The sequence below is a fragment of the Sorex araneus genome, chromosome 5 (genome assembly GCF_027595985.1).
Source record: "Sorex araneus isolate mSorAra2 chromosome 5, mSorAra2.pri, whole genome shotgun sequence".
NCBI classification, from domain to species: domain Eukaryota; kingdom Metazoa; phylum Chordata; class Mammalia; order Eulipotyphla; family Soricidae; genus Sorex; species Sorex araneus.
The window spans coordinates 169,551,678-169,657,033 of record NC_073306.1 but is presented as its reverse complement, the minus strand read 5'-3'; the positions used below and the strand labels follow the sequence as shown (position 1 = coordinate 169,657,033).

At 38.1% G+C, this 105,356-nt stretch overlaps 1 protein-coding gene across 1 annotated transcript; it reads right to left on the bottom strand.

Annotated features, from left to right (window-relative positions):
• Positions 1–32,125: 32,125 nt before the first annotated feature.
• Positions 32,126–100,342, bottom strand: DTHD1 (death domain containing 1). Its single transcript, XM_004608072.2, has 10 exons — positions 100,072–100,342; positions 97,779–98,364; positions 92,485–92,818; positions 87,552–87,731; positions 85,788–86,032; positions 76,150–76,311; positions 72,459–72,748; positions 64,738–64,982; positions 39,238–39,295; positions 32,126–33,132 (listed from the first exon to the last, which is right to left on the bottom strand). Exons 1-10 carry the CDS (start codon positions 100,340–100,342, stop codon positions 32,813–32,815), a joined length of 2,691 nt encoding a protein of 896 aa, XP_004608129.2. The 3' UTR covers positions 32,126–32,812.
• Positions 100,343–105,356: the final 5,014 nt, after the last annotated feature.

The following is a 105,356-nucleotide window of genomic DNA, read 5'->3' as shown; positions in this document are numbered from 1 at the left end:
TATCATGGGAGGGCAGATACCTTCTTGAGATAGGTACAAATCTTTTTTAGAGTAGATTAGAACTCATTTTCACTAAGAATAATACATAGGAGTAAATAAATGCTGCCTTGCTTCCAGTTTCACATCTGAGCCACTCATTGGAGAAATGTAAGTCTAAACGTTTTTAGAGTAAGGACATCCTTATAGGAAGTAGTTCTTTATAGGAAGTAATTCTTACATAATTATTAGAAAACAGATAAGTTTCAGAATCAGAGTTGGATTATGCTTTGATTCACCAATCAATCAATCTGAGAAGTCATCAACCACAAGTGAGGAACTCTGAAAAGTGAGCTCATATGAAGCCTCGCCTATGAAATGCAATTGTCTCTGTGTAGCTTCTGAGTCAATGAGTCCTCATTCAAGTGTAAGTATCTCTCTGTAGGTCACTATGATCATCAGGAATCTAGAGGTATAACTGGATACAAAAGAAGTGTCTGTAAATGTTTGTCCCTTGGATAGTTAGAAAAATGCTTTCAACAAATGTTGGACTCTGCTTTCTTTATGCACTTCAAACACACAACTCTTTTCAACCAACTCTAATTTGAAAGCATAGAGGAAAACTTAACTTAGAGAAAAATCATGATCAGAACAGAAAATGTCACATGTGTCAACTCTCTCTGTAGTAATCAAAGTGATGAAAGGGCTAGAGATATAGCACAAGGATTATAACTCTTGCCTTGCATTCAACTGATCTGGTTAAATCCTCAGCACCATATATGGTTCCCTGAGCAACACCAGGAGTGACCCTTGAGCACAGAGCCAGCAGCAATACTGAGCAATACGGAGTGTTAGCACAAAACAAAGTCCAACAGTAATAATAAATATAATAGTGATGAAATATGTATATTTGTGCAATCATAGTATAATTTATGCAGGACTGTAAGAGCATAAACCACTAGCCATTAGGCTATCACAATTTAACCATTATAAGAGAAGTTAATGGTCCTAGAAAATAACGTTTTACTGAGGATCCTAAAACCTGAGCTTTCACAGTGATGTTGCTCCACAGATAAGAACAGAAATGTAAGTAAGAAAAATCAGTGGTATTTGTGGTGATGTTATGAATACATACGTATCATGTAAAGTCAGCAAATACATAAAATAAATGCCTTAAATAAATTCCCATTCTGGAAGAGAAATATCTGTGGGTAGAGCATTGGAAACTAAGTTAAATTAATAGCTTGAGAATAGTGGTAGAAGACCAAGGAATTATCAGAATGCGAACAGACATAACAGGAGATGATACAGGTATTGCTTGTTAGCATCTGACTTCTAGATTTGGAGGCAGGCAGACCTGATTCTATGGCTTACTAGTGACTATATTCTTATCAGTGAGAGCATACAGGGCTTCTTAAATTTCCACTTGGGACCATTTTTCACCCTTAGATATATTACCTTGTTGATTTTTTTTAGTTGTTACAAGGTGATATTTTACTGTTGCCAAATGTTTTGGTAACAAAATGACAATCATCATCAGTTCCATAACCCCAGAGTGGGGTGATGACCCACATTTTAAGAAGCTGGGATTTATACCATCTAAGCCCTACCTTTTCAAAATATGATGTCTCATATTTTCAAAATAAAAACAAAAATACTTCTAAAGTTGTTCTGAGAGGAAACAATAATAAATATCTCTAAAATCTCAGAACAAAGTGTCAGTCACACAGTCAATATTTCCAAAATATTTACTCCAGGAAAGTATGGAGGGATCTTTATCTGCTTTGTGACTTGCTGGATTCTCAGCACCTGGAACTAGTTGATAACCTTCTTATGCAACAGATTTGTTGATTTTTTTAAAGGCAGTCATTTATATCATTATTCTTGGATTCATTGTCTGTGTTATACCCTTGATTCTGAGGAGGTAATACAGGGCTAGGGTTCATGTAAGGTTTGTGCCAGGTACTATGCCATACGACCTCCTGAGAACTGCCAACTAGTGGCCCTGGTGATCCCTCAAGTACCTCATACTGAACTGCTGGTTCAGGTGGCCAGCTACATCTGGGAGTGAAACCAGATTCAGTAGCACCTTCCGCAAAAGGAATGTAAATTCCTGGGTTTGTAGTATATATAGCACTCTATCACTGTAGCACTAGCACTGTCATCTCATTGTTCATTGATTTACTCGAGTGGGCACCAGTAACTTCTCCATTGTGAAACTTGTTACTGTTTTTGGCATATGGAATGCACCACAGGTAGATTTCCAGGCTCTGCTGTGCAGGTAAGATACTCTGGGTAGCTTTCCGGGCTCTCTGAGAGGACAGAGGAATCAAACCCAGGTTGGCTGCGTGCCTGGCAAACGCCCTACCTGCTGTGCTATCACTCCAGTCCGTGGGATGCACTTGAACTTTGATGGATTCTTCTTTTGAATCTGTCATGCACTTAGGCACATAAGACCTTCAAGACACATTTGAAAGACAGATTTGCTTTTGGGTTCCAAATATAATCAAAGTTTCTACTTCCTGAATTAAGCCATGAAAATCTCTAACATCCTCGTGATTCAGCAACATTTCTAAAAATACAAAACAACAAAAATATTACATGATTGACTTTGACCTTTTAAAAACTTAGTGGTGGTAACATATGATTGTTAATTCTGACCCTGAATATTATAGCACTTTTTGTTGAGTCTAAGGAGACTTTATAACACTCAAAGACTGTGTCATGTTGTCTCCATTTTTCCCTTGTTAGTTTTTTAGTTGTAGCAAATGCCACTGTTGTTTCGAATAACCCTTGAAGTTTCTGGCATATAAAGTGTGCCACTTTAAAGGCCAAAGTCATTTCTAAAGTGTAGGGTGAATGTCAACATGTCCCCTTTGCTCTTATGGGAAACTCTTTGTTGAGTCATTTAGCCTTGCATATATAAGACAGTAGAACCAAGAAAAGTTAAATCCTTCAGGCTATGCTGTGATTTCAAATGCAAAAGGATACTTATTCTAAATAGAATTAGTCTTTGCAAGGACTAGCATTATTAAAATATAGAGAGATTCTCTGACTTGGGGAAAGCAGTAAAGGTGAATAAAGAGCTGGAGGGAAAAAAAACACAAGATCCTTCCCACTCCCAAGGAGAGAATCAAGTCCCAGAAGTGGAAATAAATGAACAGTTAAGAATGATGTGTTTAGCAGAAAAACTCAGATCAAAGAGGATAACATATTTGAAAAATAAAGATATTGGATAACCAGAGTTAATCTTTCATTTTTTGGTAAAATCTCTCTCCAACCATAGAGACCATTAAGAGAATGGTCTCTATGGTAGGAGTGCCTGGATTAAATCGTAGCTTTATCAGGCATTGGTTATATCACTTGGGGAAATTTTCAAAGCTCTCAGAGCTTCTTAATCTATAAAATGAAGGTAATAATAGTGTCCGCATTAGAGCTTTAGTGGAATAATAAAATAAATATATGTTAAGTTCTAGTAAAAACTGAATAACACTATAATTCTTCCTAAGAGTGAGTTAAACATGGATGTTTCTATCATGATGTCCGGCTATTTTGGGATATGGTATGGTCAAAACTAAGAATACAGTGATTTAAAAGACAGAAAGTAACCTGTAAGGGAGGAAAAAAATGCTAAGTAAAATGGTGAATTTCTGGGATGGTAAAAACTGATTGACATCTAGGCCTTTTGCTGTTATTTAGGCTAGAGACTCAATCGTTGTTGCAAGTAATGAATCATAGAAATGATCCCTGAATGTATAGCTTTATTGGCTATATATTAAAAGGAATGCCTTACAGGTGTAGAGAACTTTATGACAATGATATTCTAACAGTTACCTTGAGAAGTTAGATTCTGTGTCACAAAGAATTTATTGATTGCCCATGTGAATCTTATAATTACCTGATATTGAAATTAAAGCTAGAATTTGTATTTTGCTTAAAAGAAAAATAAGCAAATAATATATATTATATATTTATATTACTGGTGCCCGCTCGAGGAAATCAAAGAGCAACAGGACAACAGTGATACAGTGATTCAGTGATTTAAATTTCAAAAATACTGCAGATGAGTTACCCGTGTCTGGTATAAAAACTGTGCCACTTTAAAGGCTAAAGTAATTTCTAAAGTGCAGGGTGAATGTCATCATGTGCCCTTCATTATTTATTTCTATTTCTAAATGATCTATTATAGTTATTCATTTCTAAAATAAATCTTTCTTCCTAACCCCTAGCTTCTACCCCACCCTTTTCCTACTCAAAAATTGCAAAACTAGTTACAGGACAGCAGAGGGAGAAGTGAGGGTGGTAAAACCAGACATGTCACCCTTCTCCTTAGAGAAGTGGCTTGAGTGATATCAATGATTTAACCCAGTACCCCAAAGGCTACAGATTTTGTTTCTTTCCTATCAAATACAGTTATATATCATCTGGCTCCTTTGAAATCTCTAACATACTATTTTATTGAGTTGCTTCTCAGTACTTAGCTCTAATTACAGAGGCTTCCTTACTCTTTCTCTCAACATATATCAGGTATGTTTCTGTTTTAGAGGTTTTGTACTTAGTCTTTCCATTAGTTGAATAATTCTTCATCTAGAAATTCATATGGGGAATTCACTCAGTGACTGCAGGTCATTATTATCAGGAACACACATTTCACTAAGGTAGAGAATGATGAACAGAATAAAACAGAGAAAAATTCATGTAGAATTGATGAAACCAGTGTTCACGGACACAGCAGTCAAATGCTTTATTAAGTTTAATGCTGGAGAGCAAAGGCAGAAAGAAACTACCACCTGCAAAAAGGAAGAGAGAAATGGGAGAGTTTGGTATGAGAGTTGCTATACTAAAGCAACTCAGAAAGGACTGAGTTTTGAGACCAGAGCGATAGGACAGTGAGTAAAAATTAGCCTTGCACGCCCTGGCTTGCACGCCCTGGCCTGGTATCCCATGGGGTTCCCCAAGCACTGCCAGGAATGATTTCTGACTGCAGAGCCAGGAATAATCCCTGAGCATTGCCAGGTGTGGCCCAAAAAGCCAAAGAGGGAAAAATAAACAGAAGAAGAAGAAAACACCGAGTTTGGAGATGTGGCTCATGCTGCTGAGGACATGATGGTGAGCTAGTGTTGAGACCCCAGGAACTAAGAGGAAGAGACACACACTTTGGTTTCTTATCTAGGAGAAAGGACCAATTTCGACACAGATGCTTCAGTGTGTGTTCTGGAGAATGGGGACCTAGAAATTTGCGAAGGAATTGGAATTTGGAGTCAAAGAATCAAAATAAGATTTTTTTAAGTGTCCACAGAAAGCAGAAAGAAGGAAGAAAGGAAAGAAAGAAAGAAAGAAAGAAAGAAAAGAAAAGAAAGAAAGAAAGAAAGAAAGAAAGAAAGAAAGAAAGAAAGAAAGAAAGAAAGAAAGAAAGAAAGAAAGAAAGAAAGAAAGAAAGAAAGAAAGAAAGAAAGAAAGAAGAAGAAGGAAGGAAGGAAGGAAGGAAGGAAGGAAGGAAGGAAGGAAGGAAGGAAGGAAGGAAGGAAGGAAGGGAGGGAGGGAGGGAGGGAGGGAGGGAGGGAGGGAGGGAGGGAGGGAGGGAGGGAGGGAGGAAGGGAGGAAGGAAGGAAGGAAGGGAGGGAGGGAGGGAGGGAGGGAGGGAGGGAGGAAGGAAGGAAGGAAGGAAGGAAGGAAGGAAGGAAGGAAGGAAGGAAGGAAGGAAGGAAGGAAGGAAGGAAGGAAGGAAGGAAGGAAGGAAGGAAGGGAGGGAAGGGAGGGAGGAGAGGGAGGGAGGGAGAGAAGGAGGGAGGGAGGGAGGAAGTATCAACCTCAACTGACTCTTCCAAGCCAACAAGTGACATCTCATCAAGAACAATGATGACAAAATTGGAAAATAGAAAACATTTCTTCTCTCTCCTCCTTCATTCAAGTCTCTTCTAGTCAACACTACTGGGGAATATGCCAACATCAGCAGAAAACAGACAAATATGATGGTTTTTAAAGTCCCAGCCATCAATATATAGAATACTGAATCAAATGCTTTATTTCTAGGATGCTAATAATAGAGAGAATGTCTAATTTGTTTAAGTCTCAAGTGAACATGAAAACTCTGTTTAAAAGTACCCAGTTGGAAAAAAAAAATCAATTAGATTTGGAAACCACTGAATCTAATTTTTTACAGGGACTGTACAATGACACATCATATGGTCTATGACAGTTCTGCTTTCTAGTTAACTCGAGTAAGTTGAGGTTCACAGATATTTAGTCAAACAATATTCTGGATTTGTCTGAGAGATGTTTGGAGTATTAAAATTAGTAAATTTACTAGTAAAGCAGACATCTTCTAATGATGTGGATGTGGCACACCCAAACCCTTATTTTATTCATACTAAACCTCCTCCAGTCAGAAAATTCCACCTTAGAGATGACACTGATATTTTCCTGCTTTCAAAAATGGGGTGAGCTCCCTGGGTCTCAAGCCTAGGGGTCCTTGGCAGAAGTTGGATGTAGATCATTTTATATAACATTAACTATCCCGATTTTCAGTCCTCAGTACTTAGACTAGTACAGTGTGATCTCGTATCCCCGGATATCTAGCTTGTTAAATGCAGATTTGGAATTTGTTAGCCTTCACCATTACAAAATAAAGTTCTTATAATAAAATCTATATTTGCTCATAAGTCTTCTTTGATCAGTTTCCTCGGAGAAAACTGAATAAGTGGTCTATAACTCTGAAATTTTGGGTTAATGTAAGAAAAAAACTTATTAACTGCAATAAGGCTCTTCATGTTCCTGGAGTGAGCAAATACCATTAAGCTACACTAGCATACGACAGGGACGAATGGAGACATTACTGGCACCTGCCTGAGCAAATCAAAGATCAATGGGATGACAAGTGACAAGCGATTAACTGCAATATATCTCATAAATAATCATTACCTACTTATATAGATAACTGTTTTCCCATATGCATTTGTTGACCTCTGGGATATAAAAAATTTCAGATAAGCTTGACAAAAAGACTAATCATGAATATTATATTTTAATGGCGTTCCAAATACTAGAAGAGAGCTAATAGGGTTCCACAAAACCCAACATATTGTCCAATGGTGTCTAGAAAATATTTAAGAATCTAAAAGAAATAAAAATAAATTATTTATAAAAATAATTAGCTTAGTAAAAATATTTTACATGATTAGCTAGTTAGCTAAGAGGAAAATCTATAGAATAAATAGAATTTCCTAGTGGTTTACTTATACAGAAAGAACAAAGTGGGATTTAATCAATACGGTAGGAACTTTTTTTTATTTAATCACTGTGAGATACAGTTACAAAGCTCTCATGATTGCGTTTCAGTCATACAATGATCAAACACTCACCCCATCACCAGTGTACATTTTCTACAACCAGTGTCCCCAGTATCCCTTCTGCCACCCCCATCCACACCCCCCCCTGCCTCCATGGCAGACAATTTCCATCTTACTCTCTCTCTACTTTAGAGCATTATGGTTTGCAATACAAATATTGACAGGCCATCTGCCTTCTCCCAGAGCTCATGAGGCAGGCTTCCAACCATGGAGCCATTTTTCTGGCCCTTGTCTTTACTGTCCTTGGGTGTTAGTCTCACATTGTGTTATTTTATATTCTACAACTGAGTGCAGTCATTCTATGTCTGTCCCTCTCTTTCTGACTCATTTTACTTAACATGATACTCTCCATGTCCATTCACTTGTAATAAAATTTCATAACTTCATTTTTTCTAATAGCTGCATAGCATTCCATTGTTTAGATGTACCATAGTTTCTTCAACCACTTGTCTGTTCTTGGATACTCGGGTTGTTTTTAGATTCCAGCTATTGTGAACAGTGCTACAATGAATATACAGGTGCAGATGTCATGTCTACTGTGCTTTTTTGCACCTCTGGAATATATTCCCAGAAGTGATATTGCTAGATCATATGGAAGCTCAATTTCTAGTTTTTTGAGGAATGTCCATATTGTTTTCCAGAAAGGCTGGAACAGTCGGCATTCCCACCAGTAATGAGAATCCCCTTCTCCCTACATCCCCTCCAGCACTGGTTTTTGTTCTTTCCAATGCATGCCAGTCTCTGTGGTGTAAGATGATATCTCATCTTATGGATTCTCAGACCTGAATCCATAAGGTACATGGAGGAAAATGTAAGCAGAACCCTCCATGATATTTCAGCTAAAGGAATCTTTATGAATGAAACACCACTGATCAAACAAGTGGAAACAAAAATAAACAAATGGGATTACATTAAACTAAGAGACTTCTGCGCCTCAAAAGAAACAGCAACAAAAATATAGAGAGCCCGTGAATGGGAAAAATTATTTAATCAATACCCATCAGATAAGCGGTTAATATCCAAGATATACAAGACATTTGTAGAATTGTACAAGAAAAAAATCTCCAACCCATCAAAAAATGGGGAGAAGAAATAAACAGAAACTTCCATTAGTATGAATGTTTTTTAAATCTTGAGTCAGATTATAAACTCTTTTACACCAGAATATAATTGCTCTTTGCAGTGTGACTGTGAATTCACTGTTATATGTCTGTGATTTAACGTTTCTTAAAAATGCTGAGTCTTTTGATAAGACAGCAAAGTAAGTGCCAATGAAAGATACTCTCTATTTACCATAATCTCTATATATTTTTTGAACAGAACATGAATTTAAGTAGTGTACCAATGAAGAATGCCTTGAATTATCTAATTTTAACATAGAATAAAAGATCTGAATATGTGGTTATTTCTCTTCACAATATCTCTGCTCTTCCCTAAATATATAAATATCCAACCACATAGGCCAGAAAGATATCTAAAGATATTAGAGCTTGGCCCCCATGCAGTCAACTCCTATTCAGTTCCCACCACTACATATGGCCCCTCGAGCACCACTAGAATTTACTTCTGAGAAGTGCAAGGAATAGTTCATGTGCACCTTCAGGTGTGGAGCCCAAACCAGGAAAATAAAAACCTAATTATCTCCTACTTAAATATATTGCAATATAAACTAATTTTTATGAAGCTTACTATTTCTATAAGAATGATAGTTCTTGTCACTGAATTGCAGACGCTGCTGTTCTTGTGGCAACAAAATCAGGAAAATACAATCACAGGACTCTGCATGACATCTGGTGGTTGAGGATGTACATGCTACCAAAGCTCATTTTACTGTTTTCCAAATATACCAGTAATTTCCTCAAGGCTACCCGTGTGAGAACAGTGCCCACAGAACTAGAAGGTTTACTTTCATCCTTACTGTCTGCAAACTTCATTCTGAAAACCAAAGGATTTTATTTTGCAATAATAAATGCTATTAAACTAGAGAACAGAAGGAAGTCTGTTTGGGACTTCGTAACCTTATCTACTATATTGGGTTCTTTTTCTTTTTTTTTTTAAGGGTTATGGAATTTCGTTGGAAACACCTTCACTTAGTAAAGCTACCAAAAGGAGCTGATTTAAAGTTACTGAGTAGCTGAAAGTACGCGTGAGTGCTAATAACAAAGCAAATACGTGTGAGAGTATGTAAGTCAGTGTAACCTTTAAAGACATCAGTGGGAAGCTGAGAGCAGTGGGGCAGCCCTCATCAGCATAGATATTTCTTAATGCCTTCAATTTCACTATAGGAGGATTTGATGTTCAGTTTGTCGGTCCCTTTAATATTATGCAAATAACATGCTGATAAATGTTTGCCTCCTCCCCAGAGGCAGGCTCTGACTCTGCAGCCCAGAGGCTGACCAAAACAGACCTGCATCACGCTCACTTTCCTGCAGACTGGCCTCTGATGACCCATGCTAGTGTTTAGCGTGCGGCAGGAAGAGTGAGAGAACATCTAGGTGTTTCTTTCTCTCCCCTCCCTTTCCTCTAGCTGCTGTACTTCCAGCTGGAACTCTGCCTCTAGATGCTCATCTAGATACCCCGCCCTTGCCTACCGGCTCCTCCTTCCAGGTTCACGAGCTGCCCTTTGTGGGTTTCAGAGCACCACCCCTTGCCTTTCCCATGGCTCTAATCACTCTTTGTTATGTAGTGGCTAGCATATTCAATGCTGCCTTTCTAATCAGACCAGCCTTATAGAGAAAAGGAAGAAACAAAACCAGAGAAGTGGTAACATGAACAGAGGAGGACAATGTAAGAATAACAGAGTAGGTAGGACATTTGTCTTGCACAATCAGACCCAGGGTGATTCCTGAGCAAAGGACCAGAAGTAAGCCCTGAGAACTGCCCCACAAAAAAGCACCGTAGTACTGTCGCACTCTGCTCCTGTTGTTCATCGATTTGTTAGAGCAGGCACCATTTCTCCTCTTCCCACTTGAAGTGAAAGGAGCTAGCACTGTGCACTGTTGTCCCGTTGTTCATTGATTCGCTTGATCGGGCACCAGGAATGCCTCCATTGTGAGACTTGTTACTGTTTTTGGCATATCCAATACGCCAAGGTTAGCTTGCCAGGCTCTGCCGTGCAGGCGGGATACTCTCAGTAGCTTGCTGGGCTCTCCGAGAGAGATGGAGGAATTGAACCCGGGTCACCACATGTAAGGCAAATGCCCCACCCGCTGTGCTATCGCTCCAGCCCCCCACAAAAAAGAACAGGAGGGAAAAAGATTTTCCCTTCCATTGCTTTGCTTTATCACGGACTTGATCAAAATGACAAAAGATCTGCAAAAGTTCTACAAAAGATCCTAGCTTCCAAATTAATGTTCTGAGCCTAGGGGTAATTTTTAAACAGAGTACTGTGGAAGTCCTAGGTTTCAGGCTAAAGAGTGAAGTAGTTTCTCAGAAACACTTGGAGATGGAGCATAGCAGGTTGGTTCTGCACATGTTAATACAGTGACGAATGCCACCGTCCTCATGAACACACATCCTGACTCATTAATGCCAAGGAAAGTATCTTTACATGGTGTTGGGAGAGATGGATGTGTTTTCAAGCATGTCTCTGCTATTCAATTGTGAGATTAATGAATGAAATAGGTTTTTCTACTTAGAGAAAATATGATAGAGTGGGTGCCTTTCTCCAGAGCCAGGACCTCAATCCATCACTATCATGGTTCTGGCAAGAGCCCAGTCCACTCCTGGTCCTACTTACTTGGTCTCAGCATTGATCTAGATGCTTCCTTATTGGATAAAACACATTATTCAACAGAAGTGCCCTTTATCAACAACATAAGTTCCTTGACTCTAACTCCAAAATTAAAGGAAAAGTCCTGCCATAAATGATGTGTCTTACAATAGCAATGACATTTAGATATTTTATAGCTGGTCAAAAAAATTTTCCCTAAACCTTGGGCAAATAATAATTGCATTTCTGATTGACTGTAGACCAAAGAAAAGGGTATAATTTTTATGTAATCCTTTTCTTTTATCTTTAAGTGAATTTTATGAAGATTTTCTATGGGAGTGTGACATTTAGGAGAACAAAAAGTTGTATATCTCATCAAGCCTGATAATAACAGATGCTCAATAATATTTGGTATGATGGAGGGTGGGGGACAGATGAAATGGAACAGTAAAAGAGAGTTTAGCATTCTGGAAGCATCATTTCTTATAAAGGAAAATTATTTTTTAAATGGGAGAAGTTTACCTGTTGGGGATCACCACATTACCTATCTTGGTAAGGATAAAGTAAGGTGGCAGTGATAGGATAGACGGACCTTTAGGCTTTCTCCCCACTTGGTCTCAGTTTGGATGAAATATGTAAATCGTAGTTCAAAATTTTCTCAGAAATCAGTCCTGGGATTATTGAAAAGATAACGGGGAAACACTTTTTTTTCTATATTTTTCTTCTCTGAGTCATATCAGTGCAGCTCAGGGATACTCCTTACTTAATGCTTAGCAAATCTTATGATGTCAGGGATCAAATCCAGGTCTCCAACTGCAAAGCCTGAATTTGACTTATATCTCTTTTGAGTTAAAACCCTTTAAGTTAAATCCCTCTGAGTTACCACTCCAACCCATTTTTTGAAGTTTTATATATTTTATTTACATAGAGTAGTTCACAATAGTTCGTTGCAGATAATACTCAAACACCAATCCCACCACCGAGCACCTTCCCATCACAATAAGAGGGAGGTGTCTGGAGGTTGTTGAATTTCATTCTGGAGCCATTTAAGCCTGTATATAAGAGAATACGAGCAAGTATGTTAAAACCAAACAAATGTGTGCTACTTTTGCTACATAAGTGGGCTACAGTATAAGAGGTCACATGGCCGCTCCAGGAAATTCTGTGTCACACTCTTCCAGGAGCTTCAGTTCAAAGTCTCTGGGTCTTGGCCATTGATGAGATTACATAGTGCAGGAGACAGTTTGTGGGTGTGACTGCCAAGCTACTGGAAAACTGAGGAACTGGGGAGAGGAGGCCCAGTGCCAATCTGAGCGGGCTTGGAGATCTCAGTCATGGGTCCCCGTATACCTGGGTTCTTCTGCCAGTTCCCACTTAGGTGAGGCTTGTCTGAGCTGGTGAAGAGTGCCCTTGAGCATGGCAGCAGTTGGGTTCTGGAGTCTCCAACCCATTTTTTAAAAGTGTAATATCTAGTTCTGAAAAACTAATTAAGATACATGGATTCTACCCTTGCTTTACCAATAACTGGTATATTTTTCAGAAAAAATAAACCTTTTAAGCACTATAGCTCATTCTTTGTGAATTTAGGAATTTGCAGAGGTCACATAACATTGATATCCTACACTTTTCCCATATCTAACTTCTCTAATGATTGATATATTTGGTAGAGATAAATATATATAGCTTTTAATTTGCATATATTTTTCATGAATAGAAACTTGAAATTAAAACTCAAAAAAAAAAACCACAGTTTTCCCTAGAAGTAAACTCCTTCTTTCTGTAATCAAGGTAAAATTTTACAATTGTAGAGATGGTGCATGTTACTTTAGGAATAAGGCACTAGTAGCCCACAGAGAATAATTGTGTTTTGCTGACTGAGTGATGTGTTAATTTCAATAGTTGATTAAGTTATTAGAAAAACAGAGACTCATGAATCCCAAAAATAAGTATAGAATTTGAAAATTGTACAGCATGAGCTTTTCTAAATGAATACACATTGAATCATAATCCAGAATTCCAAATGAATATGAGAAGTTTATAATTCACATGAAAGATAATAATTACTGATAATTTTAAGTTTCATAAAATATATTTAGGTGTTAATGTTTATATTATTCATTTTTTCACTAAAGGCTAAATTTTTATAAATAACATTTTTGTGTGCAGTATTATAAAGCTTGTCAAGGGGCTAGAGTGATAACACAGTGGGTAGGATCTTTGCCTTGCACGCGGCCGACCCAGGTTCGATTCCCAGCATCCCTATGGTCCCTGAGCACCACTAGACATAATTCCTGAGTGCATGAGCCAGGAGTAACCCCAGTGCATTGCTGGGTGTGGCCCCCCAAAAAGAAAAAAAAAGCTTTTCAATTTTTCCATTCAAATCTGACTTAAGGTATAAATCAAACATTTGTTGAGTTTTTACTATACTTAAAAACACAAGGTTTAATATAATTTAGAAAAGTGGAAAATTGCTCTAGCTTATTTTGTCATTGGATTAGCATCTCCCAGTTGTTTCTAGAAGCAATATGAAATTTTTGATTTACATTCATTTCTTCCTATTCTCTAGCTTTGATCAATGTTGACACAGAATTTTTACAAATGTCAAATATTGCAATTTAGAATCATTTTCATTTATGTAGGTAAAATATAGCTTTCATAAAGACCATATATTGCTGACCTATAGCACCTTCCCTCATTATTGTTAGAGAATATTGTTCCTTGTTGATCTACGGGCAGCTTCTATGTGAAACGTAAAAGCAACAACTTCCGTTTTCAAAAGCAAACTTGGATTTCAGGTGCCCTTTCAGAGGTGTTGGTTTGAAGTTCCCCTGCCCATACCCCCTTCTGTGGTATGGTTATCAAACAATAAAATTTATTGAGTACCTGCTCTGCAGAAAATACTAATATATGCAGAGTAATATGCAAGGAAGAGTGATTTTGCTATATAATATGTTTTATAATCTTAAAGAAAACAAAGACCGGTAAGTATTCAGCTCACCAGGACGAAGGTCAAACCAAATGCAAACAAGCTTTCTAGTTTCTAATATTGTACGGTGCATTTTTCAGTGCTTACATAGCAGGGATTTTGGAATTGGACTGACTGTTGAACTGACCCTAGAAAACTACAGAATCGAAGCATCATGTCTGGTTTCAGGAATCAAAGCTTTTTTAGAAGTCTCACAAATGACTGCTGGTGAGCTGAGTTCGGTAGGCAAATGTTCTGGAGTTTTACAAAATGAAGAACATTTTATTTAAGCTATATATTTTCACTTATTGTGCAATAATCATTACCATTGGAGGAAAATACCTTATGGTTGAGTATAAAGGGAGATATGAGTCTCTCACCCAAGGCTGGGAATTGAAGGTATCATAATTTTAAGTAAATTATTTAATCAAATTTGTTATTTTAGTTTTGTGTAGACCAGTGTTGCTCAAGAATGACTCCCATCTCCACGCTGAGGATCAAACCCAGGCCTTCAGCATGCGAAGCTATTTGCATTTTGTCCTTCAAACGGTCTTCATATGTATTGATTTTTATTGAACGCTGTTTATATATTACATACTATTCTTAGCACTTGAAAAAGTAAAAGCACACAACAGAGGGACATTCTGCATGCTGGTGAGTGGTTGCCCATAGCTGGATTCCCAGTTAATAATCACTGTCACTGTATCACTGCCATCCCATTGCTCATCAGTTTGCTTGAGCGATCACCAGTAACGTCTCCATTGTGAGACTTGTTGTTACTGCTTTTGGCATATTGAATACGCCACAAGTAGTTTGCCAGGCTCTGCTGTGTGGGCAAGATCCTCTCGGTAGCTTGCCAGGCTCTTTGAGAGGGGCAGAGGAATCAAACCCGGGTCGGCCACGGGCAAGGCAAATGCCCTACCCACTGTGCTATCGCTCCAGCTTGCCTTGCAGAGTCTGGCAAGCTACTCGTGGTGTATTCGATATGCCAAAAACAGTAATGACAAGTCTCACAATGGAGATGTTACTAGTTAATAATAATCATAAATAAATAGCTAGTTGTTTATTTGAAGATAGGGGCACTATAATGTTTGATCCTGGCCAAAAAGTATAGTCATGTCATTACTGTCAATATCCAATGATGGCATGTCTATGAATTAATCATACTAATTAACATAATAATTTAATATACTTAATAATTTAATATACACCTTAGGTAACAATTAGTTTTACAAGTTACTGATTATTTAAATATGGTTCACATGCTTCTGCTTTTTAGAGGAATTTAGAATGAGAATGAAGAGCTTTGCCTATTTTATTTATTTTTAACTTATTTTTTAAACTGACTCAGTGAGATACACAGTTACAAAATTGTTCATGATTGGGTTTAAGTTATATAATATAATATTCAACACCTGTCCCATCACCAGTATACATTTCCCACCACCAATGTCCCCAGTTTCCCTTCCCACCCTGCCACTTGCCTCTGTGGCAGGCACTTTTCTCTCTCTGTTTCTGTCTCTCTGTTTCTCTGTCTCTCTGTATCTGTCTCTCTCTTTCTCTTTATCTCTCTATCTTTCCTTTTAAACATTATGGCTTGCAGTACAGATATTGAGAGGCTATCAGGTATATCCCTTTACCTACTTTCAGCACTCAGTTCCTGTCCAAGGATAGCATATTTTAATGTCCTAAAAAAGATTTCTTGCTGTGTGTGAAAGGACATGATTTTTCTCTCATAGCTACAATTTAGACTTACTAAGCCTTGCACGCCACTGACCTGGGTTCGATTCCTCCGTCCTTCTCGGAGAGTCGGGCAAGCTACCGAGAGTATCTCGCCCACATGGCAGAGCCTGGCAAGCTACCTGTGGCATATTCGATATACCAATTACAGTAACAACAAGTCTCACGATGGAGATGTTACTGGTGCCCGCTCAAGCAAATAGATGAGCAATGGGATGACAGTGACAGTGACAATGTCAACTAAAATAATTATTTATTTTTTTAAATATAGCTTTAAATGTTTATTTTATTTTATTTTATTTTATTTTGCTTTTTGGGTCACACCTGGCAATGCACAGGAGTTACTACTGGCTGTGCACTCAGGAATCACTCCTGGTGGTGCTCAGGGGAACATATGGAATGCTGGGAATCAAACCTGAGTTGGCTGTGTGCAAGGCAAATGCCCTACCCGCTGGCTATCACTCCAGCCCCTAAAATAATTATTTTAAAGTAGATAAAAGTTGCCTTGGGCTGAAGAGATAGAACAGAGATTTACATATTTGCCTTGCCTGAGAGAAACTCTAGTTTGATCCCTAGAATCTTATAAGGTCCTTCCCTGAACTCAAAGTAATCTCACCAAGTATGGCCCTCAAATCAATAAATAAATTATAAAATTAAGAAGATATATGATGTGTTAGACTACCCATTTTTTGCTTGTATTTTCTCCCCATTTCCCTTTGACTGATATTTCCTGCAATCCTCTGTACTGTCATCTTCTACTTCTCCATCAAAGTTCTTCTAAGGGAACAATAATATAAATGATTTTTTTCTTGTGAAAAGACAATAGCCAGGATGTCTTCTGCCCAGTCAGCATCTGAACAGATTCCAATCTAACTCACAATCACTGGTTGTCCAGCAGTACAGATGGGCACAACACGTTTCCTCCTAGGTTTTCAGGTTTGCAGATATTTCCCCATCTCAAGATCCAGATCCAGTAACAGTCATGTATACGGTAGTGAGAAATCTAGTCAATATGGCTTTTGGAGGTCCCGAATATTTGTCAGGTTTCTTTTTGTCAGAAAATGAAAAGCAGAGAAGGAGGCTTTCGTAATAGCGGGAAGCACTCTTTACTCATGCTGGACCATGCTGGCACAGGTCACAGGTGTGGCCACTAGTTCAGCCTGTCCATCCAGCCCTCCTCCCATTGAGCTCTCCTCTTCCATAGGATAGAAACTTTACAACAAACAGTCTTTGCATCACTCATGTTCCTGTTTGCTCTCTTCTTTTTGTTAATTCTATTCAGGGAGATAGTTTTAGCAAATTCCCACAGAAAAACCACGGCTTATGTGATTGAGTTAAACCCTGGGAAGAACACACAGTCACTAGTAGACGTTTGAATATTTTTGTCATTTCAGTCCTTGGCCTACAAATTCTCTAAGGAAGCATTTTTTGTGTGAAGAACACTCTCCACTCATGAATGTGAAAGGTCTCCATGTGAAAGGCCTCAAAAGTTTTTGAAATATTTACCATTCATTAAAATATTGATTCATTCATTTTGGGTTGGCAAGAATAATGTTTAAAATTATTTTTTAATAAAAATGATAAAAATTTTTCAACTATCTTCAATATTTGCTTTTTAAAATATAATTGAAGTCATATTGTCTGTTATAGTCAATCCTCAAACATCATGTAACCTCTGGAAAACATTACAAACTTATAAAAGAGTGAAATAATGATGTAGGTTATACTAAAGTGCTTTTTGCTCGTGTTGTCTTCTCAGATACCCTAAGAGTTTCAGAGAATTTACCAAGACCACCAAATTTTGAGAAACATTGCCTAAAGTGCTTACTAAATCAAAATATGTATCAGTGATGACACAGATGTGTCATCTATGATAGAAAAAAAAACAAAAAATGAAGACTTGGGAAATGTAAATTATAATATATTTTCTTTTTTTTCTCTTTTTTAAAAAATTTTTATTGAATCACCATGTGGAAAGTTACAAAGTTATCAGGTTTATGTCTCAGTTATACAATATTCAAACACCCATCCCTTCACCAGTGCCCATATTCCACCACCAAAAACCCCAGTATACCCCCCGCCCCCGCCCCCCCCACTCCCAACTGTATAACTGATGAATGTCACTTCATTTTCTCTTTACCTTGATTACGTTCCATATTTTAACATAAAACTCACTATTGTTGTTGGAGTTTCCCCCCAAGAAAGACAGCCCTACTACCAAGGAAGCATTTGATAATTAGTTTTCCATTGCTGAGAATGAAGAGATATGTAGCCCCACTGCTCCAAGTACATAACTTTTTTTTTCCTTTTTCCTTTTCCTTTTTTTCCCCCCTCATTCCCCTTCCCATGCCTCATAGTATGGTGGACGCCACACTGCGTTTCTCCCTGTAAATGGGAAGCAACCGGGAAAGAGGGATATTTCCTCTTCTCGGCTGGCATGGGGCTGTTGCTTAGTTCACAGTCCAGAGAAATGGCTGCTACTTTAATAACCTTCAATATTTCAACAAAAACTCACTGTTATTATTTGGAGTTTCCCCCCAAGTCAGACCTGTTAAAAAGGAACCGTTTCACATTGCTGACAATTATAGATGTTAAGTCTTGGTTTTGGATTTCTGTATAAAATCCAGGGAAAATTCTGCCAGACATTGCATAGCCCAGCTCACAGTCCCAGTGCATTGCTGTAAGAAGTCTCTGGAATCAAAGTCTTTAGGCGCAGAGGGTCCATTTCCCTCTCAGCCGCTCCAAATTTATCTGGGCTGAGGGCGTGCAGGTTACACCCACTTCCCATGATTCCCTAGGAGCCCCAAGTGTAAAAAGCATATACCTCTGGGTTAGGAGTCTTAGAAGATGGCTCCTGCCATGTAGATGTTGCTGCCGCCGCCATTTTCCATGCAGGAAGACAGGGTGGGAAGGAAAGATCCACTCCCGGGCAGCAGGGAGTTGTATCCCAGTTCACAGTCCCAGTGCATTGCTATAAGAGGCTGTGCTGGATGCCCGAATGTGTTAAGTCTCTGGAATCAAAGTCTTTAGGTGCAGAGGCTCCCAAATGTAAATTATAATATACTTTCATGTGGCAATTCATGTGGTTTGGTGTGTACCAGCTCAGGTACGAAATGATCATAAGTAGCCTTTTCCCAGCACCATCAATCTTCAACACCAAATCTTAGGAGGATATTTGCAACATCAAAGAGGAGTTGATAGGAGGAATATTACTTGATATTGCAGTCTACATTATGCTGGTAGTGTAAAGGGTAATATAATACCTTTTCGGAAGAATTTTTAGTATTAAGGGTATAATGCATAATACTCTTTAGGAAGAATGTTCACTCACCTGCCACAAAACTTTCAGGCAGTTAGAAAAACTACAGATCTTATTCGAAATATTTTACATCTTTAACAAATGATGACAAATTAATAAATAAATGGATACATTTTAATTAAGCTAAAATATTGTCTCTTAAAAGCTTAAAAATAAATAACAAAATCTTACTGACAGGGAATTTATCACATCTCAGCAGTGAAATTCATAAACCGTCTTTCAGGATTTCTGAAACCAGTTTAAAGCAATATGCAAAGATACCTGGTTGTTACTGTGACAAAGTCACAATCAGGACGAATCACGAAATCCTGTTAATCATCAATTTCTCGAGCAGGCTCAGTAACCTCTCCATTCGTCTTTCCCTGATATTTTAGAAGTCTCTTGACTCGGCCCTCCCAATGATGTCACACTGGAGGCCCTTTCAGGGTCAGGTAAATGAGATCCAGCTTGTTACTGGCTTTAGCATATGAATACACCATGGGCAGCTTGCAAGGCTGTCCCATGTGGGCAGGAAACTCTCAGTAGCTTGCTAGTTTCTCCCAGAGGGAGAAGTAGGCTACAAGATATCGCTTTTGGGAGCTAGCTTTTAAGTCTCTGGATGTTGGCTGTTGATGGGATTATAGACACCTGGGTTCCTCTGCCGGTACCTTCATGTGTGAGGCCTGTCCAAACATGTAGAGAGGGGCCTCAAACATGGCTGTGGCTAGGTTCCGGCGGTCTTCGGCCGCCCGGAGCTCTGCTAGGGGCGGGGAGGGAAGCTGGAGACCATCCCCTCCGAGGGGCCCCGGGGAAGACAGCCAGGCGTGTGGGCAAGAGACTCTCTGACAAAGTCAGGCAATACAAATATTTTTGTGGTTGGCTACCAGTATCAGAAAAGGTTATTAAAAGAAATATACAACTTTAATTCACCTTACTTTAATACACTGAATTCTATTCTAGATGACTTTGAATCTGTGAGTTCTATTTTAAGGAAGGTTCATGGTTCTCAGAGCATGACCCTTATGTCAAGAACGTTACAATCATGGGGGATTTCTAAGAAAGGCAAATGTGGGGATCCTAACTTAGAACTTAGTCAAGAGGGGCTAGAGCAGTAGCACAGCAGGTAGGGCATTTTCCTCACACGTGGCTGACCAGGGTGTGATTCCCAGCATCCTATATGGTCCCCCGAGCACCGCCAGGGGTAATTCTTGAGTGCAGAGCCAGTAGTAAACCCTGTGCATCACTGGGCCTGACCCAAAAAGAAAAAAAAAAGAACTTATTCAGCAAATAGAGGTAGAACCCATAAGAAGTGTTTCAGTAGATACTGAAAAGAATTAGTATTTGGAAACTGCTGTCCTAAAGATCCAACCACTTAGGAGCCAAATACTTATTTCAGTCAGGACCAGATTTCCTCACAGTGAAAGATACAGACAAGATAAACCCAGAGAACTCTAGAAAATAGAAGGAAACTTAGAGATCATCTATTCCAAAATGGTATATATTTCATGTTAAAATAGTAAGTTTAAAAAAGTATGTTGAAAACTGCCAAGTTCTAGAATGAGGGCTTGGATTGAATTTAAATAAATAATGAATGAATCATGTCGTGGTTAACTTTGTATTAGGGATATATGTATGTATGTAAGAATAGCAATCCTCAAGCAGTAGCTATGCTATCTCAAGCATATGTCACCTTTTCATCACTAAGTGAAAAAACTTTCAGGCAGAGATTTAAGTGATTGTCAAAATTTAGCTATAAATTCATTACAAATCCTAATCTAGGCACTCAGGACTTTTGACACTTAATCTAGTACCAGTACTCTCATATACACACACACACACACACACACACACACACACACACACACACACACACACACACACACATATATATATATATATATATATATATATATATATGCCAAAGGCCAGTAATTTCACTGTACATACTGGGAAATTTAATATACTTCATCCTAGACTCTTCTCTAAAAGTCATACTTGTCTTCTCCAAGACTTTATAAACAAGGCAAATAACTTATAACTTATTTTAGAGCTGACTAGAGTATTCTAGTCAGTGACTAGAGTGGCAAATTTTATTCTTTATTTGCAATTTAGAATGATACAAACCACAAACAGAGAAGATAGATTCTCTTCTAGAAATACAGGTTCACGTTAATTTATTTATTTATTTATTTTTACTTTCTGGGTTACACCCGGCACTTCACAAGGGTTACTCCTGGCTCTGCACTCAGGAATCACTCCTGGCAGTGTTCAGGGGATCATATGGGATGCTGGGAATCAAACCCAGGTCGGCTGCATGCAAGGCAAATGCCCTACCCGCTGTGCTATTGCTCCTGCCCCGGTTCACGTTAATTTAAACTGCATTCATAGATCTAAAATTATATCCTCATTCCCTTTCAAAATGTAAGTAGACAGCCACAGAGAAGTGGACTATTTTCTTGAATAAAAAAGATGTATAATTTTTTAAAGTATCTGAATAGTATTTCATTTTTATTTCTAAAATGAAATTATTTATTTTATTTAAAATAAATGAATAGTATTTATTTTTAGTTTCAGGGCCTCACCTGGCGATGCACAGAGGTTCCTCCTGGCTCTGCACTCAGAAATCACTCCTGGCCATGCACAGGGTACCATATAGGATGTTGGGAATCGAACCTCAGTTGACTACATGCAAGGCAAGTGCCTTCCCACTATACTATCTCTCCAGACTCATAAAGACATGAAATCAATGTAACAAGTGAAAATTAAAGACAAGGAAAATGAACTAGAATAAGTGTATGTTTTTTTGTTTGGTTGTTTGTTTTTGATTTGAAGCCATTCCTGGCATTGCTCAGAACTTGCTTTTTTGGATCTAAACTAGGGATCACTCCGGGTGAGTGCCACAACCCACTGTGGTGTTGGGATCAAACCCAGGTATGCTGTGTGCTATCAAATATACCCTATCCTCTGCATCATTGCTCTTGCTTCTAGAGTAAGGGATTCTGACAGTAAATCCTATTGAATAATGGACAGCAATTCAAAGCATGACTAGAAAATGAGTAATTACTCTAGGACTTAGAAAGCTTTATCATGAAACGATTTCCTTTCTATTAAAATGCAGGTTGGATCACTGCTCTTTTGCCTTATTTGTGTTACTATCAACTTACTAAATTTAAAATTAAATGGCTTAAACACTTTTTCAGCATGGGATCTAAACCCTCATATTAATAGCAAGGAACATTTTTGCATTGATTTAAAATGGGGAAGGAATTCTCTTAAAACAAAGGCCGTGTTTGTATTGTAGAAACTCACAGGCATACCTCATTGTATCACATTTTACTTGACTCTCCTGAACAGACATGGTGCTTTATATAAGACTCTTGATCTGTATAATCCATATAAAGATTATGATTTGCCAGAGGTTAGAAAATGTTCAGAAATCATTAGTAATAAAGTGCTTTAAAATCAAGTCATCAAAGCCCGGAATGCTAGTACAAGGAGTGATACACGTGCCTTGCATGTGGCTGACCTCAGTTTGATGCACAGCACCATATATGAGCCCTGAGCACCATCAGGAATAATTCTGGAGCACAGAACAAAGAGTAAGCCTGAAACACCACTGGGTGTGGGATGCATTCCTCAAACCAATATAAATAGTACAATTAATAGTGTGTGTGGTTTTTTTTTAGACCAAGTGCATTATACATTCAATAGAAAACAGTAAAGCATATACATATATTTCAATGCACTAGGTAACAAAATGTCATGGGAATTTGCTATATTGGAATGTTTGCCATATTGCAGTGGATCAGAACCTAATTTTCACCCCTTTGAGATTCGTCAGTATTATGAAGAGAAAGAATGTGAACTATCCATGAGACTTTTGTTATGGAAGGATACAAAGGTTAGATTTCTTTTTCGTTGCACTAAAGTTATAAAGACTTGTCAAAAATACTGAGTTGGTCAAAGAATATTTAACCTGCAGTGCATAAATAACAACAGAGGAAATATATACTTGAAGGAAGTCAAATTTATTATAGAAAATACAGGCAATACATGAAAGACTATAATGACAAAAGTTCCCTTGTTTGTGCATGCTATTTCCTAATAGAAAAAAAAAACCTTTTGAATAGATTTCTGAATCTCACAGAAAAGGGGAAAATTAAGACATTTCATTGATGCAGAAGCTTTTATAGCATAACAAAGTCTGAATGACTCATAGCCCTGAAAAACATGTTCAAAGTCATATTATGGGTGAATTATAATAGTCACAAGGCTTTGCCTTGAGTCAACACATTTCTCAATTAGCATATGCAGCAAAAGTAATGCAACTCATAGAACAACTTTTAAAAGACCACAGAAAATAAAAGCTCAAACTCTGAATTTAAAGGAAGGTTAGTGTTCTTATAATCATTTTTCTATTTGCCTCTTCATTAGCTAAACATATTTCTGAATTCTACCATTGTGCTTTCCTACCCTTTCAAGCAAATAGAAATAATAAGACATACTTCATTATAAAATTTTCCATATAAATGAGAATGTGCTCATTTATATGAAAATTATATGGAACTGTTATATGGAACTGTTTTATAGCAGTTTTCTGTTGCTATATAACAATGTATTGTGTACTTAGTAATTTGTATAAGCTTTTTTTATGTTTTCATAATTTGCTTGGATTTGCAGTCTGTCACATTTTAGTTAGCTTTTTTCTCAGTTTGGTTAAAGAAGACTGAATTCAATATTTTGACTCTGTCTTCATGTGATAATAAGACTAGAGAGAAGTATCCTCCAGGCTCTTCAAAATTTGTTGTCAGACTCATTTTCTGTGGTTGGAGAACTCATAACTCCCTGCAACCTATCATGTTAGTAGTCATTGGCACTGTTTTTCTTCTCTTCGAGGGTACCTACACTTTGATCCTTGTCATGGTTCTAAGCAATAAAGAATCTCCCTCACATGGATTGTCTTTCATACTTCACATCTGAGTTGTCCTTTTGACACTAGTCAAAGAAAAAGGTCAACCTGAACTTAGACCTATGCCACCACTTAATCACGGGATATAAATCTATTGTATTTGTATTACATGACAGAGGAGTCTTGTCGATCATCCTAGAATTCTGCCTTGCACAGAGTTCTATTAAATGGAAGAAAACACTTCAGTGAGCTAGTGGCAGGTTTGAAACCTTTCTTCACCACCTGGGTATATAGCAGATGCTTAATAAGTACTATCTGCTTTACGAATGAATGTAAAAGTGAGCAGATAAATAAGAAAATATAAAAGGGAAAAAACTAATTTCATAGTCTATTTCATCATCTAAGAAAAGTTATAACATGTAAGTGAAGGATACTTATGAGAATGAAATTAAATTACACATAAAAGTAATCTTAGCATACAGATGACCACATCTGTATCTATTACTTATATATACTGAATGTATATGCATATATTTTTGGACCACCAGAAAAATCACAGCAGTGTGTGCATCTTACATCTGACTCTTCACTTGGGGATCACTCCTGGTAGGTCTCAGGAAAACATATGTGGTGGCGGGGATAGAAGCTAGGTCAGCTACATGCAAGGCAAGTACTTTACCTGCTGTACTATCCAGCCCAATGTACATGTATTTATATATAGATGTATAGTTGTAATATAAGTCACAATATTTTTCTACAGTGTCATAATAACCGAATTTCGAAAGTGCAACAGTTAGGGCGTTCACCTTGCACGCGGCCAATCCGAGTCCAATTCCTCCGCCCCTCTTGGAGAGCCCGGAAAGCTACAGAGAATATCCTGCCCACACGACAGAGCCTAGCAAGCTACCTGTGGCATATTCAATATGCCAAAAACAGTAAAAGCAAGTCTCAAGATGGAGACGTGACTGTGATGCTCAAGATGAGTGTGCTGGTGCCCGCTCAAGCAAGTCGATGAGCAACAGGATGACAGTGACAGTGACAGTGACCATGCATATAACAATTTTGATTTTTTTTCTACTTGGTGTAGCACTCTGTATGTCAGTTCCGGATGATTTCAAAGAACTTATATATATGAATTTAAATTATAAATAAATTGAACTATTATTTTATAGCTTTAACTGGAGAAACAGAAGCTGCACTCTCAATAAAGATCTTGATAAAAAAGTAAATTTCTATAGACTCTTCACATCCAAGATGAATGGAACACTTCAGAATACTGGAGAAGTCAGCCAAAAAAATGTTGAAGTCTTACACAGTCTATTTACTGTAGGCCATATTAAGCAGTGGAATCTAAACCATGCTTCACTGAGAGAGAGAGAGTGGGGACAGGCGAGAGAGAGAGGAGAGAGGGAGAGAGAGAGAGAGAGAGAGAGAGAGAGAGAGAGAGAGAGAGAGAGAGAGAGAGAGAGAGAGAGAGAGAGAGAGAGATCATGCTAAACAGTTCTTTAACACAAAGAAATGTGTAGTTTTAAAGGTTCTCAGTATTTTGCTTGAGACACAGAGGCCCTCTTGTGGCTGCATGGAGTTACTTGTAGTGACGATTTCTGAAGAATTTCTATTTGGCACCAACCATTTTGCATAGGCACTCAGTCTATGTAGTGATATTCTTCTTTTAAAATAATATAATTAGTTAGAAAAATAAAAACTTTACCAGACAAAAATTAAAGTAATGTGATTTTTTTCTGTAAACTCTGAGGAAAGATCCATAACAATAATTCAGAGTTGAGTATGCCGTCTATTAATAGTACCAGAATTAAAGCTCTACAGTATTCAGCCTCCAGGGAAGTCGGAGCGCCGCTGTGATTGTGGCCCAGCTACTCTCATTAAGAGATATTATTAACTTCTATATTTGAGTTTCTGTGTTGTTCCGAGGTCTGGGTCAAATGTTCCTCTGTCCCAACGCTCTCAACTTCCTGTCTCAGCTCTTGACCCCACCCTACTTCTCGGGAACAGATAAGTTGTCCCCAAATTGCTATAAAGAAAGAGAAAAGTCTTTTGTATCCAGCGCAGCACAGAGCCTTCTCTGTTTTCTTCTATTCTCTTCTATGTTACTCTTGGTTCTGGGCTGGCCACAATTTTTTTTTTTTAAATGAGTGCTTTGGACAGGAAGTAAATACAGTGCAATGTCTTCAGGGTCCATGTACACAAACATCCCTTGAGGAATTCACTAAAACTGGAGCTTCCTTCAGTCTCAAGACAAAGAAACAAGTCTAGAGAACTGTGTTCTAGTCCAGTGAATGGAGTTTTAGCAGCCGTTTCAAGGTTTTCCTGCTCAGTTTGACTAGAAAACGGGATCTGACCCCTGGTTGCAGAACCAACAGAGAGCTCCAACATTCTGATTACCAGCCTCTGTCCCTAGAGTTGCTTTTTTTTTTTTAACAGTGGTTGTAGGTACATTCTGAGAACCCTGGGCTAGAACACAGAAGTCTGAGGGCCAGATCCCAAACTGCTGCCCCCCCCACTCCCCCCCGCCGCCGCCACCACACACACAGCCTAAGATCATCTGAGATACACATGAAGTTCAACAAAGATGAACTCCTCGACTTATGCAAGGAGGGAATTGAATGCTACTGGAAGAATTAATGTTTAAGCAAAGGTGAACGCTGTTACTTTGAGATTAAATGTTTCGATGAGCTGAAAGTAAAGCAGTTTGTGAAAAGGGGTAATCACCGTGGTTGCTTTGGGAAGTGGACACAGAATTTTGCACCTCTGGGAAAATCAATGTGAAGCTAGATTTGCAATACAGTATCCAGGGAACTTTGGCTGAAGCTCTGCACCCGGGTTGTCAATAAAATCTGCTTTTCTATGTCAAAGTAAATTGTACCTTTCAGGCAATAATGGGTATTTGTTTCTTACTTATTTTATTTCAACTGGTAAAATTTCCTTTAAAATATTAATTTAATTAAAGAACCATGATTTATAGTTATTAATATTTGACTTTTACGCATATAATATTTCAACACCAATCCCACCACCATTGTCAACTTGCCTCCATCAGTGTTCCATATTCCATTTCTTCCACCCATCCCTGCCCCATCACCCACCTGTCAACTTAACAGACAATTACAAGGTTTCTGTGGTTACAGCTTAGATATCATGTTTCATGTGCTGTTGAGTCATCTTTTGGATACATGGCTATAACAAGTGTAAAATTTCTAATAGTCTGTGATTTTAGAGAACAAAGTTGCTCAGTATATAAGAAGGGAGTAAAGAAGAGGTCACTTGGAGCTATAATAGAAAACCCTCCCATCCATCTTCAACACCCCAGGGAAACTGAGTTTTGTGGACTAAGTCTTCAGTTCTGTTGCTCTTGGTCATTTCTTTCCCGTTACCATGAATAAGTATGCTACACATATGAGAGAGATCATTCTGTGTGTCCCTCTCCTTCTGACTGACTTAACTCAGCATGATACCCTCTAGCTCCATTGTCTCAATGGCAAAGTGCATGAGATATCTTTTTTACAGCCGCATAGTATTCCATTGTGTATAGGTACCACAACTTCTTGATCTGCAGTTGGTCATCTGGGTTTCTTCCATATCCTGGTTATTGCCCTAAGAACTGAAATGGGTGTGTTTATATATTCTTTCAAATTAATGGTTTTGGTTTTTTGAGAGGTGAAGATGTCATCGTTATTTTAGAAGTTCATACAAAATCCAGTAGCACATGCATTAAAAATAATGGGTTAGGCGATAGAATTTATTTTATAAAAATTTATCTACTTTGAAAATTGAGCTTGTTTGGAGGTTCTAGCAGGGAAGCGCAGCTACTCCTATACCCTCGACCGAAGACCAGTCTGTCTCTATTCAGGGAAGGCTGTCCTCTTCAACCGAGCTAGCAGCTTCAGGCGAGACACACATGGAGCAGTGAGGAAGGAAGGGATCACCCGCCTAGCCAATCAGACCAGCCGAATCAACTCTGGCGATCAATGGGGTGACAGATGTCTCAGTCAGATCGCCAGCGATATCACAACGGGTAGGACATTTGCCTTGCATGCAGTCGACCCAGGTTTGATTCCTCCATCCCTCTCAGAGAGCCAGGCAAGCTACCAAGAGTATCCCGCCCACACAACAGAGCCTGGCAAGCTACTCGTGGCCTATTCAACATGCCAAAAACAGTAACAACAAGTCTCACAATGGAGACGTTACTGATGCCCACTCAAGCAAATGGATGAACAACAGGAGGACAGTGCTACAGTGCTGCTTTGAGAATTAGATTATGATGCCTTCAAAGCCTGCCTAAAGTTCATGTTAATGTATTTTTACTTTACTCTCAAACTTAGCTTTGTAAGCTACAGGTCATGACACCATCTGGATTCATACAAGTAAATATGATATTAGCAAAATATTTGACAACAGAAAAAAGGTTTGGGAACACTCAGTAACTAAAGATTAATTCAAAACCAAATGCATATTGCATCCAAGGTGTTTCTGGCACCACTCATCCAGGTTGCATTTCTCACCCAAGTGGGTCATGAGTGGGAAACTTTTATTTACTTTTAATTTTTTAATTTTATTGATTCACATTATTGAAAGTCACAAGCTTTCATGTTTGAGTTACATTCACAACTTGTGCACATTACTCACCACCAATATCCCCCATATACCCCTACCTTTCCCACCCTCCCCCTGCCTCCATGGCAGACAATATTCTCCATACTCTCTCTCTACTTTGGGGCATTATGGTTTGCAATACAGATACTGAGAGGTTATCATGTTTGGTCATTTATCTACTTTTAGCACACATCTTCCATCCTGACCGATTCCTCCAAGCATAATTTTCTTAGTTATCCCATTTCTATTCCAGCTGCCTTCTCCCCACCTGCAATGGAAAATTTTTAAGATGTTCTGCTCTAAAACACTTCAGAGTATACAATATGATATTGTGCATTATTTAAGTTACATTTTAGGATAACTCATTACTTAAAGTATGGATTGGCACTGCAGATATAACTTTGCATCATGATCACAACACCTACGTATATTTTATTAATTAGTATAATACATGTTAGAACATCTTTGGTAAATGTTGCCCTTACTTATTAGCAAAATGATAGCTATAATGAGCTATAGTGCATTAATAAAATTGATTTTATTCAAGATAGGTAGATCATCTCTAAAAGGTAGAAGATATTAACCCCTAAAGGATTGAAAACAAGCAAGTCAGTAATGATGCCCAAGCTTTAAATGATAAACGGGCGGGTTTTGCAGCCAGTATTTTCAAGACTTCTTGGTGTGTTTGGGAAGGCAAATATTGTGGCAAAATAGCTTGAACTATTAGTGACTACTACTGCAAATTATTGGCAATATCTGCTGCTATGTACTCTACAACTGTGCGTCATCAATTTGTCATCTCGCATACTCCTAACATCTTTCAGAGAGCAATCCCTAATTGATCCTAGACACAGATGCCTTTTTCCATATCAAACCCCTTACCAGACTTCACTCCTATATCCTGTGCCTCCACATCACTATATATGTATGTTGTTTTGCAAAATGAGATGTAGAAATGGAGAACATTTAGGTGAATGCCATGAATATGCTCATGCTCTTTCCTTTTCCTCCTTAGCGTGGTGGCAGCATGATACAATGGGAGCCAAGCCACAGCTTACATTTGCATCCAGACTGTCACGCACTTGTGATTTTAGACCAGACACTTCATCTTTCAATTCCCCAGTTTCCTTTCCTTTCATTCCCTGTAAAATTGGGCATTACATCCACAGAACAGAATGGTTAGATGACTAGACATATAACTACTCATAAGAGGTCAGGGCCAAAGATCCAGTTTATTGTATTTGTTCACTATTTTTTAATAGAAGACATAATCCTAGAATTCTGCATTTCACTCACTCATGCTCTCATAATACTTAACATATTGCTTGATCCAGAGTTTATATATGTAATATTCACTCATGTTGATGAATCCCCTTGGCAGGTCCTCATGTTTTGCATATGCTCTCCCACTTGAGCTATCTCCCTGGCCCGTTAATTTTGACATGTATTTTTTTTTTGGAAGCTGGTTACTTTATTTTTTTATTTTTCTTCTCAGTTATACAATGCTCAAACACCCGTCCCATGTATTTTCCATGTATTTTTAAGATACTGTTTCACTGTGAATGTTCATAAAGCAATGCTTTAGAATATAAAATGACAACCACAATGTATGGAAAGAGCCTTAAAACTTACTTAAGGGGTCAGAGAGCCAGCACAGGGATTAAAATGCTTTGCCTTGAACGTGGCCTACCCTGGTTAGATTCTTGGCACTGCATAAGGGCCCTGAGCACCAGCAGAAGTGATCCTGGAACACACATCCAGGAATAGTCCCTAAGCACAGTTGGATGTGAGGCCCAATTATCCCCCTCTAATTTCTTAATAAGAAATCCCTACCCTAATAAAATAATAATCCCCATACATAGGGTTAGGGTTCAGGTTACGTTATACAAATATGGTCATGACAGTACTAATTTTATGAAAAGATTAAAGTCTCCTAATACACAATAGGACAAAGGTTAACTTATGATAAGCAAAAATATTACTTTTAGTTGTATATTTTTCAGAATAAATATGTATGCTCACTTAAAGGTATATATAGAATGTTTGTAAAACTGTTCATGAGAGCTCCAAACTATTATCTACTGAAGTACCCATGTATAGCAAAATAGATATAACCTCTTTATATTATATAAATATATTAGAATATTACTATTAATGAGGAGTTTAAAGTATTACTACACACGCAACACAGAATCACAGAATATCAGTGTCATGTAATTGAATAAAAAAGTCAGACATAAAAAGTTACACTCTATTATATCATTTTTTAATTTTTGTAATATGCATATTAAATTTAATTATGATATAGTAGTCATCTTAGTGTAAATTAATATTGATCTTTTTCCACTATAAAACATTTCACAATATTGGAAAAATTTCAAAAATTTAAAAGAACAGTAATAATTAAAGCTATGCTTACCATATGATCCCCCTTCTGGAAAAAGTATATGCATAAGTTACTTCACTTACAAGAAAAGTGTAGAGAGACAGGTCAGGGGCATGTAAGGAATATCTTTAACACTCAAAGAATAACTCAAAGGAAGAGTGGTGGAGTGTGATCTTTGTTGGTCTGGTTTGGTTTGGTTCATGAGGATACACCTGGTGGTGCTCAAGGCTTACTCCTCACTCACTCTGTGCTCAGCGATACTCAGTCTCACTTCTGGTGGGACTCAAGGCACCGCATGTGATGCTGGGGATCAAATTCAGGTCGGTTGCATGCAAGGCAAGAGTCTTACCCCATGTACAATCTCTCCAGCCCCATGATCTGAAGTAAAGATGATTAAGGATGATCTTAAATAAGTGGGCCAGTGGTCGGAGAACAACCAGGGCAGAAGATCAGTACAGCAGTAACTCCCTCGACCTGAACCGACAGGATGAGGGCAGTTTCCAGAATCAGACAAGTGTCGCCTGGATGACACCTCTTGGAGAGAAGCAGTGGCCTGTGGTGAGGGACACTGCCTGACCACGGTGAACTCCCAGGGCTATGGTCTTCCTCCCTCTCCTCCTTCCTCCTTGGCTCCTGCTAGGGCTCCCCATCATCCCAGCCTAGCGAGAGATCTGGCTGAGGTGACTTTGTGAGTGCACGGGCCAGAGCTAGGTGCCCAGGGTGGGGTGTGGATACAGAGAGTTGTCCCGTTCCCCTCCTGCTGATTGTGGCCCTGGAAGTGATTAAGTTTCCAGAGTCTCCAAGCTGGTACACCAGACAGGAATGATGATGGTTGTGGGAAGACGGGAGGTGGTGACTATGTCTTTTTCATTTGGAGGGACTTAGACATTTTTTAACTGTAAACATATAGGACTTGTGGAATATACCACTGCAGTCAAAACTGATGTGAAAGCAGCTTGTTTTCCTATATAACTGAAAAGATCTTCATTTTTTTTTACTAATAACTTCATTTTCTTCTTCTTGCCTATTTTATTAATTGTAAAATATGAGTTTCCTGTTATGAGCTACATTTTAAAAAATTTGTGGCAGTAAATAGTTTGCTTTATTCTCATTTTCACTTGTTTCAAATTTGTCTGTTTCCTTGCTGTGCATGTGTTGGGGTGGGGGTGGCAGGGGGTTGCCCAGGGGCTCCACCAGAGATTCTCAGCCAACTAGGACAGAAGTTTGAGACAAGAGTCAAGGATATGGTGATGTTAGGGTCTGTGGTAAGGGGATTATCTAGAAAACCCCAGTAGTGCTCAGGAGTCATGCGCAGGGCACCATGTCATATAGGTGATGGAACAAATTAGTCTGCTTAGCATGCACCCTACCTGCTGTCCTCTCTTCTGGTCCATGTTGCTAGCATCAAACCCAAGTCTCTGCAGCCCAGTTTATTTCGTCTTGAACTCCACAGTGTGTATCTAATGTGTATTAGTTGCCTGGGGCCTGAATAACTCATTGCTTTTATGTAGATGAGAATTTTTTAAAAGCGATGCTATCATCTCTTTCCCTGGCATTTAGAGAGCAATCTCAGACATTCCAATGGAGATAGAGAAAATTCTATCAGAAGCCCTGTTAGTCCGACTGAACCCAAGGCAAAGCACGCACCAGCAACCTACTGAGAAGGGTTTGCACATGGAGATCTTGATTTATAGTCTCCTGGCAGGAGAGATTTGCTCAGATTAGCATCTCTCCTTGTCTCAAGGGCAGCGAGATTCACTTCCACCAATGCTATTTGGAAACTGCTAGTAAAACGTTGAGCGGGACCGCCCCAAGCCCCTCTCGGGCACTTCTTCTGGGGTAAAAGGAAGAAAAAGCGCCCCGTCTCTACTCTGCCAAGTCAAACCACTGCTGGGGTTCGCTGAACACTTTATTCTCCCACTTGAACTTGAGCTCTGCCGCCAGGTCGCTCCTGCCGATCTTGCGCAGGTGGCGGGCCAGGAGGCGGGGTTTGTCGGTGGCGTTGGGGAGCGACCTTTTCCAGAAGGAGAGCAGCTCGTGGATTTGCTCGGTGAGGTCCTCGGGGTGCTTCAGCTTGATGAGCTGGATGGAGCTGCGTCGGAGCGGGAGGGACGAGGACAGGCGCGCGGCGTCCTCCTCCGAGAGCTCCTCGGCCAGCCAGTAGAGCAGGTTGTCCCAGAGCGCGTCTGCAGAGACACGGGCAAGCCCGGGGTTAGGATGCTTTCTTGCGGGGGGCGAGGGGGCCGGAGGGGTGCTTCCGAGCAGAGCTCAGGAGGCCTTGCGAACCGTTCCCAGCAATACGCAACCTGATTTAGAGTGCTGTGGCCAGCAGGGGCTACTGGGGCCATTTAGGTGCTTCTCAGGGTCACCAAGTCCACACAGCTCAAGTTTCTCCCGGGACTCTGAGGCTACACCCTGCAGTGCTCTTAGGGGCGGGGGTGTGGTCCAAGTGTTACAACTAGGGCTTTGTGCGTGCCAGTCATGAGCCTGCGCTGCCTTGGGACTGTACCACCTCCCTTCTACGTCTTCTACGTCCCTTCACAAGCAATCTGCAGGCTCTCTGCCTGAGCTCTCGGAGGTAGATTTGGACCTTCTGCATTGCAACTAGCTGCTGGAGGCACCGGAATCTCTCACATTTCTCCCCTCATATCTTGGGGGTACCACCTATTGCAAAGAGTTGGAAATGCTTCTCCAATGATGACTTCCCTGAGACCTACGCAGGCTCATGTTCCATGTTTCGGTACTGCAGTGGTCATGGAAGATGCAGATGCTAAATCATTATCACCCCAGCTGGTCAAAGGGTGGGAGCCTCTGAGGAAGAAGAGCAGCTCACAAAAGCGTTATTACTAGAGTGTGATAGACTCTCAAGAAAGTACTCATGTGAAAGGCCCGTACAGATTAAAGCATGTACATGTCAGAGGCGCTACCTAAGTTATAATTAGCAGATGACCCTGATGAGACACCTGTGAAATCCAGTATAAATGTGTGAATTGAATCAGTCCAGATTTGAAATGTCTTCCGTACTTCATAACCTTGGTCTGCAGCGTGGTCAAAAAAGACCCTCTAGGAACCCTCATTCAGAAAAACAGAGGCCTCCCTTTCTGCCCTCAAATAGATGCAAAAGAATTCTCTAGACAACATTTTTATATCAATGAAGAGGTATGGTCCCTGGACTGGTAGTTATATCAAAGGAAGTAGACCAGTAGTTTTCAACATTTCTACATACGTCAATACTGGCTCAAGATCCAGGGGTTGAAGCCCAGTATTCTAGATGTTCACTGCTGTTTGGTAACTAGTCTGTTTCAGAACCTCCACCATACACCTTGGAAATATACCTCCCTCAATTTTCTATTGCTAATTTAATTATGAACTTATATAATTACAATGTGTGCTTCCCCCAATAAAATCATATAGCAATTATGTGCAATTGGCTTGAACCATTAAGTAAAACTTGTCCACTTAATGGTGGATGTTAGCACTCTTGAGATTTGTACCTTTTATCACATCTTGTTAAAAATGTTTTTTAGACCCTGCTCCAGATAATATAATTAAGCGGGACTACAGTGAGAACCAAACTTGGAGTTTTTAAAAAGCTCCCAGATGATTTATGCTCTGGGGTGCCTAAGAATCCTTTGAGTAGCACTGGGTTAGAGGATATTTTCCTGGGAAAATATTTAATTATTTCAATACCAATGCACAAATTATACCTGAATCAAAGCAATTCCTGAACCTAGTCGGTGTCCAAATATACACATCAGTTCACCACAATACAGTTTACAAAGAGCATTTCTGTGGAAAGTCCCTTACACCAACATTTCCCCTGACTTCCAGACTGTTTAGAACCAATATCTCCTCTGAATAGATTCTAGATGTTCAACAGATTTCATCCATTCTCCTGCCCCCTGACTCCTATCTATAAATCTAACTCTTCATTCCATCTTTCTGCGGTTGTTCGGTTGTCATATTTTGTTTCATCAATCTCAGTAAAACCCTCACCCCCTGCTCTGTCTGTTCATGCCCCAGTCCTAGTTTGTACCACAGCCACATTTTTACTTTCCTTTATACTAATTTCTCTGCTCCGATGTGGGGGAGAACTCTACATTCTCCACTTTTCCTCACCTCGTATTTCTATACACTACCTAGCCATAGAAACTGGCCCTGATTTTGTACCATGAATCTGGACACTTTTCTGTGAAGATTGTTCAGGACATAGATCCAACACATTCTTGCTTTCCACTGTCATTTTTCAAAGAAACATTCTCTCTTCTTCAAGAAGCACATTCATGTTGATGTCCATGCTACCGAAAGCCTTCCTTCCCACATCCATGTCTGCCATCTCTTGACATCAAGAGGCAGTATCCTCAGCAATCCTGCTGATAATCAGTCACAGCCTTGATACACAGTTCCTTAATCTTGACAACTCCTGTGGCCTGTGTTGACACTACCTCATATGGCTAATCCTCATACTTCATTATCAGCTAGAACTATTCCACCTCTAATGCCTCAGCTTTTCAATATATCTAAGTATATCTACTAACCATTAAACTTTCCTATACTCTATACCTTTGCTTCTGCTTCATACTGATCTTACCATCATCATCAATACAGCAATTCCTTGGAAATCCCTGATTATTCTGTGGTCTCTACTACTAGCTCTCAAATTCCCCAATGACCCTAGCGGTTGTGGCTATATATTTATGTTTAGCCTCTGTATAATGGTGAACTTGAATCTACCTTTAAGTCTACTCTTTAAATGTCAGTGATCTAAATTGATAATGGCCAGTCTAATTTCACGCATGCTGCATGACTGAACTCAGAGGGTTATGATAATAAATTGAATATGATCAACTAAACTCTGTGATTTTATTTACCATGTGAGCTCCTGTGGCTTAAAACCCATTAGGAGAAATTTTCTGGGGCTGGAGCGATAGCACAGCAGGTTGTCTTGCACACAGACAACCCGGGTTCAATTCCCAGCATCCCATATGGTCAGCTGAGCACCGCCAGAGTAATTCCTGAGTACAGAGCCAGGAGTAACCCCTGAGCGTCACTGGGTGTGACCCCCCCAAAAAAAGGGAACTTTTCCCTGGACTTAATTTAAAATTATAACAGTAATGACCTAAAAGTTTTCTAACATCCCTTAGCTGCAGTATAACTTTCCTTCTGTTTCACTCAACCAGGGTTGTTTTCTCCTATTTTCCTCAAAGTCTGATCTGAGTCTGATCTGAGTTCGCATAACCTTATTTTCATTCCAATTCACTTTATTAGAAAACTCCACTCCTGCGCGTTACTGGATTTTGCAACCACGGTATTTTCTATGAAGTAATTTCCCTGTATACCTGTTTCTTATCTAATCTCCACAGGTTCCTCCATGCTTCTTACATAGATTCTCAAGCCTCTCCTATCCTTGTTCTGCTATTCTTTTAAGTTGCTGGCTTATTTCTCTCTTTACATTTACTATGATTTATTTTAATTCTTGATTCCTCAAGTCATTCACTCTCAACCCACTTCTAAATCTTTGCATTAAGAATTTTATGTCCTCTTTTAAACTTCTATTACCAACATTCCTGGAACTTTCCTAATTGCCACCTACATGAGCTGATTCTTAGTATGAATCTTCTCTGAGTTCCGTAAAGCATTTTGCTTCTACCCTTGATGTCCTGGTTATTCTCACTCTTAATAAAGCTCTCTTTGCCCTTTGCGGGCTCCCTTCTTCCCGATTTTGCTAAATTACTCCTTCTTTTCTCAGTAGTTCCCAATGTTTGTCCTCTCTCCTCATGTATTCATCAGCTTTTAGTGTCTTCAATCATCTATTCTGTGTGAAATGGCCTAAATCTTTTATACTTTGACTTTTTATGTAAATCCTGCTATATAATTTGCAACATTAATTTCCTAATTTTTATTAACAGTATATCACAATATATACCACATATGCTACACTATATACCACACATATATACCTGCATATATATGTACATATGCATATCATAATCAATGCAAAGTTCATATTTCTAAATCAACTTCATTGATTTATTGATTTTGAAACCTTGTCACTCTCCATGGGTTCATTTGTTATATTTGTGTTCTTAGTGACTCTATCTACTCAGCTGAGTAAGCAAATATATGTAATAGTATTAAAATTTCTCAGACAACTTCTTATCCAATAAATCCAAATGCTCTAGGCCCCAAATTTAAACTATCTAAAGTAGTTCCCTTATTGTCTGCCTTTCCTAACTCAATCTTAATCATGTACTGATTTATTTTCCTTTTGGAATATTACAAAGGTGAGTCTGACTCCTATTCTCCCTATAAGTTTTGATCCACAATAATTTTCTGCACAACTAAGAGACATTTTCAAAGCCTGCCTTCGTCTTATGCCTAGTTTATTAGTAAATCACCCTGTGGCTCCTCCTATTGTTTAAATACCTTAACTAAATTTTTAAAACTTCTCATAATTTAATTCTGCTTTTTCCTCACCTACCATCCTCCTGCCTGCGTCATCTTGATTGACATTGGTTGTATAAGACTCCATTGAATAATAACTAAGAATAGGGCTTCTTAGTACATGCAGAAAGATCCTTGCAGCTTTCTGATCTCTGGTGATTGTTTATTGACAGCTGTAAAAAGCACTCTATCATTTGAACAACAGAGTCTAAAAAAATTAACACCCTTCAACTTGGGGAGATTTTATCTCTGCTTTTGATTTAGAGATCATTTTCTGTTTTGGTTTTGTGTAGTTATTTAGCTCAGATATGTTTGATTTTCTGAATCACCTGCTCTCTCCTTGGAAACCATTTTATTGCCTCTGTTATTGTACATAACACTGTTTAGTCTCATTCTCCACACTTGTTAAGTAATCCAGAAAAGTCTGCATATTTTCCATACAAATATTTAAAGGTAACACTTGATTATAATGCTACAGCATCAGAGATGAGCCTGACACCATACAAAACACACTCACTGATTGTGTTCAAAACTGCCTTTTGAAGACCAATGTATTTTCACTATAGTAACTGTTAACACCACAAAATAAACTGTTAGCAAGACGAAAATGTAATGTGTCATATTCAACCTGAAATTTTTGCCATAAATATCATTGCTATATAATTGAATTATGTACAATGGCAATATAATATGAATTTATGAATTTTTGTGGTTCACATCAATATACCTCTCTTTAAAACTTATTACCCTCAATTGGAAATGAATATTCACACTCTAAGACTTACAGTTTAATAGTGAGCATTTCAGAACAAAGTATAGAGTTTGTAATAGAGTTCATATTTCATGTAGAATTTACCACGCTTCAATTATATCCATACCTTAAAATGTGTTTGTTTATACATAAAAAAATCCATTTAAAATTTTTTTCAGTGACATTAACTTACAAGGTTGTAAACTATTGTGCACTGTTACCCTTCCAAACTCATCATCAAAGTGTCCTCATCTATCTGTCACAATTCACTGCATTCTACCACCCTTTCAGCCCTACCTGGCTACCTCAGTTCTGTAAGATTCTAAGGTTTGCTTTCAATGGACATTGTATGTTTCCTTAATTTATTTTTTAATATACTTATATTAGTGAGATCAGCTGGTATTGGTCTCCCTCCTACTGACTTATTTTTCTTAGCATTAATCCCTGTAGTTCACGTATATTTACCGCACATGATACAGTAAAAGGTAAGATATTTGTCTTTTCTTTTTCTTTTCTTTTCCTTTTTTTTTTTTTTTTGCTTTTTGAGTTGCACCCAGCAATGCTCATGGATAACTTCTGGCTCTGCATTCAGGAATTACTCTTGGTGTTACTCAGGGAACCATATGGGATTTCGGGGATTGAACCCGGATTGGCTGCACAAAAGGCAAATATCTTACCTTCTGTACTATCATTACGGCCCTATTTTATATTTTCTAACAGCCAAGTAGTATACTATTGTGTGTATATGTATTTTCATTATATACATATGTTTATATATATTTGTATAGACATGTTTATATATACACAAATAAATACAACATCACAAAATATTTTATTCAACAGTGAAAAATTATTTTGCTCATCATGAAACATTTTTTTAATGCTTAGATTGAATCCAGTGCTTGATGAATGTGTAAAACATACCCTATCACTGAGCTATACCTCCAGTCTCCAAAACTAATTTATTAAGTTGTGCAACCTAATTGTTCAATTTCAAAGTCGTGTTGCCTATTCATTTTTAATGTAAGATTAATAAGCATAAAAAAATGAAAGAAAAAATTGCCACAATCATGAGAAAAGAGCAAATATTCATTACCTAAAGGATCTGTAGAAATTCTCTTGGTACTCCGTGGACGATTGATTAATTTTTTATGCTATTGGGGAAAAGGATACAAAGTAGAAGAAATCATTAATTTGTAAATAAATTGCAAACAAAAATTCATCTGAACCTTACCCTTATCCGAAAGAAGTACTAGACTGCATATCTTGCAAAATTAGATTATCGATTTGTGTATGCATATGCAGCAATTTCTTTCCTAAGGTAAAGCAGGATACATTAACCCAGGTCCTTCAGCAAATTTAAATTTATGAATACATATTTAAACATTGTTGTAGCATCAGATTAACTCTAAATAAACATTTTACAACTGAACTTTGAAACCAAGGAGCACATAGTCCCTATGCTACAAATAGCAGTTTGGAAAGGTTTTTGTGCGTCAGATATCTAACCCACACACTCAGCTCAGAGCCTGAGCTGAGGCACCAATAGGACACTTGAAAAATAACTGTGCATAAATGAGTAAATGAATAAATCAGTGTGCACACACATGATGCTATAAGTAATAAAACTGTTATCAGCAATGAAATATATGAAATGTGATTCTTAGACCATCATTTTATCAAAAGGCAGCAAAAATGCCAGCAAGATAGTATAGCAAGTAAGGTGCTAGCGTTACATGCCACTGATCCAAGTACAATCCCTGGCACCATACATGGTCTCCCAAGCACTGCCAAAAGTGATCCCTAAGTGCAGAACTAGGAGCAAACCCTGAGCACCCCTGGGTATGGGCCAAAAACCAAAACAATACAAAAGAAGAAGCACGTATGTTATTGTTACATTCCTATACTCTCTGCAGAACCCTTTACACTTCATTAATGTGGGGTTGTGGATATACCACAAGAGATAAAGTGAAAATATCTGGCATTAGATACCTATTCAGAGCTATGGACAATTTCTTTTGTTTTCTCAGTGTCAGCTCTAATATGTAGCTATTTATAATTATATTTAGGTGCAATAATAATAATGATAAGAATAATGACACCAACTTAGCAGATTTACTTGTTATTATTGTTGGAGGAACATTCCTGGCAGTGCTCAAGGCTCACTGCTGTCTCTATGCTCAATGATCACTCTTGGTGATACTCACAGAACAGAACACAATCCTAGAAATTGAACCAAAGTCAGCATAGCATAAAGCAAGTACCTTAATCACTCTACTATCTCTCCAGTCCCTAGAAGCTTTATTTGTTATAGCCTAAAGCCAAGAATGACTAAAACATCTGCAACAGGGAAATAATCAAACAAACTCTGGTCCATCCACACTATAGGATAGTGTTCAGTAAGGTAAAAGACAAATCAATGATACCCTCAACAGCTTGTTTGGACTTGGGATACTTACTTCACTGAATAAAAAAGCGCTGCCTTGAAATGTGATGTGTGTTATGTTGCATTTATATCACATTCTGAAAATTACAAAACTATAATAATGAGAAACAAGTGTGTGCTTGCCAGATACTAGAAATGGAAGGTGTGACCATAAAAAAGTTGCACTAGAGAAACACCATAATATAGATTAGTTTCATACTTGGAATATAGTGTTCTAAATCTATACACATGCAGAATGATGTCAAAATATAAAAGTAGATTGTATCAATACCAACTTTTAAGTTTTAACATATTATAATTATATAATGTAATATTAGCATTATTAATATGATATAAATATGATATAAGCACAGGTGAAAGCTAGATATTGACTACATGTGACTTCTCTGGACTGCATTTAGCAATTTCTTATGATTCCATAATTACTTTAAAATAATTTCTAAGTATATTTCCTAGCAATGATATAAAGATTAATAAGTGTTATAGGTCCATGCAAACATAGTGGTTTATAATGTGTACTTATAAGCTTATTAAATAAAACAATTTATTTGTAGTTAATATAGTCACAGATATCATATATAAACATTTGTATGAAATTTCATAAGACTAGTTAATGGAAATCAGAAGCAAACATAGGAACAGCATGATATTAATTATGCTAGTATCTGTCACTGTCATTGTTGTCCAGTTGCTCATCGATTTGCTTGAGCGGTCACCAGTAGCGTCTCCATTGTGAGATTTGTTACTGCTTTTGGCATATCGAATACACTACGGGTAGCTTGACAGACTCTGCCACGCGGGCAAGATACTCTCAGTAGCTCGCTAGGCTCTCCGAGATGGGCAGAGGAATCGAACCCAGGTCGGCTGCATGCAAAGCAAATGTCCTACCCACTGTGCTAATATTAATATATCAATTATATTGATATCTATCACTCTGAATGATAAATGAATTACTATTTGAACTATTGACTAGGTCCTTAAACCTACCCAAAATTGAAAAGAAAATGTTTATTTTTATAGCACAGCACAATACCATTCCGAATTGCATGTGCCCCGAATTCACTTGAGGCACAAGAAGTACCCAGGGCTCATCTACTTCCCTTCTTTCCCCATTCATTCTTTCTTCACTAATGTCTCCTAGGTCCTTGGTTCATGGGGAACAATTCTTATGTGTTTCCATATATGTATATTTTCACACATGTGGTCGTTTGTGAAAGTCTGCCGAGCATACAATCATAGAAGCTGTGGATTGTTGCTAAACAGGAGATCCCTGGCACCTTGAGACTTCCTGGCACCGTGCAGCTGTCCCACTAGTCTCTTCATCAAAGGCTTTCAGCGCCAAATTCCCTTCCTCTTGCCTGTTTTTTATTTGGGCCTATATTTCCTGCACGCAACATCTTCCATCTCACTGGTGCTCACATTCAGCTTTGGACCAAACCTTCTGCTGTCCTGTGTATGTTCCCTCCCAAAGCCTGATGTGGATGTGTGGCTCCTCAGACTCCATCAATGATGGGACTGACTCAGATTTCACACCGCTTTCCTCCCTTCACCTGTTCCTGTCAAAGGACCACATTCTGCTTCATCTTGTGTAATTTGCTAAAGGAAAGTTTGTTACTTCTTTATCACAATCTACTTTATATTAATGGACTTTGCTGAAAATGGTGTCCTAATTGCTACTTTCCGCTTATCATTGCTGATGAAGTGAAGGAAAAATTTAAATCTGACTCTCAAGGTCTCTGTAAATAAAATCTCTCTCTAGTTCACCTTGAGGGGCTTTTGAGACCATTTTATCTTCACTATAAATAAGTCTTTCAAGGGCTCCAATCTAAAAGCTTTAAAAAAATAGATATGTATTGGTGTGTCTTTGTCTTACTAAACACAGTGTATCATTAACTTGGAAATAATAAAAAAAATCCAGCCCCTGACAACCACTAATATCTGAGAGGGGTTATTATGTTCTTAGCATTATAGACTATTGTTGCTTATGATTCCTACAATTGCTGGCTATTGTTTTTGTTTTCACATTTTTAAATAAATTTGGGCCACACCCAGCAATGCTCAAGACTTACTCCTGATTCTGCACTCATGAGTCACTCCTGGCAGGGCTTGGGGGACCATAAGGGGTGCCAGGGATCAAACCCAGGTTGGTCATGTAGAAGACGAGCACCCTATCTGATGCAGTATCACTCCAGCTCCTCATTGTTCTTTTGCTACCACCTAAATGCAACACTGTTAATAAGTTTAAAAGCCAAGAAATAATTTTTAATTGAGTTTAAAATGTGTACATTCTATATCTGTAATTCAAACAACTGAATGTGGGCTGTGCCATAATATTACCCAACATTACTTCACAGGCCCCTCCAAAAGCTGTCCGTCACTGGTTGGTTGAAGCACTCCGGGAACTACCTTTTATCAGTGTCCTCCTACATCTCACGCAGTGATCCTTTTCATGGCCAACAAAGTATCTTGTTTTTTTTTTCTTTTTGGGTCACACCCGGCGATGCTCAGGGGTTACTCCTGGCTCTGCACTCAGGAATTACTTCTGGCGGTGCTCATCTGACCATATGGGATGCCGGGGATCGAACCCGGGTCGGCCGCATGAAAGGCAAACGCCCTACCCACTGTGCTATCACTCCAGCCCCAAAGTATCTTGTTCTTATGTGATCTTAAAATTAATGCTACAGGCCTGTTTTTCTTCCCAATTAAGCTTTCAGAACTTTGTTATATCTTTGCATATTAGTACTTAAAAGTGTTTTATTTGAGACATCACGATTTGCCACACTGGCAATGATAAGGTTTCATGCATGAAGCAAGCATGCAAAACATACAAAGTGTTGGCTCCCCCCACTGTTACTCAGTGACCTTCCCATCCCCTTTATTAATAGAATCATTTATTCTTCTTTGTAAGGTTCTTATATCAAATATTTGTTAATTCTACTCTCAAAAATATGAGTGTAAAATTCCACCCCTTGTGAACCCTAAACTCTCAGTAAATTATTGATGGCCTAGTGGGTCCTTGCTTGACCACCAAGGAATTATTATCACTACACATGTCACATTTGCTGTTTTTGTTAGACTGCTCCAAATACGTTTATGTATCTCTTAAGATTTCCTCCACCACACCCTATAGAAAATATTTCAAGACTCAAAAGCTTTTCCCAAGATCTCCATCTCATCACTGTGTTCCACTCTTTCAGGGAAAAAAAAAGAAATTAAACAATTATTCTCAGACCTCAGTGTTCTTGAAAATGAAACTTTAGGAAAAGACAAAAAAAACTGTTTGCACTTTGATTCAGTGGTGTCGGGTGGAACCACATTTAGAAAAAGCAAATGATTTTCAGCTTTGCTAAGTGAGAACATCACAGCTTCAGATAGGTTCAAAGTCATGGCTGAGACCTCAGGGCAGGTGAGGGAGCAGGAGCTTACACTTCACAGTGTTAACCAAAGATGCTTTCCTTAAAGCCGGGCTGCTGTGGTATGTGGACTCTCAGGTAAAGGGAATTTAACACTTGAACCTTGCTGTCCTTTGCTTGTTTGTTCTTCGATCACAGCCAGCAGTGCTCAGGGCTTATTCCTTGTTCTGCACTCCAGGATCACTCCTACCAGGGTATGGGGAACCATATATGGTTCCAGAAATTTCCATTTCCAGGGTTAGCTACATGCAAAGCAATCACTCTAACCACTGTCCCATCACTCCAGCCCCTAAACTCCACTGTCTTAATTTTTAGTTCCAAAATTTTCTTTTTTTTTTTTTTTTTTGCTTTTTGGGTCACACCCAGCGATGCTCAGGGGTTACTCCTGGCTTTGCACTCAGGAATTACTCCTGGCGGTGCTTGGAGGACCATATGGGATGCCGGGGATCGAACCCGGGTCGGCCGCATGAAAGGCAAACGCCCTACCCGCTGTGCTATCGCTCCAGCCCCATATTTGAAATCTTTTTAAAAGATAAAGTAGCTATTTTCTACTAACATACTTAATAAAATAATTCCATCTATTTTTTTTTGAAAAATGAAAAAACTATCAGAATAGAAAGTATAGAATTTGTTAGGGCAGTTAAATGCAAAATTTTCTTATTTTAGTTTCCTGAACTTTAAATAACTACCATCATTCTTATTCTTAGGCTTTGTTAGCTTAGTTCATTTCCTAGTACAGGGTATGTACCAGATATAAATGACATTGTTGTTTTTACCACACAAATCCTGATTTTGTTTTGTTTTGTTTTTTCAGTTTGGAGTTATACTCAGCAGTGTTCAGGGCCTGGTTTTACTCATGGGACCATGTGGTGTCAGAAATGACACCTACAAGGCAAGCTCCTTCAACCCTTTACCCTCTCTCTGGCCCCAGATCACACACTTCTTGATAGGACTTTTCTCATTTGCATGCAGAGTTTTTCACGTACCTCAAAGTCCAATACAAAGATGATAGTTTGAAGACCCATTTGTGACCAAAGCTATTCTTCACATTTATAGTAGCTGCTACTCACTTTCTTGCCCAGAAAGAAACTTAGAGCTTTAATCTTAGGTGACTCCCCTTCATTAAGGGGTGCTTTCTGATGCTGAGGATAGTGTGGAACTTAACTAGAGATAGATATAACTTCTGTAAGCAGAGGCAGGAAAGCAAGACTGGCCCTAGGGGGCAACTCCTGCTATTCTGATTTGGTTGGTTGTGAACATCAAGCCGTAAAGGGTTGATTGGTTTGGAAACATCATGCCTCCTCACCAGAGCTCAGACTAACAGGATGGACATGACCATAGCAGGGAACTCAGCAGACTCAGCACAATAACCCCTAAAACATCTCATATGCAGGGTGGGGGTGGCGGGGAGGGGGGTATTGTTAAAGGAGAAATTCTGGAAGAAAAGTCTTTCCCAAATGAGTCAGAAAGAGAGAGACAGACATAGAAAGATTGCACTCATCTATGGTATATAGAATAACAGAGTGGGAGACTAACACCCAAGAACTGTAGAAATAAGTACCAGGAGGTTGACTCCATGGCTTCGAGGCTGGCCTCACGTTCCGGGGAAAGGTCAACTCAGAGAAGCGATCACCAACTACATTGTAGTCGAAGGCCATGTGGGGGAAGGGAGTTGCGGGCTGAATGAGGGCTAGAGACTGAGCACAGCGGCCACTCAACACCTTTATTGCAAACCACAACAGCTAATTAGAGAGAGAAAACAGAAGGGAATGCCTTGCCACAGTGGCAGGGTGGGGTGGGGGGGAGATGGGATTGGGGAGGGTGGGAGGGACACTGGGTTTACGGGTGGTGGAGAATGGGCACTGGTGAAGGGATGGGTTCCCAAACTTTGTATGAGGGAAGTATAAGCACAAAAGTGTATAAATCTGTAACTGTACCCTCACGGTGATTCTCTAATTAAAAATAAATAAATTTAAAAATAAAAAAAAAAAGAAAAGTCTTTCCCACTACTTTACCCAGAGTTTTGAAGAACTCAGTGGAAACAGTGACATAAAATAATCTTTCAAGTCAACCCACAATAATACTGTTACTCTTCGGGACATGGAGAAATAAAAGCGGCAGTGTTTGAAATTTAACTGTGCCACTGTAACCAGTGCTAGAGGGAAGAGCAGGACCGGCTCTGGCGCTGGATGAACTTGAAGCTAAAGGCCAAGGACATGGCAGCGAGCATCAGTATCTTCAGTTCACTGAAGTCTTCTGAAACCAATTTCTCGAATGAAAACTATGTTCGTTTTCTTCCAACAAGTTTCTAGAGCAATTGAGAATGGAGATTGTCTTCCTTCATCGAATTATTATTTTTCTAAACCTGGTTTTTAGGTCCAATCTCAGCCACTGTTATTAACATGATTTTTAAAACTTTTTCCTTGTAAAAAAAATCTGCCTAGGAAAGTTGTTTTAATACAGATACAAATCACAGTAGGAAGAGAATGAGGCTTGTGACGGGATTAAATTAGATTTGATGCATGGCTTTGCTCGTTTGTGTCTTGGAAGCGTTTGTTGAATGTAAACTTTCAATCTGCTTGCTGCCTAAAGTAAGGAACAAAAGCCAAGCGCAAAGGGTGAGCAAGGGTGTCCTTGCCTAAATCTGGAGTTCAGAGCTTGTGGATCCCATCCCCGCTCCCTGTGGTGGAATTCCAGTACGAGCCAAGGAAAGCACGGTTAGAGGCTTGAAAGTGGAAAGTGGAGAGGTTTTAAAGAATGTCCCATCTGATATGGCTATGAGTGAAAGGAAAATAGGAACACCCTTGCTTGCTATTTTTAGTAGAAGGCAGAGACCAGCTTCCTTCTGTGTGTGTCCCGGACATTCTGCTTCATTCTCTTGCTTGGTCTCTTTAAGAGAATACCTTACATGTTTGCCCTCTTTTTCCTTCTTTCCTAAGTAATAATTGCCATCATTTGGGGGTGGAGGGGTGATGAGAACCAAAGAGTCTTCTTGAAGTTCAAAGAATTTTTAGTAAGTAGATTAACCATGATGAGGCAATTGAGATATTTTTAATGCTGACATGCTAGAGAACTTTGCCAGAATAATAATTACTTCATATATTTTAGAATGTAGGTTACTCAAGGAGTGACTTTAGACTTTCCAAGGTTCTTGGAAGAAGGAAGATCAAGTCTGTGTTAGTGTTAAAATTGGCATAGTTGCGTGTGGAGTCACCTTGGACTCAGCCACCTTGCATGCCACAGGCCGGCACACGACATAGCAGAAGGTCAAGGGAGAGGAAGTCATTACCCACATGGTTGGGTAAGGGCAGACAGGGTGTCTGAACTGACGTCTGGGGCCAGAGAGATAGTACAGTGGTTAAGGCATGTAGGTAACCCTAGTGAGATCCCCAGCACCACATATGGTCCCCCAAGAACCTCCTGGAGTGAGCCCTAAATACAGAACCAGGAATGAGTACTAAGAACTGCTGGGTAGGGCTCCAAACCAAGCAAACAAATCAAAATAAAATGAACAAAGAATTCACCTTTGCTCACTGGTAACTCTTGTCTCCTATTCTTCATCTTTTCTTTAACCTGTATTTCAAAGTTTTACACTGAAGCTGAGGAGTACAGAGAGTAGGGTTTATGCCTCCAGTGGCTCAGCTCAAGTTAATTCCCTGCCACCACATGGCCTCCCAGGCATCGCCCACGTAGCTCTGGATTCCTCTGATCCCTGCCAGGCTGGGCAGCAGAGCAGAGCATGAGCAGTATCCTTGGGCCCTAGTACCGAGATCCGGACTGCCCCAGACTCCTGATCATTGATTGGTTGGCAAATACCACCTTCTTCCAAAAAAAAAAAAAAGACTCTTTGGATACTGCCTTTCTTCTTGAATCTGATGAATGCTTCTATAAGTACTTTTTGTTGTTGTTTGTTTTGTTTTTTTGCTTCTGTAAGTCATAATGACTTGCACAGTCTTGTATGTGTACAAGAAACCTGTCCTGTCTCTAACGTGATTACTGATGTAGATGATAACATCCATTCTATAATACTGATTAAAGAGGGTGAAGTTAATCCCAAAATAAAAATAAAAGAAATAGATGCCAGTGTAATAAATTACCACCAAAATATCATGGCGGGCTTATTATTTTTTATCATTTGCCCGAAGGCATTTATGCATGGTGTTATTTTCACAGGTAATTATTTTAATTTCTTGTGGCAACAACTCCTCCAGTCCTCACCCCCACATGCCTCCCACAAACTCATTCATATGAAAGGATATATATATATATATGCATATGTGTGTATGTGTATCTTTAGCACAAATTTCACCAGAAGAAGACCTTAAGATACCACAGCTGAGACCGGTTTTCACTGCTTCCTTGGAACTAATTTTGAATAAAGCTCCCTTTAACAAAGTAACCGTTACCATTTGCTCAGAGAGTTCATTTATTGCAGCTTAACAGTAAGATGCATATTCTCATTCTTCAAAATGTATGACTCATAGGACTGTTAATGTTTATTCATTGTCACTAAATTACAGAGAATATGATTAAGAAATAGTGTGGTACAAGGTGAAAATTGGCACAAAAACTGTGCACTGCAGTTTCGGGTGCAGGACAGCACAACCATGAACAAAAGTCACTCCCATTGGTGCTGAGCATGGGTATGGAAAGAGCGGGGCTAGACTTCCAGTTTCCAGCCAAGTGCTCAAGAAGCTAAACACTGCCAGTCTGTGCTATCCACAAGTGCAAACGCAGACACACTGAAAAAAGTCAACAACTCCTTTGAGATCCTTCGGAGAAGTAAAGTATCAGGGTTAACCTCTGTCCTTAGTTGAAAGGACTGAATATATTAGGGAGTCATAACTCACGAGGGCAGAAACCCACAAACGCACACACCAAAGACACCTGGGCCAGGGTAAGAAGACGGTCAGTGATTCTTGTTGGAAACTCGGTCCAAGAGTTAAAAAGTCCAGCACAACCCAGTTGTCTAGGTGTGCCCAAACTATTGTGATTTTTGCATACAGGATCCCCATCAAATTCTTTTAGTGAGCGCTGAGAAAAATCTTCTTCCCATAAAGATTGGTGGTGGGAAGTTGAGGGAGGAAGAAACCATATTAAAATATGCTACCTAGATTTTCCTTTTTCTCAATAAAAGGGTTTTGGAACACACCAGAAAGTGGTCAGGAATCACTCCTAGTAGTGATCAAGGGCTATATGCAGGGCTAGAGATTGAGCCATGGGCAAGATAATCACCTTGAGCCCTGTACTATTTCTGTGGTCCAGCATTTTGTCCTTAACAAAGTCTTCACTCGCAGAAGAAACTAATGTAATGCTAATCTACTAGATTATTAGCCATGTCTAACTAGTTTGGGGAAAGAGGGATGGGAAATATTTAACTCCTGCCCTGCTTTTGCCAATCTGTCACCATAGACTGAAGGAACTGGGAGTTTTAGAAGTGAGGCTCACTAGAGATCAATCATGCAGCTAGAAAATATCTCCCCACCCCTCACAGCTCACCACATCGTCACTAAAGGTCTAAATTCGACAGACCATTTTATCCAGACATGCTTTTCAGCTATCAAGAAAAATATTACAAGGCATACTAAAAGGCAAACAACATGAGTTGAAGAGAGAAAGTAAGCATCAGTAACAGACTTAGATATGGCCGGAATGTGGAATTTATCAGCCCAAGAATTTCTAAACACATGACTAATACGTGAAGGGCTCTAATAAAAAGAGTAGACAGAATACAGGACCAGAACAGGGTAATGTCTCTGGAAAATTCTAAAAACCCCTCAAAAATGCTGGAGATCAAAACTATAAAAGAACAAAGAATGTTCTCAGTGTGTTTATAAGTAAATGGACACAATCTGGGTAAAAATTCTTTGCTTTAGGTATTGTCTGTTTGTTTGTTTGTTTGGGTCCACTCATAGAGATGGTTAGGGTTTCCTGCTACATTTAGAGATCATTTTTGGTCAAGCTCTGGGAACCTTATGTAATGCTGGTATCCAACCTGAGTCAGCCATTTATGTAAGGCAAGTGTTCTAACCACTGAACTATTGCTGCAGCTCTAGAATATCTTAAATAGATATCCCCAAGCTTAAAAACAGAAAAAGACATACAGAAACAAAAAAAACACCCTGGAACATTGAAGAACTGTGAGGCAACTGCATAACATATGGATGATCAAACTAAGTTCCAGATGCAGAAAGAAGAAAACAGAAGCTTTTGAAATAATAATGACTGAGAATTTCTCCAAAACATTGTCAGACATTAAACCACAGATCCAGGAAGCAAAAAGGATACAAAACAGGATAAATGCTAATAATTTGGTTAAATATAATATTTATATATCATAATTATATACTGTATAGTATATTATTTTACCCAATTTACCCATTACATTAAAATATTAATATCCCTATATCATAGACATGACATCTCTAAGAAAACATGAAGCTAATCATAAAATCCAGGTCTGTCAAGAGCGCTACCTTAATAATCTCACCTACGTTTAATGATATTACCTGCAGTTCTGTAATTACCAGGTGCCAGTAAGTATTCTAGCTTATAATACAGGACATATTATAATATATAACATATTACATGACCTTGGAATAGTCACACCCTTAACCTTATGTGACACTTGTTGCCACGCCTACTAAACAGATGAGAAAACTGAGGTTTAGAGAGGTATATTGATTTCGGTAAAAGCATTCACACTATGTGCTGTGCTGTATCATAACACATGTAGGCTCAGAGATAATTTATTTATAACCTATATGTTAAAATGTTTAGGTGAATGGAAGATTGCAATGCAATACTTTTATTCAACTCATCACTATTCCTTTGACATGCTCACCACTCACAGATGTCAACTTTACTTTTTGGAGTCAAGTATCAGATGGAGAGGAAAACCTCAATACTTAGTCATACGTCTTATCAGCATTCTGATTCAAAAATGTTTCCTTTATTCCTCTTTGTCATTTCTTGTATGGTTAGAGTACTTTGTTATCACGCCATTTGAAGGAGCATTAAGTCACATAAGTTATAACATACCATATTTACAAGTGCTTACTGTCATAGGCTTATTAATATATTTTATTGACTTCACTTCATTCTGGCAGTTCCCAGGCATACTCCTGGCTCTACACCCAGGGGCCACTTCAGGCAGGCTTGAGGGATCAGATGGAGTGGGGGTATCAAACCTTAATTGAACATGAGCAAGGCAGGCACTCCACCTGATATGCTCTCACTCTGCCCCTCTTATTAGTATTTTTAAATTACTTTTCACTTATATAATTATATTTTCAAACATTTAAATCACTAGTAGAAAATAGGTTTGCTTATAAAAATACTGGCAACCTTAAAATAAAATTCAAACAATTAAAAGCTCATAAAATTAAAAATTTTAATTTTTATTAGTTTCTACCACAAACCAAGGTTATCCGAGCCTGAGAATAAGTTTTGTTTGTTAACAAGAAAGATCACAAGTGTTAGATGTGAATTTGTGTGAACATAGCTAAGATTTACTTGGAGAAGGAGGGAAAGTCCTAAAACAAAAATAGCAGTCTCACCGGTGAGAAAATTTAATTTTAAACTGGCATGTTATTGTCCTGAAATCATTTTTGAAACATAAAATATCAAAATCTGGATAGCTGAGTATTCTCTCTTATTTGCTTGTCACCATGTCTTCTACTGTACTTATGCATGGAAACTATTTTTATTATGTAAATAGTGTAGGCCATTGGGGTGTCAAGGATGTGGCATAGCTTGTGTGTGTGACACCTTAGATTTGATTCCTAATGCTACCCAAGAAAGAGAAACTCTAGCCCATCTGGGTGGTAAATCACCAGTCAAAAGCAAAGCATGTGGGCTCATAGCTTAAGCCAGGGAACGCTAGAGTAGTCAAGACTTAAAAAATGCTTGAACTGATATCACCATGTGCTTTTAACAGAGGGTCTTCCTGGACTGTTTGGAAGTGATTTTACAAAAAGTTAGCTTCAGCCTCAGCAGCTGGAAAAAAAAATGACAAGAAAAGAAAACATCATCCAAGATTGATTTTGTTCCAAAGTTTACCTTCCGCAAAATGCGTAATAACGCTAGATCTTTGAAAGATCAAGGTGGTCAGATATCCTAAGTGAGCAAAGAACTTGTGAGGTAATGTGAGAGAGCAGTTGGTAAAAGGTGGCAGACATCAAGGAACCAGGAGTCAGGCTTGTTCGGGGAACAGGAGCAAGGGGTTGAACATGAAAGGAATGACTTTGAAGTCTCGTCCTCTATTGCTTCTGCCCCTGGGAAGCCTTACAAGCCCGGACAGGCCCTTTACCTGGCTTTGCTCAGCCCTCTCAGTGGTGAAACAGAACATGTTTCCTCCCTCTGATGTCGGTTGTAAAAGCAGATCGAAGTGTCTGTAAAGGTGGTGGCCTGCACCGAGAGTTAATTAAGGTGGTGGCCTAGGCATACAAACAAAATGCAATGTATGAACATGTTTTGGAACCTGCTTGTGAACAAATTAACCATCAAAAATTAAGTCAGCAGTTGTATAAAAACATGGACTAGATAGTAGATGGAGAGTAAGCAATAAATGTTCATTTTATTGGGTGTAGCTGTGGTGTTTGGGGCTTGGTGCTGTGGTCTGTGTTTCTCCATATATTCTTTCCTTAGGGGAAAAATACAGAACTGTTTAATTATTTTTTTTTTGTTTCGGAGCTCAAATGATCAGTGCTCCAGGCTTATTCCTGATTCTACGCTCAGAGATCATTCCTGGCAGGCTTGGGGTCCGTGTGAGGTGCTGGAGATGGGGACCTCGATCACCACATGAAACCCAAATTTCTTACTCAATATGACATCTATCTGATTCCAGAATTGTATGTTTATAAAACGAAGTGATGTAATAACTTTAACACACTGTGGAATACTAAGCAAACAAACCAAACATCCCAGGGGTACTAGCTGAACCAGGAGTCCTAGAAAATGATAGAGAGTGGGTCCTTCTAAGTTCCTTGCACACGTTCTTTATTTTTGTGCCTTTGAAATGTTCTATTTATGCACGCACAGAAAACCCTTTTAAAATAAATTAACTGAAAGACAACAGCTTCAGTCAAAATATCCTGTTGTTATTTTTATCCTGGATAGTCTTATAATTGCACTGTCAATATATCACTTCCTGAAGGACGGGACAGAAATGCCTGGCCCACACAATGAAAGGAAGTGTTTGCACACAGAGAGATCTGAGGACTGTCCTAAACACATGAAGAAGATTGCCGGGGCAAAAAAATAAGAACCAAATTTAGAGCAAGAAGGGCTAATCAAGAATAGAGATAAATCGAGAAATTTAGCCTTTTTAGAAAATTGTTGCTGTTTTCAAAAATGGAATCAGGCAGCTGCCAATCCCAGAGGCAATGCAGCTCCATGCCTCTGTTTAGCTCAGATCATGATGTATTTTAAACCCATGCAGATTTGACATCAGCCTAATGTATGTTGCGCTCTTCATTCTTCTTCCAACTGCTTTATAGGAAACAAGTCTTAGGATTCCGTTTGGTAATGGCTTAGTTGAGGAGGAAAGGGTAACCTATCTCTCAACCTTTGAAGAAGTCAACACTAGACTCAATGAGCAGAGATATCCTGTCGTCCCCTGACATCCAGACAGACAAATTGAAGAAATGCCAAATAATCTCAAGAACTGGGAAAGATAAACAGAAAGGGCAGTCAGAGTGGCTACAGTTATACTCTGAGCAAGGATCTGGACAACTGGGAAAATAAGTAGAGTCTGTAGAGATATGTTGTCAAAGCAGTCTGGAACAGATAATTTAGATTTCTAATTTTTTTCTAAATGTCTAACGTGTCTTCTCCTGTTTGTTAAATCTATAAACAGGTAAAAGTATTGCAGAGAATATTAAATGACATAATATATAGAAAACACCTTGAGCATACTTGCAACTTGGAAGACACTTCATACATGTGAACTATTGTGATTATTCTAAAAATTCTTGCTCATTAATTCCAAACAAAAGCAAATGCCTTTGATCCATAAGTGCAGCCATGTGGGAGAAGCTACTTATTTAAAAAAAAAAAAAACAGCTCAACAAATTAAAAATACATAGCACAGTCACATAAATTTTCTCCTTCTCTCTTTATTGGTTCACTTAAAATTACAATCTCAAAAAGTTTTTGTCAATCCTAAAAATCTGTCAAGATTCTTATTCATCTCTAAACAGTTCTTTCTAGAATGTTCTAAATGATTTCTTTTAATGTACTGAACTTTCTTTTTTTTTTTGGTCTGTTATGGCTTACGGATAGGAATGGTTTGTCTGATAGAAATATTGTTATGAATGTTATCTGGAAAGAACTGGATAGCCACAAACATCTTCCTACCAGCTCTTACCACAAGTCTGTGAAATCCCCTCATTAGTCATTCCTTTGAAAGCATAAAAAAGACTTCTGCTAAATGTAACCATTTGCTGGGAAATATAAAGCTTTTGTCAGCTCATAAGACTCCAGATGATCTTGCTCAGATGTAGTAAAGACAAAAACAAATAAACAGGCGGATAGCCACTTTCTAGTGATAACAAACTTGGACACTGACTAAGTTAACAAGAGTAGAGACAGGGAGATTGAGGACAGGGAATGAAAATGTGAACAAACGTGACATAGAGGGAGTAGTGGAAGAAGGCTTCTGGTGTTTTGGTGGTAGTGGTGGTAAAGAAACCCTCTATACCACATACATGAATATTAATGCTATTTTAGTCATGTTAGGTCAAACACAATTTTTTGAAGAAAGACTCTGTTTTCAGTTTCTTTATTAATTTCCCCAGCACATATTTATTTTCTTATTAAACAGTTCACCCAAGCATCAATAAATGTATGTTAGGAAATGGGACTATAAAATTGAATGAATTATGTTGCCAATCCTGAAGTAGAAGTATAATGATTAAAAGTGCAGCCACTGGAATCAAATGATATCAAACTTTATCTTTACCAGTCTCTAGCTATGTCTCTTAAACAAACGATTTTATGACTCAGTTTCTTTGACCATCTACCTGTCTGGTTGGCCTTAATGTGTTCAAACAGTTTAATAAGTAAATCATATTAAGTTATTCATGTTTATTAGTAAATTTTCAACTGCTAATAATCAGTTTATTAATAAACAATGGTGGATATAATTAAATTTATAAATATTATTGCCATTCCCATTATTACTATATAAATAAAAGATGTAACAGACTAAACAGTATATGTTTAAAATACTTTGATTATAGGTGCTGTGTAGTAGCCAGCTCTGCCTGGGGAACATCAAGGTTTCTTCATAGAGGTAAATGTATAGCTTTCCTAGACTTTTATTGCAATCATGCTCATATCTTTCTAATTTACCCTTGTGTTTTCCAAAGGAGGAGCGGGGCATAGGGCTAGAGTGATTCAAGGGGGAAGTTGTAGTCTCAGGTTCAGTGAAGCACTTTCTGCTTGTTAGCTTAGAGAATGGTTTTCTGAGAGACACTGCGTGACTATTATTTTCTGAAAAGGCCAAAACAGCTTGTGAATCTGTGCTGATTGCATGATGATACTGCAAAGAAAATTTAATCAGGACACCCTTGGTTAGCAGTTTCCAATAGCTTGTCATTATTTTCAGTATAGAAGATATAATCATTAGAAATAAATTATTTACGGTTATCCTTGGGTATGCCCATACTCATTTAACATCAGATTATGTAATAAAACATTTTTATTATTATTTATTTATATGGGCTGGAGCGATAGCACAGCGGTTGGGCATTCGCCTTTCACATGGCCGACCCAAGTTCGATTCTTCTCCCCCTCTCGGAGAGCCCGGCAAGCTACTGAGAGTATCGAGCCAGCGCGGCAGAGCCTGGCAAGCTACCCGTGCGTATTGGATATGCCAAAAAGAGTAACAATAAGTCTTTCAAAGAGAGACATTACTGGTGCCCGCTCAAACAAATCAATGAGCAACGGGATGACAGTGACAAAGTTTATTTATATGCTAAAGATCTCTTGTTTGAGTATGTACCTTGTATATCATGTCTATATTATTAATTTTTTGACAATATGTGATGAATGGCCTCACTTCTAATAATTCCAGAGCCATTATTGACCCATAAGACATTCAAAGCCCTCTATAGTGTCTTATTCTCTTATTGCTAATATAATTTTTCTAACTCTTTATTCATTGTACTTTCTTGAAATTCACTTTGTGCTTTGCGGCTTGGAGATTTCAGCCAGTGAACCAGATAGCTCAAAGGTTAAAGTGACTTCCTGACATATGTAAGACACTGAGTTTGATCCCCAATACAACACATACCCATAGCCAGCCTTGAATGTGTAACCATGATAGTCCCAGAGCACTACCTCAGTGAATTTGGTGTCCCCAGTAACCCCAGACATGAGTGCCTAACAGTCAGACATACATCCAAATATCACCTGCAATGGCCCCCGAGTTCTAAGTACTGCTGGAGAACCCTCTCCAAAGTTTCAGTTCATGCCTTTCTGCTGGTGTAGACCCAATCTCTCTCTATTGTGCCCAAAATCTGAACAGTCATTATCCTCTACTCCACTGCAACCCCTAGAATAGTACTAGAATTTAACTTCTTGGTTATTCTCTTGACATTAATTCCTGTCTTTCTGATATTCTTTGATATTGGTTGATATTATTATAATCAATGAATTCAAATATAATTTATCATCTATATTATTTTAGAACATTTTGAGTATTTATATATTTTTTATTTCCTGAACTGCACTGTGATGTTTTCAAAAGCTAGGACTGTTGGTATTACTAAATTTTTTGCTGCTAAATAACATTTTGTATAGAGTAGACATTTAATTAGCATTTCTTCATTGACACTTGGATAAATCTATAGAGAAAAAATGTAGTTAATGAGCTGAAAATATGTTTGAATATTGAACAATTTTCTAGTTATCAAGTGTTTTAAGAGAATATCTGAACATTTATCAGTCACTTTATAAATTTTGTTCACGAAGACAAGAATATATGCTTCCTTGGTAGAACAGTTTTTGAAAGTTCTATGACAATTGAATGCACAATTACTAGTTTAGCTATGTTGCTATCTGAGTAAGGAAATCTTCCCTTTTGTGGACAGAGAGTAAAAAAGGAAGATGGAACAGAAGAGGGGTAGACAAGGAGAAAGGAGAAATGAGTGCAGGAAAAAGTGAAATAAATGAGGGGAGAAGAGTATAAGGAGAGGAAAACAAGAGAAGGGGAAGAAAAGGAAGTTGCTGTCCATGTCGATTAATGGAGAAACAAGGTGAAAAGTAGGGGAAAAAGCATTATTACGTTGAAGATTAGAAAACATTGGATTCATGTCTGCATAGCAACCAATTTGTCCACTTCTTTTCTATCAAAAGAAGCACTCTTGATAGAAAAGAAGAGCAGAAACATGCATTTTCAGAAAGAGCAACTTGCAGGGCCTGGATAGATTTCCTTCTAGGCCAGAACTGGAGGGCCAGTCATTGTATTTGCACACTAAACACTGTCTCCTGTTAAGAGTCCCACAAGTTCATTATCTTAAGGACCTGATAAAGGCAACTTCTGCCCAGAAGTTTACTGATTTTGCCAGTTTGAAGTCAACACTTAATGTAGAGTCTAGTTTAATAAGGGACAAGAGACAGCAAATCTAACTTTCAGACTACATTGATAGGAATATACTCTCCTAAAGTGAATCACTGGATCCTGACTAAATTTTACATATTTTTCTCCCTTTCACATATTTGCTACATACATGCTTGTTTGGTGGCCTACCTAACACCGTCTTTGAAGGTAAATGAGAGAAAAGATGGTGGTGTGGAAGGCATTTGCCTAGTCTGGAACACCCCAAAGAGTGAGAAGGCTTTAACTTCACTACTGGCTTAGGGTGGTGTTCACACCTGAGGTTCTCAGGGCTTACTTCAGACTCTGTTCTTAGGGATCACTCCTGACAGGTCTTGACAATATCCAGGGCTGGGATCAAACCAGTGTTACCCATGTGAGGCAAGTATCTTACTTCTGTACTCTGTTCTTTTCAGAAATTTTATAGGTTTTTTTTTAAAATGTCTCTAAAGTGTATGCTCTCTCCACTGACCAAAATTCTTATGCTCTTTTATAGTTGGTGGGGCTGGTGGGAAAGGGGCTGACAAAAACTAAACTTGTTACTGGAATTGGCTCTTATATAGAAAGCCTCAAACTAAATTCCAGATAATTTTCCAGTTCCTAATAAATTTATTTTTCCAATTTTACACCCATGCACAAATATATCCCTTTCTCTTGTGGAATTTTTAAAGGAGATTCTTTGTGTAATCTTCTTTCTTAATAGCTACTAACAAGGTAATAAGTTTCCTCTAATTCTTGAGCTTCAATACAACTTTGCACATTATCACAAGTAGGAAAGCTAAGCAGAACTAAAATGCCTATGCATTTCAAAAATTTCTTAATAGGGTGCAGGAAAAATAGTAGAGTGGATAAGATACTTGTGTAATTGGGAGACCCAAGTTTGATACCTGGCACCCCCATGTGGTCCCCTGAAACCCACCAGGTGAAACTTTTGAGAAGAGTTAGGAGTAAGCCCTGAGCCTGTCAGGTGTGACCTGAAAGACAAAATTTTAAAAACCCCAAACCCAAAACAAAAATACACATACAAAAAATTCTACATAGATTGGAATCTGTATCAAAAATTCTCAGTAGGTTGTAATCTTACTGATATCAGTAAACTTAAGATTGTTTATTAAAGGTTGTTGTTCACAATAATTCTTTCAGTTTTTGTTTCATAGTGGGAGTGAGAAAAAATATATTAGACCGAAGAATAAAACCGACCCCCTCAAAACTAAAAGTCATCCTTAGCTGTACAGGAAAATGGTAGTGAAAGTCAAGCAGTGAGAAAAATAGTGATAGCAACAAAGAAAAGTTCCCACCAGCCACTGCACATTTCCTCCCTGTGATAACAGCACCTCATTTAATATGGTGTGGCACTGTAATTATTCTCTAGAAATCACATGCCATGAAGTCAGTTCTTTTTCTTTTTGAAAAGGAAGTTCAGACTAAGCAATACTTGGGTCAAAGGCTGACTTACGTGCGGGAAAGCCAGAATTAACCCATACCACCTGCAGCAACAGCCCTCCTACTAAACTTTTTTCCTCCAAGCCCAACACAGCCACAAAGCAGACAGGAAGAATTAAGACAGTCCAAACTCAAGCTGGTGTATATGAACAAATGCACAAACAGTCCCCTTTGTGACGTGATTTCAAAAGGAAACTCACTGGAGCGTGTGCCCCTGCACGCACACACTCACCCCACTTCCTTCCACCTAAAAGCAAACCTTTGAGCATTTTGTGAAACTCACTTTGCTGCTGCTGAAGCAGAAATATACAGAGCTGGATCTGAAATTACTTAAATATTTTAAGCCCAAAGTCTAAGGGGCTGAGACTTTTTTTGAGCTGGCTTTTTTTTTCCTTTTTGGGTCACTCCCGGCATTGCACAGGGGTTACTCCTTGCTCACGCACTCAGGAATTACTCCTGGTGGTGCTCAGGGGACCATATGGGATGCTGGGAATTGAACCTGTGTCAACTGCATGCAAGACAAACACCCTACCCACTGTGCTATTGCTCCAGCCCCAAGCTGGGCATTTTCAAAGATGTTGATTATGTGACCATACTCAGACCATCACTGAAATATGGATTATCATCGGATTCAGCACTCGTCAACATTTGTCTGCCTCTCTATGTGCAGCTCACCATGATGGGGTGTCTCTGAGATCCTCAATCATAGGCTCATTCTACCAAGATCTTGGGGCTTGCAATTTGCTTTATTGACCACACAGGCAAATGCGTTTTTTTATTATCATTATTCCACAAACGCAAAAGCTCTTCCAATGAACCTCACACTTCTCATCCCTTCTATTAGTAAACTCTCACTCTTTCAGAGCCTTGAAGTTGATTCATTTTTTCTTTTTAATACTTTGCACTTTCTCTTCACACTTTGGGTGTTTAAAATTCTAAAATTCACTCAACAAACATTTATTAATCACCTAACATCTGCCAAGCACTCCTCTATAACCTTGTGGCTGAGTAGCAAACAAAACACATAAAGGTCCTTATCCACAAGAAACTATTGTCCTAGTTATGGATAGGAGGATATTGTTTCAACTATTAGAATAATAAATGTGAACATGCAAATAATAAAGTTACCTTGTTTGCAAGGTAACCAATTTGAAAGGGGAAAGCAAACAAATGAATAACTTAAAGAAGGACATTGAGCAGATAGGAGATTCTGATAAAGAAAAAAAGCAGGGTCAGATCTGAGCAAAGACTTTAAGTTCTACTAGCAAAACAGATATTTGACTAAGTAAAAATGTTCCAGACCAGAAGTCCTCCATAATGATCTAAAGCAAAAATATATGTGTCCCAGAACAGCAAGAAGGCTATTGTGGCTTAAATGGCATACACGAAAAATATGAACGAGAAAAGGTTCTAGAGTCAATGGAACCAATTCAAGTAGTCTTTACACTTGGAGCCATTGCAAAATTTGATATTGGTGCAGGAGATATGCTAAGGAATGGTCTGCCTTCTGTATTGAGACCTGTTTTTAGGGAAGCAAAGTAGAACCTTGCTCCAAGTTTCATCCCGCTGCTGAATTCCTGACCCAGAGATGCAAGAAGCATTTGTTGCATAAATTTGTATGTAAATGAATGTAGCATAAAATATGAATAATAAGACACAGAAATCTTCATAAGTGTGAACATAAAGATATTTTCACATCTTTGGGAGTATACATAGTACATCAATTTCACAGATTATTTATTGCTTATCTTTTCCATTGAAAGGAGTTAAATCTTTATGTCTCCCATTTTAATGCATAATATAATATCCATCAATTCCAAGCTCCATATAATAAGGTTAACTTCTATTTCCTTAAGCCAAAAGCACATTCTAATATAACCACATGAGGTGGACTTTTTAAAATTCTGAACTTTATGGAAGAAGTATGCTTTCACAACTTGAAGAATCATGGTTTCAATTCCTATTTGTGTATATTCATTTTAAGAAGGGAAGAAGTTTCAATGGCCACAGATTCTCTCTGGACTCCTACAAAATTACTTGTAGACCTTCATTTAGGCAAAAGAAAGAACTCTAAGAAGGGATCTGGAAGTCCCTGAACAAACCCATCTGGCAGGAAAAGGAAGGCCAGATGGCATGGCAGCAATAGATTCACAGAGGAAAGGCAGCAGATGTTGGATTGTGGTCTTTCTCAAGATGCTAATATAGTCTCACAGCATCAATTCCAAGAATGGAAGGTTTTAAGGTTTAAAGAAATCATCTTATTCATTTGGTCATTCACAAAAAATCATGGTGGGTGTCCCAGAGTATGGCCCTGGCAATGCAGATCCAACCAAAGAACAGGTATGTCCATGGGAGATCACACAAGCCCTGACTCAGGTCACATAACCCTCCAGAGACAAAATTTGCCTTAGGGTAGTAGAAAAAAATAGCTCATATGTTATATGAACTGTAGTACATTTATAATGTTATCCGTAGCACTGTCATAACATTGTTCATTGATTTGCTCGAGCGGGAACCAGTAACGTCTCCCTTGTGAGACTTATTGTTACTGCTTTTGGCATATTGAATATGCCACAGGTAGCTTGCCAGGCTCTGCCATACAGGCAAGATACTCTCAGTAGCTTGCCGGGCTCTTCGAGAGGGGCGGAGGAATCGAACCCGGGTCAGCCACATGCAAGGCAAATCCACTGTGCTATTGCTCCATCCCATAGAATATAAAATAAAAATAGTTTGTAAAGTATTAGGCATAAGCAGCCATATTATATTCCTGAGTTTTAATAATTAGATATGTGACTGTCTAAAGAAGGAGCCTCGTATCCCTCCTGCCCCCAGCTCAGTATACAAGAGTATAAAGACACCAGAATGGAAATAAAATTGGAGCACAAGCTGAGAGTGGGTATATACCCATAAGGGTATCACACAATCATAGAGTATTTTCAGTAACAGTGATTTAATAGAGTCCACTCACACGTCTCGGGAACCCCTGATGTTCCCCAAACCAGGGAGTAAAGGTCACATGTTTCTAAATCCCTGTGCCATTTAACTGCCTCTTCAAGCTTGAATGATCAAAGCCATGTCTTATCACTAATTAAATAAACGTGCTATCACTTCTGTACTATGGCCTGATATCCGAGATTGTCACACAACTTCAAGGGTGTAATGGAATATCCTCAAATCCATTCTGAATCCTTGACTAAGAATCCCTGTTTCATCTGAGAAGAAACAACGCCTAGGCCTGAGTTTGCCCTGTGGGAAGTAGATTTTTCTCACTTAGAATCCCAGTTCTGCCGCCATTTACTAGTCTATAGGCTCTTAGGAAAGTTGGCTAAAATGACTGTCTCTATTTCCTAAAGAAAAAAAAAATTTTTTTCCAAAAAAAAAAAAATGGAAAGTGTGAATGCCCCATAGGATTTTTGTGAGGATTTAATTATAGGATGCGTGTAATACTTGAAAGACTTCAGGCAATTGGAAAGCTTTATAATGTCTATGTAACTTATTAATTCTTGCTAAGTTATACCTGCCAGCACCACTAAAACTGATTCTGTTTCCTCATTCTAACATAGTTTTTCTTCCTTTCCAGTGGCCAAATTTCTTAAAGTGCTGCAACCATAAAATTTCTATTTTCCACGGCTTACAAATCAGATTCCTGCTCTAAATTAATGTTAGTACACTGTTTATATGGTGAGATTTATCAGTAACTGCTATCCTGTAAATAATTTAGAGCAAAATTATTTTATTGAAATATCATAGGTTTATTGGATAAAATAGAACTAATTCCAGTAAATGAATTTGAATAGTTAAGAATAAGGTTCTAGGGACTGGGGAAATAGCCCAATAGTTGAAAGCTTACCTTGTAAATACTACAACAGAGAATACTAAGGTTCTGACAGACACTTGTAAGTAATTTAGAGCAAAATTATTTTACTGAAATATCATAGGTTTATTGGATAAAATAGAACTAATTTCAGTAAATGAATTCGAAAAGTTAAGAATAAGGTTCTAGGGACTGGGGAAATAGCCCAATAGTTGAAAGCTTACCTTGTAAATACTACAACAGAGAATACTAAGGTTCTGACAGACTCTGCCTAAAGGTTATGAGACTGGACTATCAGTCATCTCAGAAACAGTACCCAGACAGTACCCTGCTGCCACCATCACTGCTGACCACAGGCAGACCCCATAGCTTCCAGTAGTGAGAACTGGGGTAAGGATGCGTGAAGTAACATAGCAGTTTTAAAGGTGATTATATTTAACTTAATCCCATAAACAAAATTTTCTAATTCAACATTAAATATGTAGATATGTACAAGTTGTTCTGAAGATACTTTATAACTTTTTAACTGTGTAGTTGAAATCTCGCATCAATTATTTATTTATAGCACATCTCAGAAGTATCCAGATTTCATAGACTCCATGGTTATATAAGGATGGTGACTATCGTTCAGGGCAACTGAACTCTGTGGCTGCATTATTCTTTTTAGCTCTCTATCACAATACCTAGTATAGAATATTCCTTATTACAAATGTTCTGTTAGTGTTTTTCATGTTGTTTATTTTACCAGTTTATTTAATACCAGTACAAAAGGTAATACTTTTATGTCCGCATGGGAAAAATGCATATTTTTTATAGCACAAAAAGTAAAACCATGGAAAGCAATTTTAATTTACAATAAACAATAAAAAGTTTGTTCTTTTTAAAATAAAAGTATAAAAGGAGTTTTTCAATTACAGTTTCCTTAAAAATTGTAGCTTGTGACTAGATTGGTAGATCTTTAAACAAAACAGTATACATAGCAAGAAAATTATTTGCTTGTTTGCTATGTCTAGAGAAACAATTCAGTTTTACTTCACTTTATAGTAAGAGTAAGAATTTTAGATGAAAGTAGTTGATTCTTAAAACACTTACAGAAGTTTGTGCATTTCAGTAGAATATTTTATATCATTTTCCTGACCATCACATGATTTTTCCTTAAAATTTTATATGATAAAATGAAGTATTCAAACATGGTCTTTGAATTCCTCAGATATAGTAGAGAAAATGAATTAAATTATTTCCATAATTATTAATTACTAATACCATCCATCAATACCAAATCATCTTCAAATGCTTGTTTGAAAAATTGATATAAAACAAAATGATATCTTGATATGTATTCAGTATTACTGTATCTAAAATTGAACATAACCCTACCTTCCTTATCAAATTTATTCCAGTTAGGATTTACAATAATCCTAACTGGGTTTTTTTGGCTTTTTGGGTCACACCCGGCGATGCTCAGGACTAACTCCTGGCTCTGCACTCAGGAATTACTCCTGGCGGTGCTCAGGGGATCATATGGGATGCTGTGAATCGAACCCGGGTCGGCCGCATGCAAGGCAAATGCCCTATCCGCTGTACTATGGCTCCAGCCCCATAGTATATTTTTAATATTTAATATTTTTAAAGAGAGCCAGAGATGTGATTTAAATGAAAGATCAAAAGCTTGCAAGACCTTGTGTTTGATCTTCTTCTCTGTGCACCCCTATCCAGAACTACCAAGTAGATCCCCAGTGACCCTCTAATACCGCTTGGAATGCTACCCCCCAATCAAAAAAGACAAAAACAAAATGGATTCATATAACAGCAATATTGATTGTGACCATTATAAAAATTAACAGAATATGATAATTACGGTAAACAAATTGACTCACCTTTGGCAGTCTTAAGGGTAATTTGCAAACTGGCAAATCATAATGGTTTTCATTAAATATAAGAGACTGATCCATGTTGGGAGCTAGCTTTTCTTTAGGTACTTTATAAACTACAACAGTGCCCTTATAATGAGGACAGCTATAGTTTCCAAATTCATCCACCTCTTTGATGTGGAGTTCCAGCCTGTTTTTCCTTTGTAAATGAAAAATAAGCTTGTAGTCTTTTCCATAATCCTTCCCATTGCCTAAATAGAAGTAAAATGAATTTGTTACTATGATGGATCATTTATCTTAAGTTTTTTGAAATCCAAATTACAATTTATCTCTTTAATATAATTAAATCTTTGCGATATGTGTCATAACTTCTTGTCAAGACATAGCCAAACATAGCACCAGTAGGCTGAAATAATTTAGATTACTAAAAAGATTTCTTATTTGAAATTGGATCAGGACCTCATTGGTTGCTCCTAGCTATAATCATCTTTTGTTTTATTTTTACTTAATTTGACTATAACAAGAAACTATTGTAAACAGTCCTGTATGTATTTAGAAAATTGTTTTCATTCATAAGTATCTTTTTCCTTTACCCTTAATTGGTATTTCATTGCCACTACAAATGTGTGGCTTTTCAATATGCAAGTTACTAAAAATTCAAAGTTAGTATTCAATTGTATATACATTATAAAACAACAAAATATTTTAAATAAACATTTTGATCTCTCATTTAAATCACATTTCTGTCATTGTACTCATAATTCAGAAATTCAGTAGCCACATGTTTAATGCAAAAATAAAATTTCTGACCATTCAGATAAAATATATTTCTACCTAAACTGGAGAGACAGCTCAAAGATCTGGACTGCATGTTGGCATGGTACTACTGAAGTTCCAAGCTCAACCCAGGTACTACATCGTCTGTTGAGCCCCACCAGGCGTGGCACTTGGAGACCGTCAGCTCCACAAAGTCTCAGCAGCATCAAATCACATAGTCAAGCACCAAATCCCTTAGATAAATGCAGCTTGCCCTACCTAGTGCTCCAGGAATGGTGCCAGAACCTGCCGCTAAGGTAGCACTTTGAAACAGGCAACATTCCCGCCATCACAGAAATCAATGGTACTTCTCTACAACTTCCCAAAGGAGAATTGCTAGATTGAAACTACAGGGATTTTATTAGAGTCTAACAAGTGATCTACAAGCATTGATATACCTTTTGGCTTCTCACTGAAAATACTAGAGTTTGGGAAAACATAACATTTCATTCATATAGATTTTACCATGGTAATAGGGACATTTCACCTTTACATTGTAACAGGGAAATGTTACCCTGTTTTCTAAAGAGTGTATTAATTATTCTAAGATAAATTTAAAAGTAAACTCTCATTTAGAAATAAAGATTATACATTTCATACAAAAAGGTCTTAGACAGTGCTAAGGTCTAAGCACTGTCCTCCCATTGTCCATCAATTTGCTCGAACGGGCAACAGTAAAGTCTCCATTGTGAGACTTGCTGTTACTGTTTTTGGCATATTGAATATGCCATGGGTAGCTTGCCAGGCTCTGCCATGCGGGCGGGCGGGATACTCTCGTAGCTTGCCGGGCTCTTCGAGAAGGACAAAAGAATCAAACCCGGGTCAGTCGCGTGCAAGGCAAACACCCTACCCGCAGACTTAAGTCTAAGATCAAAATATATCTATATTCAAATATTCAGCCAGATTTCCTATTTCTGAGTCTGACTCCATTATTTTTCCAAAATTTTATTGATTCCATGATTAATAGTATTAATAATAGAGTTTCTTGAACACAGTGTTCTAATATCACACCCAGCACTCGTGTGTCAGCTACAGGAGGAATAAGCTTATTTTCTAGGCTTGTTCTGAGAATGAAATTAGATAATATGTATAAAATGATTGGTATGGGGTTTGGCACCATTTATTGATCAAATGATCAATAAATGATAATAATCATAGTAAACAATAGAAAAGAATGAGCATCTTTTTTGAATTTACATGATGAAAACAGTTCTTTTGACTTTTTAGTCCTTTTGATTTTTAAAGGTATAATAATTTGAGCTCTTTAGTAAAGTAATTTCTAGAGTTTGACCTTTCTTAAACATTAAGTTTTATAGACTCTTAATCGTATAATTCCATCCTATTCAGTTCTTTCCCAAACTTTTGTTTTCATTCTTCCTGTAAGTACTCTTTGAGCTCTTTCTAACAGTCCTAGGTGTTGGAATATAGTTATGAACATTTTAGGTTTAACATTGGTATGTCCATTCTCCTCTGACACAAAGAGTTTAGGTTTATCTGGTAATACCCATCACAGTGCTCCTGAAGCACCTCCATTCCACTGTGTTTACCTGTAACCTCTTCTCTATGCCTTCTTCCCCAACCAGTCTATCACCTTTTCTCCCCTAATCAGACTCTGTTAACTTGTAAGGTCAGATTCCTCAGAAATCTATGACTTTATATGTATGAATGAAATACTGCCTTTCTATTCTCTTTATGTCTTTCAATAGCTTACTTTAAAACAATGTCTTTTTTGTATAAACACAGGAAGATAGTGAATATTATGCTTTGTAACTTGGAATTTAATTGGCTTTGAATATTTTCCCTCCCGGGCATCTGCTTCCTTGACTTAAGCCTCAGTTGCCCTTAGTTCCTAGCACCCCAAAAGCAGTGTCCCAACAAGGGACTGAGTGGACCCAGGGCAAGCTGTGAACTACCCTGCATCAAAATGCGCCAGGCCAAAGCACCAAGATATTCAACTATAAGTTAAGAGCTTGGTCATAGACAAATGCTGTCATGATCTAAAAGTAACAATGAGATAAGGACCCTGCTAGGAAAAGGAAAGACTAATCTGGCCTAAGCACTGTAGTCTGAGATTGAGTTGGCCCCAGGAGAGCAATTCTATAAACTTAATATATCTTTTACTGTGTCATACAAAATTGTTAATATTACGAATGTTTATATGTTTTTTGGACTAAGGAGAGGAGAAACACACCCATATTTATCTTTAGGCCAATCGTCTTTCTGGATAAGAATCTGTCCTGGAAGTAGCTTCCCCTGAAGGAAGGACCTTACATCCTCTGATTGTATGATGTTACCTATGTCTAAGCCCCAACCCCTCATGCTGGGGGATTTATCTAGACTGTAAGAGCAGGCTAGGGGGGTGAAGCAGGGAGAGAGACAGGAGTGAATGGAGATGAGATAGGAATAAATGGCAATTGAGACCAACCAGCCTGGCTCTATCTCCTTCCTTCGCCTGCCCATCTCCATCGACCTTCCCAGGGTGGAGGAAGCAGAGTGAGACTACCGGACACGGTGGGGGAGAGATAGAGGGCTGCTGCCCCCATTGTGGTTACATACCTAAGTGTTGGAGAGTGAGCAGGATCTGCCACAGGACAGTCCCTTCTCTGATTAAAGAGAAGCCAGAAAAACTAGCACTGATCAAATAATTAAATGAGTAAGTGAACAGTTGCATTTACGACAAGCTCTAGGGCATAGGGGCCCCAAAGAGCAGCGCTTCCAGCTCTGGCAATGGAAATAAAGACTGGCATGCTCAGAAAAGTGAGAGGAGACCTCTGTGAACCTGATCATCAAGGTGAGAGCTGGAGACACAGGGGATTCTGGGAGGGAGCAGGGGTGGAGGTGTGGAGAAGATGCCCGGGTAGGCTGTGTGGCTCTGACGTTCACGGACACTAAGCCTGATGAAAGAAGGAGAAATTATGTCTTTACTGCGGATCTTGCTCTTCTTTGGGAGAGAAAATTTTTGTGAGGCTCCGAGCAAATAAAAAGGAACTCTAAGCAAAACGGAAAGGACTGTGGCAGACAGCTAGCCCCCATTTCCTGCAGTGGCCAAGCGGTTTCCTTCATATCTCGTGGCTCACACATGCAGGCTTTGATTTTAGCATGAGCTCCTCACTCACCGTGACCGGAAATGGTGCGCTAGTCCCCCCACTGCCTTGAAGAACAGTCCCTCCCTCCTGTTTAAAGCAGTAGGCAGACAGCTGCTGCCCCGAGTGCCACAGGAAGATGGTTTGCATCATGGGCTAGGGTGGGACACTTCCAGTTTTTGGCGATGTCTCCTTGGAGGGGCACCATGGTTGCTGCTCCGGACGCCAAATAGGAAGAGCGCTCTCCCACCCTTCCTTCCTCCCTCTCCTCTCCCTTTCCCCTCTTTCTGACAGCCTACGAACCTCCCTAGATCCTGTTAGCTGAGTCTGGTGCCTGAGACTTGCCTTCTAAGATGAAAAAAGAGGCACTACAATACAGGACACTTTGAGTCTCACCAATTTCTGAACAGCCAAAGGGCATTCTGTGCTCCTTACATACTTGCCTCTTAAATTCTATTCCACATCCAGTGAAAGAATTACAGAGGGAATAGACTTGAAGTCATGCTATTTTTTTTCCTGAATAGCATGATGACAATTCCCTGGAGTCTTTCATCTCTTCTCTCATATAGATCATTTCTCTACATATTCTCCCATTCTCTTAAGTTTTTTTTTACTTTATCGAGCATCATGGTTTACAAAATTGCTCATAATACAGTTATTACAGGTATTCAATGTCCCAAGACCAATCCCACCATCTGTGACCTTCCCTCCACCATTGTCCCCAGTTTCCTAGCTACCCCCAAAGCCTGTCCCCTTTCCAGACACAAAATAATTTATTTTATATTGCATTTTAATGATCGATAGAATTATCAAAAATATTCCAGTAAAAGAAAACTTGTGAAAAAATATTAGATCTCCCCATGGGTCATTCATTAAGTCATTGCCTGATGGTTTTTACTAAGTTGTTTGCTACTAGTTGAACCTTCTGTAACTTCTGAGCAAAGTTGGCTTCTATGTTACCTTCTCATATGATTTTTTGCACTCCTACCGGGCTATCAATTTTACAGTATTTGAAGGTGCCTCTCCAGGAACTGCAGGACCTTTAGAACTGGCGCAAAGAATTTACTTGGCAGCAGCTGTGAGCTGTGGGTGTGGCTGCCAGGGCTTCCAGATGTATAGGGTTGGGGATTGCGGTGGGGGAGACTGTGGATCCCCAGCCAAGAACATCCCAGAGTTTTCAGCCTGCAAAGTGTTGTGCCTGAAATTTTTGTTGGTTTGGCATATCTGCGGAGATTAGTTATAAAGCAGTGAAGTTGGACCACTGGCATGGCAACGGCTGTGAAGTTGGGTACGGCTGATGGCGCTTCAGCAGGATGGGGACTAAGCATGGCCCTATTCCAAAGATACCCCAGTCTCCCTTTCCCTTTCTATTCAACTTCTTTTCCTCTCCTGTCTCTTCTCTCATTTCTACCATCTTTCATATATACTCTCCATGCTTATTTTGCCTAGCATTATCAAATAGTTACTCATTTTACATTTGCTTAAAATACTGGATATAGTAGACAACATATTGTGTGCAGTGCTAGGGATCGAACCAGGGCTAACTGCTTGTGAGATAAGTACCTAAACTTCTTACTAACCCAGATCTCAGAGGTTCTTCATGATTTTTTGTGCAATGAAACTTTTGGGAGCTTGGTAAAAAACTCCAGGTTCCTTCTCAGAATGGTAGTTTTCAATATATAGAATAAAATACAAGGAATTACAATAAAGTAGTCATACTAAATCTTACTATTGTGTATTATCTTGTGGGATCCACAATCTAAGGTTAGATTGTGGTGGATAGGATATGAAAAAGAGTCCGGATAGTAAGTCAAGTAGGAGGTAAGTATAAGGTTTTCATTAGAAGAATTATAAACTTTGATGTATATTTCCCTGTTTTTCCATTAAAGACTGTCATATGGAAGCTCAATTTCTAGTTTTTTGATGAATGTCCACATAGTTTTCCAAAAAAAGGCTGGAGCAGTTGGAATTTTCACCAACAATGAATGAGAGTATCTTTCTCCCCACATCCATACCAACACTGATTGTTCTTTTTTTTTTTTTTAAATGTCTGTGCTAGTCTCTGTGGTGTGAGATTATATCTCACTGTTGTTTTGATTTGCATCTCCCTGATGGTTAGCTATGTGAAGCAGTTTTTCATGTGTCTTTTGGCCATTTGTATTTCTTTGAGGAAGTTTCTGTTTATTTCTTCCACCCATTTCTTGATGGGGTTGGATGAGTTTTTCTTGTAAAGTTATACCAGTGCCTTATATATGTTGGATATTAACCCCTTATCTGAGGGGCATTGGGTAATTAATTTTTCCCATTCCATGGGCTATCTCTATATCTTGTTCACTGATTTTCCCTTTTGAAGTGCAGAAGCTTTATAGTTTAATGTGCTGTGCTCTGGGGTGCAAAAAACATCACAGAAATGCCATCTGTACTTCTATGTTTATTGCACCACTATTTACAATAGCCAGAATCTGGAAAAAATCTGGGTACCTACGAACAGATGACTGAATATAGAAACCATGGTAAATCTACACAATGGAATATTATGCAGCTGTTAGGAAAAATGAAGTCATGAAATTAGCTTATAAATGGATGGACATGGAGAATATCATGTTGAGTAAAATGAGTCAGAAAGAGAGGGACAGACATAAAAATTATTGCACTCTTTTGTAGAACATAAAATAACATATTATGAGATTAATACCCAACGATAGTATAAAAAAAGGTCAGGAGGATTGGTACACAGTTGGAAGCCTGCCTTGGGTGCTAGAGAAGAAGGGAGTTGGGACAGAGATGAAACCACTATGGCAATGATGGTTGAAAATGATCACCCTGGATAAGAACTGTGTACTGAAAGGAGGTAAAGGAATCAACATGATAACCTCTCACTATCTGAATTGCAAACCATAACGCTCAAAAGGGGTGGGGGGAGAGAGAGAGAGAGAGAGAGAGAGAGAGAGAGAGAGAGAGAGAGAGAGAGAGAGAGAGAGAGAAGAAAAGTGCCTGCCTGCCATAGAAATAGACTGGAGGTGGGGTTGGCATGAGAGAAACTGAGGACATTGGTGGTGGGAAATGCACACTGGTGGAGGGATGGGTGTTGGAACATTGTATAACTGAAACCCCATCATAAGCAACTTTGTAACTGTGTGTTCGAAGCTATCTCAATAAAAAAAATCTGTCTGCCCAGTACCTCTCAGTTACTATTTTCCTCAATTAGTCATATTTATCAAAATATAGTTTGTTCTAAGGATGTGTCATGACAATCAGAGGACTACTGCAGCCCAATTTTTGTTTGTTGATTTTTAAATTAATTGATTTTCATTTAATTATTATGAGATACACATTAAAAAGTTGTTCATAGTCCATCCAAATTTTACATTACTCTCCCAAATGATTTCTATTTTAAATACTGTTGTTACTAGATGGAAAATATGTTTAATGTGGCAATTAGAAGAAAAAAATGGGTACTCAGAGGCAATGGCATAGATGGAAGAGAATGTTGACCCTAGCTTGTGTTAGGATGTAAAGATGGAGACTACTTCTCTTTTTGTTTTTTGTCAAAGTAACATTGCACTGAATCATCAAATCAAATTATATCATATAAAATTCACCACTGAAAATGAAGTTCCATCTTTTATCACACATATGCCGTTTAAGTTCTGCCCATAAAGAACGTTCATCCTCAAAGAAACTGGAGAGAAATAAATAATTTTTCTTCTCATTTTTTTCAAACAGGTTCTATCTCGAATTTACATATTAATATCAATTTAGTGAACTCCCTTGTAATTTTATGGTTTATAGGCCATAGAACACGCAAAAATATTTCTTTACACTTACTTGAGGCAAATATGTTCCCAGTAAATCTCAAAAGAAGTTGTTCTCCTTCTTTCACTTGGAAATGACGGGGCGGCTCGGGTGAAGCACTGAACCCTTCTAGACGCAAGCCCTTAAGTACCTGAGTTAACTCTTTAGAAGGTACCACTAGAACAACCACTCTCCGTGGATTGTCCTTCTGGTGATATAGCACAATACAGGCAGTGGTGCTGAGCAGAGCATCCTCTAACGATCTCACAAAGGAAACCAAGTGGCTGTTATCCACAATGGAAGAGAGCTGAAGCACAATAAACCTGCATAGGAGGAAAGATCATGACCTGAGGGAGGAATTCACTGGAACCACCATTGCTTAGCATGCAGAGTCGGTAGACCCAACTTTCCTTTTAAACCAAGCATGCTGGGGCTGGAGCGATAGCACAGCGGGTAGGGCATTTGCCTTGCACGCGGCGGACCCCGGTTCTAATCCCAGCATCCCATATGGTCCCCTGAGCACCGCCAGGGGTAATTCCTGAGTGAAGGGCCAGGAGTAACCCCTGTGCATCACCAGGTGTGACCCAAAAAAAACAAAAAATCAAAAATAAACCAAGCATGCTGGTGACCAACTGATTTGATTTATGAATGAGCTTGGAAATCAGCCATCAGCAATTCAGGCAATTAAAAGTCAGCAATTGCTTTAATACAGCAAATTCTCAAATAGGTGGTCTCAAACTAAGAAATGTTCTAAGGGCAGCTCACTTTGAAATACGTTAGTATGAACATATTTAAAAGTATATTTTCACTTGGGCTGGAGCGATAGCACAGCGGGTAGGGCGTTTGCCTTGCACGCGGCCGACCCGGGTTCGAATCCCAGCATCCCATATGGTCCCCTGAGCACGGCCAGGGGTGATTCCTGAGTGCAGAGCCAGGAGTAACCCCTGTGCATCGCCAGGTGTGACCCAAAAAGCAAAAAAAAAAAAAGTATATTTTCACTAGTATCATCAAAGTGCTATTTCAAAATGTAGGACCAAAATTATCAACATTAATCCATTTTTTTTAAATCAAGGAGGCACAGAATCACAATTTTTTGGAATTGGAAATATTCTCCTTGACCACGTAGAGTAAGGATGATCAGACTCCTAAGCCACAGTATGCATTGAGTCTCTTCTTTGCATATCCAGGAGTTGAAGTGCTAACCACTAGTTTCTTAGAATATGGCCTTATCTGAAGTAGTCTTTACAAAGGCAATCAAGTTCATAGGCAGTCATTAGTCTCAACACTAATCCAACATGTCTTCTGTATAAAAAGAAAAAAAAGATGGACACACAAATACATAACGATGCAATTCCATCTGAACGTAAAGATAACCATCTACAAGTCGAGGAGAAAGGCCTGGAAAAAATCTTTGCTCTCACAGGCCTCAGAAGTACTAAATCTTGTTAATCCTTAACTTTGGTTTTCTAAACTCTGGAAGTGTGAGAAAAATCCCAGCGAGATAATAGAGTGGATAGGGTGCTTGCCTTGCGCACAGATGACCTGGGTTCTATGCCTGGCACTGCATATGGAATTCTGGGTAACAGTCAGGAATGACCCCTGAACAGGAATAAACCTGAGCATGGTCAGATGTACTCCCCCACCCCCAATAAAGAACTACGAGAAAACACAATTTGTTATTTAAGTGACTTTGCTGACCTACTTTATTATGGCAGCCTAATGAACTAACTAACTTCTGGATCAGGACTGGATGACCCATCGTCCATCACCCCACTGCTCTTCTGAGGATTGTCTAATAGGAGCCCTTAACTTGGCATCTCAGCACCCAGAAATAAGGACTAAGAGAGCAGAGGTAGAAAACCAGTTTCCTTGGTCCTCATGTTCCAGAATTCCTCTAAGACATCAGTCTAAAATAACACAAGAGCAGAAGTCTATTTATATTTTCCTTATTTTCCCCACCTGCTATATGTCTATGTAATTGAATCATCATAAGATACTGCACTATAGCACTGTAGCACTGTCATCCCGTTATTCATTGATTTGCTTGAGTGGGCACCAGTAAGTCTCATTGGGACCACAAGTCTCCATTGTGAGACTTCTTGTTACTGTTTTTGGCATATTGAATACACCACGGAATGCTTGCTAGGCTCTGCCATGTGGGCAGCATACTCTTGGTAGCTTGCCAGGCTCTCAGAGAGGGACAGAGGAATCGAACCCAGGTCAGCAAGGCAAATGCCCTACCCACTGTGCTATGGCTCCAGTCCACAGTTACAAAATTGTTCATAATTGATTGTCAGTTATACAATGTCTCCTCACCTGTACTTTCATCAGTGTACGTTTCTCATCACCAATGTCTCCAGTTTCCTTTCTGCCCCCCTCCCCCCAGCCTACCTCTAAGGTTGGCATTCTACTTCTTTCTCTCTCTCTCCTCTCTCTCTTTTTTGTCCTCATTTTTGTTCCTTTACCTACTTTCAGCATTCAGTTCTTGTCCAGAGTGATCATCTCCAACTACCTTTGGCACAGTGGTCCCTTCTGTATCTTAGCTGCCCTCCCCCATATCCACCACTTGTGGCAAACTTCCAATTGTAGACGAGTCCTATACAGTCACCAGCATAAATGAAGTCATGAAACTCACATAAAATTGGATGGTTATGGAAAGTATGATGCTGAGTGAAATAAGTCAGAGGGAGAGGGACAGACATAGAATGATTGGACTCATTTGTGGGAGATCTAAAAATAATAACATACTATGAGACTAATAGCCAAGGTCAGTGTAAACAAGTTCTCCAACAGCTTTTATTCTTTCATTCCCTTGTAGGATTCACTGGGTAGCCCTCATTCAATAGGTCTTTTGCATAGTTCTGTTAAACTCTGCTCTTAGGGAATCTGACCAAAGACCATTATAGATATGCAATCCATTGTGAAATAAAAGCCATCTTTATATATATGTATATATATATGAGTAGTGTATATGTAATTCTGGGGCTGGAGCGATAGCACAGCGGCTAGGGTACTTGCCTTGCACACAGCCAACCCGGATTCAATTCCTCCGTCCCTCTGGGAGAGCCCTGGAAAACTCCCGAGAATGTCCCGCCCACACATCAGAGCCTGGCAAGCTCCCCGTGGCATATTGGATATGCCAATAACAGTAACAACATGGAGATGTTACTGGTGCCTGCTCGAGCAAATCGATGAACCATGGGACAACAGTGCTACAATGCTATTAGATATGTAATTCTAAATTACATATGTAATTTATATATATAATATATATGTAATTGATTCTAAACATCTATTCCTCTTAAACCTTAAAACTATCTAAAAGTCTTCTATAATTATCTGTCTAGAAAACATGGAAATGTGAAAGCAAATTGAGGATGCTGAAATAATAAGTCTACGTAGTTATGAGTTGAACATAATATGGAGAGTTAATACTGTTTCCGTGAACTTCAAAAAAGAAGGTGCTATTTTAAAAGTATGTTAGAATTAGAAGAAACTCGTAAAAATAAACCTCTTATGAGTCATTTATAAAAGCACTTATTAAATTATCATGAATTAAAAGTATATATAGCATATTTTTGTCAACTCTGCTTTTCATCTTGAGCACATCCTAACAGATTATTCATGTCCCTATGAGGAAAAAAATCTAATCCTCTGATTTCATTTCTGCAATAATCCATAATGAATAATGAGGATAGAATTTTATTGCTTATTACTGTATTACCTCTCTAAGTTTTCATCCAGTTCAAAGGATACCAAGCCACTCTGCATGGTTTTCACCACAACATCAAGTCCAATCCAACCACTATCTCTGCTCCTGAATCCTAATAATTTCAAGGAATCACAGGCATTGTTCCCAGGTTTTCTGATGGAAGCACTTTTGGTCCTATATTAGGGTAACAGAGAGAAACTTGTAAACTGAAAAAAGAAAATTCTATAGTGTTAATCATAATTAATAAACTCATTTTTCCATTCTATGTCAATAACAATTCATTAAGAGGATACTATGTACCAATAAGTATCTATGCACTAAGATTACACAAAAATGAACAATATATAATTGTAGCTTTTGAGAAATTCACAAAATTATCCAATTAAAGGACATAGTGATGTGTAGGGTATTGAAGAGAATGTACAGGGTGGTTTAGGAACAGAAAAAAGATGTACAGGGCATCTTGAAAAAGGAAATTGCTGATATTTGAGATTAACTTTGGAGACTAAAAAGCCTCTGACTCTAGGCAAATGCTTTTCATGTGGGGGATTTTAGAGAGCATCAAAACCATAAATATTTTCCTTAATGTAAGCCCAGATGCTTGATGATAGTCAAGAAAACTGATGTGGGAAAATTGCTAAGACCAGACTCCGGAACAAAGCTGTCTACTCCCCCATTCTGAATGGGTCTACCTCGCATTAGCTGTATAACCACATTTAAAATCTCTCTGAATCTCAGTACTCTTATCTATAACAACAACAACAACAGCAATAATAATATGTGCATTCTAGGAATAAATACTTCAATATTTGTAAAACACAAACCTGTAATCACCATGATTAGTGTCAACATTCTTCTATTTCTTTCAACACACATAACCAATTAGTATCCTTGGAATTTTTTTATTCTTAACACACAGTTGGAAGAGGGGAGTGTATGAATCCCTGATGCTTTCCCCAACCAGAGCTGATTTTTCAAACAATACATGCATTTTTTTACACCTAGACGTTTGAATTCTTTTCCTTTGAAACGTGAGTTTATAAGAAGCCTAGAGATTGTAATTAGTTATTGTCTTTTGACTGGAGTGCCCTAAGCTATGAAAATAAATGATAGAGAAGGGAAAGGGAGATCATTCAATGGGCTCAGGGGGATGCTTTACAAGTCAGAGCCCCAGGTTTGAGTCCCACTGACACAGGGTCTCCCAAGGACCACTTACAGCAAACTCCAAACACCAGGCACAAGTAGCCCTCAGTACAGCCTGCTATGGTACAACCACACTTACTCCCCACCATGCACACACACAAAATACACAACAAACAATTTACTAGTGAATAGTTAGAGAGATTAAGAATAAAATGGTACAACAAATTATAATAAAAAATAGGAGAAAAATAAAATTTAAAAAATCTGTGTGACCCCAGAGGTAGAAAGAAATATTATTTATTTTAACCTTACAAAAAATTCTTGATTTCACTAAAATAAATATCTGTTCCTCATAACTAAATGAATAAGAATTCTTGATACTGAAGATATTTGGGGGGGGGAGAAAAAGAAAAAAGATTATCTAATTATGTCCCCAAAGAGACACAACCTTTTTTGCTGCAAACTAATAATAAACCTCAAATGTGAAAATTGCATCTTTATTTGTGAACAGAATTAGTTTGTTATTCAAAATCAGCTTAGTTTTATAGGTTAGGTTGTCCTATAACGACAAGTTGCAAACTGAGATGGATTAAAATGTCTACTCTGAAAAGCTTAGATAATAATGTTTCTTTTGTCAAAAGACAACCAGGCAATATTAGGAAAATACAAATAACATATAGTTTAAAACTTTGGGTTTATATTCATTAGTATGGTAAACTTGTAACTCTTAGAAGTTCATAATTTACTAATATAGGAAGACATATTGTATTGAACCCAAAACTCTCATTTACAAGAAATTGATTCAATTCAAAGTAGTATTGATTTTTTCTTCTGATGACTACACTTACCTGTTTTTGCCAATAGACCAAATTTTCTATGACTTACTGGTTTTCAAGTATAATGGGGTGACCCTACGTCAGGTTAGTCCATATGCAATGGGCTGAGAGGGATACTTTACAAGTCAGAGCCCAAAATACTGCATTTGACATCAATTACAACTACTTGCTAAGAAATACAGCATCCCTCTCCATCTCTGTTTATGATAGAATGACACTTCCTTGAGTCATATGGTTGAATGGGCCTCATGACTAGTTCTGGTTTATGATACTGAACAAAGGATATACATCCTGACACCCCATGGGGTCCCTGAACCCCCAGGAGGGATCCCTGAGCTGAAGAGCCTGGATTCAGCCCTGAGCAAGGCCAGGTGCAGCCCTAAAACACAATGACATAAACATTTAAAAAGGAAAAATCTCTGGTTATTTTCCATTGTTTCTAACTTTATAAATGAGCTTCTCTGTTCAAATTCCTTCTCTTGCGGGACCACGTGCTTCCTCTGCCCACCCGGGTCTTTTATGCAGGCCGAGATGGTGGTACAGAGAGGAAACATTTAAAAGTAATGAGGAGTTTATTTGACCATCTCTAAAAACTCCACATGTCTTTTATATTCGAAATGAAGAAGAAAATAGATAAAATGGTATTGAGAAAAATGTATGATTAAAAAATACATAATATTTTTTCCAGAAATCTGAAAGGACAATTTTACTTATTCCAAAAATAAAATGTCCATCCACAAAAATATTTAAACTTCACATTTTGGGTTTTCAGAGATAAGTCAATAGACTGGAGCATACAATGTGCCATTCCAGGTTTGATCCTAGCACTGAATGGTGCCCTGAGCCCCTCCGTAAGTGCCCTGCCCCCTCACTGAGCTGGGAGTAACATCTGCAGACCACTGGATCTGACCCAAAGAATGATAAAAACAAAACCACATCTAGATATAATAAATAAGAATGTAGAACATCAAATACAAGGAACAGCTTTCAAGACAACCAGCAGAATTAAAGAAGTCACCCATATAGTTATGAAAATCAAAATTTCTACAGTCTTCAAAGAAATAGTCAAAGTGGCATAAGATCCCAAAAGAAGGGAGGGGGAAATTTTGGTGAACCTAGAATATGATGCCAGAGGTGGTATCCAGCCTCCAAAGGTGCATCTTATACCTGTCAATATTCTGCCCTTGCATGACACCCTCCCACAGTGCGCTGAAGGCAGTCCTTTGACTCAGGTTGCACACAGGATGCTGCAGAAATGTTGGTCTGATTGCTCCAAGGTAAGACTAGGAAATCCGAATGGCCAAAAGGCACATGAAAAAGTGCTCTACATCACTAATCATCAGGGAGATGCAGATCAAAACAACCATGAGATACCACCTCACACCACAGAGACTGGCACACATCCAAAAGAACAAAAGCAACCGCTGTTGGAGAGGATGTGGGGAGAAAGGGACCCTTCTCCACTGCTGGTGGGAATGCCGACTGGTTCAGCCCTTCTGGAAAACAATTTGGACGATCCTCAAAAAATTAGATATTGAACTCCCATTTGACCCAGCAATACCACTGCTGGGAATATATCCCAGAGAGGCAAAAAAGTACAATCGAAACAACATCTGCACATGTATGTTCATCGCAGCACTGTTTACAATAGCCAGAATCTGGAAAAAACCCGAATGCCCCAGAACGGATGACTGGTTGAGGAAACTTTGGTACATCTATACAATGGAATACTATGCAGCTGTTAGAAAAAAGGAGGTCAAGAATTTTGTAGTTAAGTGGATGGGCATGAAAAGTTTCATGCTGAGTGAAATGAGTCAGAAAGAGAGAGACAGATATAGAAAGATTGCACTCATCTATGGTATATAGAATAACAGAGTGGGAGACTAACACCCAAGAACTGTAGAAATAAGTACCAGGAGGTTGACTCCATGGCTTCGAGGCTGGCCTCACGTTCTGGGGAAAGGGCAACTCAGAGAAGGGATCACCAACTATAATGTAGTCAAAGGCCATTCGGGGGAAGGGAGTTGCGGGCTGAATGAGGGCTAGAGACTGAGCACAGTGGCCACTCAACACCTTTATTGCGGGCCGTAGAAGATAAATATAGAGAGAGAGAACAGAAGGGAATGCCCTGCCACAGTGGCAGGGTAGGGTGGGGGGGAGATGGGATTGGGGAGTGTGGGAGGGACGCTGGGTTTACGGGTGGTGGAGAATGGGCACTGTTGAAGGGATGGGTTCCCGAACTTTGTATGAGGGAAGTATAAGCACAAACGTGTATAAATCTGTAACTGTACCGTCACGGTGATTCTCTAATTAAAAATAAATAAATTTAAAAAAAAGACTAGGAAATCCTGCTCACATTTCTGTTTTTGCACTTTTGGAAGTCCTGATTGCCCATGTCAGTTGTCTAGCTACTCTTCCAGAAATATTGCATAGAAAAAAAAAAACAATTAATTGGAGAGAAAGAGGCCTATGGCTTAATGGAGAGACCATGAGGCTCAGCCATACCAACCGGAGCCCAATCTTCCACTACCAGTAACCCAGGCTTGCAAATAAAGGCATATTGAACTTCCCAGTCTCAGACACCATGGTAGTGCAATGCATTGAAAACCCCAAGCAAGATCACTAAAACTATCATTCAACTAAGGTCTCGATCAACCTCCAAATCAATTATGAATGGCCAATAGCAATTATATAGGCAAACTAAGAATAACCGTCATCATTAAATTAAGTTTATCCAGGATTTTAAGGATGATTTTGCATTAGAAAAGATATATATGCAATCCCTTACATCAACACATTAAAAGAGAATCAAACAATATCTAAGTAGATGCTAAAAATAGAATTTAAAATCAAACTGCCATTACATTAAAAACATAATTATTTAACCCATAATGAAAGAAATCTTGCTAAACCTGATAAATATATATTTGAAATCATAAAACAAATATCTTTATTTTATATAATCAAAACTTATTTTGAGGTATTAGGTTTTAAAATATGACTTTTAGGTTTACAATGCTACTGCATCACAGCCACCACTAGAGTATAAAATCCATCTTAAAAGAAAACATTCAAAGCATTTTTTTCTTCCCTTAAAGCCAAGACTTTTATTTTATATATTTTTTTAAGCACAAACCTCACAGAAGACCCACTGTGTCCTTTTTCTATTAACTGCACAACAGAGACCCCTTCTAGACATAATGCTTTCAATTTATTCTTCTTATATTTTATTATAATTGAAAAAACTAGACCATTAAAGTACTAGACCAAAACTGTGCACTGAAAGATGCCACTTTTAAAAATCTCAAACACAGACAAAAATCAACCAAGATGTTATAAAAGGAAGAATTAAAATGTATGATAAAACTAAAGAAAAAATAAAATTAAAGAATGACTCAAAAATTCTAATTGTTATTAACCTGAATGGGCACGAGGATCAATTATTTTAGAGATGAGAAGATGGAATATGAGAAGGACAAGTACAAAGGAATAGTATTGATTAAATACAATTTTAACGTTGTATGGCTGTTTTACCAGTTATCCACATACTTGACAAATATTCTTTTGTATGTATAATTTATCAGGTTCAAACAAAGAAACTAAAACTGAGAAGTATTGTACAGAAATACTTTCTTTCATGGACAAAAACATTTTCGCATTTACGTCTCTAAAATATTTCTCATGTATTATTAATATATAAGTTTTTAATAAATTAATTCTCTTCATTATCATCAAGAAATTTTTTTCAATTCACAATTAACTGGCACTAATCTTTTCCTTAGGATTTCTGGTTTTTTTTTTTTTTTGCATTGCCAGAGAATAAACCCAGGGTTTCACGCATGCAAGGCATATTTTCTACTGCTGAGACACATCCTGACTCATCCTGACTTTTTATAAAATAAGTTAAAATCATGCGTCACACCAGGAGCCCTGGCATGAGACTGCGGCTGCGCAGTTAAACAGGTGGAGTGAGGAGGCAGGTGGGAAGGAAACCGAGTCAGAAGCTTGCCTGGCTCAGAAAACAGTTGAGAAGCACTATTTGAAATCGTTGATGAGGCCGTTTAGATGATAAATCTAAGAAAAACTGCCCCAAGTTAAGAGAAGCAGCAGAATAAATTTTGTTTAACTCATTTATGGATATTGTTCTGCTGATTATTTATGTCATCTGTTTTCCCTTTAATTTCACCACATTTTTACATTCTCTTTTTTTCCTGTATATCTTTATTTCTTATCTTTTATATCAGCGTCAAACTATATAATAATGGTATGTCCTGTGAGTACTTGCACTATTAAAAACAGGGCCGAAGTGATCGTGCAATTGGTAGAGAATTTGCCTTCCACAGAGTCAACCTTGGGTTGGATCCCCAGCACCACACATGTTACACAGAGTCCTACCGGGAGTGATTCCTGAGCACAGCGCCAGGAGTAAGCTCTGAGCACTGCAAGTCTGTCCCACAAACAGAAACAAAACAACAACAACAACAACAACAAAAACCCACCAACATCCTTCAAAAGTTTGAAAGCTTTGGGTTGAAGTGATAGCACAGCTGGTAGGGCGTTTGCCTTCCATGCCGCCGACCCAGGTTCAATTCCCAGCATCCCATATGGTCCCCTGAGCACTGCCAGGAGTAATTCCTGAATGCAGAGCCAGGAGTAACACCTGTGCATTGCCGGGTGTGACTCAAAAAGAAAAAAAAAAGTTTGAAAGTTTTAGCTCATTCTCCCCCTTTTGATAGTTGGTGCTGCAAAGAAAGTGAGATGAGACTAATTTTATTTCTTTTCACTTAATTTGCATGTATCAAATGGGTTCTTACAGAATTATTCTGTTTAAAATTACCATGTTACACCTAATTATGAGATTTTTTTCCCATAAATTTTGTTTAGTAATCAGTACTTCCCACCTCAAGGTTTTAATCAACATCAGAAAATTAAGTTTATTTTATGACTGTGTTGGTGTCTCCTTCAGCGCTACCTATAATTATAAAGTTACATCATTTGAAATGATTCCATATTATATCTTGGTTCCATTTGTCTCAGCTTGCTATCTTTGTATCTTATCCCAATTGCCTTTTCATCTTTTCCCTGTCTAACCTGGTGTCGTTCTTCTTTTTTGGAATCATGTTTACTTGATATTATTAAACTTACTACATATTTCTATAATATTCTCCAGATAGCTGTATCTCTCATTTGAATTAATTTGAAATGTGAGGATGCTATTCTTCTCATTTCCGAAGCTGTTATTTGGAAATTTTGGTGTTGACTTGTAATTAGTGTTGTTTTACTTAAGACACTGCAGTATTTTGCTATTTTCTAATCCATTAATGAAGGTTCACTTACCCACTTTTATGTTGGTAATCGTTAGGATCTCTTGCTCAGATCTGGAGGAAAGCCCCATGTATGTGATTTCTAAACCAATTTTCAGTGCCTACTAGTTTGACTGAGCATAAATCTTCTTGACTACAATATAACCTACTCCTACCCATGCTTGTTGGATTTCCAATGCTTTGCATCTGCTAAGTAGTAGAAATTTTCAACCTCAGTATGCATTTATATTGAGTGTCCTGTGGTTTCACCTTTCATATTATACTTATAAAAAAATTCATGTTTGATAGTGAAATCCGCTGCCTCCAGTTTCTCTCTACATCCTGCCCTATTACTTATGAGGCAAGTTTATGAGGTATGTTGGTTTATGACCAAAAGAAGAACAAGTGAATATCAATCTAATTAACTTCCGCATTGGTATGTGTACATATTAGAATTACTTTTATACTCATTGGCTTGATCATGGATAATATAGTAGGGAACAGGAAAAGTTTTTTATTAATTTGGTTGAGGGGGGAGAATGTGATCAGGTCTTAATCCTATCTCTGCACATAGGAATCACTACTGGGTGGCCCAGGGGCTGGATGGTACAGGGGATCAACCCCCCCATCAGTTGTATGCAAGGCAAGAGCCCTAACTACGATACTATCTCTATGACCCCAGAGTTGTTTTTCAGTCATATCTCAGGAAAATGGAGCTAAATTTATGATGCAAATTAGATGGTGGTTGCAAATTCATATTAATATTTTCATCCACCTATAGACTAAAAACAGAATATAGACACAATCTAATAAGAATTTACCAGTTAGAATCAATTTTTAAGGTTATAGGTGTTATTTACATTTTCATCTTTAAATATGTAAGTCCTATGGAGTATGTTTAAAGGCAAATGTGTCTTAACCTTATTAGACTAATAAATTTCAAATAGGCAGATTCAAGATATGTTTGGTTTTTATTTTTATTTATTTTACCATGATATACAAGAGCATGGATTAACTAAATTGTCAACTGGGAGGTAGATAAATATATGATAGATCGATAGGCAGAAGATAACTCAAATAGAAAACAATGCACTGTCTGTGCACTGTCATACCGTTGTTCATTGATTTGCTCAAGCAGGCACCAGTAATGTCTCCATTGTGAGACTTGTTGTTACTGTTTTTGGCATATCGAGTACAACACGGGTAGCTTGCCAGGCTCTGCTGTGCAGGCGAGATACTCTCCAAAGCTTTCCAGGCTCTCGAAGAGGGACGTAGGAATAGAATATGGGTCAGCAGCGTGCAAGTCAAACACCCTACCCACTGCGCTATCACTCCAGTCCCAATTGAAAATATATAATTATATAATTTATACACCTCCCTCTCTTATCTATCACTCAGTAAATTTTTTTTCTACCAACACTATCTAACTTTCTACAATTACTAGCAGAGGAAGAGAGAATAATCCTTTTTTCAATTCCTAATTTGACAATCTGAAAGTTAACAGGCGACAGCTTCAGAGTCATGTTTATAAACGCATTTATATGAATCTAGATTTCTGGGTTTTCTATGGATTTATCTATGATTTCTGGGTATAGGTACAAATTCTTTGGCCCAGTGAGTTTCAGACATGTCGCTGATACAATCAGCAAAAGGTGAATTGCTTTAGATAATATAGATTAGGAATCTGGTACATATTGTCATCTTAATAGCAGTTATTGTTTCCTCCTTCTAGTTTCAAAGAAAAAAAATCCTTTCAAAACCAAAGAATAGAAAGGTTATTGTCTACCTTTCTTACTAGGAAAATACAATAAATGAAAGCACATAAAATGATAACAGGAATTAATATTTCCTGTGCTTCTGATATTTACTATTTGCTACGCACTGTGAAAAACACTGAAACAAATGTAAGCATTGATTTCACATTTCATCTCTGAGAGGAAACCAAATATAGATATTTGTCATCTTGGTGGGAATTTTCAGTATATAAACTTAAAAATAAAGAGTCAATCTCCATAGCAAGCATATACTCTAATTTTTTTGGAAAATTTAAGATTAATTTTTCCTCACATTAACAAAGTTTACTTAAATATAAAAATAAAAACTACCATGCTATCTAATTATAACTAACTACACTATAAGTTTTTTAAGGCAATAATCAATTTTACCTCTTTTATATCAATCTTACCACATAACAAACCTTGGGGTTTTTACAGGTAAATTATACCTTTGGTGGATCCACATTTTATTTCTACATTTAAGATATTTCATAAAATTTCAGCACAGTGACTTAAAGTCAAGGTATTTGATTATATCTTATGCTCATTTTCACTTATTTATCCTCAAACCAGCAATATTAGGATCAACTCACCGGTCGAAGTATAAAGGTATGATTCTGTTGGTTGTGGCACTGGCTGTTCTTTTATGGTCTATCTCAGATTCAAGATTCTTTTTATCAACGTGTGGAGAACAAGGTAGGAGGAGAGTGACCGGTTTCTGGAAAGCATGTGTTGATGGGTGCTGAACATGAACCAGAGGGCTTGTGGCTAATACGGAGCACAAAGTGTCTTGTTGTGTTCTTAAATGTGCCACCAGAGTTGGATCTACTGGTTGGACCTAAGGAAACAAGTTATACATACATACACACATACATATATCATATGTGTGTATACATAGGCAGCCTTATGTTTTCATAACAAAATATGGCAATCATAAGTAGATTTTAAGGCAATTTCAAATACAAACGCGCACACACACACACAAACTGCAATCAACACTGCATTAATTTATAAAGGAACCGAGTACTCAGATCTTTTATTTCAAAGACTTTCTGAAATCTAGGTTCTCTGTCCTAAGTTATAAATAACTGAGAAACACTTTTAATTGCAGGCAATAAAATGACCTAGAAAACAAAATAGACATTTTACATAATTTCTAATTATAACTATTGTAAGACTGAGTGCTCTTTAGAAACTAGAAAAGCAAGACTATATTTACTTAAATGTCTCTTTTCAAAAAGAATGACTAATAATAAAAATAGCTAAATAATTCCCAAATTTCAAAGTTTATGGAAACGTTTCATGAAAAAAATTATTTGCCATGTATTCTTGTCTAACTTGTGTTCTTTGTTATTGGTGGTTCCAACTGGAAGAAAAGGAGAAACTGGGAAAAAGCTGAGCCTAGATAAAAGGAACTATTTGAGAAGACAAATTTTCAACTGTACCAATTTGATCATTTTTATACCGCTGGTCAATATTGTTTGCTCATACTGAATCTTTCTTCCAAATAAAGGCTTCATTGTAAGTAAATGTTACAATATTAATAGTCATAATCTTGTTCATTAGATTCCTTTTTGTTACCCTCTCAGTTGCAAATCTTGAATCATGAGACTATTCTAGTGCTTAGTATATCAATCCTATCAATCCCATCATATCCAATTCAGTCAATCCTATCAGGGCTGCAATATATTAGATATTTTATATTATATATACTATATAGTATATATAATCATATATAGTATCACTCACTGTCATCCCTGTGCTCATCGATTTGCTTCAGCGGGCACCAGTAATGTCTCCATTGTGAGACTTGTTACTGTTTTTGGCATATCAAATACGCCACGGGTAGCTTGGCAGGCTCTGCCGTGGGCGTGGGATACTCTCCAAGACTCTCCAAGAGGAATTGAACCAGGTCTGCCGCTGTGCAAGGCAAATGCCCTACCTGCTGCGCTATCGCTCCAGCCCAATTATATATAGTATAATAGTATATTATACATACTATTATATTATATCACTGTCACTGTCATCCCGTTGCTCATCGATTTGTTTGAGTGGGCACCATTAACATCTCTCATTGAGAGACTTATTGTTACTATTTTTGGCATATCCAATATGCACAGAGCATATATAATATAATCCAATAGCATTGGATTATATTATATATGCTATTATATTATATATGTTATATATACTAGGTAATATAACATATTACCTAGTAGACTAGGTAAGTGTTTACTTCGGTTCACTGTATAAGAGAAGAATTCACTCATTCTTATATTATATACACATACCTATTCAATGTTTAAGACCATATTTGAGGATCATGACTCACAAACTCACTACTTTTTAATATTTACCTTTAATTGCACAAGCACCGGTGAGTTGAAAACTCCTGGAGGGTAATTCAATGATATTCGAGAATCCATGCTTGGCTTGAGAGTGAGACCTTTCTTTGTAACTGTGAAGGATTCTTTCTTTAAACAAGACATAACAGAAAAGATGCCCAACTTGTAAACTTGCACCTCTGCACAGGTGCCCTGTATGGATCAAATACATTAAAAGAATGAAATTTAAGGACATTAATATAGCCCTGTTCTGGGAGTACATGCTGTACGATCTCTGTGGTTAAAATCAAGTCAATATGGTATCCCTCTCGTCTTCAACAACTGGGAATATTACCATTAATTTCAAATGTATGGTCTTCTATGAGATAAAATAGAGATAATTAGGAGTTTCTCAAATTCAGAGAAATTTGAGAAATAAATATGTTTTATTTTACATTTTTAATATTTAGGAAAGGGGTTCTGGGTCATATCTGGAAGTGCTCAAGGCTTACTTCTGGCTTTGTGCTCAAGTATCAGACCTGATGGTAGTTGGGAGCCCATAGGTGGTGCCAGGATCAAACTCAGGTTGACTGCATGCAAGGCAAGAGCCTCACTCACCATTCTATCTCTCTGTAAATGCCCCCTCCATTTTGAAATTTTAAAGTAAATTTTTAAAATGCATGTATACAATGCAGTTACATTTTATGTTTTCACAAGTATCACTGGTGTCTGGAATCCTACCTTCTGCCTTTTATCCAAGAGACTCAATACTGTCTTAGGGAACTTTCAATTGTGGGATTTTGATCACTTTTTTATATTTTTGGTTTGGGGGCCACACCTAGTGGTACTCAAGGCTTACCCTTGCCTCTCCACTCAGGATCCCTCCTAGCAGGCTCAGAAGAGCATGTGCTATATCTGGAATCGAACCTGGGTCCACCATAAAACAGGCACCCTACCTACTATACTGTCTGTCCAATCCTGAAATCTTTATCATTAGGGAGGTTTATATGAACTGTATTAATACAGTTCCTGTAAGCAAATTCTTCTAACAATTTACAATTCTCTTCTCTATGCAGTAGGAGCAAATGATTACAGAGATATGTGTGTTTCTCCAATGGACATTTAAATGTGCAATATATATTTACATGGACATAGTAAAAGCTTTTTATAACACAAAAAGCAACTGAGTACATAAATGAAAACAAAATTATCTACTCACATAATCACCAAAAATTAAAATAAAATGTAAGACTTAGAAATAATTTGTTCTATATATTCTACCCCAAACCAACCAGATATATCAACTGGGTTCCTCCCTAGTCTGACTGGATAATCACCCAGACATATACACAAATACTTCAGTGATAATTGCAATGGGAATGAATCTATCATTTGAAAACTGACTAAGGCAAAGATTTCACAATACCATAGCATGAATGTTGCTGGGAAAATGCAGTGTAAGATGAATGTTCCTAATTGGCTGGAGGGAAAATGGTGAGAGGTAAGAAAGGAAGGTTCTGTGGGAACCAATGGCAGTTGCTATGCGTTTAAATCACACTTGGCAGCTGCAGGAGAACCAGAACCGGTTATTAAGTAGGGGAGTGCCACGAATAGAACTCTGATCATAGCTCATCTGACTCTAGATGAATTAGAATTAGAATTCTTCAAAATCATATGAACCATAAAATGTCAAATAAAGATTTGGAAGGAATCCAGAGTTTGAATTTTCCTGACTGGAAAATAAAAATAACTACATTTAGAATATAATGTGGTGGGAGCTGGAGCGATAGCACAGCGGGTAGGGCGTTTGCCTTGCACGCGACCAACCCGGGTTCGACTCCCAGCATCCCATATGGTCCCCGGAGCACTGCCAGGGGTAATTCCTGAATGCATGAGCCAGGAGGAACCCCTGTGCATCGCTGGGTGTGACCAGAAAAAAAAAAGAATATAATGTGGTGGGGTGAAGTATATACTTCTCTGTTTTCTCCAGTGGGTTTGGTTTACTTATCCATTAAGTTTTGTTTTGGATAAGTTTTGTTTTGCTTATCCATTAACTAATATTCCCTGATCCTATTTTATGAGAATGCTTTGCTCTTATTAGTAAAGTCACACAGACTGGCCTAGATTAAAATGTCACAAGTTAATGCTGATCAGATCATTGGAGGTACAGACTTTTTATACTATATTAGAAATGTATGATTGCATGAATTGGAGAAAATAATTAGAACAAGCAAAGATTTTATAATTGACTTATAACTATGTTTATAATGAGGAAAAGATAGAAATCAGTCAAAGAGATGGCTTTTAAGAATTTTGTGCATGTTTTTTTTATAATTTACTCGCCTCCTTTCCAATTATGATGCATAGTTCATATGTCAATTATGAAAACTTAAACATGAATAGAAAATTATTTTAATTATTTAAAGATTAGTTCAGTTGCCCATAGAAGAGACTTACTTACTTAAAATTTGGTTCCTATCAACTTTACACCAAAATTAATGAGTTGTCTATCTCTTCAAAGCATTTGTATTTGATCACAGAAATCCTCAGTTATGGCAATATATTAAACAACAAAAATAATATTTATAGACTTCCTTTTATTTTTCTAAGTAAATTTTCTCATTAAATCCTTATGATCTTCTGATTTATGATCTTCTGAAGTAATCATAACCTTTGTCCCTTCATACTATTATTTCAGTTTCCCTCATCCTTTGTAAGTAGTTTTGCTTTTATCTGTTTCAGTCTCTTGTGTTCAAAAACGGATAAAAATTATCCTGTCTGGGCCTGGAGTGATAGTACAGTGGGTAGGGCATTTGCCTTGCACAAGGCCAACCCGGGTTCGATTCCTAGCATCCCATATGGGCCCCTGAGCACCGACAGTGGTAATTCCTAAGTGCAGAGCCAGGAGTAACCCCTGTGCATTGCTGGGTGTGACCCAAAATGCAAAAAAAATTAAAAACAAAAAAACATAAAAATCATCCCGTCTAAGGGGGAGAGACCATATTCATGTAATATTTATAACTGTGTATCATTATAATTGTAATTTGTTGTTGTTAGTATCTTACTGTGTCTAGTAATAAAAACCATTATTATAGAATGCCTAGTATAGTACAGAAAAAAAAGATATATGTAAAATTTGTTTCTATTTTCAATTTCAGGCCTCCTCTGGAGGCCTTAGAACACCTCTAAAGAGATGGAGAGCAGTATACTATTTATGTTTCTTTTCAGATAAAGAAAGTAATTCATGGCAAAGTTGCATCATGTAATTTTACTAGAAAGAAAGCATTCCCATCACATTACAAACCCAGGTAATCTTCGATAAGCCACATTGTAACTAGCACATATACTATCTATAAGGTACAGATGTAAAAATTAGGCTTAATTGCTGCCTTGTCATACATGCACACACACAAGCAAACATGCGTACACACATATTTTTTTCAATTTTTTATAGATTTTCTCAATCAGAATGATAAAACATGTAAAAATCTCCCAGGGGTGCCCAGGAAGAGCCCTGTCAACTCTTCCCATCGGCTCCCGGGTTCAGGGGTGGTCCCGGGCCGCTTGCCCAGTAAGGGAGGCCCAAGCCATAGGGCAGACAGAAGAGAAAACGAGGGCCAAGCCAGTTAATTGATCAGTTGCTGTTTATTCCATTCTCCCCACACGCCTGTTCCAGTCTCACTGAGCTCCCCATTCTACTCTCACACTGCCCCTCATTCCCGTCTCCTCCTGTCTCTCCTTCTCATCTCTCCAAGCTCCATCTCTCAGCCTGTGCTCTCTCTCCTCTCTGGAGCCTGCCTCTGACTCTGACCTCTGTATTCTGACTCTGACTGCTTCTTCTCCAAGACTCCCTGACTCTCCTTTTCTCCCTCTCCCCACTGTCTCTTTACCCCTCACTACCCCTCATCCTCTGGGCCCTTGCTACACCCAGTCTGGTAGTAAAATCAACCTAAGGAAGCTCTTCCTGACTGCCCATCTAGGAAACACTACCTGGGGGTATTCCTCTCCTCCTAGCATCTTAATTAGCATCTTAATGTTAGTTATTTTTGTATGGGCACAGTAAGAGATACACTGAGGTTTGTAGGGCAGCTCTCCTGAGAACATCTTGCCACAGACTCAGACTACAGCACTCAATCCAGATTAATCATTCCTAACCCTAGAAGAGTCCAGATCTAGTTATCAATTTTTGGATCATGACAGCATCTGCCCATGGCCAAGCTCTTAACTTATAGTTAAGCATTAGGCATTTTGGCCAGACCCATCTTGATGCCAGGGTAGCATATAGCTCACCGCTTGCCCTGGGTCCATCCAGTCCCTCATTGGGACCCTGCTTTTGGGGGTGCTAGGAAGTAAGACCAACTGAGGCTTAGGTCCAAAGAACAGATGCCCAGGAGGAAAATGTAATTTAGAGTCAACTGACTCCCATATTACAAAAGAATAGCATTTACTGTCTTGCTGTGCCCATACAAAAAAGGACATTGCTCTGAATAAACTATGTAAAGGACTTAAGGAGAAGAGGAAAACAATATTTACAAATCAACAGAGCACAAAGAAAGAAGTTACAAATAAATACAGAGGAATTGGAGCACTGTGAAGGGAGTAACCCAAATAAACCTAAGCTTCAGGTGGCAATGTTATCCTACAAAAACAAAACTTCTCTAAAAGGATTTTTGACATTTTTATATTTATATAGAGGAGTACTAAGTTAACAGATATTTGTCTAAAACTAGTTCTAAGTTATGACACTAAACTAGCCATGCTGAGTCATTGACCAAAAGTTTTTCCTAATGTTGGTCAATAGTTTCTCCCTTTTGATCATTATGATATTGTTAATGTGGTACAATAAATATATCTATTTTCAATTTGGTAAGAGTGAAGCAATTTTATTTGCATTATATTGTGGTAGTCTGAGTAATTTTTAAATGAGCAAAAGTGAAAATGTAGATATAGTCAGTGATTTACTAACCTTATAACATCCTCTGATTCCTTCTAGTGAATTTGGGGTTAGGTAGCTTGACTGAAGGTTTATGATATCAGATACTTTCACCATAATATCTCTATAATTTCCTCTGTGACGTGCAGTAAAAGGAATTGCAATGCAAATTGGAAATGGAATACTCTTCTCCCGAGGTGAGCACTCAATGGTGATGACATTGCTGACCAATTCTTCATTATCACTTACTATTGAAGAACTCATGCTATTAATTATCCGGCATTCTAGATGCTGTAGAACATAGGATTGTGCTGTTATATAACAAGACACTTGAGGGTCCTTATCATCACCCAGCACATCAAGATATCTGCAGGGGAAAAGGGAATGTTAATTTCCCTGTTATTTGATTTATGAATTTTATAGTTAACTGCAAAAGAGTTTAAACTATAGAGCCAGAAGCATTTGCTTGATATAAAACCAAATTCTACTACTTATTGTCTCCATGACCTTAGCTCAGATATTCAGCATCTCTGTGCTTCAGTTACCTCAACAGTAAAATGAGGAGGGGGAATAATGTACAAGTTATTATAATTGCCCAATCATAGTGATCTAAACACAATGAAGCAAATGGTAGTGTTTAATGCAGCAGACGGGTTGAAGAGGGAGCGCACCCTGCTGTGATCAGGGCTTCCTCCTTGTTCTATGCTCAGAGATTACTCTTGTCAATGCTAGGGGGACCATATACAACTCAAGGGATTGAACCAGGTTCAGCAGCATGTAAGGAAAGTGTCTTATCCCTTTTACTACCTGTACAGCCTCTGTTTATTACATTTTAAGGAAACCTAAGATATATAGCTCTGAATTTACAGTTAAAGTGAGTTGCAAACAATATTACCAGCAAAGAATTAGTCCAAAAATGCATTTTGACTATTTATTTTATTCAATATTCTTTAATCATTTAAGATATTTGTATTTTCTTTGACAAATATTTTAGTATGTGGTAAATGTAATTAAATTTTATAGAGATTTTAGACTACATATTTCATTTAATCTTCACAACGGTGGTATCATCTAAATAATACATCTCTATCTATTGAAAAAACATAGGGCTGGAGCAATAGCACAGCGGGTAGGGCATTTGCCTAGCATGCAGCCAATCTGGGTTTGATTCCTCTGTCCCTCTCGGAGAGCCCGGCAAGCTATGGAGAGTATATCGCCTGCACGGCAGAGCCTGGCAAGCTACCCGTGGCGTATTTGATGTGTCAAAAATAGTAATAAGTCTCACGATGGAGACATTACTGGTGTCCACTCGAACAAATCGATGAGCAATAGGATGACAGTGACAATGGCAGTGATACAGTGATACTTAGAAATTTAATTTGATAAAAATCATTTGGGTAGTAAATTTCATTTTGCTTTTGTTTTGGAGCCACACCCTGCAGTGCTCAGGGCTTATTCCTGGCTCTGCATTCAGGGATCATTCCTGTTGGGGCTGAGGATCAAAACCATATTGGCTTTGTGCAGGGAAATGCCCTTCTATTTTTTTTTCAATTTTATTGAATCACTGTGAGAGAGTTACAACTTTCATGTGTGGGTTACAATCACACAATCATCAAACACCCATCCCTCCTCCAGTGCACATTCCCCACCACCAATATCCCTGGTATACCCCCCCTTTCCCACCCTCCCCCTGCCTCCATGGCAGACAATATTCCCCATACTCTCTCTCTACTTTTGAGCATTATGGCTTGCAACACAGAGACTGGGAGGTCATCATGTTTGGTCCATTACCTACTTTCGGCACACATCTCCCATGCCGACTGATTCCTCCAGCCATCATTTTCTAGTGATCCCTTCTCTATTCCATCTGCCTTCTCCCCTCCACTCATGAAGCAGTCTTCCAGCTATGGGGCAATCCTCCTGGCCCTTGTATCTACTATCCTTGAGTGTCAGCCTTATGTGATGTTATTCTATACTCTACAACTGAGTGTGGCCCTTCTATGTCTGTCCCTCTCTTTCTGACTCATTTCACTTAGCATGATACTCTCCATGTCTATCCATTTATAAGCAAATTTCATGACTTCATCTCTCCTAACAGCTGCATAGTATTCCATTGTGTAGATGTACCAAAGTTTCTTTAACCAGTCATCTGTTCTAGGGCACTTGGGTTGTTTCCAGATTTTATGCCCTTCCCTCTAAACCATCACTGCACTCTGAGATGGCAAACTTAAAAGTCAATAATTGACTCTGTATTTTACACAAAATCCAAAGACTTTCTATTATAATATCATATTTCTTCAAATTATTCCACAACACTGGTTTCCTTACCCATTGAAAACTTAAATTAACAATAATCTTCAATATTGTATAGATAAAACGGGATAATTTATTTAAACTTCTTAAAGGATAAAATGACTGATCAATAAATGTTAGTTCTCTACATTAAAACTGTGAGTTTAAGTTTCTCACTTTCCTGCTACTCCTAATTTTGCACTAGTCAAATGATTGGAATACAACATATAAAAAATAGATGTTCTATAGATAATATAGTATTATTACTTAGTCATGGAGTAGTAATGTTTTAACTATTAATAATTAGTAGTAACTCTACAGTTTCCTTTAGCACAGAAATGTTAAAAACATGTTGTAATTATAGAGTATTATCTCATTATATTCTGAACCCACTGCTTTTTATTCTTTCATTTATTTATTTGGATTTTGAGCAATACCAGGTGTTGTTCAGGGGTTACTCCTGATTCTAAGCTCTGTAATTACTTCTGCTGGTTCTCAGAGGACCCAATATGGGATGCTGGGGATCAAACCCAGGTCATCCTTATGCAAGGCAAATTCCCTATTTACTGTATTATCACTCCAGCCTCTGAATCTATGACTTTAGAAAAAATAGCAAATTACCAAGCAAGTTGCTTTAGTGATCGTGGTAAGATTAATTCACAAATAGGAAATCATATCAAATAATATGTGTTCAGTAACCAAGCTTTGTGGTGACTCTCTTGTGCATCCTGAAAACTACTTCAATATAATCTTCTAATAGACTGACATGTGACAGTAAAGAGACTTGTAAATCCGTATATTTCCTCTAGTCCTAGTAAACATATCTACTCTAACCATCAAAATAATCACATTGGTTTGTTCTACTTTTGTTTTCCTTTGAGTTTGTACATACTGGGTCAATCTCAGAACAAACATAAACATTTTTTTTCTGGTAAAGATATTTAGAAAAGAATCATAGTGGATTTTGAGCTTGACTTTGAAGAGGACACATGTTTTTATATGACAGTATGGTTCCCTAGCCTTCGGGATTTCAGTGAGTAGTCATCATCTTAAACATGCAAACCAAGCACAAATGGTTTAGAGACTGCACTGAGGAAATCACTTGCTGGGGAACACCTAAAGGAGGGAGTGGACCAGCAGTGACTCATGAGTCTCCATTTGAGTCATTTCTGAAGGTGAAAACATGAAATGTTAATGTTGTTCTCACATGAAATAGACAAAAATACATCAACTACTTTTTTTAGCGCCCACATGTGGTGGTAGAGAATGCAATGCCAGAGGATCAAACTCAACCCGTCTCTTTTGTTAGTCATGTAACTTGACCACTAGTGTTATCTCCCAAGCTTTCCATGGGCTAGATTACTAGGTTTTTAATTTTTTTTAACAAAATGTAAAAATTATTAACAACCAGGGGTTTTTTGGGGGGTTTTTTTGGAGGGACTTCTAAGGTCATATTAAAGTTTAGTAGATTTCCAGACTCATACAACTGTTAATTTTCGAACCAGCTCAACCTCACAATTTCAGAGATTGAACAATATAGATTGAGCTGAGCACATGACTTGAGATTATAGACTCAGTGACAGTGTTGAATGCTACTGTCAATTTGAAATAGCATCAGTGTATCATGGCAGAGTTGCAGGTGGATCATATGTGGGAGACAGTGAAGTTTAGGAGTGAAATAAACTAACTGCCTTTTATCCAAGTGTCATCCCCTGCAGAGTAACATGTTTCTATGCCCTTTCTGGAACTTTCTCATTTAACTTTGCCCAATAAGTATAGGAGTGTAATAACTTTACATATAAGAAAATGGCATATATCAGGATAAATCACTGTCACCGTCACTGTCATCCCATTGTTCATCAATTTGCTCAAGCAGGCACCAGTAACATCTCCATTGTGAGACTTGCTGTTACAGTTTTTGGCATATTAAATACACCATGGGTAGCTTGCCAGGCTCTGCCATGTGGACAAGATACTCTTGGTAGCTTTCGGGGCTCTCCAGGAGGGGCAGAGAAATCGAACCCGGGTTGGCCAAGTGCAAGGCAAATGCCCTACCCACTGTGCTATCACTCAAACCCATCAGGATAAATGAGAGGCACATATTGATTTTCAATGGCACTGGAATTCTATATAATGTCATAATACAATAATATTTCTAAAAGAAGATGGGACCAAAGAAGTGAAGAGACCCAAATTCACAAATTGTTGAAATAGTAGAGATTAAATTTAAGTTTTCTTATTTAAAACCATTGGTTTTTCCCCCTCCTTATTCCTTTTGCCTTCTAAGTGTGTTGTGTTTGCCTGGGAAAACATGACTCATGAATATTTTATTTTATATGGACAATAGGGATTGTTATCCATCTTGTATAGGGTATGATTATTCACAAAATGGATCTCTCATTCACACTTTTTGAAGTCCTGGGCTCTTTCAAAAATATGATGGATCTTCTAGATCATCTTCAAAGAGATAATACAAGTCTGACAATATACTTTCAGTCTCAAGAACCTCCCAAAACTTTACCAAGATTTATCCACCAAAGTTCTACAGAGACTGGCTAAGAATTCATGATGATTTATAAAGAAAATAAACTTAATAATGTATATAATGTATATAATGTTATAAATAAAATGAATCTGAGGCAGAATATTATTTCTTAACTTTCTATCAATTTGAAGACTCTGAGTTTTTTTCCTAGTAACAAAAAAATTTTTTAAAGTAAAAAGAAAGTAGTGAACTAGGAAAGTTTTCATGATCTGGAAAATTGATTATTTTAACTGCTTAAATGATCAATTTTTTCACTCTTTAAAGAAAGATTTAATGTCTTTTTTCTCTTAGGCTATAATAACCAAACAGTATTAGAAATGCAAGTTATATATATGTGAATATATAAAATGGAGTAAATTAAACAATTTTATTTACAATATATCTTACAAATTTGACTTTATTAATGTATAAATGTATAAATACTGTGAATACTAGTTACGAACACATATATATAAGAACATTTAAGTTCTCTTACACTTTGTTTACTTACTCCTTTTCCATTATGTTATTCTCTTGTTTTAGACTCTCTGAGTCATTGGGAAGACTATTCAAAAACTTATTGGTGATACCATTTGTTATCAAGGATGTGATCTTCTCTCCACTTTGGCTTTCTTGAATTTCTCTTTCTGTTGTCTCTGTTAGGTCCTGTACCTCTCCCAGGCTGCCACTGGTGTTCTGACTAGTCATGGGTTCCATTTGTTTATCTTCTTTATTTTCTACATCAGGAGACATTCTGTTTTGTGATTTGCCTCGCCCTGTTCCATTTCCACTCAATGATGTATTTCTTTCTTTTTCTATTAATTCTGAACTCATATGTGTTTTATATTTTTTAAACTGGATCTGGTTTGTGTCATGACTTTCCTCTCCATTTGTGGGTGAAACAGTAGCTGTTTCTATGACATTTTGTTCCCCTCTTACAGCAATGCCTTGAATGGTGGACATTGTCTCCAGTGATGCACATTCATCATGCATGCTGCATAAATTAGACATCTCATTTTCTTCTTTTTTCAGAAGTGTAGCAGTGCTTCCCAAATATTCATTTATTTTCATGAGGCAGTCTATGAAGCTAGTAATTTCTGCACACACATATACACAGAGAAACACATGAAACAAATACAAACCAAATTATATTTCTTAACTCACATGTAATGAGATATATAAGATAACCTTCAATACTTGCAAAGACCATTACCAAACATTTAAGCCAAACTTCCTTCTGGAAGAAAAGTTACTTGTTTGACTGCCACCCTTTAAACACATCAAGGAATTTGGAACAAACTCTCGGTTTGTTAACAATGTACCAATGAGTAGATGTACTCCCTCTTGTTTGTGGAAATTTTGGGGGTTTGAAGATAGATACCAAGACTACCCCTTAAGACTGTGTCCCATTGGCATAAACAACTTTAATAATTCCTCATTTTTAAATAAATTTAGAATGTTACTTCATTTTTTAATATGCTACATAATTTATCAGTGATTCCATTAAAATTAGTTGCCTAAAATTTAGCAAAACACATTAGATGAGACTTTGATTGTGGGCATACAATAGCTTTTTCATTTCTTTGGATTTAAATGCTATATTTAGTGTATTCTTTGTATGAGAAATGGGCAAGGTCACACATTTCTTCTGCTGAAATTGGATAGCTGACAATTTTCAAATTGGTCTTTCAAATAATAGCTCTAATTCTTAGATAGAACTGAACCTACAGTGAACACTAGAGAGAACGAAACCAGTTCAAATCTTCTCACTTTGGTGTAAACACAGTAACCTGACCTAACATTTCTCACTCCATCCCCTTTTCTAATTGTTCTTTATTTGTTTAAACATCTTCTCAGAGATAGAACAACTCGATGGCTTACTGCCAGCTTAGCTATTGTCTGGTTGTTAAAATTCAATGTGAACTAAGAACTATGATTTGTGAGACCCCTATGGATTAGTGATTCTAAAGTTATCACTAAATCACCTTTCCACTAGTCTGATGCCCGAGGCACTATCTTTATTATAAACTCTTAACCTTTAGTTTGGTCCTTATAGTTGCCCATGAATACATTCTTGGCTTGATATGTTGCCTAAAGCATATTTAGTTATCTATAGAGATTCAGGTTCTGGCTGAAGCTCAGTTGATGGCCCCTAGTTGATGATCACTTATTGATAATTCCTTTTATCATACTTTTGACACTGACTATTTGCCCTCAACACCAAATTTCTTAATATTAGTTGCCCTAGATTTCTGATAGATGACACCTAACCACATATTCCCAATGTTCTTGCAGTTAGTGAAGTCAATGTCAAACAAGTCTGAAAACAGAACTTATATTCAATGTGTAAGAAGAATTTGCTCCACCTTACACCAGGTTTGTATTTTCTTACTGTTCAGTCTTAGACTCAGCCAATCCTTCTGCCTGAGATGTTATATTTTGACTCCCAATTCGCAGCTGCATGAATCCCAATCCATTTCTTAAGCTTCACTTTCAATGCTGTATTTGTTCTAACAAAAGTTCTAATTCCTCATTATGAGAATAGGAACATGCCTACTTCTAAGTCCCTACAGCATTCCACTTATGTATTTCTAAAGGAGCTGACCTCTGTGTTCCTTGTTGCATTACATAATATTATTTTCCTTTAAATCATTAGACCCTTGCATACAGAGACTCTATCCTAGCTTTTTGTTGTTGGTGGTGGTGGTTTGCTACTTAACTTCTTTCAAAGCAGATGCCTAATTAGTGTTTCTTTAAAAAAAAAAAAAGAAAGAAAAAGAAAAGCAAAGCAAAGAAAAACTTGCCTTGTTTCCAGAGACATTGCTTCTCCTTGTCAAGGATCCCATGCAAGTGCTGGCAGATAGAGCACAGGTTTCCTGCAGTGAAGTCCAAAAGTTGATGGAGGGCCCCACTGAACCCTTGACCTAGAGAGACCACAGCGGCTATCCAGGTGGCTCTGTTGATGCCTTCACAATGCTCATTCCCCTGGACTGCCTGCGTTAGCATTAGGTTTTGTCTCCAAATCTGCTTCAAGATTTGACCTAGTTTACCTGAGCCCATGTCTTCTGTATCCATTTTGTTGTTATTGTTCAAATGGAATGCTTCTTTTTTTCCCCTGCCAATCAAATCTAAAGGTTTAGCAAATTTAAGCTTAGCTATGGTTATTTCTTCTACAAGCTAGGAGATGATCCAAATTGGCTAGCCCAGCACTTTCCCTCAACATAATAGTTTATTCAGCTTGTTGTTGACCAGTGAAAAGTTACTAGGTGACCGAAGGAAAAGCGTTCCTGCACCATGGGTGCCATTGTGTACAGAATAGATTAATGGCAGGAATAGAGCTAGTTCATGCAATCCAACTCTCCGTGTGAGCCGTGCACATTCACTCACTGGTGAACATCTTATATACTTTTCAAACTTTGAGAGAGTAGAGTTTGGATTCTGAAGTAGAATGAGGATTTTATTAATCAAAAATAAATTATGCTAACAAATATTGCTATCAAGACACCTTGATAGCAGGGCTTAAAAAGTGTCTCTGAGTGAAATCAAAACACCTTGAATGCAGGGCTTAAAAAGTGTCTCTGAGTGAAATAATATGAGGCCTGACAAGCTTCACACTCTCTTAGACGGTGGAAGTAGGGAATTACATTACATTACATTAAGATTGGCAATAAATGAATAATTCTTATAACACTATATAGTTAAATGTGAGGTCTTTACATGGGAGAGCTCTGAAACTAGGATATGCAAATATTTTGTACAAAAAAGCAGAATTTATTCCTATTGGCGAGGTGAATTTAATTAGTATCCTCTTCTCTGGAGTATGGAATAAAACTGACAAGACGGAGTACATGACCTTGCCAATAATATTTCTCTAATTAGATAAAATGCCTGTCACCAAAAAAAAGCAAATCTGAACCAACAAGAAGTCTCCACCATGCATAATTAAACCTCAGGTAAAGTAAGTTCTCAGCAGTGCCAGTCCCTCTGTTGACACACTGCAACGCTGCACTTGGTCTCAGGGAGACTGGCCCCGTAGGGGGGGCCCAATACAGCCCCCTTCCTCCTCTCCAGGACTGGACTCCTCCTTTAATAGGGGAAAACAACCCATCTGAAGAAAGAGCTGGTGCATTCCAGGCAGGTTTGCATTCTCTCAGAGGTGCTGGAATGGGATAAAAGCTTTCCAAAGAGAATACAGGATACTTTTTTTTTTCTCTCAGAATCACAACTCTTGGGTGACAAAATGCAAAAACACAAAGGCAGTGGATAAAGAGTAAATACCACAGGCCTGAATACTGTCCAAGTGCTCCTGTTCAGAAGAGTCTGAAGGAGAAGGAAAAAATAACATAAGGGAGGAGATCAAAGGAAGGGGAGAGAATGAAGACTCATTCTCTAGTAGGAGACTTTTTTTCAAGAAACTTGAAAAGGCAACCCTTTTGAAATATGAATCCATGGTTTACCACGGATCACAGTATTTCAATACTTTTATAATACAACAGATTTTTTACGGTCAATTTTATTTTCTTCTATCTCGAAATATATCTAATTCTAAATAACAGTAAGTGCATGACTTTAATTCATTACTGTCAGGCAATATCTAAATGCTAGGGAGAGAACTTTCTGGGACTCAGAAAGTAGTGGACACATGAACAGACTATCAAAATACAGCTTTGACTAAGTTGAGAACCAGAGCAGAATTCTGAGCAAAAAAGTATTATGAAAGACTGGGGGAGTGAAAACTTGACTCTAATTAGAGGCCTGGGAAATGTTGAGGTGAAAGGCAATCAGGATTTGAGCAGGCTAGAAAACAGAAAATGGGAGTGTTTCAGCATTGGAAATTCTGTGATCAAAGGCATGGAGCAAAAAATGGCATGATTGATTAAAAATGGAAAAATATGATTTTAGAAAAGGGTCTCTTCAGTGAGTCTGAGTAAGTGGCATGAAAAATCTCATGCTTGTGAAGAGTTTGGAGAAGTTACAATTTTGTTCTGCAGATAGAAGGGAGAAAATTGTATTTGAATTAGGTGAAAATATAGCCAAATGCATGCCTTGGGGGTGCATAGAGGTGGTAAAGAAATTAGTTAAAATGCTTGGAGATCAGCATAAGGGCAGCAGGAGTGCCAGCTGTTGAAAGGGACCCCTTGACAGATGATCTGAAATAGAGAACAGGGAATGCCCTGAATCATTCAGTGAGAGAGAGAGACATATAAAACAGCAAATGTCTCATCATTCATTTACTTGCAAAATATGCATTCCACTTGTGTAAAAGTTCTGCTTTATAGTAAAATATGATTATGACTTTTTTTAGAAAACCGAACAGATGATAAAAACAAGTTATGGAATTTAGGAAGAATAGTCAATTGGTAAACAGATAACTTGATTAGTTTGGCATTTGTTGAACTTGACATCACTTAAGGTGTTCCTTGAAATGTGTTAGGAATTTGGGGAAAAGTCAGAATATTTATTAGTATACTAAAATATCATGGGTAAATAGATATTGTATGAATTCATGGGAGTAGAAGAGAACAATGGAAACTTCACATGGTGCACATTTTAAGCAACACATAAAACTTATGATGAGAAAATACCAAAATACTGGACTAGTGCACACAGATTTCCTTCTAGATAATTGGGAAATTTCTTTCAGTCCAGGGAAAGCATCAGAAACATTTCTCCAGAGCCTCCTTGACATTTACTATTCTCAAGTCCAAACTAACTTGTTCTCTGTCTGACTTCCCAAGAACATATAGCATTTGCAAAGTAAAAATCTACCACAGACCACATTACATTTATTTCTTTGAACAAGCATCTGCATGTTCCTGCATCTTGTTTTCTTTTAATGGATGTCACTAGCCATGGAAAGAACTGACATTTGCAGTCAAGATTTGTGACACCCACGGAAGTTAACTGCAGAAATTCATCTTGATGGATTAACATTTGCTCAGCATCTTCCTTGTTGCTCCTCCTTACTGGAACTGCTAACACTCCTCTTGACTTCAGTGGGTACTGTGCTTCCATTGATGCTAAAGAAATTACACAGGCAAAACTTTATGTGAGTGTAAAGACAATAGTCCTATTGATAGTCAAAGTATGGTAGCAAATGAGGATAGAGATAAAACTCAATTCATTTGTTTACTATCTAAAGAAATAAAACTTTACAAAGTCTGGGAAATCTATCAACATGTGAGGAAAGTCAGGACAAATAAATTTACGAAGTATAACAAAGTGAGATGCTTTTCCTTGGTATTTATGGTGAGTAGAGGAAGAATAATAAGATGTAAGCAAATGAATTTTTTAATGCTTGATTCTGCATATTGGTGGGTACATTGAGTCAATGTTGTTAATTAATATCTGTAAACTTTTTGTTATCATTATTCTCTTGAATTTCTGTCATTGCCTACTTCAGGAATTTGGGTGCAGCCAGCCTAAGTTAACTTTGCCCATTTGAAAACTCTTATTAAATGTCTGATCATTTCTTATCTTTTCAGAATGCATATAGCTAATTGATGAGGGGAAATATAAGGGAGAGCAGTTGCTTTTATTTTGATATTTCCCCAGTCACCTATTGCACTGAAAATATATTGGCTGGATATTAGAATTCTCAATGTACTTATCAACTTAAAAACTCACTGTATCACCATATCAGTGTCATCCTGTTGTTCATCGATTTACTTGGGCACCAGTAATGTCTCCATTTGTCCCAGCCCTGAGATTTTTGCAGTCTCTCCTTACTCATCTTTCCCAAGGATTGGAGGCTCTTGTTTAAAAAATAGAACCGTAGCACTGTCGCACTGTAGTCCCATTCTTCATCAATTTGCTCAAGGGGGCACCAGTAATGTCTCCATTGTAAAACTTGTTACTGTTTTTAACATAGAATACGCCACAGGTAGCTTGCCAGGCTCTGCCAGGCAGGCAGGATACTCTTGGTTGGTTGCTGGGCTCTCCGAGAGGGACGAAGAATCGAAAAAGGTCGGCCATGTGCAAGGCAAATGGCCTACCCGCTGTGCTATCACTCCAGTCTTATTTAAAAAATGCTCTCTAAAAATCAAATGTGTCTAAGGAATGGTTGACTTAAATATGTATACACAAATATCACATACTAGTATATGGAACACAGTTTAATAATATAGGAGATCAGGCTGGGGGGGGGGTGGGCTTTATCAGCAAGTTTGGCAAGCCAGAAAACCAAGAAATGTTTGGAGAAACAAGATATGATCTGAACAGGAGACATTACGCAGCACAATCATATGGATGACTGGAGAAAAATTCACAGGCTGAGACACAAAGGTCTGGTCATACTCAGAGAACAAATAATGGCCAGAGTTCAAAGTTCATTTCCAGGACAACACCCTATCAAAGACTCTTATCTATACAGATTCCAAGTTGATAGAGTTTGGAGAAGACACCTACAGGGTCAAATTTCCCACTCACAGCTCCTCATTTTGGAATTCTTCTTAAAGAATCTCCTCAGAACGTCCCTTCAATATCGACTCGCCCAAAATATTTGATGGCAGGAGTCGATCCAGGATATGAGAGATCGAGTAGGTCCATGCACTCTGGTAGCTGCAGTAGAAGAGCTGCAAGGATATAAGGCTCACACTTTGCAGTATCTCAGGTAAACCACCAGTTCTCACCTCCTCAGGCGCATCACAGCATCAGGAGCAAAGGAACTAGTGTGGCTGACACGCTTTTTCTATGAATCCCATTATGCTCTTCCTAAACACCCCACTGACATTTCACTTCAGATTAGAATGTCGGTGAATCTGGAGAAAAGCTAACTGAAACAGAGAGTTCTAGTCAGCTGCTTTCCCCACCAGCGTTCAGTGGAGTCCAGAATATATACCTCTGTAACCGACAGGCTGATTTGACCACAGACATAGTACCTTAAGCTAACAGATTATTTGTGGGTTATTTTGGTTTTTGGTTTGGGCATCACACCTGGTGGCAGTCAGAGCTTACTCCTGGCTCTGTGCTCAGGGATCACTCGTGGTGATGCTAGGGAACTGAACCTTGGTTGGATGTATGCAGAGCAAGTGTCCTAACCACTTTACCATTTCTCTGACCTCTAAGGTAGTACATTAAGGTGATAAAG

Excerpts from the sequence above, each read along its gene's own strand:
- DTHD1 (XM_004608072.2), bottom strand. The coding sequence starts at position 100,342 with ATGGATACAGAAGACATGGGCTCAGGTAAACTAGGTCAAATCTTGAAG. Across the intron at positions 92,819-97,778 it reads AATAACATAATGGAAAAGGA|ATATCTTGATGTGCTGGGTG; the intron begins GTAAGTAAACAA and ends TTTCCCCTGCAG. Across the intron at positions 86,033-87,551 it reads CGGTGCTTGTGCAATTAAAG|GTCCAACCAGTAGATCCAAC; the intron begins GTAAATATTAAA and ends TTGTTTCCTTAG.